The sequence below is a fragment of the Patella vulgata genome, chromosome 3, assembly GCF_932274485.2.
Source record: "Patella vulgata chromosome 3, xgPatVulg1.2, whole genome shotgun sequence".
Lineage (NCBI taxonomy): Eukaryota > Metazoa > Mollusca > Gastropoda > Patellidae > Patella > Patella vulgata.
Genome location: NC_065881.2, coordinates 7,993,455 through 8,137,633, shown reverse-complemented (window position 1 = coordinate 8,137,633; position 144,179 = coordinate 7,993,455). Strand labels below are relative to the sequence as shown.

The following is a 144,179-nucleotide window of genomic DNA, read 5'->3' as shown; positions in this document are numbered from 1 at the left end:
ATTCAAGCAGGGAATCGAAACTACGGCACTGGACTTAATGACACATTATAATGCAACGCTTACACGTTAACCATTCGGTCTGCCAAACCCCTCTAGACGTACAAAGAGAGAGGGGGTGTTAGCATTCCGTATGTCAGAAGAACTACCCAGCTTTGTCAAGCCCAGGTGTCACATGTCGGGTTAGAGTATGTCTAAAGAACCATCCAGCTTTGTCGAGCCCATGTGCTACTAGTCGGGTTAGAGTATGTCGAAAGAACTCACCAGTTTTGTCAATCCCTGGTCCCACTTGTAAGGTTACAGTATGTCTAAATAATTTTCCAGCTTTGTCAAGCCCTGGTCCCAAAGGTTACTGTATGTCTGACAAAATCGAAATGAAAATGAAATGAAATGGGGTTTAACGTCCTACTGTTCTGCTACTATACTGGGCTAATGAAGACGGGCATACGCCATACAGTGTGCTATGAGGGAAATTTTGCCCGGGCAGCGCCACTACGGCCTATTCTTATATCGAATTCCAAATGTCAAGGGATCTTTTACGTGCACGCCAATGTGTACACAGGACCTTGGTTTTTCGCATCATCCGAAGGACTAGACAGCTGTCCTTGTCAGGCCCTCCGTCCTGCATCACTGACAAGGGGAAACGACACTATTATGGATAACAATTACTATGGTTTTATTTCACTGCCACGTTTCAACAAGATTTCACAAGTCCTTATCAAGCACTAAGTTGGTAAGAGGCTGGCTCACTAGCCTGTAGGTCGGGTGTTCGATCCCTACATTGGCCGTAAAAGTTCATTCAGATTTTCCGGCGTGGTTCCCCCTTGGCAGTGATGCAGGACGGAGGGCCCGACAAGGACAGCTGTCTAGTCATTCGGATGGGACGGGGGGCTTGGCATAGACAGCTGTCTAGTCATTCGGATGGGACGGGGGGCTTGGCATAGACAGCTGTCTAGTCGTTCGGATGGGAAACAAACGAGGTCCCGTGTACACATTGGTGTGCATGTAAAAGATCTCTTGACAGTTGGAATTCGATATAAGAGTAGGCGATAGTGCCGCTGTCCGGGAAAAATTTCCCTCATAGCACACTGTATGGCGTATACCCGTCTTCATTGGCCAGATCGGAGCAGAATAGTAGGACGTTAAACCCCATTTCATTTCCTTATCAAATCAAGCATATAACACAAATAAATAAAATCATAAGAAATATGGTTATATATATATACAAGAGCAGTGCGAATCCTCCCATGGGATGCATGTTCAGCAAACATGAGCAGCTGTCATAACTCATATTCTCCCGACGTTTTCATTTTTCAAGTATTAAAAGGATGCTCTTGTAAACCTCGTCCAGATTAAGTAGAAGGCTAGCCTGCCGTTAATTGTTCTTCCCTGGGTTATATTGCGCTATCCAGTAAGTAACTACTTTAGAGGTTTAAATTCTCTTTTCGGATATAACAGACTTCGAATGATTCTTCAATTCTTTAATATACCGGAACATAAATATATACATATACCGTCATACAGTACTGACAGGCCAATTACTACACTTAGTAAGGGATCCTAACTCGTGACTGCCTTCAATGTACAAATTTTGTTATATTTAAGGTAAATCAGATAATAGGGTAAAAACAAATGTTGTAATTAAAACTAACATGTCGATAGATAAACAATGCATAAACTGTTAAACAATATAATCAATCAACAAAAACAATAGATGGGATTAACGTCGTTACCCAATGACGGCTTAAAAATTGGTGAAAGGTTAACGACTTGCTAGCCAGTTGATCTTGAAGTGGTTAATTTAAGAAACATTAATTTTCTTAGCGATTGGTAGATGATCACCCCATTATACTACCATTAATGGATTTAGAAATCCGATTTGTGCACCAACAGTATCTTTTATCAATTGGAATTAAACAAATTCTGATGTCCAGAGGAGTGGGAACATATCTTCTTCCATCTTCAGTCATAAAAATAACCTCTGAAGCATTTCCACCGTTTTCATCCCACTCCGCTCTAATCTTATGAGTAGGATAAAGTCCTCGACTTCGGTTATGCTGGGGAAAGAAAGACTGAAGAAAATAACCCGAGAGAAAGAAAAACCGACGTTTTTCTGTCGAGAGTTTTATTTCTGAAGTCTTTCTTCCCCAGCATAACCGAAGTCGAGGACTTTATCTTGCTTATAAACCGCCTTTGTTTACATGTACGCAAGATGAGAATATCTCAGAATTCCTGTAAGAAAAACCTTATATCATGTTTTCTTATGGAAAAAAACATACCCTGGAAGAATAATCCCTTACAGGTTTAAAGAAAAACTTTCAGAAGAATAACCCCAAATTTCCCTGTATATGTCCAAAACCTACCCCGGCTTTCTGACCGTAAGTTATTCCGGGCATAGAATATACCCCAAAGATCAAAGAGATTTACCGTTACAGGTTTATAAAGACATGTATACACCTAAATGCACAGCAATATTGTCTCAGAACTTCCGATTTCATAAAATTATGGGTAATTCCCTTAGACCTCGCGCCAAGCTGGACTTTGTTTCCACATCATTCGTTCCTGGATTTTAAGGTCCACTTCCACCAGGGGTGATATCGTAGACAATTTTCCACCCCAGACCCTCACCCGCTTAAATTCCTGGACACGCCCCTGCTGTCCCGCAAAATTCTTACAATCGACTGACTACTGTAATAATATTATCATAAAAATCACCAGAATCTCATACGTGTGATATTTGTAAACTTTTACACTTAAAGTGGCTAAGTCTCTAACACAATACCACCCAAAGTCTTCGAGAGTGAAAACACGATTTATTTGTCAGTTTAAATTAACATTGATGTTGTGATCGTACCGGGAAAAGATGGGCTTCTGATATCCAATATTTAAGACAAAATAAACATATCGTGTACCATAATACGTTTCAGCGCCATTTGTAACAATGGACTCGAATAACGAGGCTATACATATTCCACAAGTTATGTCAAACGGTGACGTCATATTCTTATCTGGAGAGCATGCGAAATGAATACTATCGGTGTAGACTGGAATAACCAGACGCTAGAGAGATGGCCATTCGATTGAGACTTCTGGCGTATTTGGCCGAACATTATAGTAAAACAGAAACGATTGAATGTAAATCAGTTTATATACATTCATATTACATTATTATATGCGTTGCGACCCATTTTGTGTCAATTTCTAGATCTCAAATATTAGCGGTTTAGCTCCTTTAAATGAGTAGCATATAGGGTTAGGGTTAGTGTTAGCCTGGACAAACCAATAGATATGTGTAGCTGCTGGATAAAAAAAACTGTTGGCAAACGAAGAGGGAGACATGTATAGAAGATGGAGTAGTCTCTGCTGATAGAATTAAAACAGAATAATGTAGAAGAAAACTGAGGGATTAAAATATAAAGTTGCCGATCGATAGACATTTTTCTAGAGAAGTCTGTTGTACTTTCTGTTCAGCAGGGACTACTCCATCTTGTAACATGTAAAAGGGTACTAATCATCGACAAGGGACTTGTCCAAGACATTACCACCCTTGGTGGAAATGGACGTAAAACGCCGAAGTGAAGAAGAAGAATCGACTAGACAATGGTGTATTTTGACAAGGGGGTTGGATGGCCGAATGGTTAGCATGTGCGTGGTTTCGAATCCCCGGTTGTACGTGACAAGGATTTGGGTCGTCTGTTCAATCTCGTGGGTTTTCTCCGGGTTCTCCGGTTTCCTCCCACTGCTAAAGACCCCTACGCGCAAGTGAATTGTTGAAATAAAATTAAACCATATGTTAGTCCCGAAATTACCTAGTTTGTGTCGGGTAGACGTTAAACCCCATTTCTCTCTCTCTCTCTCTCTCTCTCTCTCTCTCTCTATTTTAACAAAAAACGTCCATATTATTGCAATAAGTAACCCACAAGTTAATTTATACATACATATTCTACACTTCACATATCCACAATTCAAATGATGTCATAAAAAATTGAGAAATTATGGGTAATTGAAATGTTAAACATACATTATGACGTCACATTAATAATGATGTCATTGTATTAATCTTATTAAACATACATTATGCAAGAGCTAAGTCTGCCTATTGCAAGTCTTTCTTTGAGCCTGAAATGTTATCTAAAGTATTAATTAGACATTAATTAACTTGTGCAGACCGTAATCAACCCCCGATGCCATCTTGTGTGTCGGGTTTTCACTGGACCATAATCAACTCTCGATGGCATCGGATTTCTCCGATATTAAATAGATTAGAACGGTTCAGCCATATTTTCATTTAAGCTAAAAATGGAGGAGTGAGACTTAGCTTCGAACAACCAGTACGGTGGTTGAAATTATTGCACACGTCTTGTCAAACCTTCAAAGCCTAAAATCTTCGCTCGCAATAGAGTAATTTAAATGAAATTTTCAAATTAATCATTTTACATAATCTATTTTCGAACTATTATAGCAAGAATGGCTAGCTCTTTATCTAAATCTAACATAATGTATCTTTAATTCATTTCATACCCTTTTTGGTTGAAAGAATAAAGCGATTTATTGTTTCCGATATCAAGTTTTGATTTAAACATTTTTACATTTTACATAAAAGATAGTTCAACTCTTTGAGCTATAAAATGATCAAAAGGCGGACAGAGAAACAATTGAGGGTGTTTTTAACTTCATATTACATGTCACTTAAAATAACATTCTGAAACCCAATCAATAGAATTGAGTGGAATTTTGTCACAGATTCCGTGCTATTCAAGATCAATAATAGAGTTAGAAACCTTTTGATTATTAAATAACATGTTTTTATTGATTGAATCCATCGAGTCAATGATCTTGTTTTACTTTCTGTAACCCTCATGTCTGCGGCAAATAAAAACTACATAATTCTAACCTGAGATAAAGATTGAGAGGGAGAGAGAGAGAGAGAGAGAGAGAGAGGAGGGAGAGAGAGAGGGAGAGAGGGAGAGAGAGGGAGAGAGAGAGAGAAATGGGGTTTCGCGTCCACTCGACACAAACTAGGCCACTTCGGGACTAACATACACATAAATTGTGTAGCTGTACATATATCACTACATATACCTTTCTGTATCAAAATTATTATCTAGATTTCCATGTATTGATATATTTTATTCCACGTTTTATTAATCGATTCATGTAATGCTTCTAGCATTCCTATATCATATTTCCATGTCAAAACCTATACTAAGTCTTTCTGTTATTTATGTATTTATTATATTTATACACATCCATCATGCTTGTGTTGAAAGTCGTGTCATTATCAGACCAGTTTGTGGTAAATATGTATTCTGAGATGATTATCATACTGTTTGTCCTGTTAGTAAATGTGTAATTATGTAAAATTATCATTTGTCTTGTTTGTAAATACATGTATATATCTATTATCTGTTATACTATATCTTTATATACATGTTCATATTGTATGCTGTCCTTAATGGATGTCTTGATACAATAAAATCTTATCTTATCTTATCTTATGGTTCAATTTTATTTCCATAATTCGCTTGCGCGTAGGGGTCTTTAGCAGTGGGAGGAAACCGGAGGACCCGGAGAAAACCCACGAGGTTGGACAGGGATTCGAAACCACGCCAGTCGACTCAATGACAGACTTTATGATACAGCGTGCGCACGCTAACCATTCAGCCATCCAACCCCCCAATAAAGATTGACTCTTGGTAGAATTAACTAAATGGAGGGTTGGAAATCAATTTATTGGATTCGGTGATAATAAACAATCCAATAATAGACCTGATTAATAAAAGGGTTGGTGAAATGGCTATTGTCTATGATATTTTGGAGCCACGGTGGCTAAGTGGGTAAGACGCTGGCTCGCTAGCCAAGATGTCGCGGGTTTAATCCATGCATTGACCGCGAACGTTCATCGGGATTTCCGACATGATTTCCCTTGTCAGTGGTGCAGGACGGAGGGCCTGACAAGGACAGTTGTCTAGTCGTTCGGATGGAACCAAAAAGGTGTTGTTGACTTGTTGAAATGGAGAAAAATGAGGTTTAACGTCCACGCGACACACACTAGGTCATTTCGGGACTAACATATGGTTTATTTTTGCGCATACGGGTCTTTAGCCGTTGGAGAAAATTGGACAGTAGACCCTACTCCTTGTAACGTACGGGCGGGGAATCGAAACCACGCCACTTGACTCAATGACAAACATACAGTTAGCACCGCTTGAGAACAGACACTAAGCTAATTGACCGACATTTTAAGGGGGGTTGGATGGCTGAATGGTTAGCGTGCGCGCGCTGTATCACAAAGTCTGTCATTGAGTCGACTGGCGTGGTTTCGAATCCCTGTCCAACCTCGTGGGTTTTCTCCGGGTCCTCCGGTTTCCTCCCACTGCTAAAGACCCCTACGCGCAAGCGAATTATGGAAATAAAATTAAACCATATGTTAGTCCCGAAATGACCTAGTTTGTGTCGAGTGGATGTTAAACCCCATTTCTCTCTCTCTCTCTCTCTCTCCCTCCCTTTCTCTCTCTCTCTCTCTCTCTCCGACATTTTAAGTCCTAAATCAACGATTAGTCATAAACACTAAGTATACTTTGAGAATTTTGTTTAGTATTTATTCTGCTTCCATTTAATAAAATTGAAAAAGTTTATTTAATCTTTGTGTGCATTACAAACAGTATACTTATTTTTTGAAATGGCGGCCATTTAGGGCAGAGATCTATTCTCAAAGTATGAAGTAGATGGGTCTCTATGTGTAGAGTGTTTCACTGCCAGTCAATAAAGAGTGGTACATTTGACATGAAATGAAATGAAATGAAATGGAGTTTAACGTCCTACTGTTCTGCTCCTATACTGGGCTAATGAAGACGGGCATACGCCATACAGTGTGCTATGAGGGAAATTTTGCCCGGGCAGCGGCACTATCGCCTACTCTTATATCGAATTCCAACTGCCAAGGGATCTTTTACGTGCATTCCAATGTATACACGGGACCTCGGTTTTTTGTTTCATCCGAAGGACTAAACAGCTGTCCTTGTCAGGCCCTCCGTTCTGCAGGTACATTCGACGGGAGTCATTTTGTAATATATATACATGTATAAAAATAGGTAGGACTAAATCTGTTTGTTAAGGCCAGCTCAATTTTTGTCAAGGTCGCTAACAATGCATTGGGGCTATTTCCAGGGTTTGGGTTGGGATTAGCGCTCTAGCCTTGTTTACATCTCGTGACATATTACTAACCGTTAGCTATAAAACTTGTTAGATAGAGCCAAAGAATGTTGAGTGGTAAAATATTAATTTCCCCGTGTTCTTTACAAGTATGTGATTTTTAATCACTCCTGTTGGGTTGTTGCCTGTTTATGACTTTTATGATGAAACGAAATGGGGTTAATCACCCTACTTTTCAGCAGCGATCACTGGGCTAATAAAGACAACTTTGATAGTTTCAATCTATATTTCGTTTCGTTTTTTTATAGACGACTTTGATAGTTTCAATCTGATTCAAATACAGATCTATATTTCGATTTTGTTTTTTTATACTTTCGATGGCCTCTCTTAGTGTAGTAAAGACAAGTAAAACGAAATTTTGAACTCTAAAAAACGAAAGGAAATGGGATCTGTGTTTTAATCAGTTTTGAGTTTGAGGTGAATCTACTTACATGATTAAAATATGTTGTTCTTTTGGATTCATGAAAATTTGAGCCAGTTAAAAGTACACGTAGTCTATACGGGTTTTTAATTCGAACATGAAACTGAAATTTTAAAGTAGCTAAGTCTCTAACTCAATATCATCCAAAGTCTTCGACATTGACAACACGAATTATTTGTCAATGATGTTGTGATCTTACCGGGAACAGATGGGCTTATGATATCCAATATTTAAGATAAAATAAACATTTTACCATTGGTACACGAATCGTGTACCATAATGCGTTTCAGCGCCATTTGTAACAAATTTCATTTTGTCTAAATTATTGGATATACATGTAGGAAGGCCATTTTTTTCACGGTAAGATAACAACATCAGTATTGATTTAAATTGACTAATAAGTCGTGTTTGCAATGTCGAAGACTATGGATGATATTGAGTTAAAGGCATAGCTACTTTAACGATTCTAATTTAGCCAGAGTGAAATAACGTGATGTATTCTTTGATCTCCCCCATCTTTAAATGAATGTAAACCGGTTGTTAATATGGTGATAACTAGTTTAAGTAGACCATAAAAAACATTCTGTTAAATAAAAACACACATGGTCGTGGCAATCTGTTAATCTTTATCTTATTTTAAGTACTTTTATATGGCGTTTTTATTGTGTAATTATTTATCACGATTCATTTCCTTAGACTCTTTATTTTTATGTAATTACATTAAAGGAGCTACATCTCTAACTCCATACTTTTCATAAAATTCGAAATTAAAAACACGAATTGGAATATTGATGTTGTTATCTTAGACCGTGAAAATATAGGACCCTAATATCAAATATTTAAGACACAGTAAACATTTTAAAGTCAATACACGAGTCGTGTATTCGATGGATTCCGGAAGCCATTTGTAATTAACAAAGAAACCCATATTACACAAGACAGTGCGGAAGTAATTAGTAATGGCTGATTCACAAACGACAAAATAATAACATAAAAACGTGTAAATAGACTGAGCAGGCGTAAACGCCTGTCGTTCAATGTGGACTGCTCACGTATTTCACCGAACATAATTTATTAGAAATTACAATAAAATTTTAAAAATGAATGTAAATAACTTTCCGTCAAGAGGCAGAGTATAGTCATTCGGATGGGGATGAAAAACCGAAGTCCCGTGTATACATCGGCGAGCAAGTAAAATAAAATTTCCCTCATAGCACACTGTATCTTGTATGCCCGTCTTCATTAGCTCAGGGGGATCACGTGGCTAAGTGGGTAAAACGCTAGCTCGCTAGCCTGGAGGTCGGGTGTTCGATCCCTGCATTGGCCGAGAAAGTTCATCCAGATTTTCCGGCGTGGTTCTCCCTTGTCAGTGATGCAGGACGGAGGGGCTGACAAGGAAAGCTGTCTAGTCGTTCGGATGGGACGGAAAACCGAGGTCCCGTGTACACATTGGCGTACACGTAAAAGATCCCTTGGCAGTTGGAATTCGATATAACAGTAGGACGTAGTGCCGCTGTCCGGGCAAAATTTCCCTCATAGCACACTGTATGGCGTATGCCCATCTTCATTAGCCCAGGTTAGGAGCAGAACAGTAGGACGTTAAACTCCATTTCATTTCATTTCATTTCATTTCATTAGCTCAGTCGAAGCAGAACAATAAGACGTTAAACCCCATTTCATTTCATTTTCAAATTAATAATTATCCGCTATTCACGACAGTGATATATCACATTAAGTATTTTATAACTGCTATTATCTTGTTACAACAGCAGTAATTGTCAAGGCAAGCAAATTGTTTTTATGATGAAGTTGGTGATATAAAGGTATTATTTTCACCACCCACGGCAACAATCAAATTATTTTCACAAGAGATTAGGCTGTGCTTAATATCTGATTTTGTATGAAAAGATTCGATAGAATAAATAATAAAACGTAATTATTATATAGTAGGGATTAAATTTCCTAGCGATAATAGTCTTTTAATGGGGGCGGCTGGGTGAGTATGGTGAGGGGAAGGGTGAATGGTTTAAATGAAATGAAATAAATGGGGTTTAACGTCCTACTGTTCTGCTCCTATAGGCTACTGGGCTAATGAAGACGGGCATACGTCATACAGTGTGCTATGAGGGAAATTTTGCCCGGACAGCGGCACTACGGCCTTACTCTTATATCGAATTCCATCTGCCAAGGGATCTTTTACGTGCATTCCAATATATACACGGGACCTCGGTTTTTTCGTTTCATCCGAAGGACTAGACAGCTGTCCTTGTCAGGCCCGAATGGTTTAAAGCGTATGATTTAGATCATAAGGGCTGTCATTGAGTCCAGTGGCGGGGTATTGATTCTCCGCTTTTACGTGACAAGGAGTAGGGTCGCCTGTCCAACCTTGTGGGTTTTTCTCCGGGTCCTCTGGTTTCACCCCACTGCTAAAGACCCCTACGCGCAACCGAACTATTGTAATAAAAGTGAACCATATGTTAGTCAGTCCTAAAATGACCTAATTTGTGTCAAGTGGACATTACCTCCTATTGTAAAAAAGTGAACCATATGTTAGTCCAGAAATGACCTATTTTGTGTCGAGTGGGCGTTACCTCCTATTTTCAGTTTGTTGTATATTTAGTTGACCTGCTCAGACACACATCAAAATACTGGTAACAAGACAACACAGGAAGATGGCTTCCGTTATATGTCAATTTGTTGTAATTCATAGAAGACACGTCACATGTCCACATAATAACTGACTCACCCGCACGAAACACCATCCAAGAGAATTATTGAAATTAAATTGAACCATATGTTAGTCCCGAAGTGACCCAGTTTTTGTCGAGTGAACGTTAACATTCCAATGTATATATGGGACCTCGGTTTTTCGTCTCATCCGAACGATTTGAAATAAGCTTAATAGGTGATCATGAACATGTGATCATTTTTGAAAGTTATAACCGACAGAAAATGGAATCTGTGCCCCTGAAAACATATATATTGACAACAAACACTTAAGTTAATCCAAATCATCACATCGTCCGATTTTTCCGCCCAAAATGGTCGCCATCTTGGAAATATCTTCATGAAGAGATGGAAAATCTGAAATCTAGTCTTGCCAATATTAATACATCGTCAAATCACAGTTGATATGTCGTAACATTATAAATAAAGTGGAATTTAAAAAAAAGTTGGAATATTATCGCAAAATGGCTTCAAATAATGACCTAACATACTATGAAGACCTACTCAGAAACAATGTCAACATTGTTTTTTTGTCATTAAACATCAAAACCTTCAAAATAAAGCTTATTCCGCGATTTCTACCCGAAAAGCCGACGGGTGGGAATTATGTAACAAACCGAATTGGACTAACAGCTGTCTAGTCGTTCGGATGGGACAAAAAAATCGAGGTCCCGTGTATACATTGGTGTGCACATAAAAGATCCCATGGCAGTTGGAATTCGACATAAGAGTATGCCTTAACGACGCTGCCCTGGCAACATACCCCTAATAGCACACTGTATGGCGTATGTCCTTCTTCATTAATCCAGTTGGAGCAGAACAGTAGGGCATTAAACCCCATTTCATTTCATTTCCAGTCGGAGCTGAACAGTTGGGCGTTAAACCCCAAACATTTCATTTCCAGTTGGAACAGAACAGTAGGACGTTAAACCCCATTTCATTTCATTTCCAGTCGGTACAGAACAGTTGGGCGTTAAACCCTATTTCATTTCATTTCCAGTCGGAACAGAACAGTTGGGCGTTAAACCCCATTTCATTTCATTTCGAATCGGAACAGAACAGTAGAACGTTAAACCCCATTTCATTTCATTTCCAGTCGGAACAGAACAGTTGGGCGTTAAACCCCATTTCATTTCCAGTTGGAACAGAACAGTTGGGCGTTAAACCCCATTTCATTTCCAGTTGGAACAGAACAGTTGGGCGTTAAACCCCATTTCATTTCCAGTTGGAACAGAACAGTAGGACGTTAAACCCCATTTCATTTCATTTCGAATCGGAACAGAACAGTAGAACGTTAAACCCCATTTCATTTCATTTCCAGTCGGAGCAGAACAGTAGGACGTTAAACCCTATTTAACCCATTCATATATTCATTCCTTGACTTATCTTCTGAAGCCAATTCTAAAACACGAAATACACTGCAGTCTTATCTATTTCTCGTTAGTCTTTCAAACCTGCATGTATTACCAAAGTTCAGACAAAAGAGAATGCGAATGGCGTATTTATAGTTAAAGATACATTATGTAAGATTTAGATAAAGAGCTAGCCATTCTTGCTATAATAGTTCGAAAATAGATAATGTAAAATGAATAATATGAAAATCCATTCAAATTACTCTATTGCGAGCGAAGATATTAACCTTTAAAGGTTTGACAAGGCGTGTGCAATAATTTCAACCACTGTACTGGTTGTTCGAAGCTAAGTCTCGCTCCTTCATTTTTAAGCTTAAATCAAAATATGGCTGAACTGTTCTAATCTATTTAATATCGGAGAAATCCGATGCCATCGAGAGTTGATTATGGCCTGGATAAGTTAATTAATGTCTAATTAATAACTTAGATAACATTTCAGGCCTAAAGAAAGCCCTGCAATAGGCAGATTTATCTCTTGCATAATGTATGTTTAATTGCAGAAATAAAGAAATACCCGCATTATTTATATAGTGGTGTAGTTGGCGTGGCTGAAGTCAAGACGGAAGACATCAGTTATGGAAGTATTTCTAGATATGAACTGGAGTGAAATGAAAGGAAATGAAATTGGGTTTAACGTCCTAATGGTCTGCCCCGACTGGGCTAATGAAGACGGGCATACATCATGTAGTGTGCTATGAGGTAAATTTTGCCAGGACAGCGGCGCTAAGGCCTACTCTTATGTCGACACACAAACAAGATCATTTCTGGACTAACACATGGTTCAAATTTATTTCAATAATTCGCTTGCGCGTAGGGGTATTTAGCAGTGGGAGGAAACCAGAGGGCCCGGAGAAAACCCACGGGGTTGGACAGGCGACCTTACTCCTTGTCACGTACAACCGGGGAGTCGAAACCTCGCGAGTTGACTCAATGACAGGCCTTATGATACAACGAGCACGCGCAAACGATTCGGCCATCGGATTTACAAATAATAAGGTATACGAAATATAAAGAAATATTTAGATTGTAGACTGAAGGCCGGAAGAATGTGCTATTTGTTAAGGCCTGCTCAATTTTTGTCAAGGTCATTAAGATGTATATAAGGTTAGCGCACGTGATTGTTGGCGAGATTATTGGTTAGGGTAAGCATTGGGGTTAGGTCCAGGGTTAGGATTAGGGTTTGGGATTAGCGCTAGCCCTGTTTACATCTCGTGACCTATGACGAAAAATTGAGCTGACCTTATCATTTAGCACTAACCCAGAGAAAACCACTGCACAGATGGCATCTTTTTTTCTAGTTATGACGGTACTTTATCATTTGGTCGTCTGCCAACTCATCTAGCTAAAACCGTTTTTATAATATGAAACCCGTGTCAGTTATGATTGTTCGACATCTTTTTTCTGATCGATTAAAAACAGTTTGACTACTGGTGTCTACGGCCTGATCCACGTACATAGGTTACAGTTGATCTTGACTAATCTTTTCGAGAAACATTTGACGAAAATATAATTCTTTTGGTTTTTCTCAAGTGGTCCAGGGCATGCCACGGGGAGTAATCACCCACAGGCACTTGAAGGGATTAAAATAAAACTTCTTACTAAGTACTGCTTGACTATATTAAAGCGGAAATTGCAAATTTTCTAAGAAAGTCAAAACGTAATTATTTCTATGTCTTTTGCTCAATAGGTTGTCAACTCACAATTATACGATCATAGGTGTCATTCTCACACTTAAAACTCGTTTACACAGGAAATAATAACACATTACCTCCCAATTACCTCCCTTGTTTTCTATTCTCCACCATAGAGTACCTTCTTCAAACGTTTGAAAATGAAGAGGAAAATGATATTTTTGCCAATTTCTCAGCTGGCCATAGTGAATTATAGGATTAATAGGATTATTCTTTAACAAGGTAGGACTGTTTATGGATACCATATATTTTCAGGCTTTATTTTAATAAATTTTAAAAATATAACTTAAAAATTTGCAATTTCCGCTTTAAAGTTATGGTCCAGCAGCTGTAAGAAGGAATCTGATTACAACACAGATCATTTCGTTTTTATAATTACTTGTCTTTATTACACTAGGATCTGGAAGAGTTGTTATCATGACGTGTTCTGGATGGTGTGAGGGATTAGCCAATGACACGGTCTGTTACGGCGAGCTTTAGGCGTGTTTTGCGCGGAACTGTGGGTAATGCACTAGTAACATCAATGCTGATTGGTTAATCAAAATGTCCGACGTCATAAGGTCAAAAGATCTTCATGTAGCGTAGGCCATCGAAAGTATAAAAAACGAACAAAATATAGATCTGTATTGTAATCAGATTGCAGTAAGAAGTTTTATTTTTAAAAACCTTCAAGTGCCTGTGTAATCATCCACCACTCGCGCCCTCTTCATTCTTCCTGTAGACACTTCACTTGAAGTCTTAATTCTCGGACAACCACTTTACCTGAAAATTAACGCAAATTGATTAATGGATAACTTCCTGTGGAGTATATACAATGATTTGATCACGTGACACAACGGGTGCGAGGTCGGAGGATAATTCATTGCATACACAAGACGATGTTGCCTTTATCGCTGACTATTTATTACAAGTATCGAAGCCTAATTAAATTCTAGGATTATCCACTGCCCGCGTCTTTTTCCGTGATTTTTATCTCAGAAAGTGTTGTACGTCTAACTCTTCATAAAGTTTATCAACATGTACATCAAGCGCTCAATCTCCGCGTGCAACCCTCGACGTCACGCGTGCAGATACTCCTAACCGTCGGGCTGCCGATTAGGGAAACCCGTATATTTTTGTCCTGTCTGTGCTCTATGAGTGTTTTTCAGGGAATCCATTATTTTTCTAGTGAGATTGGATATTTCAACTTTCCATATATACCAAAATTGCCATACTTTTATTGGAAATAACCCGATAAATACTTTTCTGGGAACGTTGCTTTAAGAACAATGACTGCACAAATCATCGACTATTTGAATTAATAAGTAGTATTTACACTGGATGTTATAGTGATTTAGAAAGGCAGAATCTGAACTAATAAGTGCAATGAATTTCAATAACAGCAGCCCTGAAAAACAAAATGATAGCCAATTATTAATTATCACTTTTTACAAATCATAGTAATTATTACAAACTTTAGATTATTAATCCTGAATAGTGGTGATAATATTGATAAATATTAAATATTTATCAAATAGAAATTATTATGCTTAGCTTATGATTATGTAATAAGAGTATCATACGCCCTATGGAGGAACAATCTTTGATCTCTGTTCATCGTTGGTTTGTGTCTTCATATTTGAACGACTTCATGCAATCGGCGGGCTTGGGAATATTGTATTATAAAATTCTACACCTTGACTCTTCCTGTAAACACTTCATTTGAAGTTTTATTTCTCGGTCGCTCGGGAATATTATATTATAATATTATATACCACGGCTTTTCCTGTAGACACGTCATTTGCAGTCTTATTTCTTGGTCGCTTGGGAATATTATATTATAATATACTCTTCAAAAAAGTAGGGGATATTCAGAAACAATACAAAACTGCGGAAATGCACTGCTGTTTATATTAGAGGTAACCAGTGTTTGTTAATAACAGGCCAATTGCTTACACGTGAACATAAACAGTTTATATGGGCGGCTTATCTGACGGCCTCATTTCACTCGCAAAGAGATACACGTTTTTGATTTTTGTCTTAATAATGAGTAATTGCTCCACCGATCCTCAGACATTCAGCAATTCGTCGTGGCATGCTCCTAATCAACCGTCCAATCACGATTTGGGACAATCTGACCCACTCCTCTTGCAGTGCCACGGTCAATTCTTGCAGTGTTGTCGGTTGACGTTGACGTCGACGAACACGTCTCCCGATCAAATTAAACGTAACACACTAAAGCAAAGATACGCTAAACAGTAAATATTATGCAAGAACCGATAGGAAGGCAAGCATGGATAGGATAAACTAGCAAGCGGCAGTTTTCATCAACCCTTCCTTGAAGTGTCAAATTTGACAATGAACCCCTCCCACGTGTATGGCGTTATTGCGTGTCGCACATGCAGCTCAGTGGTTCTGTTGGGGCGATAAGGTCTTCATCTGTGAACATACTCTCAAAGCATGTCAAGTGTCCATGACTATTTATCATATCACAACCCGCATAGGTATTTGCATTTCAATATCCCCTACTTTTTTGAAGAGTATATTATACCCCTTGGCTCTACACTCTTCCTGTAGACACGTCATTTGAAGTCTTATTTCTTGGTCGCCTGGGAATATTATATTATAATATTATGCAACTTGGTCGGAGGCCACCTAGATCTTGGCGACCTAGGCTTGAATCTGCCACGTCGACAAGTTAATCTTGACCGGAGACTCCCTAGATTGTGCGGCCCTGTCGTTTGAAATCGTTTCCGACATGGTTTCCCCTTGTCAGTGATGCAGGACAGAGGGCCTGACAAGGACAGCTGTCTAGTCGTTCGGATGGACAAAACACCGATGTCCCGTGTATGGCGTACACGTGTAAAAGATACCTTGGCAATTGGAATTCGATATAAGAGTGGGCCATATTGCCGCTGCCCGGGCAAAATGTCCCTCATAGCTCACTGTATGGCGTATGCCCGTCTTCATTAGCCCAGTCGGCGCAGAACGGTAGGACGTTAAACCCCATTTCAATTCATTGCATTTCCATAGCCAATTATTAATTATCATTTTTTACACATTATAATAATTATTACAAACTTTAGATTATTAATCTTGAATAGTGGTGATAATATTGATAAATATTAAAGGAGCTAAGTCTCTAATTCAATATCATCCAAAATCTTCCATATTGAAAACACGAATTATTATTTAATTTAAATCAACATTGATGTTGTGATCTTACCGGTAAAAGATGGGCTTCTGGTATCTAATATTTAAGACAAAATAAACATTTTACCATTGGTACACGAATCGTGTACCATAATGCGTTTCAGTGTTATTTGTAACAATGGACAAGTCATGTCAAACGGTGACGCCATATCGTATCTAGAGAGCATGCGCAATAAGTACCATCGGTGCAGACTGGAATAACCAGACCCTAGAGATTTCCATTCGATTGAGCCTTCTCGCGTATTTCGCCGAACATAACTGATTTGAAATCAGAGTAAAAACGGAAACGATTGAATTAAATCAGTTTATATACATTCATATTACATTATTATATGCGTTGCGACCCATTTGTGTCAATTTCTAGGTCCCAAATATTAGCGATTTAGCTCCTTTAAATATTTATCAAATAGAAATTATTATGCTTAGCCTATGATTATGTAATAAGAGTATCATACGCCCTGGGGAGGAACAATAATTGATCTCTGTTCGTTGTTGGTTTGTGTCTTCGTAGTTGAATGGCTTTGTGCAATCGGCGCGCTTGGGAATATTGTATTATAAAATTCTACACCTTGACTCTTCCTGTAAACACTTCATTTGAAGTTTTATTTCTCGGTCGCTTGGGAATATTATATTATAATATTATACACCTTGGCTGGAGCCCACCTAGATCTTGGTGACCTAGGCTTGAACCTACCACGTCTACAGGTAAATATTGACCGGAGACTCCCTGGATTTTGCGGCCCTGTCCTTTGAAACCGTTTCCTATCTGGTTTCCCCTTGTCAGTGACACAGGGCAGAGGGTTTGACAAGGACAGCTGTCTAGTCGTTCGGATGGGACGAAAAACCGAAATCCCGTGCATGTGTAAAAGATCCCTCGGCAGTTGGAATTCGATATAAGAGTGGGCAAAATTTCCCTCGTAGCTCACTGTATGGCGTATGCCCGTCTTCATTAGCCCAGTCGACGCAGAACGGTAGGACGTTAAACCCCATTTCATTTCATTGCATTTCCATTGAAATCGTGTTTCAGTCCCAGAGATTTTGAGGCACTGTCCATTGAAATCGTATTTCAATCTCCCCGTGACTTGTTGGTTGCAGCCCAATTATACAGGCAAATCGTATTACAGACTCTCCGTGACTTGTTGGTGGTAGTCGAATTAAACATCTGGTTTCCGGTGATAAACATGTATTAGTTATGTGCCCTTATATTACAGTCAACACTGTAATCCAATTAAACATCTTGTTACTGGTGATAAACATGTATTGGTTCCATGCCCTTATATTACATAGTCCAATTAAACAACGTATTCCTGGTGATACACATGTATTAGTTGTATTCTCTTATATTACAGTCAACACTGAATCAATTATTATCACGTTATGTCTGTAGCAACCTCCCCCATGGGATTATGTCTTATTATTAACATGTTCTTGAGGAAGTCGATTGACCAGATAACGACAATGAACAATCAATCCCGTTGATCATGATTGACAAGAAAAACGCTCTTCTATAATGAAAAGTAAAAAGCTCTTCTATAATGAGGAGAGGTGTCACGGTGGCCCAGGAGAGAGAGAGAGAGAGAGAGAGAGAGAGAGTTTAACGTCCACTCGCCAGAACGTAGGTCATTTCGGGACTAACATATGATTCAATTTTTTTTCAAGAGAGAGAGAGAGAGAGATGGGGTTTAACGTCCACTCAACATAAACTAGGTCATTTTTGCGCGTAGCAGTGGGATGAAACTGGAGGACCCGGAGAAAACCCACGAGGTTGGACAGGCGACGCTACTCCTTGTCACATACAACCGTTGAATCGAAACCACGCCAATGGCAAACCTTATGATACAACGCACATGCGCTAACCCCTCGCCCCCCCCCCCCCCGCTAGAAATAATAATTGATGAAATCTATCCGTTGTTCTGTCATTATAAAAGAGGTTGATAAAAGAATGAAGATCTTTCTATTCGTATTATCGTCCAATTATATCTGTAGTGGTCAATGTGTCTAAATAAATTACAGCTATCATTATTGTCTGTAACGTATGGCATAATCTGGTAACCATGGTGATGGTACAGCCGAGGGCTTTATCTTAGATGTAATTTATTTACAACGGCAAACATTGTTATTTTTATTACCAGAATGGTTAGATTTGTAAGTAGATAAATGCTAGTTGTCATTAAGTCCATGTTCACAAGAGTTCTAGAGGGCATGTTCGTTTACAAGAGTTCTAGAGGGCATGTTCGTTCACAAGAGTTCTAGTGGGCATGATCGCACACAAGAGTTCTGGAGGGCATGTTCGTTCACGCGAGTTCTAGAGGGCGTGATCCTCCAAAAGAGTTCTAAAGAACATGGGGGGTTGGATGGCTGAATGGTTAGCGTGCGCGCGCTGTATCATAAAGTCTGTCACGTGCGTGCTGCATCATACGGCCTGTCATTTAGTTAACTGGCGTGGTTTCGAATCCCCGGTTGTACGTGACAAGGAGTAGGGTCGCCTGTCCAACTTCGTGGGTTTTCTCCGGGTCCTCCGGTTTCCTCCCACTGCTAAAGACCCCTATGCGCAAGCGAATTATTGAAATAAAATTAAACCATATGTTAGTCCCGAAATGACCTGGTTTGTGTCGAGTGGACGTTAAACCCCATTTCTCTCTCTCTCTCTCTAAAGAACATGATCGTCCACAAGACTTGTAGCCCAAGTATTTCCAGGTAACCATTTAGTGAAGTCTATAGAAACTGTGTTGTAAATCTGTTGTTTTAAAACAAATTGATAGGAACTGCGAGTAGGCAGAGAGTGGCCATTACATCCGTCCATGACCTTTTATGGTACTTATCTGTCATATAAAAAAGTTTCTCTGGTATATTAAACTACCACTTTATTTCTTCCGTTATCCAAATGGGACTTTAAGATGCATTATATGAAATTTAGACAAAGAGCTGGCAGTTGTTGCTATAATGGTTCAACAATAGATCACTGAAAGAGATGACATCGGGGCAGGTTAATTAGCTCACAATATTCACTTCTTTCCTTCTGCAAATTAACTTATAAAACGTTTTTTTGAAAATAAGGTTAGGGCACGTGGTTGTTGGCGAAATTGCAGGTTAGGTTATGAAAATTTGTTTCGTGAAATGAAATGAAATAAATGTGGTTTAACGTCCTACTGTTCTGCTCCTATACTGGGCTAATGAAGACGGGCATACGCCATACAGTGTGCTATGAGGGAAATTTTGCCCGGGCAGCGGCACTATGGACTACTCTTATATCGAATTCCAACTGCCAAGGGATATTTTACGTGCATTCCAATGTATACACGGGACCTCGGTTTTGCGTCTCATCCGAAGGACTAGACAGCTGTCCTTGTCAGGCCCTCCGTTCTGCACAATTTGGTTCGTGATATGTCATAGTTTTATTAAAAATACATGCAATACATAGATTAATATACAAAGTTGTTTTCGCTGTTCTTTGGTGTTGGTGGCGCTGATGGTCTTACATCGGTGTTGCTTGTGGTAGTCTGGTATTTTGGTTTCTGAAGAAAAAAGAATAAATGCGGGGCTCTCGTGTGAGCCACAAACACACTAATGATTGGATTTTCGAAAAAAAGGGATTCTTATAACTAGTTGATTTTATTTACTAAGGGTTAGGGCTAGGGATTCTTATACCTAGTTGATTTTATTTACTAAGGGTAAGGGCCAGGGTTTGATATATTGTTTGCTTTGGGTTAGGATGGAGACAGATCTTATTTAATCTAATTTACTGTGTTCAGTTTTTTTTATATTTTTAGAATATGCAGTTATAAGTTTCTGTGTGAAAATTTTCGAGTTAGGGTTAGTATTCCTATAAATTCTCATTTATATAAAGCAGTCATTTTGGACTCCGGAAACACCCGAACCTCACCAACCGACCTACAGTTAGCATCTCCCATCATAGACCGACACAGTTTACATCTTTTAACAGATATGAAACCATGTAAATTCCTTTCTATTAAGAAAACATATGAATGTTGACTGGCCAATTTAACTGATACAATCTGCAAGGCTTCTTACGTCAATATTTCACTGTTTTCCTACGATCCCTGCATTGGCCGAGAAAGTTCATCCAGATTTTCCGGCGTGGTTCCCTCTTGTCAGTGATGCAGGACGGAGGGCCAGAGAGGGATGGGACGAAAAACCGAGGTCCCCCGGGTACACATTGGCATGCACGTAAAAGATCGCTTGGCAGTTGGAATTCTTTATAAAAGTAGGCCATAGTGCTACTGCCCGGGAGCGTGCAAAATGTCCCTCATAGCACACTGCATGGCTATGCCCGTCTTCATTAGCCCAGTTCGAGCAGAACAGTAGGGCGTTAAACCCCATTTCGTTTCGTAGGGTTTGGTAGCTCGAAAACTGGGGGGTTGGGTGGCCGAATGGTTAGCACGTGCGTGCTGCATCATACGGCCTGTCATTTAGTTAACTGGCGTGGTTTCGAATCCCCGGTTGTACGTGCCAAGGAGTAGGGTCGCCTGTCCAACCTCGTGGGTTTTCTCCGGGTCCTCCGGTTTCCTCTCACTGCTAAAGACCCCTACGCACAAGCGAATTATTGAAATAAAATTAAACCATATGTTAGTCCCGAAATGACCTAGTTTGTGTTGAGTGGACGTTAAACCCCATTTCTCTCCCTCTCTCTAGCTCGCAAAATTTTGTATGTGCAGGATCAATACGACCAGTCTGCGATCTTCTACGATGCCGAACACACGCAAGTGATGCGTAAGTATCACGTACGGATTACCAAAATTTCCCCCGAAGATTGCCCGTAGTGACACGTACAACATCCTACTGTTCTGCACTGACTGGGATAATGAAGACGGCTATACACCATACAGTGTGCTATGAGGGAAATTTTGCCCGGACAGAAATTGAATTCCAACTGTCAAGAGTTGTTTTAAGTGTACACCAAAGTGTGCACAGGATCTCGGATTTTTTGTCCGATCCGAACGCCTAGGCTTTGTCCTTTTCAGGCTCTTCGTCCTACATCACTGACAATTTAATATCCGGGGAACTTTCGTGGCCAACACAAAGATCGATCCCGGGACATGCAAAGAGTCAATTTCACAGAAAATTTCTCCATTGCGTGATTTTGTAGTATACGTCTATTTATCTTCATCAAATTTGTTAAAGGACAATATTGGTGTCAGTCATTACCACATATGTGATAGAACTGGTTAAACACGAGAAAAATAGAAATAGTCCGTACATTCACTTGTTTTTATTCATTCTATACTTATAAAAACATGGTAATGCACGGACTTTTTCTATTTTTCTTTCGTGTTCTCTTATCTAGTGACAGTCAATTCTTTTTATGAATTGTCAGATATCCTCTCACAGTTTCATATAACAACTTTTGGACTTCGAAGGAATTATTAGTGAGCAGAAATTCGACCGTGTATCTATTATCACTCATCACTTCCTTTTGCGTTCATCACTTCCGATTGTTGAAACCTTTATTACACATCTATCGTAGCAATAATCTCTGTGTTAAAATTATATTTAGTATGTGTTTAATCAGCTCTATCACATATGTGATAATGACTGGCATCAATATTGTCCTTTAATATATTGGGGCAGTCAATAAGATAAACAAGATGGATGGGTCAGCAACATCAGGGGTGGATACAAGATTTGTCAAATCGGTGATAGCGAATTTTTTTACCTGCACAATGATTAGCGCGTGCGCGCTGTATCATAAGGTTGGGTGGCCGAATGTTTAGCACGTGCACGTTGTATCATAAGGTCTGTCATTAAGTCAACTGGCATGGTTTCGATTCCCCGGTTGTACGTGACAAGGAGTGTAGTCGCCTGCCCAACCTTGTGGGTTTTCTCCGAGTCATCCGGTTTCCTCCCACTGCTAAAGACCCCCCTCCCCCCCCCCCCGCTTGTTCGGATCGTACGAGAGTGGTCTGAACTTTAAAAAACACAATCTGATTGAAATACAGATCTATATTTCGTTTCGTTTTTTTTATACTTTCGATGGCCTACACTACTTGAAGATCTGACTAGTTATAGTTGGGAGCTTATTTCAGGGGTCATACGAGAGGTTTTTGACCCTAAGACGTCAGCCATTTAATTAACCAATCAGCATTGGCGTTTCTAGTGGATTACCCACCGCACACCAAAAGCTCACTTTAACAGACCGTTTCATTGGCCAAACCCTTATTATCATCAAGAACACGTCAATGATAACAACTCTTACAGATCCTAGTGTAGTAAAGACAAGTAAAACGAAATTTTGAATTATAAAAAAACCGAAACGAAACAGAATCAGTGTTTTAATCAGATCAAAAAACCATAACAGTTTAAATTTGAAACTTGTGCAAAATTCTCCTCCCTAGCATTGGACACGTGAACATATAACTGACATATATATTGTATATACGAGACGTTATTGTGTCATTGTATTATTGATTTATCGAATTACAAAATATAACCTTCATATCCATGCAATTTGAACGAAATAAAAAAAAAAGAGTGGAATTTATTGGGAGCCCTTGGGCTCTGTGAATTAGACAGTGGCTCACTAACCTGGAAATGAAATGAAATGAAATAGGGTTTAACGTCCTACTGTTCTGCTCCTATACTGGGCTAATGAAGACGGGCATACGCCATACAGTGTGCTATGAGGGAAATTTTGCCCGGGCAGCGGCACTATCGCCTACTCTTATATCGAATTCCAACTGCTAAGGGATCTTTTACGTGCATTCGGTTTTTCGTCTCATCCGAAGGACTAGACAGCTGTCCTTGTCAGGCGGCCCACTAACCTGGATGTCGCGTACGTGTTCTATAAATGGTGTAGAACTGCGGCCCTGGGAAGAGACAACGTATAGTTGTACGGATGAGACGAAAAACTGAATTCCGGTGTACATATGGGTGTGCACGTAAAATAATCCTTGACAGTTGAAATTCGAAATAAGAGTAGGCGTTAGCGCCGCTCTCCGGGCAGTATTGCCCTTATAGCACATGTTTGGCGTTAGGACACAGCTCACCGTAAATTCATACGCTGGACACCCACGAACTAAGTGCCAAAGTTATTTTTAGTCTTTTCTTCCCTTTTCCGTTGCCCCCTTTGGCATGTCGATTTTTGGTGTAAAATCGAATATTCCGGTAAAATTGAACGTGTACATTGAACTATCTCTCTGTCTTTTATTTTCAGTTTGTTGTATATGGAAGGATAACGTTGCCAATAGTATTTCATTGTTCACGGTGCAAACTGCAAAAGTCAGTAGTTTAAAATACGTATTTTAGTTTTACAATTTACAATTTCCATTGCTCAACAATACCAATGTCACGGTGTTAAAATACAGAATACACTTTTGAATAATACAAAATACAGTAGAATAGTTATTTTGTACATTACACTTCTGCATTCTGCATTTTGCATAATAGACAAATGCATAATAGAACCTTGCATAGTTGTAAAGTTAGTTAACCTGCTCAGACATATACATCAAAATACTTGTAACAAGACAACATAGGAAGATGGCTTCCGTTTTATGTCAATTTGTTGTAATTGATAGATAACATGCCACATCTCCACATGATAACCGACTCAGCCGCACGAAACACCATTCAAGAGAATGAAAATCAATATATTTATGCCCCCGGGTCGGTTAAATCAATGCTATTGAGAGAGAGAGAGAGAGAGAGAGGGGGGGGGGGGGTCGACGTCCTCTCGACACAAACTAGGTCATTTAAGACAAAAAGAAAATTTTAAAATTGGCACATGAATCGATTTCTAGAATGCTTGCGAGCGCCATTTGTGATGAAGCGACTCGATGAACGAGGCTAAACATATCTTATTTTTATTCTGGACTCTTGGTGAAATTTTGACAGGAAAACGTTTAAAGACAAAACGAATTTAGTGATGTGATCTTACCATTGGTACACGAATCGTGAACCAGAATGCGTTTCAGCGCCATTTGTAACAAGGGACTCGAAGAACGAGTCTAGACATATTCCACAAGTCATGTCAAATAGTGATACCATATTTTTATCTGAAGAGCATGAGCATAAAATACAACTGGTGTAGACTAAAATAACCGGACGCTAGAGATTGTCATTCGATTTGATTCTTCGCCGAACATAACTAATTAAATTAGAGTAAAAAAAGAGAGAGATAAATGGGGTTTAACGTCCACTCGACACAAACTAGGTCATTTCGGGACTAACATATGGTTTAATTTTATTTCAATAATTCGCTTGCGCGTAGGGGTCTTTAGCAGTGGGGGGGAAACCGGAGGACCCGGAGAAAACCCACGAGGTTGGACAGGCGACCCTACTCCTTGTCACGTACAACCGGGGATTCGAAACCACGCCAGTCGACTCAATGACAGACTTTATGAAACAGCTCGCGCACGCTAACCATTCAGCCATCCACCCCCCCCCCTAGAGTTTATATACATTCATATTACATTATTATCAATCTGATTATAATACAGATCTATATTTCGTTTCGTTTTTTTATACTTTCGATGGCCTACACTACATGAAGATCTGACCAGTTATAGCGATAGGTCACGTCAGGGGTCAAAAGACAGACTTATGACTCTATGGCGTCAGACATTTGATTAACCAATCAGCATTGATGTTACTAGTGGATTAAATAACAACTCTTCCAGATACAAGTGTAGTAAAGACAAGTAAAACGAAATTTTCAACTATAAAAACGAAACGAAATAGGATCTGTGTTTTAACCAGATTGCATTATTATATGCGTTGCGACCCATTTGTGTCAATTTGGCAGGAATTACAACTTTGTGACTTTATCAAAGAAACTGATATATGATAATGGCCAGTGCGGCAGATATTACATACTGGCACATGTTATTGATAGTTACCGTACCATCTTGACAAGCAGAATTGATTAATATATGTCTTTATGTCGGCTATTAACATCCATGGTTGTCCAGGTTATGGAAGAGCTAAATCTGTCAATAGCAGGTCTTTCTTTAGGCCTGAAATGTTATCTGCATTTTTAATTAGACATAAATTAACTTATCCAGACCATAATCAACTCTCGATGGCATCGCTAGCCTGTGATATGCACTGGATTAGAACCCGGTCTGTTGCTTCGGAGTAAATCAAAAAATGTTTTTGATCGTACCGACTTTAGTAATGATGATCGAGGCTAGGCTCAAAATTCAATCGCTAAATACTCGGTTCAAGGTTGATCAATTTGACTGAAATTTTCAGCAAATTCCCTTTACATTTGTAAAACTATCTTAGTGATAACGGAGATCAGTTTCGTAAATATATGGTTTATTTATATTGGAACAGAATATAACACATCCACATAATTACAACAGCAATACATGTACTTAAACTATATACAGAAACTCGTCAGGACGGTACATAACTATATTAACTCTACCATTCCGCCCCTCTGCCAGGGCAGCGGCTAAACTCGGGCGAGTCTATCCTCCGGTCTCCGTTCATCTCTAGTCGTCTCGCTATAAACCCTCGGATAATAGATAAGCTCATGGTCATACATGCAATTGTGTCCTTTATCTCGTCATGGCATACTTACTGACCAGTGCGTATTCCTTTGAAGTAAAGCGGAGCGTATGCACAGATCATATGTAGTTTTTAAATGACATATGGGATTAATTACATGTTTAATTACATCATCGCCAGTCCGTACCTTAACAGAAGTTTATACAGAGTTGAAAAGTCAATATCATATATTATCAAAAACCAGCTGAGGTCATACAGTTCTAAATGGCCGTTCAATTTGATGAAAGTTATAGAGTACTTTGTGACACATTATCTAATTTTGAACTATTATATTGAGAACTACCAGCTCTTTGTCTAATCTCCCATAATGTATCTTTAACATAAGAACTGCGACTGTAGTGTTATTATTGTCTTCGTACCCATTGAAATCCCCTGAAATGGACAAATCTGGCTATAGCGATAATTTCAATTTAAAAAAAAGAAACATTAATTCACCTGACATTACTGCCCTGAACCATTTTGTCCCGTGAATCATTTTGTCCTGTAACATTTTATCCTGTGGCATTACACTCCTGGACCAGTGTATTATGTACCGTGACAGTATGTCCGGGTCTCGACTGTAATGCACCACTGGATAAGGGGGAAAGAGACATTTATAATACAGTCTTCCTCTGATGAGTCCTTCGGTTTCTGCCTACGTGTAAGCGAACTGACCCATATGTTAGTCATGAAATGACCTAGTTTTTGCCGAGTGAACGTAACTACCCCCCCCCCATCCTCTCCATCTCGCCTTTTCAAACCCGTGGGTTTTCTCTGGGTCCTCTGGTTTCCTCAAATAGCTAAAGACCCCTACGCGCAAGCCAATTATTGAAATAAAACTGAACCTGCTCTCTCTCTCTCTCTCTCTCTCTCTCTCAATCATGAGCATACGTTTGACAGCTACAGAAAACAATATCGATCCTCTGTGAAATATTCATAGAAAAACCTGTGTTATCAATCGTCCCCACATCATTATAACGATATTAAGCTTGTGTTATTTCGATTGTTTTGTTTGCGCCATCAACAATACAGTTGCTGACTCTTTCAATTAAAAAAACATTACACAAAGCATGTTGAACTTCTCCGTATCTTTACTTGCTGTTAATGAAATGATATGAAATGGAATAGGGTTTTACGTCCTACTGTTCTGCTAATGAAGACGGGGGATCACGTGGCTAAGTGGGTAAGACGCTAGCTCGCTAGCCTGGAGGTCGGGTGTTCGATCCCTGCATTGGCCGAGAAAGTTCATCCAGATTTTCCGGCGTGGTTCCCCCTTGTCAGTGATGCAGGACGGAGGGCCTGACAAGGATAGCTGTCTAGTCCTTCGGATGAGACGAAAAACCGAGGTCCCGTGTATACATTGGAATGCACGTAAAAGATCCCTTGGCAGTTGGAATTCGATATAAGAGTAGGCCGTAGTGCCGCTGTCCGGGCAAAATTTCCCTCATAGCACACTGTATGGCGTATGCCCGTCTTCATTAGCCCAGGTTAGGAGCAGAACAGTAGGACGTTAAACTCCATTTCATTTCATTTCATTTCATTTCTAATGAAGACGGGCATACAGTGTGCTATGTTGTCGTGAACACTAATTTTGCGCAGAAGGATTTCGTCGGCACGATTACGAATATGTATTCGTATTCGTCATCGTAATTGTGGCGCATCCTCTCTAATATCCAATTTACTTTCATGGTTTCCGTCTTTCCTCTTGGGCAGGAACAGCGCCTGGTCGTTCGGACGGGACGAAAACCCGAGGACGCGTGTACACGTTGGCATGCACATAAAGAACCCTTGGTAGTTTGAATTTGAAATATGAGTAGGCCGTAGCGCAACTGTTCGGGCAAAATTGCCTTTATGGTAGGCCTATTTGTCCGTCTTCATTACATCGATTGGTGCAGAAAAGATGGATTAACGGATTAAATTGTCGTAGAAAACGTATCATCTTGCGTCAGTTGTCATTCTCGGTATCCCCAGTGATATCGTTCCAATCTACTCCACTCTGCACTGGGTTCATTCACGCGGGAGACACATAGTCAAATTATTCACCCTTGATACTTGACACTAAGACTGATATGTAAACTGTTTTTTGATTGGTTCGTAGAATCAAGCTATACGATCAAGAGCAAATAAATTGAATTCGTGAAAATTCCGTGGAGGAACCCAGAGGTTAGTGGAGTAGAACGAAACGTTACCACTGGGGATATACCCTAGAACGGTCTGTTGTCGGACAACTTTCATTCGTTCGTTCGTGGAGTTTTACGTCCTCTTCTACTAAAGGTGATATCGTAAACAACGTTGGACAACTCATTTATCTGAGACTTTAAAACTTGATTGTCAAGATAAGTACACTGGGGAATGAATGATATGTAATTGGTGTGATGGAAGCTATATATTTTATAAATAAAGCTTTCACAGCACGATTAATAATGGATGAGATCAATACCGAACGACAAAAGATACGCCGCATTACGATCAGCACATTCCAAGGACTAATTTCACCGGCAGTGCAATTTTTGGTCGGCGACAATATGTCGGACTAAATACTCCTAAATACTCGCCACACACCATACGGATCTCTCGTCGCCGATTTCTCTTCGCTAACTACTCTTAGGAGTAGGTATGCACGTACAGGAATCCTTGGCATTTGGCATCCGAAAACGGAGAAGGCCGTGGTACCACTGTCCGGTCAAAACTTCCCTCATAGCACACTACATGACGTATGCCCGTCTTCATTAGTCCAGTAGGTGCAGAGATGTGAGACTTTAAACACCATTTCATTTCGACGGCGACGAAAAAAAGAAAAAAAACTAGGCGTTTCTTTTGTCGTTTAGCATATAATAATTCTCACTTCTGAATTCACTTCTCGTGGTCCAACCATTCCAGTTTATGTAATATGTAGACGATTATTGTGATCCATGTCTGATATCTTTTTGGAATCAATTATTCTATACCGCACCCCCGCCCACACATTGTCAACAGTAAGCTATGATTTCAGGGGCGGATCCAAAAATCTTTGCATGAGGGGGTTTGTCAGGCTCCTGTTAAGGCAATTTGACAGTTGACAATGCATGATGCCATCATCGTCTCTAAATTACGTAGGCATACATACACATTGAGCCTTTTAAACACCCTGTTTGACGACAATTTTTATAATGAATTAATAAGATCATATTGTGATTCAATTTCATTGATGCAAAGCAATAATTGTGATATCACGTATGTCTATATCATTATCTCACACTTTGAATGCCCATCCCATTCCACCATTTGATGATAAAGGATAAAACACACGGTCGTGGCAATTCTCCCATAAAAGTGTTGTTTTATAAATTTTCTATGTAGCTGAGCAGGATGGGGGTTGGACCCCCCCCCTCTCCCCAACACCTCCTCTGGATCCGCACACGGATTTTCTCGTTGTTATTATGCTACATGATATTATTCACTATAAAATTTTGTTATGGCTATAAACACAATTAAGATAGATTACAAACAACACTTATCAGACATTTTGTAAATAAAATGAAATGATGGTTTAACATCTTACTGTTCTGCTCCGACTGGGCTAATAAAGACGGGCATCCACCATACGATGTGTTATGAGGGAAATTTTGCCCGGGCCGCGGCGCTATATGGCCTACTCTTATATCAAATTCCAACTGCCAAGGGATCTTTTATGTGCATGCCAATGTACACACGGGACCTCGGTTTTTCGTCCCATCCGAATGACTAGAGAGTTGTCCAGACATTTTGGACAAAATAATTACATTAAATGAAATATGGTTTAACGTCCTACTTTTCTTCACTGACTGGGCTAATGAAGCCGGGCATACACCATGTACTCCCTACTCATATTTCGAATTGCAATTGTCAAGGGTTCTTTTACGTACACGCCAATATGTACACTTGACCGCGGTTGTTTGTCCCTTCCGAACGACTAGACAAGGGGAAAACCGGCTGGAAAAATCCCGAGGAACTTTCTCGACTAAAACCAGGAGCCCTCCTTGTTAGCGAGCAGTCATCTTTCTCACTGAGTCACCGTGGCTCACAAATAATTACATTCAAATTTATATAATCAGTTGTTTTTATTGTTCATAATGTATTTTACAGGTCCACTATTCTAGATTATATACAACTAGCAGGAATCGCCTGGCATCCAAATTCGCCCTGGGCCCTAAATTCTGCCGGGGTCTAATTGTCCCAGGACCCAAATTCGCCCGGGACCCAAATTCGCCCGGGGTCCAAATTCGATGGTCTAAAACATTGACAGGATCATGCTAGTTAATTTGATTCCACATATCATGTAGGGGTGGATTGCGGCGATGAAACGTGATGGGCGAACATACAGACATACATACATCATTGATTTTATTTAAATTGAGGGGCGTTGGATGGCTGAATGGTTAGCACGTGCGCGATGTATCATAATTTCTGTCATTGAGTCAACTGGCGGGGTTTCGATTCCCCTATTGTACGTGACAAGGAATAGGGTCGCCTGTCCAACCTCGTGGGTTTTCTCCGGGTTCTCCGGTTTCCTCCCACTGCTAAAGCCCCCTACGCTCAAGCGAATTATGGAAATAAACTTGAACCATATGTTAGTCCCGAAATGACCTAGTTTGTGTCATTTAAATTGATATATAGCAGTCTTGTCATATTATCCAAATGACGTCATGACGATGTGGACAATTCACAAATCTGCTTAAAACTGATTTCATTTCGCTAACTTTAGTATATATAGCCTTTCATTTTGTTGAAATTAAATAAGAATTTTTTTATCATATAAATATTTTAGTTTCCTCAGTTTTTATATAGAAATCAACATTCACTAATAAATCTCTAGTCAACTTTGTGTAAGTGTTCTAACTCCAGACAGCAGGCCTATACAAGTTATCTCCCTTTTCTTCCTATGAACATAAACCCCCTCAACCCAAAACCAGTTCTTAACGCTTTCTTTGTATTTAAAATATACCGAATTTCTTATTTCTAAAAGGTGTGTGTGTGTGTGTGTGTGTGTGTGTGTGTATGGAGGTGGGATGTGGGTGCTGGGAGTAGGGGGTAGTGTACACTGTACAGCCAAGACAATATAAACTTTGACTTGGTCATCATATCCAATGCAGGTTCGCCAGGATCGTCGTAAGGCGTGGGCCCAGCCGGGTAACTTGCAGGTATAGGGGACCCATACAAATATATGTATCTTGTAACTTGCTGTCAATAAATAATACCCTACTATAAATGTCTGTTATTAAGTTACAAATGGGCGTTGTCATTCGTCTCTGATTTATTCATGTGGATGGTTATCCCCCAGGGTACGGCTTTGTCCGAGAGCCTGTAATGCTTTTAAGACGACCATGGAGTTTGTTATATCTAGTCGACGTCCTTCAAACGTTCTAAAATATACCAGCAGCTATTTTTCATACGTATGTGTTTTTGTGTTTACCCCTTCAATATATGTTGATCAGGGTTGGCTCCACCGAATATTATACATATATGACATGAAATTATGGAGATCCAGTTAGTTGATCCTACAAAACAAAAACAATAAAATAAATATTTATTCCAATCTAAAAATAGTGGTACAGTATAATTAGTAATCCAGTGATTAACATATGGTTCAATTTTATTTCAATAATTTGTTTGCACGTGGTTGGGTCTTTAACCGTGGGAGGAAACCGGAGAACCCGGAGAAAACCCACGAGGTTAGAGGCGACCCTACTCGTTGTCACGTACAATCGGGGAATCGAAACCACACCAGTTGACTCAATGATAGACCTTATGATAAAACACGCACACGCTAACCATTCGGCCACCCCCCTCCCCCCGGTTAGGCTTAAAAGAAACTTCTCTGTGGCCGAAACGTCGTACATTCCTCAACTAAGTAGTAAGCGCGGGGCGGCCACACAACACAGCAATTAACTAGTCACTCACATGTAATGAAATGAAATGAAATGGGGTTTAACGTCCTACCGCTCTGCTCCGACTGGGTTTATGAAGATAGGTATACGCCATACAGTGTGTTATGAGGGAAATTTTGCCCTGACAGCGGTGCTACGTCCTACTCTTATATCGAATTCGGTTTTGTCAAGGGATCTTTTACGTGCATGTTAATGTGTACACGGGACTTCTGTTTTTGTCCTATCCGAACGACTAGACAGCTGCCCTTGTCAGGCCCTTTGTCCTGCACCACCGATGAGGGGAAACCACGCTGGAAAATCAGCCATAAACAATCAATTCAACTAAATATATCGTTTACTGGTATTTAACACTGCAAACAGTGACAAGGGTCGTGCACGCGGGGGAGTGTAAGACTTGGCTTAGTTGGATGAGGATGGTAAATACTGTGTTGTTGCATGTTCTTGCGTAACGGCATGCACATACCCTTATTTGGGGCTGTCATTTGACACAACCTTTGTCCCCCTAATTTGTTATAAAGGGAATTGTATGTAGCTTTAACTTTCTTCAACAAACTATTTTGGATTCTTGTGAAACTTTCCAACGGATGCCGAAGGAGTCCGAGTATTTTTTAGAGCAAAACAAGAGTTAACTCCCTTAGATATAAATAAGGGTTAACGTTCACTCGACACACACTAGGTCATTTCGGGGCTAATATATTGCTCAATTTTATTGCAGTAATCCGCGTAGTGATCTTTAGCAGTGGTAGGAAACCGGATACCCGGAGAAAACCCACGAGGTTGGACAAAAGACCCTACTTCTTGCCACGTAGGCTACAAGCGGGGAATCGAAACCACGCCACTTGACTCAATGCCAGACCTTATGATCCAAAGGGCGCGTGTTAAACCATTCGCCCACCATCCCCCAATTTATAGGAGACAACGTAGGGCTCAATTTAAGGTTTCGGACTTGGCAGCAATTATTACAATATAGTTGAAAATTAAAGTAATTGGAGATGAAGCTTCCCATGGAATTCCCTATGATAGACACAAGATCCAGAAACGACTATACCCTTTCTAAACTCCTATAATAGGGACATACTAAACTTAATATGTCTGTCTACAGTTAGCTCCACTTGAGAACAGACACCAGGCTAGTTGACCGACATTTTAAGTCCTAAATCGACGATTGTAGTCGAAAACATTAAAAGTATACTTCGAGAATTTTTGGGGATCACGTGACTAAGTGGGTAAGACGCTGGCTCGCTAGCCTGGAGGTCGGGTGTTCGATCCCTGCATTGGCTGAGAAAGTTCATCAATATTTTCCGGCGTGGTTTCCCCTTGTCAGTGATGCAGGACGGAGGGCCTGACAAGGACAGCTGTCTAGTCGTTCGGATGGGAAGAAAAACCGAGGTCCCGTGTACAAATTGGCGTACACGTAAAAGATCCCTTGGCAGTTGGAATTCGATATAAGAGTAGGCCGTAGCGCCACTGCCTGGACAAAATTTCCCTCATAGCACACTGTATGGCGTATGCCCGTTTTCATTAGCCCAGTTTAGGAGCAAAACAGTAGGACGTTAAACCCCATTTCATTTCATTTTCGAGAATTTTGTTAAGTATTTATTTTGCTTCCATTTAATAAAATGAAAAAGTTTATTTAGTCTTTGTGTGTATGACAGATGCGAAAAGGAGTAGAATCGCATTACAAAACAGTATACTAAATTTTAGATATGGCGGCCATTTACGGCAGAGATCTATTCTCGAAGTATAAAGCAGATGGACCTCTGTATGCAGAATTATGATATCGGATATAGTAGCACGAGTAAGCACAAAATGCTTCGTACACCACCCACGCCACTTCTTAAACTAATTGGAGCAAACATTTATAATTTCGAAGCATATGTCGTATGAAGTTGAGACAATTCACCAAACGATGGTCTGAAGATGTTTTTTTTTTTCTTGCTGCCTTTGGTCTGAAGATGTTTTTTGTTTTCTTGCTGTCTTTTCATTTGTGAGCCCATGTTAGTCTAGCGGCCGGAGGTGGGGGGGGGGGGCGGGGGGAACTGAATGGTTAGCGCGTGCGCGTTATCTCATAAGGTTTGTCATTGCGTCAACTGGCGTTATATGGGGTTGAACGTCCACTCGACACAAACTAGGTCATTTCGGGACTAACATATGGATCAATTTTATTTCAATAATTCGCTTGCGCTTAGGGGTCTTTAGCAGTGGGAGGAAACCGGAGGATCCGGAGAAAAACCCACGAGGTTGGACAGGCGACCCTACTCCCTATTAACAATAACTAAAGGAGATAAATAGTGAACAAAAAGAGGAGGGTAATGTTTTTATTATTTTATTCCAGATGACTGATACAGAATTTCATCTTCTATCATTATTTCTTGCAAATATAAGACAATTTAATTGGACGATATGATTCTAAATATCAGTTTGTTTTGCTACAGCTGATTTAATTGGACGATATGATTTTAAATATCGGTCTGTTTTTTTTTTGTTTCAGCTGATTTGATTGGTACATTTAAAGGCTGGAATTTAAAGTTCTTCATCAAAAATGTATTCTCCCAGATTGTAATCTTTGGAGAAGGATTTGAGCTGAGTGATGTAACCACCCAATTTCTTGATGAATTCCACTCTAGGTTCAAGGAATTCTCCCTCAAGGAAATCGGTCAACTGCAAAAGAAACAAAATGGCGATTTCGTACAATTTTGGGTTTGCAAGCCAAATATGTTTTACAAAAACATGGAAGCCGGCGTCTTATACAAGATATTACAACATCCTAACAATTCTGCTAAATACACAAGACAAAATTGTTATTGTTTTGATTATGTGAAACGAACAAATGGCGTCAGGCTCCTAGTTCACAAAGCATTCTCGGGTCAGGTGTAATTTGGGGTTCAATGGCCATCAGAAATCTTATTAGCGAAACACACCCTGGTCCAATCTGTACAATCCACTTAACAAAGAATTTCTGAATTTACAGCAACATCGCAGCGTATGAGTTTGCGCGCCATCTTTTCAGAAGGTAGTCCCCGTCCCCCCCCCCCCCCCTAAAGTACTACTGTACTATAGACCAGGAACTGACTATGACGTCATCGCAAACATCTTAGAATTGTGACGTCACATCAAATCCATCGATCGATGTGCAGTTGTCAAAGGAACAGGCATGTCCATCGTACATGAATTAACAGAGCCTTGGTCTTTTATTCGAAGATAGTCACCCCAAAGAACAACAACTAGAATAAAAGGAGTAGTCCTTGCAAAGCGGTTAGTGCTAAATGATAAGGTCGGTTGAATTTTTCGTCACAGGTCACGAGATGTAAACAGGGATACCGCTAATCCCAGCCCTAATCCAAACCCTGGACCTAGCCCCAATGCTTACCCTAAGCCAATAATCACGTGCCCTAACCCTATTTACATCTTTAGCAACCTTGACAAAAATTGAAATGGCCTTGACAAATAGATTTAGCCCATGGAGAGCAGTTCATGGTGATTAACTTACATGTCCATCGTTGCTTTCACTGGCTACTTTGTGTGTATACAAGAAGTTATCATTCATGAATCTTTCATGAGCCAGCATGTATTCCAATACTTGTAGACCACTTGTCCATGGTCTCTCTTCGGCTACCTGAATATATAAATAGTACAATCTCATTCAAATACAGATCGTTTTTTTATTCTTTCGATGGCCTCAACTACATGAAGATCTGACCAGTTGTAGTGGAAGGTCGCGTCTGAGGTCATCACTGGGATAGAGTAATAAACTATTTCACGTACTTACAGAAAACAGCTACTTTTATATTTTGGCGAGATTCGAAGAGCATTCTCTCTACGTTATCAAGTAATGCTGTTTTTAATTTTATATATTGACCCCACTACCTTCAGAAAAACTGGGGCTACTTCTTAACTCAAATCAAAACTATATATGAGAAACTCCCACCCGCACAGAACCGAGAGAGAGAGAGAGAGAGAGAGAGAGAGAGGGGGTGTAACGTCCCCTGGGGCTACTTCTTAACTCAAATCAAAACTATATACGAGACATTCCCACCCACACAGAACCGAGTAATAGAGAGAGAGAGAGAGAGCGAAGAGAGAGAGAGAGAGAGAGAGAGAGAGAGAGAGAGTAAACAAAATAAACGTACGATTCTCCTCAGTTTGAACCATCCACCTCGTTTGTTGATGTAAGCCATTAATTTCGTGGCATCTTTTCTTTCGTTCTCTGAAGCCTCCATTAAGAACTTGTGAAAACCAGGGAGGGCTACATCAGCTCGGTCGAAATAGAAAGCCTAAAATACAACAACGAAAAAATAATGTTATCAAATTTTAATTCAGATATTGAGTACTATACTTATTGTTAATATAAAACTCATCCGTGATTGCAACAAAACTCATAATATTTCGATTGTAGGGCATTCAGGCAAACGTTTACACTCTGCATAGCATTCAGGCAAATTTTTACACACATTATAGCATTCAGGCAAACTGTTGCACTATGCATAGCATTCGGGCAAAATAGTAGCATTCAGGCAAACATTTACATTGTTAACTGATTTTGGAGAGAGAGATGGGGTTTAACGTCCACTCGACACAAACTAGGTCATTTCGGGACAAACATATGGTTCAATTTTATTTCCATAATTCGCTTGCGCGTAGGGGTCTTTAGCTGTGGGAGGAAACCGGGGGACCCGGAGAAAACCCACGAGGTTGGACAGGCGACCCTACTCCTTGTCACGTACAACCGGGGAATCGAAACCCCGCCAGTTGACTCAATGAGAGACCGTATGATACAGCGCGCGCGTGCTAACCATTCGGCCATCTCCCCCCCCCCCCCAACTGATATTGGGGGCTACAGATTTTGATACATCCAACTTACAAATGAAATGAAATGGGGTTTAACGTCCTACTGTTCTGCTCCGAACTGGGCTAATGAAGACGGGCATGCGCCATACAGTGTGCTATGAGGGAAATTTTGCCCGGACAGCGGTACTACGGCCTTCTCTTATATCGAATTCCAACTGTCAAGGGATCTTTTACGTGCATGCCAATGAGTATACGGGACCTCGGTTTTTAGTCCCATCCGAACGATTAGACATCTGTCCTTGTCAGGCCCTTTGTCCTGCATCACTGACAAGGGATAAACTTTCTCGGCCAATGCAGGGATCGAACACCCGACCTCCAGGCTAGCGAGCCAGCGCCTTACCCACTTAGCCACCGTAATACATCCAACTTACAATGGTGAGATAGGTGTAACTTGTGGCCAAGCTATCGTTGATTCTACCATTTAACTGCATGATGCTGTTGTAATGGAACCGTTGTTTGACAATATTGGCACCATTAACATTGGTTGGACCAGCTGAAAGAATACACACGTATATAATTTAATATCATGCTATATTTCAAAGATTTAAAAGAAACGACATTGGTCACAATTCCATGGAATATAATTTTTATTACTCGGTCTCATTTGTCTTTGGGGGGGGGGGGGGGCAAATGGTTGCGCGCTGTATCATAAGGTCTGTCATTGAGTCAACTGGCGAGGTTTCGATTCCCCGGTTGCACGTGACAAGGTGTGGGGTCGCCTGTCCAACCTCGTGGGTTTTCTCCGGGTCCTTCGGTTTCCTCCCTACGCGCAAGCGAATTATTGAAACAAAATTGAACGATGTGTTAGTCCCGAAACCACCTAGTTTCTATCGAATGGGCGTTATACTATATATTGAGTCAGAAATCGCCTGGACAGTTGAAATGTAGAGAAAAGAATAAGAATCATTCGGGCTATAATCGTGTACATTGTAAGCTTTACACCCGACAAGAAACACCCGCTCGAATCCCGACATTGGCCGAGTCCTAGCCATTTTTCAGGTGTTGGCAATGTCATCTTGCCTGGTAGTTCGGGTGGAACAAAAGCTCTCATCCAAGATCCACCCGTTTACCCACATTGACGGACAGGTAAAATAACCTTTGTCATAATTACATGCTTAAAGGTACATTATGTAAGATTTCGATAAGGAGCTGGCAGTTCTCGATATGATGGTTTAAAAAATAGATAATGAAAATGAAATATTGAACATTTCAGTCAAATTACATCATTCTGAACGAAGTTTGAAGGATGGTGTAGCCTCGATTGTCATTGCTACCGTTGTTACGATAATAAACAAAGTCTCGATTATCAATTTATAAAATCCGCTAAAAATCATAACCGCCCGATATTTTAGAGGGTTGATTATGGGTCTGACGTGAAGAATGTCTAATAAATGATTTATATAATATTTGAGGCTAAACGAAAGACCTGCAATAGGCAGATTTAACTCTTGCATAATTTATGTTTAACCAGGCATAAAGGCGTATACCATTCCATAATCTATAACCACATAATAATTAATTAAAGGTACATTATGGACGATTAGATAACGAGTTGGCAGTTCTCACTATAATAGTTAAAAACTAGATAATGTAAAGGCAAATTGCTGAACATTTCAGTCAAATTGATCCACTCCGAACCGAGAATTTAGCGATTGAATTCTGTGCCTAGCCTCGATCATCAATACTAAAGTCGCTAGTATAAAATATAGTCTTAATTATCCAGTTTTTGATTTAATCATGAATGAGCGTTGAGCAGCAGATCGGATTATAATCCAGTAAATATCGCAGGCTAGCGAGGGCATCGAGAATTGATATGGTCTGGATAAGTTCATTAATGTCTAATAATTTAGAAAACATTTCAGGCCTAAAGTAAGGCCTGCAATAGGCAGATTTAGCTCTTGCATAATGTATGTTTAATAATGTAGAAAACATTTCAGGCCTAAAGTAAGGCCTGTAATAGACAGATTTAGCTCTTACATAATGTATGTTTAAATAAATTAATATACTAATACCTTCATTGTCATCAATGTTCGCGTCGGGGGCATCATCTACCTCCTCTACAACAGCTGGATCATCTCCCTGAAGCCAAGCATCGTCATCATCATCCCAACTGTCATCAATGGCTTTATTCCTCCACGTGAGGGTGGGAATAACCAATAACAGGGAACACACACCAACTAAGACTGCGAATTTATACATGATGCTACTGACACCGATGTTTCTAAACCTAGACTATATAACTCAAATAATTATAAACTATTGTTTGTTCATCTGAACTTTGTATCCCACATATATCTAAGATAAGTCTTTATATAGATATGCAGATATACGGCCTTAGCATTGTTGATAAAATTAGGTCCCTCCTATCTAGATGTGATATCAAATTATTTGAAATTAAGGTCACCACAAGTTTCATATCAGTTTCATCTCTCGAATCATGTTGCCTGTTTATTCATTCTTTATCTATGGTAGCTGATTGGTATCATGTCGTCATGTCGCCCTTCATAAGGCGATAACACGACAATCTTACATTACGACATTTTAACCCGACATCACGACAGTCCGATATCACGACATTTTAACCCGACAATACGAAATTTTTACGCGACGTTACGACATTTTTACGAGACATTGCGACTTTTAATGTTGTGGTATCGGGTGAAAATATCGTATTGTCGCCTTAAAATGTCGGGTTGTCGTGATGTCGGATTGTCGTAATGTCGGGTTAAAATGTCGTGAAGTCGGGTTGTCGCCTTATGAAGGGCGACAACCCGACTTCACGACATGATGCCAATCAGCTGCCATATTTTCCAGACATTTGTCCAGACATTTTGGACTAATATAACATAAAATGAAATGGGGTTTAACGTCCTACTTTTCTGCACTGACTGGGTTAATGAGGACGAACATGTGCTACGAGGGAAATTTTGCCCGGACAGTGGCACTACGCCCTACTCTTATATCTAATTCCAACTGTCAAGGGATCTTTTAAGTGGACGCCAATGTGTACATGACACCTCGAGTTTACGTCCCATCCTAACGACTAAACATTGTCCTTGTTAGGCCCTCCGTCCTGCACAACTAACAAGGGAAACCGCGCCGCGAAATCCCGAGAAACTCTCCCGGCCAACTTCGATACCACGTTAGGGTCTATGATACCACCAATGAGAGAGAGAGAGAGAGAGAGAGAGAGAGTGTGTGTGTTTAAAGTCCACTCGACACAAACCAAAACAGGTTATTTCAGGACTAAAAAATGTTTCAATTTTATTTTAATAATTCGCTAGCGCGCAGGGGTCATTTTAGTAGTGGGAGGAAACCGAGGGACCCGGAGAAAACCCACGAGGGTGGACAGGCGACCCTACTCCTTGTCACGTACAAGCGGGGATTGGAAACCACGCGGCTTGGCTCATTGTCAGACCTTGTTATTGTCAGACAGTTGCATGTCGTGTAACATGGACAGAAAACGGTTTCCATTTATCAAATAGAGAGAGAGAGAGAGAGAGAGAAATGGGGTTAAAAGTCGACTCGACACAAACCAGGTCATTTCGGGACTAACATATGGTTCAATTTTATTTCAATAATTCGCTTGCGCGTAGGGGTCTTTTTAGTGGGAGGAAACCGGAGGACCCGGAGAAAACCCACGAGGCTGGACAGGCGACCATACTCCTTGTCACATACAACCGGGGAATCGAAACCACGCCAGTTGACTCAATGACAGGCCTTATGATGCAAAGCGCATGTGCTAGCTAACCAACCATTAGTCAAATAAACAAAGGACCTAAACGTCATTAAATTCCAATTACAAATCCGCAATCTACTTATATAAAAAAAAACTATTATAAAAAATGCTAGCTCATGGACAGAAGATATCTGAGAAGACACTATTTTCCCCCTTATCTTAATTGTTTTGAGAGTAAATTTCTAATTAAAGAAGGTAACACGATGCATCATGGTGTTAATGTTTTCCCTTTCTGCACTGATTAGGCATATAATCAAAACGGGCTTGCGCAGTCACGAGGTGTCAATTTACGCGCATGCTTAAAGATACATTATGTAAGATTTAGATAAAGAGCTGGTCGTTCTTTCTATAATAGTTCAAAATGAGAGAGGGAGGAAACCGGAGGACTTGGAGAAAACCCACGAGGTTGGACAGGCAACCCTACTCCTTGTCACGTACAACCGGGGATTCGAAACCACGCCAGTTGACTCAATGACAGACTTCATGATACAGCGCGCACGTGCTAACCATTCAGCCATCCAACCCCCCAGTTCAAAATAGACAATGCAAAATAAATATATTGAAAATTTCATTCAATTTATTTGATTATGAGCGAAGTTATGAGTATTGGAAGTTTTGACAAGATCTTGCATATATTAATGAATCTCGCGGGGGTTCTAATCCATTTGAATATCTTAAGCGGGTAAGACGCTGGCTCGCTAGCCTGGAGGTCGGGTGTTCGATCCCTGCATTGGCCAAGAAAGTTCATCCAGGTTTTCCGGCGTGGTTTCCCCCTTGCCAGTGATGCAGGACGGAGGGCCTGACAAGGACAGCTGTCTAGTCGTTCGGATGGGACGAAAAACCGAGGTCCCGTGTACACATTGGCGTACACGTAAAAGATGCCTTGGCAGTTGGAATTCGATATAAGAGTAGGCCGTAGCGCCACTGCCCGGGCAAAATTTCCCTCATAGCACACTGTGTGGCGTATGCCCGTCTTCATTAGCCCAGGTTAGGAGCAGAACAGTAGGACGTTAAACCCCATTTCATTTCATTTCCTTTCCATTTGAATATCGGCCATCCTATGTCCTAGAGAGTTGATTATAGGCTTGTCATGTGAATATAGTCCTATAGTGTAATAAGGCAAAATAGTGTAATCAGCATATGGACTGTTCACCGTGTACAAAATACACGACAAACAGTGGTAACAGGTGTCCGGAAGAGTAAGCTTACCCTGCCTGGCGCCACACCCATTTGAAAGAGAGAGAGAAAAATGTGGTTTAACGTCCACTCGACACAAACTAGGTCATTTCGGAACTAACATATCGTTCAATTTTTTTTACCAATAATTCGCTTGCGCGTAGGGGTCTTTAGCAGTGTGAGGAAATCGGAGGATTCGGAGAAAACCCACGAGGTTGGACAGGCGACCCCACTCCTTGTGACGTACAACCGGGTAATCGATACCAATATCATTTAAAGCCAAAAGAAAGACCTGTAATAGGCGGATTTAGCTGTTGCACATTGCTTGTTTAAAGTGACATTATATAATATTTTCACATCATCTTATTTGCATTTTGGTAATATAAACCAGCGGCTGCCAGGCAGGATACGCCCACTTTTTTCAAGAGATGGATAGAGAACAAGCTGAATAAAAAGCGATTTTTTGTACAATCAGTGGCCATAATTCAGGAAGTTAAGAACTGATATGCGCAAATATCGACAGCAACCACGATCTTTGGGTTATAAACACTATTTGCGTAGACGGGCGGCCATTTTGTCTCGCAGTTTTGACCCGATTTTCATGAAATTCGAACTCAACCAACAATACGGTGTAACGGTGACATATTCGAACGTTTTTTTAAATCAGATAATAATTGTGACCTCTTGAGGGACCACAAGCTAAAAACGTGATTTTTCGTACAGGGGCCATAATTCAGGAAGTTACGATCCGATATGCGTGAATATCGAAAGGAACCAACATCTTCGGGTTATAAACCTGCATTTCAAGTTTCATCAAAATCGGGTGACAATTGTGACCTCTAGGGAGTCCACAACCTTGATATACCATATTTTTACACTATTAGCGTACGATGGGCGGCCATTTTGTCCAGCAGTTTTGGTCCGATTTTCACAAAATTCGAACTCAACCATCATTAGGGTGTAACGGTGATATATTCAAACGTTTGTTTTAAATTGGATAAAAATTGTGACCTCTAGAGGGACCACAAGCTAAAAACGCAATTTTTCGTACAATCAGGGGCCATAATCCATGAAGTTACGGTCTGATAATACATGCTAATATCGACAGGAACCGAGATCTTAGGGAGATAAACCTATATTTCAAGTTTCGTTGAAATCGGATAAAAATTGTGACCTGTAGAGTGTCCACAAACAATTGTGGACGGACGTCCAGACGGACAGGGGCGACGACAATATACGTCCACATGAAAATGTGGGCGTATAAAAACAAAATGGATACGCAAGAGTGCTGGCAAATTTCCCTCGAAATTTGTCTTGGACCATGTTTACAACCCAAGCCCCGGTTTCACAAAACATTATCAGACTTAAGTTGAGAATTTACTCAAAACTGTTCGGATATTTTAACTAAAATGTAGCCCTTTATTATCGAAGCCTATAACTACCATTCATAATTTCTACTTTTCGCCTCTTCAAAACACGAAAGTCGAAAAGTAGAAGTTGTGACAAAATGTGAGGCGACAACACGCTATACAAGCCAAAATCAACTCGAAAATAGGAAATTAAGAAATAACACGCAGCGATAATAGCGCCCCTCGTTTTTTCCTAATTTCTTATTTTCGACTTGCATTTTGGCTTGTATACCGTATTGTCGACTTTCGACTTAGTCATATTTTTGTATTTATTGATGTCAGTAAGAAGGCGCAACACGCTATACAAGCCAAAATGCAAATCGAAAATAGGAAATTAAGAAATAACACACAGCGATAATAGCGCCCCTCGTTTTTTCCTAATTTCATATTTTCGACTTGCATTTTGGCTTGTATACCGTCTTGTCGACTTTCGACTTAGTCATATTTTTGTATTTATTTTTGGCTTGGTATGCGTGTTGGCGCCGTCTTACTGACATCAATAAATACAGAAATATGACTATGTCGAAAGTCGACAAGACGGTATACAAGCCAAAATGCAAGTCGAAAATAAGAAATTAGGAAAAAACGAGGTAGTTATAGGCTTCCATACTTTATAAAACGTTTGTTTTAATAATGTATCAATACACCAATAAGGAACTATGTTTTGTGTTGGATCAAAGATATTTCTCATAAACAGTGATTGAAAGTGGAGTAAATTCTTAAATTGAGTCTGAGAATGTTTTGTGAACTCGGGGCCAGGGCCTTACATATCAATTATAAAGTCTTACCTTAAAATCGGGAATGCGGCATTGTTATTCAAAACAATATTTTAATCATAAATTGGAGGTGGGGGTTGGATGGCCGAATGATTAGCGCGTGCGCGTGGTATCATAAGGTCTGTCATTGATTCAACTGGCGTGGTTTCGATTCCCGGGTTGTACGTGACAAGGAGTAGGGTCGCCTGTCCAACCTTGTGGGTTTTCTCCAGGTCCTCCGCCCACTGCTAAAGACTTCTACGCGCACGGGAATTAATGAAATAAAATTGAACCATATTTTAGTCCCGAAATGACCTAGTTTGTGTCGAGTGGACGCTAAACCCCACCTCTCTCTCTCTCTCTCCCCCCCCCCTCTCTCTCTCTCTAAATGAATGGTATTGGAAAACAGACATGACCTATGTAACTCTTCTCCTAAAACCTTTTTCAATAGCAATAATAAAGTCTATGAAGGAAATTATTTAGACAATATCAGTTAGATGGCGAATTAGGGTTCATAACAAAATAAATCATCACTTTATTAAAATCTGCACGAGACCATTATTCTTAATTGACTCTTTGACACTGCACTTAAAACTTGACTTTCGATGGGATTTTTCCTGTTCTGTGTTTAGTGAACTCCATGTTTACGGCTAGATCTATTTACTAAGGCCATCTGAAGATTTCCTCAAGGGCAACAATCTCGTGCCCTAACCCCGTTTAAATCTCGTGACCTTGAGCAAATCTGCAAATGGCCTTAGTAAATAGGTCTAACCTTTGTGTACCCGAGTAACAGACAAGCACACTTCCGTATTACCATTTGCGACTATAAACGGTTATTCTAACCAATAACACATCCTATCGTACATGTGTCTATTACTGATAGAAAAATAAAAGATGTCAGTATGAAAAGATAAAATCAATGAAAAACTAACTGAAATGAAATGAAATGAAATTTAACGTCATACTGTTCTGCTCCGAACTGGGTTAATAATACAGTGTGCTGTGAGGGAAATTTTGCCTCTTATATCGAATTCCAACTGTCAAGGGATATTTTACGTCCCATCCGAACGACTAGACAGCAGTCCTTGTCAGGCCCTTCGTCCTGCATCACGGACAAGGGAGAACCACGCCGGAAAATATGGATGAACTTTCTCGACCAGTGCAGGGATCGAACACCCGACCTCCAGGATAGCTAGCCACCGCCTTACCCACTTAGCCACCATGATCCCCAAACTAACTGAAATTTGGCATCTAGCAAAGCAAACATTCTGTGGAGCTCCTATTATTATGATGCCCGAAGCACGTGCTTATTTTGCTTCATGGTTAATCCTACCCCGGTTGTTGGTTAGTTGAGTGCGAGTACTGTCAGTATAGCGAGCCAAACAGGGTTCCGGGTACTTATTTATGAAAATACTGCATTCATAGTTTATGTTGTTCTGAATAAAGCCCGTGTTATTGTGTTTTAATGTAGAATTCAAGTGCAGTTACTATTCCGGATATTGGCACTCACGTGGCTAAGAATGAACAAATATGGAGGAATCTGGCAATGACCACAATGCACCGCGGGGCTGAGAATCGTGATGCCTTTTGTCGTTGATCGTAGATATTAAAATATTAAAATCATTCTATCCAGGTGTTCATCGGGATTTTTCGGTGTTTATCGGGACTTTCCGGAGTGGTTTCCTCTTGTCAGTGGTGCAGGACAGAGGGAGGGCCTGACAAGGACGGCTGCCAAGGGATCTTTTACGTGCACGCCAATATGTACGCGGGACCTCGGTTTTTCGTCCCATCCGAACGACTAGACAGCTTTCCTTGTCAGACCCCCCGTCCTGCATCACTGACAAGGGAGAACCACACCGGAAAATCTGGATGAACTTTCTCGGCCAATGGAGGGATCGAACACCCGACCTCCAGGCTAGCGAGCCAGCGTCTTACTCACTTAGCCACGTGATCCCCTTTATTTAAGGAAGATGTATGTATTAAATACTGAGGATTTCTGACCACAACACAGTTTAAGAACGGAGATAATCATATGAAGAGCAATGGGGAAGAACGATCTAAGTCACTTTTGTATAAACCCCAGTTAATGGCCCCATCTGGTAGCAAATTGTATAAGCTTTCTGTGGAATAATCAATTTCAGGTAAAAAACGGTCGGAGTCCTATCGAACCAAAGCCCTTCTGAAATGTCCTCCTTGACAAATACAAGTCCATCGTATTTATTTGACCTTAATTTGTACTAGTTGTACTGGTAATTATGATTCGTATTAAACATCATTTTGAAGTCGTAATTAAACCCACTCGTTGTTCTGTTCGCGTCAAGCATTCTCGTCCAAGTCTGTTTTGCCTTTTATGCGAAAAAACAAAAATGTGACTTAGATCGTTCTTCCCCTGGACTCTTGAAATAGACCCCTTCCGCCCGTCCGTCCGTCCGTCCCGGTTTTATCTGTATATATATCATAAACCATCAAGATATATTTATAAAACTTTGTATACATCAACATTTATAGTAGTTGTTCCTTTTGATAATTATAAATTTGTCGGATTTCATTATTTTTGTATTTCCAGCTTTTGGAATACAAAGTGTTGATGACCCGGTCTTCTTTGTTGATTAGAAAGACGTTGGAAAACACAAATGTTTAACGGATGACGGACAAAGATGTGTGGTGACAAGAGAGAGAGAGAGAGAGAGAGAGAGATAAACTAGGTCATTCCGGGACTAACATATGATTCAATTTTATTTCAATAATTCGCTTGCGCGTAGGGATCTTGAGCAGTGGTGGGAAACCGAAGGACCCGGGGAAAACACACGATGTTGGACAGGCGACCCTACTCCTTGTCACGTACATCCGGGGAAACGAAACCACGCCAGCTGACTCAATGACAGACCTTATGATACAACCCGCACACGCGCTAACCATTCGGCCATCTACCCCCCCCCACCCAAACGTTTGGACAAGGAACCAGAGGGATTATAAGGCAGTGATAAATACTATTTAAATTTTGTACATTTTTATTTTAAGTCGCACAATTTTTATCACAATACTATCTACTTCTTGACATTTAATCTTATAAAAATACTTTCAAAACTTTCAAATAACAAATATACAAACATTAATTACATACTTATTACTTATCAAAAACACCTCGGGGTTTTAAACACCTCATCAGTTTGAGGTAATAATATTTGGAAGGAATTTCTGATGAAATAAGAAATATATAATATAGATATGGCGCTCTCTACATGCGGTGATCGAAGAGGTATTCGCCGAGTTTGTAATCGTTGGTGAATTTTCTCAGTTGGGTGATGTATCCAGCGAGTTTCTTGATGGCTTCAACTTGTTCAGTAAGATAGACATCTTCCAAGAAGTTGGTAAGCTGAAAAAAGCAACAGAATGGTTAGTGCTAAATCTTAAGGTCAGCTCAATTTAATAGCTTATTGTATTTAAATATAAACTGAATATTGGAATATAAATATAGATTGAATACTTACATGGGGGTCGTTGTTGTTGGAGGCGAGTTTGTGGATGTTCAAAAGCTCGGCATTCACGTGTTTCTCAATGACCAAAGTATCTTCTAAAGCGATGAGGGCATGACGCCAATCTTCAACTGGGGACTGAAAAAAAGTTAGTAGAGTTTTAATATTATGAAAAATTGTAGCAATCAGTATATAAATGAAATGAAATGGGGTTTAACGTTCTACTGTTCCTCTCGTCTGGGCTAAGGTAGAAATGAAATGGGGCTTAACGTCATACTGTTCCTATCCGTCTGGGCTAAGGTAGAAATGAAATGGGGTTTAACGTCATATTGTTCCTTTCCGTCTGGGCTAAGGAAGAAATGAAATGGGGCTTAACATCATACTGTTCCTATCCGTCTGGGCTAAGGTAGAAATGAAATGGGGCTTAACGTCATACTGTTCCTATCCGTCTGGGCTAAGGTAGAAATGAAATGGGGCTTAACGTCATACTGTTCCTATCCGTCTGGGCTAAGGTAGAAATGAAATGGGGTTTAACGTCATATTGTTCCTATCCGTCTGGGCTTGAAAACGTCGTTATTAAATAACAGATATATATACCGTGTTTTGTTATGAATGGACTAATGAAGACGGACATACGCTATGAGGGAAATTTTGCCAAGACAGGCGCTATGGCCTACTCTTATATCGAATTCAAACTGACATGGGTTCTTTTACGTGCACGCCAATGTGTTCACAGGACCTCGGTTTTCGTCCCATCCACTGTACCTTGGCAACCCCTCCATCCCGCACCAATGACATGGGGAACCACGCCAGAAATTCCTGATGAACTTTCTCGGCCAACACGGGAACCGAACACGAGCCCTTTGATTTAATAGCGAGCTCACTGACCCACCGCGGCTCCGTAAATCTAAAGAACAGAAACCTTCCATACTTACTGAGCAGGTAGCATCACCACGTTTGGTGTTCTCTTCTCTCTTTTGGGACATGAAGAAACAGATCTGTAAGATAAATAAAACCATTTATGAATCACCATTATTCTTTAAAGTTTAAAAGCAGTATTTTGATGATATCATCCTTAATACGACATGCGATATCACCTCGGTGGAAGCGGACGTAAAATACAACTAACTCACACACTTTCTTTACAAGTTTTACGCAATAATTTGACGAATCTTTGGCTTTTGTGACATATTTGTTAATGTTTGTTAGACTTTTCCTTTAAAGGAGCTAGGTCATTTCGGGACTAACATATGGTTCAATTTTATTTCAATAATTTGCTTGCGCGTAGGAGTCTTTAGCAGTGGGAGGAAACCGGAGGACCCGGGGAAAACCCACTGACATCTCTCAAAACAATCAACATATTAAATCGAATGAAATTGGCAATTTTATATTTGACCTGATCAAAGTCGTCTTACCACTTTAAGAAACTACTTCTTGACAGGAAAAACATAATTCAAATCTTATCAATGAAATGTTTAATAGTTTTAAGGTCCTACACAATTGGTGGGAGATTTAGAAATTTATGTTATCTTTGATAGAAAATTATATTTAAAAAAAAATAAGCAGCATACAGAAACCTATGACATAACAAACATTAGTATGTCAGATTGAGTGCAAATGTCTGCTAAATTTCATAGCGAAATAATTTATTGCTTCGATTCGACAAGCAGCAACTTATTAAATAAAAAGATTATTCCCTTTTTTACTCGTCTAGACTCTAAAAAAAGATTTCTATTTTGTATAATTTTTTGTTTTTATTTGTTTATAGTCTAAAATAAGATTTCTATTTTGTATAATTTTTTGTTTTTATTCTTACATAGTCTAAAATAAGATAACTATTTTGTACAATTTTATGCTTTATTGTTTTAGAGTCTAAATTGTCGGACTTAGATCTTGTATAATAATATCTCTGTCTTGTATAATTTTCTGTTTTTATTCTTTTATAGTCTAAAATAAAATTTCTATTTTGTATAATTCTATGCTTTATTGTTTTAGAGTCTAAATTGTCGAACTTTAATCTTGTATACTCTGTCTTGTATAATGTTATGCTTGACTGTTTTAGAGTTTAGATTTAGATTTCTATTTTGTATAATTTTCTGATTTTTATTTCTTCAGAGACAAAAATAAGACTAGATTTCTATTTTTGTATAATTTTAAATGTATTATTGTTTAAGAGTCTAAAATAAGACGCTATTACCATTTTGCATAATTGTCAAACTTTATATAAAGTACGATGTTGTTTACGTTTCATTGTTTTAGAGTCTAAAATATGACACGGTTTCTATTTTGTATAAATTTCTGGTTTTTTTTTCAATGACAAAAATAAGACAAGATTTCTATTTTGTATAATTTTAAACGTATTATTATTTAAGAGTCTAAAATAAGACGCGATTACCATTTTGTATAATTGTCAAACTTTAAATAAAGTACGATGTACAAATGGCACTGAAACGCATTATGGTACACGATTCGTGCACCAGTGGTAAAATGTTTATCACAACATCAATGTTGATTTAAATTGACAAATAATTGTTTATCTAAATATGTAAATAATATGACTTTGTACTTTGTTCTGGTAACGGATATCGTGATTTTGATTTCATTAGTAGATAACCTGATTGCTTACTTCCTTTATCGGTTCATTCGGCCATCTAGGTCATACATATATATTTATATAAGAATAAATTTAATTTATCTTTCAATGTAATTAACACATGACGAGACAATAGTAAACAAAAAGAACAAAGGTCAATTTATTTAAACATACATTATGCAAGAGCTAAATCTGCCTATTGCAGGTCTTTCTTTAGGCCTAAAATGTTATATAAACTATTAATTAGACATTTGTTAACTTATCCAGACTATAATCAACTCTCGGTGGCATCGGATACTCGAGATTTTAACTAGATTAGAACGGTTCGCTATTTAAAAATTTAATTTAAAAATGGGAAAAGCGAGGCTAAGTCCCGATGATACAAGTGCCCTGGTTACCACTGTGCACACATCTTTTCAAAACTACAAACAATGATAACTTGGCTGAGAATGAAGTAATTTGAATGAAATTCTCAATATTTTCTTTTTTTAATATATCATCTATTTTTGAATTATTATAGCAAGAATGACCAACTCTTTATTAAACTCTTAACTAATGTATCTTTAACGGTCAAATTGGTTAAAAACGACAAAAAAGGTAAAATACATGTTCTTGTAAATCCTTGAGAACCAACTAATTTATTTTTCAGAAATCACGTTATTTGTCTCAAACAGATAAACCAGTGGCGAAGCAAGAGTTTGGGATTTCCGGGACGGTACTTGACCCCCGCCCCCTTATCGGAAAACCCACCAAATATTCTTAAACTGGTACACAAGAAGTCACCTTCTACTGTCCGGTGCAGTGTACCTAAAGTCCTCGTACCCCTTCCCCGAAGTTTTAAATGTTCTCTGTACCCCTCCGCTAAATGACTCTATACGATGATGATAAGTTTTAAATGTGCTCTGTACCCCTCCCCCAAATGACATTTTGTGATGATGAAGTTTTAGGTGAGCCCCGTATCCCCCACCCCTAATCACATGTTTTGCCAATTTTAAGTTTTAGACGTGCTCGGTATCCCTAAATAACTTTTTATGATATTGATAAAGGTGCCCCGTACCCCTCCCCCGATGATGATCAGTTTTAAATGCCACACCCTTGACTTACACATGTTTCTTGTCTGCCTGATTGTAAGTTCTCTTTTTTCATTTCTTTGCTCAATGTGTTGCAGGCATCGATAAGCTGAAAAGAAAAAGAAACCCATTTTTTTTTATAATTCATGGCTACGTGGAACTAATGTCTGTAAAAATGAATAAAATTTCTGGTTAAGTAGAAATTAAATGGGGTTTAACCTCCTAGTAACCGGAATAATAAAGATGAGTATTTGCCTGTGTGCTATGACAGAAATTATGTCAAGGTATCTTTTACGTGCACGAGAGTAGTTTGGTTTCTTCATTACATGCGAACAAGTCTAGATGCCTTTCCTTGCCAGGATCTTCGACCTACACCACAGACAAGGGGAAATCAAACTGAAAAATCCCCTGGAACCTTTTTCGCCCGACACCGAGTACCAACAGGGGAGCCCTCGGACAGTGAGCCAGCGCCATATTGATTGATCCACCCTTGTAATTAGATTATCTGAAATTTTGGTTGTCGAAGATGCTGTGATCAAATCAACTCGTTGATTTCAGTGATTATAACTTACTTTAACATCTTCGAACTGCATGTTACCACCTCGTTTGTTGATGTATTCGATGAGATGTTCGGCATGATCTCTTTCTTCTTTCGATGATTCGGAGAAGAATTTCTTTACACCTGGGAGAGCAATATCAGCTCGATCGAAAAATGAGGCCTGAAAAAAAATGTTACAACTTTATATTATTTAACAGATTGTTACGTTACACTTAGTTATTTTTTCGGTAACGTCAAAAAAAAAAAAGGTTTCCAGGAAGCAGCTTTATGGCGAATTACGAATAATGAACTGATACCTTCGGCGTTGTGAAATTTCAGCTCTATCAAAAATGGGGACCGAAATAAGTTAATAAGATTAACTTTTCACAATTAAGATATATTTGTTACTGTTAATCTAATCTAAGTTATTTTTTTCGGTTGGTGTCAAAAAAAGATTTTCCGGACCGAAGTAGTTTGAAGATGACTTAACCAAAGCCCAGCTTAACCGGAGCGGGGCCCTGAGCCTGACTAGAATCGCGGGGCCCCTAACGTGACGAAACGATTATTTAATATCCTTTTGAATGGCATGCATGCGAAACACAAAATTAAACGGTCTGTAATACAAGAATAATTACATAAAATGATATGTTTGCCATGAACCGCGGGGCTCTGGGCCCGGGCCCTCAGTCCCATGCCTAAGCTGGGCTTTGAACTTAACAGATGAAATAACCGATACTTTGTGATAAATACATGATATACATTGAAATACTATATCTTACATATGATCCTTGAGTGGCATTTAGCGATTGAACACATTAAAAACACAACACAGTTTATATGGAAATACAATCACTGGTTTATAAGTATAGCACGACGTTTCGACAAGTATTCTCTTATCGTTATCAAGCACAAATGATGATCATTTGTCAAGCACAAATGATGATCATTTGTGCTTGATAACGATAAGAGAATACTTGTCGAAACGTCGTGCTATACTTATAAACCAGTGATTGTTTTTCCATATAAACTGTGTTGTGTTTTTAATCTTACATATGATTGGTAGAGGTATGAAGCCATAAGTTCAAGGGTCACTTGTCTTCTAAGATGGTTGTTGACCTTCATCTCGTAATTCTGACGAACCATGGGAACATAGCCTTTAAAAAAAATATACCAAAACATTCATACAGTGTCTAGTCGTTCGGATGGGACGAAAAACCGACGTGCACGTAAAAGAATCCCTAATCTTTGGAATTCGAAAAGAGAGTAGGCCGTAGCGCCGCCGCCCTGGCAAAATACCCCGCATAGCACTCTGTACGGCGTAAGCATGTCTTCAATAGCCCAGTCGGTGCAGAACAGTAGGACGTTAAACCCCATTTCATTTTATTTCGTTCCAAGATTTTATTGGAATTTTCGCTTAATTTGTTTATAATTATTGTTTAAAATATGTATTCTTATATAGACATATGTGTGATATCACAATTAATGCTTTGCATCAATGAAATTGAATCACAATGATGTGATCCTATAAATTCATAATAAAAATTGACGTCAAACGGGGTGTTAGATTTCTCTCTTTAAAAAGCTCAATGTGTATGTATGCCTACGTAATTTAGAGACGATGATGGCATCATGCATTGTCAACTGTCAAATTTCCGTAACAGGAGCCTGGCAAACTAAAACCCCTCCTGCAAAAATTCCTGGATCCGCCCCTACATTACAAATCGTAGGTGAGCAGAAATGAGATGGGTGACCTACAGAGGAATGATGCCATCATCCAAGCTGTATATCGTTAGGGTTAGATATGTATGTACATGTATACTGGGAAAACATGTATATACTTCGGTATATATAGTACATTGAAATAGGTTATTGCGTACATAGCCAAACAATTGCAAATTCTTATAAATAGATACGAAGAAACGTTCCTGACAATTGTTCTAAACACAGACTGTAGATTCTGATAACACGATTATTGTAAATATTAAATATTCCCTTCCTAATTACAATTTGTTTTAAATAAATGATGTCTATAATTGTCAACAAAGCGGTACACTCGTCCGAGTCACGCCCCCTTCTTAATTTACAATAAATTCAAGTCCAAGAGATAAGCCCCTTGCTGAACAGAATTGGAAAACATCCAATTTTGCCCGTTAACATAATAAAAAAACATATTTGAACCAAAACATATTACAGTTGTCAATAATACATGTAGCTAACTTGACTATATTGAAATGTATATAAAATGGAGGCTATATGTTAGTCATATTGTGAACAAAGCTACAGTAAAAACAGAAATATAAACGTACCGTAATTCTCATCGTCTGTTGAGGCACTGGCAGCAGCTACTGCGGCGACAAATAAAACTAACAAAGTCTTCATGATTATTTTTTTTTCAAAGACAGAAAAATATTTCAACGTTAACTTCTAAGACTTTCGGTACAGCAGCTCATTCACTGATGGCGTGACTGTAAACTAACTTTTCAATGCTGTGTTTGGTATCATATATACTGATACGATCTGGGCGGACTTTAATTTTTAACTTCTATATAAGAGATACACACGTGACCAGTTTTTATCATGCGACCCCAAAAGCCTTTTATGGTTTATCAGCGGTTATCCTCAATTAAATCTAAGTTTGTTATCTGTAAGGAGAGAGAGAGAGAGATGGGGTTTAACGTCCACTCGATTTTATCTGTATAGGAGTATTATCTCTGGGTAGTCTAGTATCGACTAAGGTTGTTATCTTTTCATCGATTTCACTAAGATTTGAAATAAATCGAATTGAAGTGATGACTGAGTATTAGGTTTATCTATAAAATAAATATTACATGAGAAAGAATTTACTATGCATAGTAAAATAGTTTTTGCAGAAATGTGCGTATTGGTCTCCCAGACAAAGATATACAAACGAGAGAGAGAGAGAGAGAGGGGGAGAGAGAGAGAGAGAGAGAGATACAATGAAATGTTGATGACTCAGTCTTCTTTGCTTATTAAGAAGACGTTGGAAAACACAAAAGTTTATTGGAAATGAAATGAAACGGGGTTTAACGTCCTACTATAACGGAAATGAAATGAAATGGGGTTTAACGTCCTACTGTAACGGAAATGAAATGAAATGGGGTTTAACGTCCTACTGTTCTGCCCCGACGGGGCTAATGAAGACGGGCATACGCCATTATGTGTGCTATGAGGAAAATTTTACGCGGGCAGCAGCACTGTGGTTTAATCTTATATCGAATTCCAACTGCCAAGGGATCTTTTATGTGCACGCCAATGTATACACGGGACCTCTTTTTTTCGTCTCATCCGAACGAGTAGACAGCTTCCCTTGTCAGGCCCTCCATCCTGCATCACTGACAAGGGGAAAGCACGTCGGAAAATCCCGATGCACTTTCTCTGCCAATACAGGGGTCGAATACGGGACCTCCGGAGTTTACGAGCCAAAATCTTACTCACTGAGTCGCCGAGGCTCCAGAAGGGTACATAGATAGCCGATCCCCGTGATATTGGTAATCAATAACCAAATACTATTGGGGGTACTTTATAAATGTAGCAGTACTTTATAGATGCAAAAGAACGTTATAAATGTAGCAGTACGTTATAGATGCAGCAGTACGTTATAGATGTAGCAGTACGTTATAAATGTAGCAGTACGCTATAAATATAGCAGTACGTTATAAATATAGCAGTACGTTATAGATGTAGCAGTACGTTATATATGTATAGCGGTACGTTATAGATGTAACAGTACGCTATAGATGTAGTAGTACGTTATAGATGTAGCAGTACGTTGGTTATAGTGGACATCGATTGAGTTCCATTACAAACTACTTTTACCACCGTAACAAAAAGACGGAAAAGTTGTATCCTCAGTTCTAGATGCATGAATGATGCAAGTTTGAAAACAAAATTTCATAAATATATCATTTTATACCATGATATATGGTATACTGTGCATGATTTCAGAACATATCTGTAGCCCGTCTACATTAACCCAGTTAGGACCAGAACAGTAGGACGTTAAACCCTATTTCATTTCATTAACTAACTCGAATTATTACGTGCATCATTAGTAGGAGTCTATGTCTGGTGAAATCTCTAGGTCAATGGACACTAGTCCTCGTATCTTAAGTTAATTTGTAACCATTGGACTGGACTATAACATGTTTCATGTCTTTATCTTGATTTACCGTAAACCGTATCGAACACATGAACTCTAAACCACTGGCAATTTAAGGTGAATCATCTTGGTATTTTGTATCCCTACTGCACATGTTTTCCTATTCCACAAGGGAGGGAGGGAGAGAGATAGAGAGAGAGAGAGAGAGAGAGAGGGTTTAACCTCAACACAAACTAGATCATTTCGGGACTAACATATGGTTCAATTTTATTCCAATCATTTGCTTACACGCAGGGGTCTTTAACAGTGGGAGTAAACTGGAGGCCCAGGAGAAAACCCACGAGGTTGGACAGGCGACACTAATCCTTGTCATGTACAACCGGAGAATCGAAACCATGCCACTCGACTCAATGACAGACCTTATAATGCAACACGCACACGTTTACCGTTCGGCCACCCACCCAATCCCTCTATTCTACAAGGACCACTGAGTGAAGACTACATGTACATGTATTCATGAAATAAAATAGGGTTTAAAGTCCGGCTGTTCTGCACCGACTGGGCTGAAGAAGAGAGAGAGAGAAATGGGGTTTAACGTCCACTCAACACAAACTAGGTCATTTCGGGACTAACACATGGTCTAATTTTATTTCAATAATTCGCTTGCGCGTATGGGTCTTTAGCAGTGGGAGGAAACTGGAGGACCCGTAGGAAACCCACGAGGTTGGAGGGCTGAAGAAAAGATGTGAATCATCTTGGCATTTTGATTCTCTATTGCAAATGTTTTCCCCTTTCCACAAGGGCCACTGCGTGTAGTGTCATTGATTCAGGACAGAGGGCCTGACAAGCAACAATATATAGGCCTAGTGGTTCGGACGGGAAGGAAAGCTGAGATTCCGTGTATACATTGGTGTGCGCATAAAGACCGCTTGGCAGTTGGAAATCGATATAGGAGAAGGCCGTAGCACCGATGTCCGTGTAAAATATCCCTCATAACACACTGTATGGATGCCCGTCTTCATTGGCCCAGTCGGAGCAGAACAGTAGGACGTTATACCACATTACATTTCGTAACAAAAAGACATGAAATGAAAATGATTTTAACATCCTACTTTTCTGCCCTAACCGGACATACGTCATGCAGAGTGCTAATAGTAAGCACAGGAGAACCGCACTACATGCAAAACAAAATCTACAAGATAAACCTGCGGACAAGACAGAAAATAGACAATGGAAAAAATAAACAAGTTAATATCAAATCAAATGAATGGATCGGGGGGGGGGGGCAGCCGTAAGCATCCACTGCGCTGGTACAGGCTTCACTCAAAATGAAAAAAAAAAACAAATAAAAAAAAACCAATTTACAAAAAAAGACGTAACAGAAATTACAGAATAATGTGACCGATAAGAATATGCCCAGAGATCTGCACTATGTTCTGTTCTTGTTTCGTTTTCTAATTGTCATGAGATCTTTTACATGCACGTCAATAGTATACAACTTCTACAAGGACATCAGTTTTTTGTCCCATTCGAACGACTATACACTGTTCCTACAATCTGCACTGCTGACATTCTAAGCAAAATGTCGTCCCCCCATAGAACACTGCATGCCGCACGTCGGTCGTTATTAGCCATGCTGGTGTACAAGAATTAAAGTAGCTAAGTTTCTAACTCAATATCATCAACAGTCTTCGACATTGAAAACACAAATTATTTGTCAATTTAAATCAACATTGATGTTGTGATCTTAACGGGAAAAGATGGGCTTCTAATATCCAATATTTAAGACAAAATAAACATTTTAACGTTGGTACACGAATCATTTGCCACTCTTGTTTTTTTACAGAACTTATAGACCATAGAAATGTTGTTTTACAGAACTCATAAACCATACGACTCGTAGAAATGTTGTTTTACAGAACGTATAGACCATAGAAATGTTGTTTTACAGAACTCATAAACCATACGACTCGTAGAAATGTTGTTTTACAGAACGTATAGACCATAGATATGTTGTTTTAAAGAACTTATAAACCATACGACTCGTAGAAATGTTGTTTTACAGAACTCATAGACCATAGAAATGTTGTTTTACAGACCTTATAGACCATAAAACTGTGCATTGTTGTACAGAACTCACATGGTCTGTCATTGAGTCAAGTGGCGTGGTTTTGACCGCACAAGGAGTAGGATCGACTGACAAACCTAGTGGGGTTTCTCCCACTGCTAAAGACTTGGAATTATTAACATCAAATTGAACCATATTATTTTAGTCCAGCACTCTTCTTGGCCATTGCATGTTTCCCGGTTTCAGATATTGACAAAAGAGGGGTTTCACTTCTGCCCGGGTGGCCACGAGAGACAGAGAGAGAGAGAGAGAGAGAGAGGGGGGGAGAGAGAGAGAGAAATGGGGTTTAACGTCCACTCGACACAAACTAGGTCATATGGTTCAATTTGATTTCTACAATTCGCTTGCGTGTAGGGGTCTTTAGCAGTGGGAGGAAACCGGAAGACCCGGAGAAAACCCATGAGGTTGGACAGGTAACTCTACTCCTTGCCACGTACAAACGGGAAATCGAAACCACGCCAGTTGACTCAATGACAGACCGTATGATACAGTGCGCACGTGCTAACCATTCGGCCATCCAACCCCCCCATGGCCATTCGTATCGTTGATTTACAGGATATATAGCCCCAAAACTACAACAAGAACCGAAATAACAGAAACCAACAAACACTTGTAGTCTTGTAACACCTACGGGGCCATGATGATTTCAGGTTTCATATCTTAAAGGCGCAATACCACTCTTGTTGTAACTGAATAATATGTCCCAATCTTTATTCTGGTCAACAAATTGTACTATTTTACAATATTCCAATTAATTGATGATACAAATTTCATCTTAACACACTTAATTTAAAAAAAATGGAAAAATTCAACTAAATGATTTGAAAAGCCTGTAAAGCTTTTCAAATGTGACTTGGATTTAAAAATATTTTTGAACCCTCTGGACAAGTAAAATATGATTTAATGGATAATTTACACAACAGGTAGGACACTAACACATCTAGTACTTAGAATAAGGCTTTTTTTTATTTTTTGGAGCCAGCAAAACATACATTATGCAAGAGGTAAATCTGCCTATTACAGGTCTTTCTTTAGGACTGAAATGTTATCTAAATTATTAATTATACATTAATTAACTGATCCGGGCGATAATCAACTCTTGATGGTGTCGGATTTCTCCGATATTAAATAAAGTAGAAAGATTCAGCCATATTTTGATTTAATCTAAAAATGGAGGAGCGAGACTTAGCTTCGAACAACTAGTACACTGGTTGAAATTATTGCACAGGTCTTGTCAAACCTTCAAAGGCTAATATCTTCGCTCGAAATAGATTAATTTGAATGAAATTTTCAAATTAATAATTTTACATTATCTATTTTCAAACTATTATAGCAAGAATGGCTAGCTCTTTATCTAAATCTTACATAGTGTATCTTTAATTGTGACCTTGGTTAAGACGCTGGCTCGCTAGCCTGGAGGTCGGGTGTTCGATCCCTGCATTGGCCGAGAAAGTTCATCTGGATTTTCCGACGTGGTTTCCCCTTGTCAGTGGTGCAGAACGGAGGGCCTGACAAGGACAGCTGTCTAGTCCATCGGATGAGACGAAAAAACGAGGTCCCGTGTATATATTGGAATGCACGTAAAAGATCCATTGGCAGTTGGAATTCGATATAAGAGTAGGCGATAGTGCCGCTGCCCGGACAAAAATTTCCCTCATAGCACACTGTATATCGTATGCCCGTCTCCATTAGCCCAGTTTAGGAGCAGAACAGTAGGACGTTAAACCCCATTTCATTTCATTTCATTTCATTTAATTGTGACCATTTTTTTTTATACGAGTCAAATTCATCACAGATGATTCTACAATCCTAAGTTGTAATCAAATTGAACATGCGTAATTTAAATATGCGTATTCAAGTTTCAAGACACTTGCCTTAATCATGAATAAAGTACGTGTTGTTTATATGTAACGTAGGTTATCAACTAATGAAATGATAAGACGATACACATGCTGTAACAGAGATAAACTTAAACTGTATTAATTACTTTACATATGATAATACCTTATTGTTTAACCTACTCCAATTCTTTCAGCCTTGCTCGTAATATTTAAATGGGGTATAATATCCTATATACTTTTTTGCACCAACCAGGCATAGGCCATGCAAGTATGAGCAGGTGTCACAAGAGGTGTGCCACCCCAGCCAAGCCCCCTGTCCTGCACAAATGACAATGGGAAACCACGCTGGAAAATCATGATGAACTTTCCCGACCAATACCAGAATTGAACCCTGAACCCCCTGACTCACTAAACCACTGCAATGTCCTACCTTAAAAGAGCTTTCTCCAACACCAGGGTCCTGTTTCACAAAAACTTAAATCTCCTTAAAATAGATGCGTTTCACAAAACGATTTTAAGCATTTTAGATAAAATCCACTAAAATAATATTGTAAGTTAAAATTGTATCTTAACTTAAAATAGTGGCGTTTCACAAAGCTATTTTAGGGACAATTTTAACTAAAATCAATTTTAACTAAGGACAGCCGTCACCCTCTCCTAACTTAAAATCACGACATTAACAAACATTGATTAGAGCTAAGTTGTGGGATCTATTGCGATATATGGATATATTTGGAATGATGATAATATTGCCAATGGCCCGGGTTGTATAATTTAAACATACTATCATTCACAAAAATAATTCTCATTCATTTTTTTTTTATTGCATTGGAAATATAGCTGCGGCCCACTGTAAGGCAATATAAGCAATTAGATGACACCCCAAATTAAAACCCCAAGAAACAAAAAAAACCCTCAAAACTCTTTGTTACTGTTTTATATATTACCATGATTCAAGTATAAATAATATTATTTTCAAATAATTAAAAGACCCCCCCCCCCCCCCACAAAAAAAAGTCCTAAAAAAATCTAATGTCTAAAAAAATATTTTTGTAGGCCTACAATTGTTTAAAATGAGAGAGAGAGAGAGAAAGGGAGAGAGAGAGAGAGAGGGGGAGGCTTTTCGGGACTAACACATGGTTCAATTTTATTTGAATAATTCGCTTGGGCGTAGGGGTCTTTAGTAGTGTGAGGACACCGGAGGTCCCGGAGAAAACCCAAGAGGTTGGACGTACAACCGGGGAATCGAAACCCCGTCAGTCCTATAATACTAGATACGCCATATGCAAAGTAAATGAAATGAAAATGAAATGAAATGGGGTTTAACGTCCTACTGTTCTGCTCCTATACTGGGCTAATAAAGACGGGCATCCGCCATACAATGTGCTATGAGGGAAATTTTACCCTGGCAGCGGCACTATCGCCTTCTCTTATATCGAATTCCAACTGCCAGGGAATCTTTTACGTGCATTCCAATATATACACGGGACCTTGGTTTTTCGTCTCCTCCGAAGGACTAGACAGCTGTCCTTGTCAGGCCCTCCGTCCCGCATCACTGACAAGGGGGAACCACGCCGGAAACCTATGCACAGTATTTATGGCTTTGGGGTTATGATGATTTATAGGAGCCAAGGGTATTTTATATTGGGAATAGATAGGCATTATCCAAAAAGGAGTGTGTCACTTTGGCATTTTCAAATTATTATTGAAAGGGTCCATGGGACTGACATTTCAAATCTAGGCATCGCCGGAACATTGGTTATTTCGTGTAATAATTTAAAAGTTATCAAATACTTTTAAAAATTGACAATAGTTTAGTCTAGATTAATCGTTTGAGTCAGAAATATCACATGTTTGTGACAATTTCTCAGTAGTTTCTGTTATCCAAAATACCATAAAACTACGAAATTCAAGCGATTTAGTTTATCGATAGGCCTATGCATTATTTCCATTGAAGCCTGCGAGTAAATCAAATGCCAAGGTCACGAAAGCGACATGCAAGTTCAAGGCCAACCAACTGATACATTTCAAAACAAAAAAACACGCAATAAACGTATTTATTTCATCTCTCTGCGATTGACTGACCATGTGCAGACATTGTTACAACGTATGAAACCCTCCTCATTGGTATTGTAACGGTTAGTTCAACCTGGCAACAGTTTTCAGTTCCGAAGCGTGTACGCTCACACCCTATGTGACCTCACCGGAATTGTGCAATTTTAGTTAAAATCTATTTTAATGATTTTAGTTAAAGTTTTTGTGAAACAGGGCCCAGAACTGAACCCATGACCCCCTTACTCACTAAACCACTGTAATGCCCTATCTCAAAGGAGCTTTCTCCACCAATTCCAGAACTGAACCCATGACCCCCTTACTCACTAAACTACTGTATTGCCCTACCTTAAAGGAGCTAAATCTTTATTCTTTGACACAAATGGGTCACAATGCATATAATCTAATATGAATGTATATAAACTGATTTACATTCAATCATTTCTGTTTTTACTGTAATTTCTAATCAGTTATTTTCCGAATGGCAGTTTTGGCATCTTGTTTTTCCAGTCTACTCATTTGAGTCACTTCACAGCAAATGGTGATCGAAAGCATTCTGGCACACGATTCGTGTGCCAAATAAATATTCGATATCAAAAGCCCAACTTTTCCCGGTAAGACAAAAGCATCAATGCTGATTTAAGCTGACCAATAAGTTGTGTTTTCAATGTCGAAAACTGTGGATGATATTGAGTTAGAGACTTAGCTTCTTTAGCTGGATCAAATAGCCACAAATTTAAATAAATCAGAAGATTCCTGGGTGTTTCATTTGTTCAAGCATTTATTACACATAAAGCATAAAAACAATATGAAATAGTTTCCATTACATCGACCTCATGATGGACAGGTACAAGAACGTAAATAAATTAATTACACAAAAAACAATGTCTTAAAATATACATTTATATACAAAATATTATAAAAACTGAACTGTGATATTGATGATAAAATATTAAATCAAGGAAATTTTTACAAAATATTAATTATTTTATTAAGGTTAGAAAAAGAACTAACATCTGAAAAGCTAAAAAGATTATTCAATTATTTAGTGAAAAAAATTTATCTCTTCTTAATTCACTTATTATTTAATTCATTCATTTATATTTTGGTGCGGGGCTTGGATGGCCGAATTGTTAGCGTATGCGCGCTGTATCATAAGGTCTGTGACAAGGAGTAATGTTGTCTGTCCTACCTCGTGGGTTATCTCCGGGTCGGCTGGTTTCCCCCAACTGCTAAAGACCCCCCCTACATGCAAGCAAATTATTGAAATAAAATTGAACCAAATGTTAGTCCCGAAATGACCTTGTTTGTGTCAAGTGGACTCACTCTCTATCTCCCTCTCTCTCGCTTTCTCATATTGTGGTGGATTTCCCAGAAGTAAAACTCTGTCATCCGGTTTTTTTCTGTGAAATTGTAATCTTCAATGAACTTTTACACTGAACATGCTTACTCTAACCCAATTGATAATATCTAAATATTATACAATATGCCAATAGATCAAAGTTTAATATTACTGTTCAATATATGATAGCATATAACCCATCCATTCATCTGATTGGATATTTGTTGTTTATTTCTTGCATCGAATCCCCGGTTGTACGTGACAAGGAGTAGGGTCGCCTGTCCAACCTCGTGGGTTTTCTCCAGGTCCCCCGGTTTCCTCCCAGTGCTAAAGACCCTTACGCGCAAGCAAATTATTGAAATAAAATTGAACCATTATATATGTTAGTCCCGAAATGACCTAGTTTGTGTCTGGTGGGTTTCTCTCTCTCTATATACAGGTGACAAGTCTATGGAATACAATTTGTATGGTTTAATGATCGAAAGCGAGATATTAAGTAATATATTGATAGCCAAGTGTTGTTTCAATATATTAGGCAATGTCTTTAGCTTGAGACCATTAAACAACTTAAAATACAGACACTATCCTGCACGTGCTTTTCAATGAAATACGTCACACGAGTCCAATATTTCATCTAGTATAGATAATGTATGATTGGCAAGTTGCCCGTACCATTATTGGAAATAATGGTACCCCAACATCAAAGAATGATGTCACATCTGTATTTTACTGCTTATTACTGAGCGTTGTTTCTACTAGGCTTCTCTAGTCATTATCAAGCCTAGTAGAAACGTCACCCAGTAATTAGAGAGAGAGAGAAATGAGGTTTAACGTCCACTCGATACAAACTAGGTCATTTCGGGACTAACATATGGTTCAATTTTATTTCAATAATTCACTTGCGCGTAGGGGTCTTTAGCAGTGGGAGGAAACCGGATGCTCAGTAATTGTATTCCATAGAATTGTGACCTGTATATACCAGTTCAATTGAACTGTGTAGTCTGTCTTGTCCGCAGGTTTGTCTTACTGGATTTGTTTTGTGTGTCGTGTGGTCCTCCTGCATTTACTAATATACCTGTTATAGTTTGGGTGCAGAAAGGAGGGTCTGACAAGGACAGCTGTCTAGTCCTTTGGATGAGACGAAAAACCAAGGTCCCGTGTATACATTGGAATGCAAGTAAAAGATCCCTTGGCAGTTGGAATTCGATATAAGAGTAGGCGATAGTGCCGCTGCCCGGGCAAAATTTCCCTAATAGCACACTGTATGGCGTATGCCCGTCTTCATTAGCCCAGTATAGGAGCAGAACAGTAGGACGTTAAACCCCCTTTCATTTCATTTCGTAATAGTTTGGTTCTAAATACCTTGCTTATCATAAATCTTTATTAAAATACATTATTTTCTTTCTAATGTACATACACAATATATGAAGATGGTCAGAGTCGACTGGGACATGATCAACATTTGCTAACCTATTTAATTAAAATTTTTAATTACCGCAGGACCTCCCAGTTAGATAACAACTGTTATTATGTATCAACACAAGTGTCAATTTATTAATTCCAAAATTATTATAATTTTATTCAAGTTTTTCTGACACCAAATATATATAATATAAATTTTAAAAAAATTATTTGACACCTAATTTGTTTCTTTATCTCCTCATCTGAGTGTGTGATAAATCATAATTTAATTAATTGTTCTTTGGCAAAGAGAGAGAGAGAGAGAGAGAGAGAGAGAGGGAGGTCATTCTGGGACCAACACATGGTTCAATTGTATTTCAATAATTTGCTTGCGCATAGGAATCTTTAGCAGTGGGAGGAAACTGGCGGACCCAGAAAAACCCCACAAGGTTGGACAGGCAACCCTACTCCTTGTCACATACAATCGGGGAATCGAAACGATTCGGCCATCCAACCCCTCCGCAAAGAAATTCCTTGGTCCGGAAAAATAGGACTGGTTAGTCGGAAAAACTTCTTTTTTTTTCCTGAGTTTTGTATTATCCATTTCCTAGCTTTTCTCGCTTAATTTAGATTCCCGAAAATAACCCCGAAATATCATTGTTGGAATTTGTCCCCAGAAAACCACACCAAGACCCAGTTACAGGACCTGGGAAAGGAGTAAGCAAGTTTAGGGTCAGCAATTTCGACTAAAATAAATAGGGTCAGTCGAGTAACTGTATACGGGTATCTTTAATTTTGGTCTTATCTTTTTGTGTCGATGCATAATTTAATTAATGTTCCTATCTTTTTAGCACAATGCATTGTTTCAGTTGCAGCTCTTCCAAAATAATTTGATACAATTAACAGATATAAATCAAGTCAAGGCTACAGAAAGTCTAGATAATTCTATCTAATTCTCGAAATAAAATCTTTCAGTCTGTATCTAATGTATTTCTGTGATGTCTGATAACCTATGACAAATTAGTTATATTTAGGACTTTAAACACTGATATAAAAATTTAAATGATTGATGCTGATATTCAAATTAAAAAAAAATTAAAGATCATAGTCAAACAAATGATTATGGTGATAATTTTTTTTTTTATAACAATAACAAGCAAGCCAAAAAAAAAAAAAAAAATTAATTGAAAAAAACCCACAACATTTTTGAATTACACATTTGTTTGATTTGAATTCTTAAAGCCACTCATTTGTTCCCAAGATCAAAATAATGATAATGGTGATACATGTAAAAAATTTTTTTATCAATAACGACAAAGCATGAAAAAATAATAAAAAGGGTTTCTAATTAACTGAGCTCAATATTTAAAATACTTTTTAATTACACATTTGTTTGTTTTGACTTCATAAAGTACATATACTTACTTTGTTCCCAATATCTATACTTTTCAGAATAATAATTATGGTGATACATTTTTTTTACCAATAATACAAAGCATAAAACAATACTGAAAAAGGTTTCTAGTTCACCTTGCTCAAAATTTAAAATACTTTTTATGTAAATATCATTTTTGAAACATGCTTTCTTTGCTTTGACTTCATATAACTCATTTTTTGTTCCCAATGTCCTATATTTTTGTAGTGTCTGTTCAATTAAGAGAGAGAGAGAGAGAAATGGGGTTTAACCTCCACTCCACACAAACTAGGTCATTACGGGACTAACACATGGTTCAATTTTATTTCAATAATTCGTCCGCGCACAGATGTCTTTAGCAGTGGGAGAAAACCCAGAGGACATGGAGAAAACCCACGATGTTGGACAGGCGACCTTACTCCTAGTCAAGTACAAGCAGGGAATCGAAACCCTGCTACTTGACTCAATGACAGACACCTTACGATATAAAGTGCATGCGTTAAACCACTCAACCCCGCTTGTTCAGTTAAGAGGAATTTTCAAATCTATTCAATATATCATTCATTTTGAAACTAAAGATAATTTTATTTGTTTTTCAATAATCAATGTCCGAGGTGAGATGTTTATAAATAGATGCAGCTAATGATTGTTGTAATGAAAATATAAAACATGGGTTGCCAGGCAACAAAACATAAACCCACCAACAGCTAAGGTGTCCAAGTAGTCCATAAGGTTATCTATCACATTGTTATTCATTTGTATGTAATGGGATCATTAACTTTAGCCTCTACAGCATCCACAAGATTTTTTTCTAACTGATCAAGGGTAATAACTCTAACAGTAATTATCAGATATCTTGAACATCAATAGGCTTCTTGGTTCATGAACATAAAGACTGCTTATATATTTCAAGTCAATCAGATATGAATTCAGCCTCTAGAGCATCCACAATCAATTGTGGACGACTGGCAAACTGACAACAATATACAACCACATTTCAATATGGCTGTATAAAAATTTACAGCAACAACATTAACCTATTTGTAACAAGACAGAATGATGTACATAGTTATTCATACTCACAACAACAATTATGGAAACTTTGATTATAATAATATTGAATTTTACCTTGATTCACGATAGAAAAAAACAATCTAAATTCATAAATGATCAATTATTAAACATACATTATGCTAAATCTGCCTATTGCAGGTCTTTCTTTAGGCCTGAAATGTTATCTAAGTTATTAATTAGACATTAATTAACCTTTCCAGACCATAATCAACTCTTGATGGCATCGCTAGCCGGCGACCTTTAGTGGATTGTGAGCCGATTTACTGCATAACTTTCCTTCACGATTTAATGGATAATCAAGACTATGCCATTTATCGTACTGACTTTAGTAATGACAAGGCAGAAATTTCAATCGTTTAATTATCGGTTCATAGTGGATCAATTTGAATGAAATTTTCAGCAAATTGCCTTTACGTTATCTAGTTTTGAATTATTATAGTGAGAACTGCCAACTCGTTACCGAATCTCCCATAATGAATCTTTAATATTTCCGACGATATACTGACAGATATTTAACATTCAATCAATATTTATTAACATACAGTTTTTAAACAGACAATAATTAATGATGAAGGATTAAGCGATAAATCTTTGGAACAAGAGTGTAATAAAATTACAATATAGCACTACAATAACTTCTGTACAATCGTGTTTATCAATGTGCTGTCTAATTAAACATACATGTACATTATACAAGAGCTAAATCTACCTATTAAAGGTCTTTCTTTAGGCTTTATGTGTTATATAAATTACTAAACATACATTATGCAAGAGCTAAATCTACCTATTGCAGGTCTATCTTTAGGCATGAAATTTTATCTAAATTATTAATTAAACATTAATTAACTTATCCAGACCATAATCAACTCTTGATGCCATCGTTAGTCTTTTCTTTTATTCAAAAGTGCCATAGATTGGTCATTATGGCAATTAAAAAACCCCATTAAGTCCAATTAAACATACATTATGTAAGCTAAATCTGCCTTTTGCAGGTCTTTATTTAGGCCTGAAATGTTATCTAAACTTTTATTAACATAATCAACTCTTGAAGCCATCTTATATATGTGTCAGACTTGAATCCGATTTGCTGCTCAACACTCATTGATGATTTAATCTAAAAATGGATAATCAAGACTATTTTTTTTATATGACCGACTTTAGTAATAATGATCGATGCTAGGTCCAAAATTCAAATGCTAATATCTTAGTTCAGAATGAAGCAATTTGACTGAAATTTTCACAATATTTCCTTTACATTATCTAGTTTTTAACTATTATAGTTAGAACTGCCAGCTCTTTATCTAATTGTCCATAAGGTATCTTTAATGTGCTGTCTAATCATGGACCGTATATAAACGGTCCATGGTCTAATTAATATCTACCTCTACATGAGTACGTAACATAGTTTATTTACATGCTACTAATCAAGGCAACGTCGTAAGATTTCAACACTTGTGGCAAAATCAATCTGCGTATAGATGTAGGCCCACCAACCTGCTAATCAGCGCTTACAATAAATGAAATGGGGTTTAACGTCCTACTGTTCTGCTCCGACTGGGCTAATGAAGATGGGCATACGCCATACAGTACACTATGATGGACATTTTCCTGGACAGCGGCGCTAAGGCCTACTCTTATATCGAATTCCAACTGCCAAGGGATCTTTATGTGCAGGCCAATGTGTACATGAGACCTTGGTTTTTCATCTCATCTGAACGACTAGACTAGGCCCTCTGTCCTGCACCAGATGAATTTTCTCAGCCAACACCGGGGTTGAACCCGCGGCGTCCAGACAAGTGAGCCAGCATCTTACTCACTTAGCCACTGTGGCTCCGAACACTGACAAGAGTAGAAAAATGTTGACATATTTCCGTTCTTGATTCAACAATAACCAACATTTAATCTATAATTTTTTATCCGGATGTGTCGTTCAACCGCCTCGTCCCGTCGAGTTATTCGATTTGATGCAAGTGTTGAAATTTTGCGACAGTTCTTATTATTTAAAATTGTGACAGTCTTTAATTATTTAAAATTGTGACAGTCTTTAATTATTTAAAATTGCAACAGTCCTTAATTATTTTAAACTGGACTCTCATTATCAATAATGAATAGTCAGCTTTAAACCGAGTCTTATTTTCTTTTCCTCGAGTTTAAATATTTATTTCATCCATCAAGCAATCAATATATGACATGTATAACACAAGCAAATTGCAATCACAGTCTGCTGTAAAATTGCACAACCCTATCTAACCCCTTTTTAGCTTACCCCATTGCCAGAAAATTGAGAACATGCAAGTGCTATTTTATTTAAAGTGAATAAGTCATTAATAAAGCTGTTATAGAATAAATATATTAGACAGATATAGCCTCACATTAATTTATATAGAAATGAAATTAAATTTAACGGGCTACAACTGGTCCAATGAAGACAGGAATATGCCATACGATGTGTTACAAGAGCAATTTTGCCCAGGCAGCTGCACTATGGCATATTCTTATTTCAAATGCCATCTGTCAAGGGTTATTTTATTTTACATGCCATCCTCTGACAAGTATGGTGCCTGATTATACTTAACTTAACTATCTCGAGCACTCGACTTAACTATCTCGAGCATTTTTTTTTTTTTGCGTGTCCTAAATCAGCCATCGTAGACAAGGGGAAACCCTGCTGGGAAATCCCGGAAAACTTTCTCTGTGGGATCGAACCCGAGACCTCCTAGTTAGTGAGCCAGCGCCTTACTCACTGAGCCACCGTGGCTCTCTAATCAATATATATATATATAACAAGTACATTAACAATTTATACATAAAAACATACATGTACAAAAAATGGATATTTCTAATATTTTTCATCCTAAAAAAACCCCATGAAACCTAAGCTTTTAAAAAAACCTCTATTTTATCAACATCCTGAGTCAATTAAAAGTGATAATATTTAGTGAATAAGTACTAAGTTATGGCTTACAGTTGTTTAGGGGTTTTTTTTGGTTTTTTTCAATCTAGTAAAATTTGATATATTTTGGATAACTCAAGGGCAATCACTCCACAAATAATTTATACAAATGTTGTTTAAACTGAAACATTTTCATGGTCAATAAGTTTCTTTTGATCAATTATGACAAAGTCCAAGGCAAGAACTTCACGAATAAATGAAAAATTGATTTTAAATTCAACCTCTCATGGATATAAGGTGACACATCAAGCTTCAGACAAATCGACTGAACAACATGGACTTATATTACATGTACGTACAAGTGTACATGAACAGGAAAATCCAATCTGATAAAATACAGATCTATATTTCGTTTCGTTTTTTTATACTTTCGATGGCCTCTACTACATGAAGATCTGACAAGTTACAGTAGGAGGTTGCGTCAGAGGTCTTACGAGCAGCTTTTGACCCTATGACATCAGATATTTGATTAACCAATCAGCATTGATGTTTCTAGGCGTTTACCACACCAAGAACTCGCTGTAACAGACCGTTTCATTGGCTAATCCCTCACATCATCCAGAACGTGGGTTATATAACAACTCCTCCAGACTCTAGTGTAATAAAGATAAGTTAAACGAAATTTTGAACTATAAAAAACGAAACGAAATAGGATCTGTGTTTAAATCAGACTGAGGAAGAACAGATCAATGGACTAAAGGGCAGTGACAATATACATCAATATTAAATGAAGTTGTATTACATTATTAATGTACATTTATTTTCTTGTTCAAAATGGTAATGCCCCTTTAAGATATATTATTTCAGCTTATGAAAAATTTTATAACTGGACTTTTCCGGAGAGACAGAGAAATGGGGTTTAACGTCTACTCGACACAAACTAAGTAATTTTGGGACTAATATATGGTTCAATTTTATTTCAATAATTTGTGTGCGCATAGGGAGCTTTAGCAGTGGGGGAAAACCAGGGGACGAGGTTGGACAGGTGACCCTACTCCTTGTCATGTTCAAGAGGAGAATCGAAACCACACCACTCGACTCAATGACAGACCTTGCGATTTCACTCGCACGCGTTAAACCACTAGACCATGCCTCTCCCCCAACAGTGACAATTCCCCTTTAGGACTTCAGGCCTAGCACATACTGGTGATGTTCTTCGGTAAGTTAGGTGCGAGCGTAATTGTGACAGCAATGGATATAAATTTTTGTCGCTGGTAAGGACTTGCAAAATATCAAAGGATTGCTCATTGCTTTGATTGTACATCAAAGCAATCACTCATGGAGCAATTGTTCTTTGACCAATCAGAGAAAATTAAAATATCATGTGATTTTACAAAATGGCGGCCTACCTTAATTAGATTTTGACTGGTCCCATAATTAGTGGTAGCAATCTATGAACTACTGCCTGCTAATTGCTTGTTCGTGCACAAACATAACAGCGATTTCGACAGAAACGTTGTTGGCCTAACAATTTCTTGTTATTTCAACCAGCAAGAAAACAATTGCCTGTGTGCACCAGAATTAACAGATTATGTATACGTTATACTATTACACACAAGCCCCTATACATTATTTTTTGTACATTACCTGACCCAAAGTTCACGAATCATTCTCAGACTTAAGAATTTACTCAAAATTGTTCGCCTAAATTTAACTAAAATATAGCTCTTTATCAAACCTTTACTGTTTTAATGTATCAAATACATCAATAAGAAACTATGTGCAATGTTTTGAGTTTCTGGATCAAAGATATTTCTCATAAACAGTGATTAAAAGTTGAGTAAATTCTTAACTTAAGTCTGAGAATGTTTTGGGAACTCCGGGTCAGATCTCAATATGCTGTACACTTTATACTAACATAAATATCATTTGAGAATCAAGGGACCTAAATGACGAAAACTTAAACTAATATATTTTAAGTATCCATATTTCTCATTGGCTAAGATCTCAAATTCGTATCAAAATTTAAACTTTTATCCAATGGAAAAACTGCATCCTTAAAATAGGCCCTTGGTGTTCAATGATCCAAGAAAAATTCATTTCTAATTCATGATTTTTAGATACTATTTTTTTATGGTATGGTTGAATTACTAACTTTTTTTTTTTTTCAGTTTTGCTTGATAACTGAACAAAACAAGGCATGTACCATGGCAGCATTCACACAACATACAAACAGTTTGCAATCTGATTAAAATACAGATCTATATTCCGTTTCGTTTTTTATACTTTCGATGACCTACACTACATAAAGATCTGAACAGTTGTAGTCAGAGGTCGTACAAACGGCTTTTGACCCTATAGCGTCGAACATTGATTAATCAATCAGCATTGACGTTTCTAGTGGTTTAGCCACCGTTCTGTGCATCGCACGTCAAGAAGTCGCAGTAACAGACCGCTTCATTTGCTAATCCCCCACGCCATCCAGAACGCAGGTTATATAACAACTCTTCCAGATCCTAGTGTAGTAAAGACAAATAAAACGAAATTTTGAAGTAAAAAAAACGAAATAGGATCTGTGTTTTAATAAGATTATCTTTTAAACTACCTGTATCCTTGATTACCATCCATTTTGTCATTTTAAAAAAGTAAAAGATGGTTCCTTCAACTTCGAATTAATGATATCACAGTTGTTTTTTTCTTTCTGTAAACTTAAATATAGTCAGCAATCGTGTTTATTAGAGCTTGGTGTGGGTTTGAATCCATTAAAGACAGAAATAATACTTCTACAGGTTATGTAAGCTGATTGCTGATTAGATGAAAGCGATGAAGAATGTATAAAGATTTCTTTTTTGTATCATCACCGGTGATTGGTCTCGTTCAGTAAACAGATCTCCAACTAAACAGTTCGTCAAGGAATTAAAATGAAATGAAATGAACTAATAACGACGGGCATACAGTGTGCTATGACGGAAATTTTGCCTGGGCAGCGGCACCATGGCCTACTCTTACATCAAATTTCAACTGCCTCATCCGAACAACTAGACAGCTGTCCTTGTCAGGCCCTCCATCCTGCACCACTGACAAGGGGAAACCACGTCGGAAAACTTTCTCACCCATTGCCGGGATCAAACACGTAACCTCCAGGCTAGCGAGTCGGTATCTAACCTACTTAGCCACCGTGGCTCCCTCGTCAAGGAACACTCTTGTATATCGATTCTGTTTCCCAATTTTTTTTTATTAAATCCGGGTAATTTCTAATAAGCAACAGGAACTATTTTTTGACAATGGCGATGAAGTAGCTTTCAAATAGGATTAGACAATATCAGAACATTTTTCCAGGAATTATGTAACCCATGATCATTTCACATGGTTTTATGCTGTGGACCGATCTATTCGAAAAAGAGGATCTTAATCTAAAAATTCATCAACTTTGAACTATGAACTAGCCAGACTGTACTCTCTATTACATGGTATGGCTGGTCACGACCATAGCTTGAACTAAATGCCATTTGGATGCAGATATTTCGACCAAAGAATGAAAATCAGTGCAAACTGAAGGTCACGCCATGGCACATTTGATCTTAAATCAGACTTACTTCCCATTACTATCTTCTCCCTTTCCTTGAAATACCTGGGCTTATATCAAATCAAGAGCAAGGGAGGTAAATCCAAAGTTCTTGCAAAACAAACTAGGCAAGCAAACAGATATTTACTATGGTATTTTGGGATTAAGAATGTTCTTATTTAATATCTTTTTGAAATAAAAGTGGGTAATGCGACCTTTTATTAAGTGATTCAAGAGCTATATCTGCCTATCGCATGTCCTTCTTTAGGCCTTAAATGTTATATAAACTATTAATTAGACATTTATTCACATGAAAAGACCTTAATCAACTCTTGATGCCATCATTGGATTTGAATCCGATCTGCTGTTCAATGCGCACTGATGATTAAACACAAAAATGGATAATGGAGACTTTATTTTTTATGGTACCGACTTTAGTAATGATGATCAAGGCTAGGCCTAAAATTAAATCGCTAATATCTTGGATCAGAGTTGAGCAATTTGACTGAAATTTTCAGCATATTCCCCTTACCTTATCTAGTGAAAACTGCCAGCTCTTTATCTAATCTTCCATAATGCCCCTTTAACATGGAATAATATTGGTATCCTTGAACAGATTATTCATTTTTTTTTATGGCCAAATATTGCACGGCCCTTGAAAGGAAAAAAAAAATGTGCTGGGGCGAGACCTTTTTTGCCCCCCCCCCCTTTCAAACACTAGTGATATCTATATATAGATGATTCACTAGCAGATTGCGATAAATCAAAAACTTTTGTACATACTTATATACTTCAAAGTAACAATAAAACATTCATGCATAAGTTCCCATTTCAATTTCATAATCATGGGCCCTATAGACTTTTATAGGCCCAGGGGCGGCACACCCGCTGCACCCCCCTGCACTATTGATATTTTTTTATAAAGGATACAACTCTTAAGCCTCTTTCTACTGGATCTACTAACATTACACCTCTAGGTACATACACAGTTTTATTCTGTTCCTCTATATACCGATTAACCTTCTTTAAACACTGAAATTATAATATACTCGAATATACAAACACTTTTAAACAGAAAAATGATGTTTTCCTTTTATTTTTTTATATAGAACTTAAACCACTCTAGATCTAATGTTATTTTTCTAGAGTACATAATGGTCAGCATTAGTTGAGACGGAGCAGAATATTACGACGTTAAACCCTATTTCATTTCATTTTCATATCATATAGATTTAAAGGAGCTAAATCGCTAATATTTGGGACCTAGAAATTGACAAAAATGGGTCGCAATGCATATAATAATGTAATATGTATATAAACTGATTTTACTGTAATTTCTAATCAGTTATGTTCACTGAAATACACCAAAGTCTCAATCGAATGTCAATCTGTAGCATCTGGTTATTCCAGTCTACACAGATAGTAATTATTGCACATGCTTTCCAGATAAGAATATAGTGTCACCGTTTGACTTAACTTGTGGAATGTCTAGCCTCATTCTTCGAGTTCCTTGTTCCACATGGCGCTGAAACGCATTATGGTACACAAATCGTGTACCAATGGTAAAATATTTATTTTGTATTAAATATCAGATATCAGAAGCCCATCTTTTCCCTGTAAAATCACAACATCAATGTTGATTGTTGATTTCAATTGACAAATAATTTGTGTTTTCAATGTCGAAGACTTTGAATGATATTGAGTAAGAGACTTAGCTCCTTTAAACATACATTATGCAAGAGCTAAATCTGTCTATTGCAGGGCTTTATTTAGGCCTGAAATGTTATCTAAATTATTAATTAGACATTAATTAACTTATCCAGACCATAATCAACTCTAGATGGCATCGCTAGCCTGCTATCTTAAGTGGATTGTGAGCCGATTTACTGCATAACTTTCCTTCTCGATTAAACGATTAAATGGATAATCGAGACTGTGCTGTTTATCGTACTGACTTTAGTAATGACTGAGGCTAGGCAGAAATTTCATTCACTTAGTTCTCAGTTCATAGTGGATCAATTTGAATGAAATTTTAAGCAAATTGCCTTTACATTATCTAGTTTTTAAATATTATAGTAAGAACTGTCAACTCGTTATCGAATCTCCCATAATGTATCATTAACATGAGATTTATTATCGTTATAGTATTTATTCATATTACCTTCTCATAATAAGTATCCATACACATGTAAGCTAGATACGCTGTTAAACAAGCAAAACAACTTTCACAATACGTTCTACTACTTAAACTCTCAGCTTCACCATACAATCCATTTAATGTATTTAATGTCTGTGAAAACTGGGATTCATCAATCTGAAAATAGGCAAAATAATAATGATTTTTAGCACCAAAATTAAGTAGTGGGTGTAAACAATATATCTATGAATGATTGCTAAAGCCTAAATCACTCAGGTGATTTTATATGCTATGGCAATTTGTAAGCGATTTTTAATTTCCTGTGTGGTTGCCATTGTGACAGCAATAGATACTGACTTTGGTCAAGCAAAAGAAAGAGAGAGAGAGAGAGAGAAAGAGAGAGAGAGATGAAATGAGATGGGGTTTAACATACTACTGTTCTGCTCCAAACTGGGCTAATGAAGACCAGAGAGGCGAGGAGAGGAGAGGAGAGAGAGAGAGTGAGAGAGAGAGAGTGAGAGAGAGAGAGAAAGAGAGAGAGAGAGAGTTTAACGTCCGCTCGACACAAACTAGGTTATTTCAGGACTAACATATGATTCAATTTTATTTCAATAATTTGCTTGCGTGTAGGGGTCTTTAGCAGTGGAAGGAAACCGGCCGACCCGAAGTTGGACAGGCGACCCTACTCCTCATCACATACAAGCGGAGAATCGAAATCACACCAGTTGACTCGATGACAGACTATGATAAAACGCACACGCACTAACCATTCAGCCATCCAACCCCCCAAAACAGTTAGTAACATGTAGTGTACAGGTACATGTACATTTACCAGTTTAATACATACCTTTCCTCTCAGCTCTGGTGGATATTTATTTTGAAATTTAACAGCTGTACCATCAGTGAAGTCTCTTTGAACAAATATTTTGATGCATTGATTAACTGGAAGCGCTGCCAAGTTCTCCATCTCAGACATGAATACCCGGTAGACTTTTTTTTTTTCTATGTTTTAAAGTTTTTGTGTTTATATTGTTTATGCTGAAAAATATAATAAATCAACAGGTATAGCATGTAGAGAGAAAGAGAAATGGGGTTTAATGTCCACTCGACACAAACTAGATCATTTCGGGACTAACATATGATTCAATTTTATTTCAATAATTCCCTTGCGCAGGCAACCCATGAGGTTGGACAGGCAACCCTACTCCTATAACGTACAAGCGGGGAATCGAAACCAAGCCAGTTGACTCAATGACAGACCTTATGATACAACGCGCTTGTGCTAACCAACCCCCCATATAAAGGAGGAGACAGCTATTACTATTAGACTTTTAAATATTACCATAGAAACTTTTCAGTGTATTCTGTGACAGATGGAAAAATAATTTATTGTTAACATTTTCAGCTTGAAAGATGCCTTAAACATACATTAGGCAAGAGCTAAATCTGCCTATTGCAGGTATTTCTTTAGGCTTAAAATGTTATCTAAATTATTATTAATTAGACATTAAATAACTTATCCAGACCATAATCAACTCTCGATGTCATCGCTAGCCTGCGATGTTTATTGGATTAGGTTCCGATTTGCTGTTCGACTTCCATTCACGATTTATTCATGAAATGGATAATCAAGACTACCGGTATGTTTTTTTATCGTAGTACCGACTTCACTAATGATGATCGAGGCTAGGCCGAAAATTCAATCGCTAAAATCTTGGTTCAGAGAGAGAGAGAGAAATGGAGTTTAACGTCCACTCGACACAAACAGGTCATTTCGGGACTAACATATTATGGTTAATTTTATTTCATTAATTCGCTGGCGCGTAGGGGTCTTTAGCAGTGGGAGGAAACTGGAGGACCCGGAGAAAACCCACGAGAATGGACAGGCGACCCTACTCCTTGTCACGTACAACTGGGGATTCGAAACCACGCCAGTTGACTCAATGACAGGCCGTATGATACAGCACGCACATGCTATAACCATTCGGCCATCCAATCCCCCATCTCGGTTCAGAGTGGATCAATTTATTACTAGTTTATATGATACAAGTATGCCACTATGATCATTTTCTACTCTTACATGTATTTCATTACAACAGAGCAAATTAAATCTAGGCTTCTAAATCATAACAACTACTTTTTAAAAAATGACCAATAACTTTGGTGCCTGGTATTTTGGTAAAAACCTAACGTCGTAAGACAGATAAAATATCAACTCAATTTAAATAACTTCAACATAATCATACTGAAAAAAAAAAATGCATTTTATTTAAATTGTTCAAATGTGGAACATTGCCAATGGCATGGAATTTGCCATAAAATCATAAATAATAGGCCTAATATAATAAAACCTCCAACAAATTACTGGATATCATATAGGCCTACTGAAGATATTACTAGTAGTCTATATATCATTATTGTGATCGCTAAGTTCAGTTGATCTATGCATCCAACAAATGATAATGCTTTTAAAGGAGAAATTCCTGATTTGGAGCTGGTTGCCACTGTTATTAGCGTTATGTCAACACAGACATGTACAATGACTGGTCGCGAATCATTTTAAAAAAATAAACACGAACTAGCCTATCTGAATTTGCGATTAATTTATTATCTATCCATTAAATTAATAGTTCCAAAAATACTACCTGTATTATCTCTAACACTTTAACTGTTCAAATCTCATTAAATATTTCTATTTATAATGAAGTAAGTATTATTTTCATTGAAATATTTCTTCTACTTATGATTCACAAATCATAAAGTCGGCCATGACAGTTTTTCCTGTAATTTGATTGGATTATCCAGCAACCTTTACCCTGCAGACGAATCAAGATGGCAGCCGCCTGCAAGGTCCTAGCTAGGTTATCCGGTAAAAATGCGATTAATAACAAATTACAATAGAAATACAAATAAACAATACGCATAGTTGTTTAACAATGAGTCAAAGACAATTTGTGATCGATTGAATACCGAGAGCTTATTTAGTTTATTCATTGCAGTCCATATATTTATCAAACATTTATGATCACATGCATTCTGACGATTATTCTGCTTACCTTTAGGCTAGTGAAGGCTTTATGCTAGCTTTATTTATTTATAGGGATGTCTAAACATTTACTGTAGGGCTAATACTAATCATAATAACACTATCTACTTAAAATTTTAAAAAGGCAAAAGAGGTATTTCGTAATGTGTCTTTATTTTTAAAACTTGAACAGGGGTTAAGCATGCATAGCATGGTATTGGTACTGTCTGATTCATCGTAAATTTTAAACGGATTTCTTCGATTATGAACAAACTACTTAACGTTGGTTATTATAAACTTACCTGTGTGTTTGTAATGAACTCCCGTTCGATAAAATCCATTGCACAACTAATTATCACAACGATGAAAACAAGTTCTCTCTTGAAAAATTGAAATATCACAAACTTTTCCCAGAGAAAAATACCAACATGGAAGATGGTTACGTCACTCTGCGGAAGATATCATTTCGTATTAGGGGTGACAGCATAGGAAATTCAAGTACAATTACGACAAGAATCCATGACCACTCGGACCAAAGACCACTCGGTTGAAGACCAGTCGGACCAACTGATAGACCACTCAGCCCAAACAAATAGACTACTTGGACCATACAAAAAGACTATTCGGACCCAACAGAAAGACGACTCGGACCAATAATAAAATGTTGTTTTAATAAATTGATAATTGCGTTTGTTTTAATATAATTACTCGAACCAATAATAAAGTGTTATTTTAATAAATTGATAATTGTGTTTATTTTAATATGACTACTCGAACCAATAATAAAGTGTTATTTGAATAAATTGATAATTGTGTGTGTTTTAATATGACTACTCGAACTAATAATAACGTGTTGTTTGAATAAATTGATAATTGTATTCCAAATCGCAAAATATCGAGAACCACACTTGTAGTCACGTTTAAAAAGGGGCATATAAACGTCCGGTCTTCGTATTATTATGTGCTGTTTATATTAACGCATCAAGGGCGGATAACTTGAAAACGTGTCTCCACCACCCTCCCCCCCCCATATATAGTAACCCAGGGGTTAGTGGGGTAGAACGGAATGAAACCACTGGGGATACCGCGAATGTGGAAAAAGTAAAATTAGACTATCAGAAAAGAATAGTATACCCGTATATGTAGAAAATGTCTAAAGTCTGGACATTCCGAGTCTCATTGCAAGAGTAAAGAAAAATTAGATTGATATTTTTTTTTGGCACCATTATTAATTAATTTTAAAACTAATCGTTGATTTATTTTCCGTACACAAAATTGAACCAAACAACTCTAAATATAAGAATTCCGTATAAGAATTATTTGCTTCTTTGTATTGTGATTTAATAATAAATAAATAGCATATTGTCTAGCCTTATAATATAATTTAATTGGTCCGACTGGTCTTGTTTTGGTCCGACTGGTCTTAGTCCGAGTAGTCTTTGGGCCGAGTGGTCTGGATACCTACGACAATTGGCATTGAGTTTGAGCGTTCGCACACATAACTACCCGCATTCCTGTATTTAGTTACCGTCTTTTACATTCTAGTAAAATCTCTGCAAATTTTATAGCTTTACTTTTTGAAATATTTTGTTCTAATTATTTGATTAGCGACTCGGATGGGATTATTTACTTTTGAACACGCATGCCGCACAAACACAACTATATATTCGTTTTACGGGCTTTATCACACTTCGGTCAAAACTGTCGAATCGAGAATTAATGTTCCGCTTCTTACGGGGTCATACGGGCTTAGTAGCATTATATACCCACCCGGGCACCCAATACGGCAATAGACACGCTGAGGGCTGCCGCAACACGCTTAAAGATGTTACTGAAGCGGTTATTATTCGATCGAAAGAATGCGTATAAAATTAAAAATACACTCAGAGAATTCGGAGATAAGCTTCATGATCCTTGTTAAATTATTTATAACATAAAGAAGATAGGATATTTATAGTTTATTCATGACTTTATTTTTACGAGTATCCGTGCAATCAGTGATATTTTGATTGTGAAGAAAATTTGATAGACTGGCGATCAATGGTTACCATATAAATCTCCTATGTAATTGCCTTCAATTGATATTTTTCGTCGCCCAAACCCATATACGATCAAAATGATCGCGCTGTCAAACTATCTTTCAATGTTAACCAACCCCCGCAACAGGTATATTGGATTCGACCATTACGTCACGAAGACATTGTTGACATCGACTCTGTCGAAATTACAAGTAAATTTTCAAATTTTTCAAGAGAGAAATTGTTTTCATCGTTGTGATAATTAGTTGTGCAATGGATTTTATCGAACGGGAGTTCATTACAAACACACAGGTAAGTTTATAATAACCAAAGTTAAGTAGTTTGTTCATATTTTAAGAAATCCGTTTAAAATTTACGATGAATCAGACAGTAGGTCTATTATAATATAAAAATACCATTGTTAAAATTTTGAAAAGCACAATAGGCCATTATAGTCTTAGATTTAAAGTAGCTAAGTCTCTAACTCAATATCATCCAAAATCTTCAACATTGAAAACACAAATTATTTGTCAATTTAAATCAACATTGATGCTGTGATCTTTCCGGAAGAAGATGGGCTTCTGATATCCAATATTTAAGACAAAATAAACATTTTGCCATTGGTACACGAATCGTGTACCATAATGCATTTCAGCCCCAGTTCTAGCAAGAGACTCGAGGAACGAGGCTATAGACATATTGCACCAAACCAAACAGCGTATGTAGACTGGAATAACCAGGTGCTAGAAATTTGCATTCGATTGAGACTGCAGGCTTATTTCGCGGAACATAACTGATTTGAAATTAGAGTAAAAACGGAAACCATTGAATGTATATCAGTTTATATACATTCATATTACAGTATTATATGAGTTGCGACCCACTTGTGTCAATTTCTAGGTCCCAAATGTTAGTGATTTAGCTCCTTTATGTCATATTCTTTTTTAGAATACAGTAAGCTAAAGCATTTAGTAATTTTAGTCCAGCCACGTACTGAGGTAGGCCTATCAATCCACAAAATATGCAGAATTGAAGGTATGCAGTAGCTTGTAGGCCTATATATAGTAAATATGAAGAAATTCGAACAATAATTGGCTTTGTAATCAGTGCCACTGTAATAGGAATCTGCAATAGAGGTTTTAGGATATTGACAATAAATAATCCTGAAATTTGACCTTTGTTTGTGTCATGTGGAGTTTACATCCCCTCTCTCTCTCTCTCTCTCTCTCTCTCTCTCTCTCTCTCTCTCTCTCTCTCTCTCTCAGTCTCTGTTTAATATGTAAATCTTCCACATAATTGAAATATTTTATTGCTTGTTTTTGCAGTTGCTGGAAAATCATCGACTTCAGTTCGAACATTATATAATGCAAGCCGAAAGAATTTAGCAATAAATAAAAATACAAAAGTTATTTGTCAAGGTTTCACAGGCAAACAAGTAGGTTAAAATATGAAAAACTTGGAAAATATGTTCTAGTGTCGATGAATTCATGCATTTTATGATGAAATGAAATGGGGTTTAACATCCTACTGTTCTGCTCCGAACTGGGCTAATGAAGGCGGGCATACACCATACAGTGTGCTATGAGGGAAATTTTGCCAGAACAGTGGTACTGTGGCCTACTCTTATATCGAATTGTCCCATCCCAATGACTAGACAGCTGTCCTTGTCAGGCCCGCGCTCCTGCACCACTGACAAGGGAACACCAGGTCGGAAAATCCCAATGAACTTTCTCGGCCAATGCAGGGATCGAACAAACGGCCTCTAGGATAGCGAGCCAGCATCTCACCTGGTGTCTCACTCAATAATGTATTAAAATTGTGACCGCTGTGTATAGAATGTAACAATTGAGGTTCTTGAACTGTGTTTACTGTACTTCACTCCATAACATATGAAAATGATGTTGATGTAATACAATAATTAGTAAAGATACATTATGGAAGATTAGATAAAGAGCTGGCAGTTCTCACTATAAAAGATTCACCTTTCTCTAATTTTCGAGCATGGCTTCTCCTTGTCTGTGATTTTATGACAAGGGTCCTGGCAAGAACAGTGTCTAGTTGTTTGAAATGCAGGGATCGAACAAACGGCCTCTAGGATAGCGAGCCAGCATCTCACCTGGTGTCTCACTCAATAATGTATTAAAATTGTGACCGCTGTGTATAGAATGTAACAATTGAGGTTCTTGAACTGTGTTTACTGTACTTCACTCCATAACATATGAAAATGATGTTGATGTAATACAATAATTAGTAAAGATACATTATGGAAGATTAGATAAAGAGCTGGCAGTTCTCACTATAAAAGATTCACCTTTCTCTAATTTTCGAGCATGGCTTCTCCTTGTCTGTGATTTTATGACAAGGGTCCTGGCAAGAACAGTGTCTAGTTGTTTGAAATGAAATGAAATGAAATGAAACGGGGGTTTAACATCCTACTGTTCTGCTCCTAACCTGGGCTAATGAAGACGGGCATACGCCATACAGTGTGCTATGAGGGAAATTTTGCCCGGCCAGCGGCACTATCGCCTACTCTTATATCGAATTCCAACTGCCAAGGGATCTTTTACGTGCACGCCAATGTGTACACGGGACCTTGGTTTTCCGTCCCATCCGAACGACTAGACAGCTGTCCTTGTCAGGCCCTCCATCCTGCATCACTGTCAAGGGGGAAACCACGCCGGAAAATCTGGATGAACTTTCTCGGTCAATGCAGGGATGGAACACCTGACCTCCAGGCTAGTGAGCCAGCGTCTTACCCACTTAGCCACCGTGGCTAACAAGGACAGCTGTCTAGTCGTTCAGATGGGACTAAAAACCGAGGGCCCGTGTACACATTGGCGTGCACGTAAAAGATCCCTTGGCAGTTGGAATTTGATATAAAGAGTAGGCCATAGTGCCGCTGCCCGGCAAAATTTACCTCATAGCACACTGTATGGCGTATGCCCGTCTTCATTAGCCTAGGTTAGGAGCAGAACAGTAGGACATTAAACACCATTTCATTTCATTAGCCCAGTCGGTGGCGAGTATGACATTAAACCTGATTTCATTTAGTTAAACAGGTACAATTATGTTTTTTTGGGGTTTTTTTCAGGGCACATTTCACAGCCAACAAGCCATTGATTATGGAACCCAGTTAGTAGGAGGGACGACACCTGGCAAGGGAGGTTCAACTCATCTTGGTCAGCCTGTGTTCAATACAGTTAAAGAGGTTAGTTTAAAGATACAAAGATTTTGATAAAGAGTTGGTCATTCTTGCTATAATAATTCAAAAATAGATGATGAAAAAAGAAAATATTGAAAATTTCATTCAAATTACTTCATTCTCAGCCAAGTTATCATTGTTTGCAGTTTTGACAAGATGCGTGCACAGTGGTAACCAGGGCACTTGTATAATCGGGACTTGGCCTCGCTTTCCCATTTTTAAATTAAATTTTTAAATGGCGAACCGTTTTAATCTAGTTAAAATCTTGAGTATCCGATGCCATCGAGAGTCGATGATAGTCTTGTTTTGGTAATAAATGTCTAATTAATAGTTTATTTAACATTTCGGGCCTAAAGAAAGACCTGCCATAGGCAGATTTAGCTCTTGCATAGTGTATGTTTAATTAAGTTTTGCCGAGATTCAGAGATTTATCAAAGATATCTAGTTGTTTCCACAGGCGACTGTAACGTGGAAAGTCTCTTTGAAAAATAACATTTAGCTGTGACTAATTGTCATGTCGGAAGTCTGTTACTTCCATATCTGTGTAAGTGAGATTATCAAATAACTGGTCTGAAACCGATTTTCTAATTCAGGGGAAATAATTCTGAACTAGATTCTCTATCAGTAGATATAATACTTAAAGACAGTCGTCGTTTGTATTTTAGAGGAGAGCCAAAAAAAATGATCCCCTAAAAAGATCTCCCAGTTTTGATAAGAAGAGTGATTTAGAAATTAAGGAGAGTGATCTGATATTAAGGAGAGTGATTCCTGGTTTTATAAATGATAATAAACCCCCATGACCTTGTAAGGAAGATCGATTTTTAATTTTAAACCGAGGGAGAAAAACCTCCCCTCTGTCTACATTCAGGTGCGCAGCAGGTGTTAGAGAGTGATCGCTCGCTTTGAAAAACAATGACTGTAAAGGTGAGAAAAATTGTCCAACTATTGGTGAGATCCAAGTCAACCAGTCACAATACACACTAATTCTCACTAGTTAAGACAATCCAGTGTACAATGACAGTAAAGTTGAAACTGGCCGCACAACTTACACGACAATCAAATTGTTTCTTATAATTTCTTAATGGGTTGTTATCCTTGATAGGTTTTTAGAGTTGTGTAAATGTTCCTGTTACAAAAGAATAAAAGTATGACAGCCTTTATTCCAAAATACTCTGTGGCTCAGTGAGTAAGATGCTGAATTGCTAAGTAGGAGATCTCGGTTCGCTCCCGGTGTTGGCCGAGAAAGCTCCTCAGGTGGCGTAGTTTCGATTCCAGGGTCGCCTGTCTAACCTTGTGGGTTTCCTCCGGGTCCCCCCCATTCCTCCCACTGCTAAAGAACCCTATGCGGAAGCAAATTAATGAAATAAAAGTGAACGATATGTTAGTCCTGAAATGACCTAGTTTGTGTTGAGTGGATGTTAAACCCCATTTCTCTATTTCAGGCAAGGGAAGCAACTGGGGCTGATGCTTCAGTCATTTTTGTGCCACCACCTTTCGCTGGAGCCGCTATTTTAGAGGCGATTGATGCGGAGATGCCACTTATAGTTTGTATAACGGAAGGAATACCACAACAAGATATGGTTAAAGTCAAACATAGACTTACACGACAAGACAAATCTAGATTAATCGGACCCAACTGTCCAGGCATAATAAAAGTATGAAATTGATATATTTTATATAATTAATTTAAATGAAACTTGAGCCACTTTTAGGGATAACATGTTTTTTTAGTGGCTCAGTGAGTTCACAATGCATTCTCAGGCTTAAGAATTTACTCAACTTTTAATCACTGTTTATGAGAAATATCTTTGATCCAGAAACACAAAACTTTGAACATATTGGTGTATTTGATACATTAAAACAATAAAAGTTTCACAAAGGACTTTATTTAAGTTAAAATAAGGCAAACAATTTTGAGTGAATTCTTAACGTAAGTCTGGAATGCTATTTGAAACCGGGGCCTGGTCAGTAGTACAGGACAAAAAAATGAGTTCTATCCATATATTTGTTGGTGTGCACGTAAAAGAACCCTTGATAGTTGAAATTTGATGATGCCTTGGCAAAATTCCCCCAGAACACTACTTTGGCTTGTGCCCATCTTCATTATTCCAGTGGATGCAGAAAAAAATGGACATCAAACTTCATTTCTGCATTGGGGGTGGGGGGGGTGTTGGATGGCCAAATGGTTAGCGCATGTGTGTTGTATCATAAGGTCTGTCATTGAGTCAACTGGCATGGTTTCGATTCCTCGGTTGTATGTGACAAGGAGTAGGGTCGCTTGTCTAACCGCGTGGGTTTTCAACTGGTCCTCCGGTTTCCTCCCACTGCTAAAGACCCCTACAAGGAAGCAAATTATTGAAATAAAATTGAACCATATGGGGTTCTGTTTGTTCTGTAGTTTTATATATGTAGATAACTATAATATATACATGATAAGTAAATCTAGGTTTGTTTATTTTACTTCAGCCAGGTGAATGTAAAATAGGAATCATGCCAGGTCATATACACCAGAAAGGTAGAATAGGTGAGACTATAATTTAGTACATGTATCCAAGCCTTGACATGTAACCAAGGCTTGATCTTGCTTTAACTCTGTACATCTTATCCAGGCCTTTATGTAATACCTTGCATATTTCGGCACATATTTCGATTAGGGAGTTGGGGAGGTTAAGTGGGTGGGGGTCTAAATGTGGGGGGGGGGGGGGGCTTATGTTGACCTTGCAGCTGAAAGCAACTGGCATTTCAGCAACTGGTAGCAACTGAAAAAGATCGACCCAAGCGCCTCTTACAACTCAAAGCAACTAGTTGCAGACAGTTGCACATGTTCAACTTTCTGCAACTCACTGCACCTAGCGGTAACTAGTTGCAGTCGACATGAGGGTTCTTACAACTTGTTTCCATGGAAATAACATCATGTGATAAGAGACAGGTGTAATTTGACACCTACTTTTCAAATGTTGATGATGTTATTGTTAAAATTGTGGCAAGACCGACCTTGCCTATAGGGTGCTTCTTCTGAGGTATTCGTTATTTTGTTGAGCACGTGATGAATAAATTAACAGTTTTGTGTTCAGTGTAGGGTCGCCTGTCCAACCTCGTGGCTTTTCTAGGGGGGTTGGATGGCTGAATGGTTAGCGTGCGCGCGCTGTATCATAAAGTCTGTCATTGAGTCGACTGGTGTGGTTTCGAATCCCCGGTTGTACGTGACAAGGAGTAGGGTCGCCTGTCCAACCTCGTGGGTTTTCTCCGGGTCCTCCGGGTCCTCCGGTTTCCTCCCACTGCTAAAGACCCCTATGCGCAAGCGAATTATTGAAATAAAATTATACCATGTTAGTCCCGAAATGACCTAGTTTGTGTCGAGTGGACGTTAAACCCCATTTCTCTCTCTCTCTCTCTCTCTCTCTCTCTCTCGTGGCTTTTCTCCAGTTTCCTCCCACTGCTAAAGACCCGGTTGTACGTGACAAGGACTAGGGTCGCCTGTCTAACCTCGTGGGTTTTCTCCGGGTCCTTCGGTTTCCTCCCACTGCTAAAGACCCCTACATGCAAGCGAATTATTGAAATAATATTGAATCATATGTTAGTCCCTAAATGACATAGTGGACGTTAAACCCATCTTGGTTGGCCGAAGGGTTAGCGCGTTGTATCACAGGGTCTGTCATTGAGTCCTCTCTCTCTCTCTCTCTCTCCCACCTCTCTCTCCCTAATGACCATGAATACCATGTTATAATATTTTAGGTATTGTATCAAGATCTGGAACTTTAACATATGAAGCTGTTCATCAAACCACAGAGTCCGGTTTAGGTCAAAGTTTATGTATTGGTATTGGAGGGGATCCTTTTAACGGAACTAATTTTATAGATTGTTTGGAAGTTTTCTTAGCTGATCCAGACACTGAAGGTGAGTAATATTCAGATTAATTAAGTCAGATATACTTGGAATGAATGAATGAATGAATGAATTAAATGGGGTTTAATGTTCTTTTCTGCACCTATAGGGTAATGAAATGAAATGGGGTTTAACGCTATTCCACACACACACACACGTGGTTATAATACAATAATCGGAAACTAAAGTAGAAATCTTGCGAGACGTGTGAAATTACAATTGATGTAAACGTGACAATGATCACGTTAACTTATAAATTAATACTGTATATCCGTTAATTTGTCTGCGATATCACTTCGGTGGAAGCGGACGTTAAATAAAGCTATTTTACACAAATACCCACACATAGTTATGATACCGCCTGTCCAATCTCGTGGGTTTTCTCCGGGTCCTCCAGTTTCCTCCCACTGCTAAAGACCCCTATGCGCAAGCGAATTATTGAGATAAAATTAAACCATATGTTAGTTCCGAAATGACCTAGTTTGTGTCGAGTGGACGTTAAACCCCATTTCTCTCTCTCTCTCTCTGGTTATAATACAATAATAGAAAACTAAAGTTTACAAGAGATGTAAGCGTGACAATTATCACGTCGGAAAAGAAAGGAAATGAAATGGGGTTTAACATCCTACTCTTTTGATGGCATATTCTCGGGTTTATGATAGTATTTTGAATGGGGTTTATGTTTTAAAAAATAGAAATAAACAAGCTGAGAAATGACAACAAATATTTTGTTTGGAATAGTGTACATCTAAGTAGTTAATTGTTTTACACGATAGCACGTGTGAGTGTTATTATTTAGCAGATGTTTTCACTGGCTCAGTATCATGGAGCGACGGTCACTGCCAAAATTTTTTCGGAATTTTGGAGGTGATTTTGAACAAAAGTACGAGTCGACTGTCGACCCACTTTCATTCTATCGTATTACGACAACACGTAATTTTGTAGGAATATTACTGACATAAATTTGAATACCGTACGGGAATTACATATGAAAAATAACGAGCCACACATTTGAATATTTTGTTGACGCGTGATTTTTAATTGTGGTCTGAGACCCCCTGCTTAAATAATGATAAGAGTTATGCCCCTTTATTTTCGGTAAAAATGTCTGACAAGAAAAATTTTGAAATTCCATCACTGGTTTAACGTCCTACTGTTCTGCTCCGAACTGGGCTAATGAAGACGGGTCCACGCCATACAGTGTGCTATTAGGGAAATTTTGCCCGGACAGCGGCTCTAGGGTTTAATTTCATGTTTTTATTTATAGCAAATCAGTTTTATTTCTATTATATGAAATATGTATGGTACTGTTTTTCAGGTATTGTTTTAATTGGAGAAATTGGTGGTCAAGCTGAGGAAAAAGCTTCGGAATATCTCAGAAATCATAACAGAGTAAGTTTATGTTGTTTTACTGTATTCCTCTTCTAGTGGAGGAGGGGTTGGATGGCGGAATGGTTAGCACGTGCACGCTGTATCATAAGGCCTGTCATTGAGTCAACTGGCGTGGTTTCGAATCACTGGTTGTACATGACAAGGAGTAGGGTCGCCAGTCCAACCTCGTGGGTTTTCTCCGTGTCCTTCGGTTTCCTCCCACTGCTAAAGACCTCTACGCGCAAGCAAATTATTGAAATAAAATTAAAACCATATGTTAGTCCCGAAATGATCTAGTTTGTGTCGAGTGGACGTTAAACCCCATTTCTCTTTCTCTCTTCTGGTGGAGTCGGCTGTTCATGACCACTGCTTGACAGCGCTTGCCAGAAACCACAGGATTGTTCTAGACATGGTTGAACTTGTTTTGCGATACAGGACCAAGTTCTCAATATAAATATTTAAGAATTAGGTCATATGAAAGCGGCCTATCAAATTTCATTTTTTGGGATTGTCAGTTTCAAATTTATAATTTCAGGGTCCCAAAGCCAAGCCTGTAGTTTCGTTTATAGCAGGTTTAACTGCTCCTCCTGGTAGAAGAATGGGGCATGCTGGTGCTATTATTGCTGGGGGAAAAGGAGGAGCTCAAGATAAAATAGAGGCATTACGAGAGGCTGGTGTTGAAGTTACTATGTCGCCAGCACAACTAGGATCTACTATGTTAAAGGTAATTTTTCGTTACTATGGCGAAATTCTATATTTATATAATATTGTACATTCAATTTTTTTTTGGGGGGGGGGGTGGGACGGGTTGGATGGCTGAATGGTTAGCATACATGCCAACTATTCCGATTTTGTCGGAATCATTCTGTTTTTCTGAGTCTAACTCTGAATTCCGATTTTACTCTTTATAATTCCGTTTTTTAAAATTTATTGGAAAAAATTTATTATATTTCATGCCTGACCTTTTTGATTGATAAAATCCCTCTCGTTTTATTTTTATATTGACGACTGTCTCGGCATTCTCGCTGTTTGTTGTGAATCTGATGGCGATACTGTTTGTCGTAGTATGAGTCGGTAAAACAACGAAAATAGTCGAGAACATGTGTCATGTTTTCCTTATTATTATTAATATAAAATGGAATAAGCTATTATGTCTGGACTAATCAAGATCAAAATGTCATGTGGTTATTTCCGTCTTTTGCCGTGTCTAATTTGCATAATTCGTGGTAAAACGACGGAAATAGCCGAAAACATGTCTCCAGTTTTCTCGATTATTATTAATATAAAATGGAACAAGCTAATATGTCTGGACTAATCGGGATTAAAATGTCATGTGGTTATTTCGTCATAGGCCGTGCCTAATTTGCATACTTCGCGGATATTATTAGCTACGCGGAGCCATTCTCGCATACACACACTCGGACAGTACACGGCGGGTTTACCGTTAGTTGCCAGTTACGTTGTTGCTTCTTTCTTAGCCATATTTCCTTCTGACTTGATAAAAAATGTTTTCAAGCTGTTTTCCATGTGTGAAAAAAAAACAAATTACAATTATAAATAAAACCCAATATAAATAATTTACGACTTCCAAAACAAATGTCAGACAAAAATACCCGGAAACTTACGGCAAAGAATTTCCAGGAACCATTACGTCCTCGCGTAGAGCCACGAATTTGCATTTTGTTTAGTCTTTCGTATATAAATAGGTAAAAAAAACTCAGATGCATGGACCTAAATCACCAGCTGTTTTTATCCAATAATACAAGGTACTGCTTTAAAAAGGAGCTAATTTCTCAAAATTTTCTTGGGGCCCTTAGGTGGGCCAAAAACCCCACACTCTTCAAGCTCCGGCACTCACGGTGCTTCGCACCGATCCCTCTACCTTCATTACAAGGCATTCTGATTTTCAATCTCCTCAGGTTGGCATGTATGGGTTAGCATGTGTGTATTGTTTCATTGAGTCAACTAACATGGTTTTTATTCCCGAATTTCTTCTTGACAAGGAGGAGGGTTGCCTGTCCAACCTTGTGGGTTTTTTCCAGGTCCTCCAGTTTCCTTCCACTGCTAAAGACACCTACGCGCAAGCAAATTATTGAAATAAAATTGAACCATATGTTAGTCCCAAAATGACCTGGTTTGTGTTAAGTGGACGTTAAACTCCATTTCTCTCTACATCTTTGTTCATATGCACAGCTAGTTGTCCAGTCTTTGACCTTTGATTTTCACAAGGGGGAATCACGGTGGTGGCTAAGTGGGTAAGACACTGGCTTGCTAGTCTGGAGGTCGCGTTGGTCAAGAAAGTTCATCCAGTTTTTCTAGTGTGGTTCCCGCCTTGTCCGTGATGCAGGACGAAGGGCCTGACAAGGACAGCTGTCTAGTCATTTGGATGAGATGAAAAATCGAGGTCCTGTGTACACATTGGCATGCACGTAAAAGATCCCTTGATAGTTGGAATTCGATATAAGAGTAGGCCATAGTGCTGCTGTCTGGGCAAAATTTCCCGCATAGCACACTGTATGGCGTATGCCCGTCTTCATTAGCCCAGTCCGGAGCAGAACAGTATGACGTTAAACTCCATTTCATTTCATTCATCTTTGTTTATATGCCCAGCTAGTGTAGCACTATGGCCCTTGAGACAATTTTGGCTCTTTATAAAATTGTCTCTTCAATTTGGTCTATAAAGTCAAATCATAGGTACTAAATGAACGTGGTTATAGTTGTTCGTAAAAAACAGTGATGTTTTAGTTAAATTATAATCATTGTCAAAATAGTCCACAAATTCTAGCTGTTTATTGACCTATGGTCGGTTGACCAAAAATAGGTAATGTTGCCTGTCTTGTTTGTGGGAAATATAGAGTTTTATTCCTTATATGGCGTGGAAATCCACGTCAAGGTTATTAAAGACCTGGGAAAGTAGGGGGTATAAATTAGGGTGTAGAGGAGAGCTAGATTAGAGCTCACCCAGAGATTCTTACCAGTCATTACCATTGAGAACGAGGAACCTGCAAAGTTATTTCCAGTTTACTAATAAAGCTGTGAAATCATTGTTGCTGTAGTATTATTTACGATCACAAGGAACACAACAAATAAAGAAGTCCGGTAGTACTACACTAGTTGTCCAGTCTTTGACCTTTGACTTTACAATCTGAGGAGTGTCTTTATAATCTGTTTGAATCCAAGCTGGGAGATTAGCTCTTATTGATAATTTGGTTTTGTTTTCTTAATTTAATCTATTGGAGTACAATGAAGCATGGATTTCGCTATGGAAAATTAGATCATTGTCCGCAAAACTAAAATGACAATTAGCGGCTTTAATTAACATTTTTCACATGATTTGAACAGATTTGAACAGTTTTCTGACATGATTTGAACAGGTTTCTGACATGATTTGAACAGGTTTCTGACATGATTTGAACAGGTTTCTGACATGATTTTAGCATGTTTCTGGTATGAATTGAACGTGTTTCTGATCTAACATGATTTTGACATGTTTCTGACATGATTTAATATGTTTCTGACATGATTTTAATATGTTTCTGGAATGATTTTAACATGTTTCTAAATAATATACTTTTAATTACAGGCTATGGAAAAGGCAGGAAAGTTATAAAAGAACTACTTATTGTTAATTTTCAGGGTGGTTTAGGTTAATAAATCAGTTGAGTGTCAGATAATTTATAATAACCCCAACAGTGTAACAATAATTTGATAAATAAATTGTAAATATTGGTAACTGTCTACTTTAAGGTTTTTATTATGTGGTGCCAAATGTCAAGGGAGGGATATTAATGGGGAAGAAATACACTGTAAGCACGCACAAGAGACGAAATATGTCATTTGCCAAACGAACCATGTGATGCAAATGATTGGCCATGTGGTGTGAATTGGGTCTCATCCTATGTGTTAACAAAACATGTCATGTTTATGATGTTCTAATTAATTGCCCCATTGATCCGATTTTCGACCAAATTAGAGTGCTAACAACACCAAATGGTTAGAGCGTGCGTGCTGTGTCATAAGGTCTGTCTTTGCGTCAACTGGTGGGGTTTCGATTCTCGGTTGTATGTGACAAGGAGTAGTGTCACTTGTTCAACCTTGTGGGTTTTCTCTGGGTCCTCCCACTGCAAAAGAACCCTACACGCAAGTGAATTATTGAAATAAAATTGAACCATATGTTAGTCCTGAAATGACCTAGTTTGTGTCGAGTAGATGTTAAACCCCATTTCTCTCTCTCTCTTATTGTACACAATGATCCATTGTTTTGAAAAGACAGGACACACACATTCATCGCTCTTCGAGCTCTTGCTGACCAGTGATCTCTGGCTTGTGGTCGTAGTTTCGATCCTTGGTGTGAGTATGTGGCTTGGAGATAGGGGTGACCTCTCAACCTCGTGAGTTTCCTCCCACAAGAAAGACCCTGTGTATGTGCACCAAGATAATAAAAAAAAGACCTGGGCTGTTATTCACGAAAAACTTAAATTAAGATACAATCGAAATTTTAAGAAATACTGCAATTCGATCAATTGCAGTCAATTGCAGTATTTCTTAAAATTTCGATTGTATCTTAGTTTAAGTTTTCGTGAATAAGGGTCCAGTCTGCAATATCATCCTTTGGGAAAGCGGATGTTAACACCAAGAACAACATGCATCACAAATGCTTTGTATATATAAATTTATTTTAAATGAAAAGAAACCCCTATATACAATAAATACTCTTTCTTAAATGCACAAATGTTTTAAATTTTTTAAAAGAAAAGGTTGGGTTAAATGGGAGTGGTTCAAATTCGACTTTAAATAAGGGTGTATAATTTAGAACACACTATACTTATCACAAGGTTTGGATCATAAAATTGATGAATAAATTTTCTAGATATGTTTTTAATTTAATATTTACATTCACAATTTAAACATACATTATGCAAGAGCTAAATCTTCCTATTGCAGGTCAGTCTTTAGGCCTTAAATGTTATATTAACTATTAATTAGACATTTATTAACATAAAAGACCCTAATTAACTCTCGATGCCATCTTATGTGTCAGATTTTCTCTGGATTCGAATCCGATTTGCTGCTCAACGCTCTGTGATGATTAAATCAAAAAATGGATAATCGAGATTATGTTGTTTATCTACCGACTAAAGTAATGATGATTGAGACTAGGCGTAAAACTCAAATGCTAATATCTCGGTTCAGAGTGGAGCAATATGACTGACATTTTGAGCATATTCCCTTTACATTATCTAGTTGTTAACTATTACAATGAGAAATGTCAGCTCTTTATCTAATCTTGCATAATGTATCTTTAACTAGGTGTCTGGCAATGCATTTTATTTTTGATTACTTCTGTAAACACGAAGTACGTCTTTAATAGGTGCGCGACAGACTGGACAGTTATGTCCCCTGCTTTGTAAGTCTTTACTGCACATAAAACACATACACATATGACCACACTGATATAAAACGGTGTCGGCAAATTTTTCTAGACAGATCAAGCAATGGCTATCTAAAACTGGTTTGGATGCAGGTGGTGTTGCTGCTGCTGTTGTGCTAGCTGATGCTCCTAGAAGGAAGAGAAGTTCACATATTAGGATTAAATAATAAAAGAATGTTTAAAAGATTAAAATATAACTTGATGTGGTTGGTTTTAATAAATTAGTTACAATATCGCTACTTTAGTCCCGAAATGACCTAGTTTGTATCGAGTGGACGTTAAACCCCATTTCTCCCTCTCTCGCCTCTTCTCCCCTCCCATTTTTAAAGCCACAGTGCCTTAACTGCTCGACCTCTTCCCTCCATGGGCCTGACAAAGACAGCTGTCTAGTCTTTCAGATGGGATGAAAAAACTGAGGTCCCATGTATACATTGGCATGCACGTCAAAGATCTCTTGGCAGTTGGAATTCAATGTAAGAGTAGGCCATAGTACTGCTGCCCGGGAAAATTTCCCTCATAGCACACTATATGGTAGGAGTTAAACCCCATTTCATTACGTTAAACCCCATTTCATTTCTTCCCTCCATTATTTAAAGCCACAGTGTCCTGATCACTCAATGATGAAATACTTACCATTATTTATAGCAGCAGCAACTTCTTGTCTGATTGATCGTTGTATATCCATCTGTAGATCAAAACTTAATTTCATCATATTCTGCATCTGTTCTAGTTTCGATTTCAGACTGGCTATTTCTCTACTTAAGTGCAGGTTACTCTGTAAAAGGAATAAATTAAATCTTTTAATATTTTAGACACGGTAATTTTTTTGCCAAGTGACTGTAAGAACAGGCATGGTTTTTCTAGGCCGTATCAAATTTATTGGGGTTTAAATATTGAAAAATCTGATTAAAACACAGGTCCTGTTTCGTTTCGTTTTGTACAGTTCAAAATTTTGTTTTACTTGTCTTCACTACACTAGGATCTGGAAGAATTGTTATATAAACCCGCGTTCTCGATGATGTGAAGGATTAGCCAATGAAACGGTCTGTTACCGTAAGTATTTGGGGTCAGGTGGACGGAACTGTGGGTAACCCACTAGAAACATCAACGCTGACGTCATGAGATCAAATGCCGCGCGTATAACCCCTGACGCGACCTCCCACTACAACTGGTCGGATCTACATGTAGTGTAGGCCATTGAAAGTATAAGAAAATGAAACAAAATATAGATCTGTATTGTAATCAGATTGAATATTGAACGATGATGAAAGTTCATCCAGATTTTCCGGCGTGGTTCCCCCTTGTCAGTGATGCAGGACGGAGGTCCTGACAAGGACAGCTGTCTAGTCGTTCGGATGGGACGAATTACCCAGGTCCCGTGTACACATTGGCGTGCACGTAAAAGATCCCATGGCTGTTAGAATTCGATATAAGAGTAGGCCGTAGCGCCGCTGCCCGGGCAAAATTTCCCTCATAGCACACTGTATGGCGTATGCCCGTCTTCATTAGCCCAGTTTAGGAGCAGAACAATAGGACGTTAAACCCCATTTCATTTCATTTTCATTTCATATTGAACGATGAAAAAGACTTACATGTGTGTAGGGAACAGCATGAGCACTGACGCTAGTAACAGATATATTGTCCCAGTTGTCTTCCTGTAAATTGTCAATCCCCAGATGACTAAAATCATTTCGTTGATGAACATGGGCAGAATTAGATCGAATATATTCAGCTACTTCAGTACCATTTTCAGGAACACGACCCTGTAAAAGAATATAAAATAGTAACTAATGACAACAAAAGAGAGAGAAAGAGAGAGAGAGAGAGAGAGAGAGAGAGGGGATTGACGTCCAGTCGTCCACTCAACGTATGGTTCATTTTCATTTCAATAATTCGCTTGTGCGTAGGGATCTTTAGCAGTGGGAGAAAACAGGTTTCTGACTTGACGGCTGTAATAGTTTCTGGATGATTGCCTTTTTTCGGGTCACTCTATGGATATTATGTATAGCCATTAGGCAATTTTGATCATCATTTCAGATCAGCTGGAACTTCCAGACAAAAGGTTACAACCTTGCATTTTAGTTACAAATTGGTCGGCCTGTAAAATATGAGACCGCTCTAAATAATAATGGACGAGTCCAGGAATTTCAGCAGGTCTGGGGTAGTAAAGACAACGTCGAGTTTAGCGTGAGGTCTGGGAGGATTACCTGTGAATTTTATAAAATCAGAAGCTCTGAGACAAGATTTCTGGTCATTTAGTTGAGTGAGTTCAAAACGGAGGAAATGCTTCGCACCTTTGTTCGATGTTATTTCGATGAACTTAGCAGAAAAAAATATGCTCTGCGCAAGCAGAAAAGGATATGGACACCCCTTTCCCCATCCCACCCTCGGACATGCGCCTGGACAGACTATGGTGAATATTTTAAAACAAACCTGCATCAATACTTCCAAAGTTCCACGGAATTGTCCTCCAAGAGTATCTGATACAATATGTTGTGCTATTAATTCTCTGATATCCTGTACCAATTCTTCATGGTGTATTTCATTAATCTGATTCCATGTTAATGGACGTGGTGTTGTACTAAAAAGGGAGGAATTTTAAAGTAATTATTGCTCACGGATGTTAAAGGTATTCATTAAAATGGCTAATCATCATAGTTCTTTTGAAGAAACTAATGCGGTGTACACACTAGCCCATTGATTCGGCCAATCGGCGTCGAAATTCGCCTAGTGTGTCCACTGTGATTCGGCCGAATGATTCGCACGAATCAAACATGTTTGATATATTCGGTCGAATTATATTCGCCTGGTGTGTCCGCTTCGCCGAAGCATTCGCCCGAATGTAGAATTCATTAGCCAATCACCGCTCATCATCCACTCACATCGAACAGTCACGTGATTGATTGGCGACATCGTCGCCGCTATGTCTAATCATGTGACGTGAAAGGTGATGTAATTGACTGGTGAATCGGGCGAAGCATTCGCCTAGTGTGTCCACCCATTCGGCCGAATAAAATTCGGCGCCGACTGATTAGGCCGAATGATTCGGCAAATGTGTCCACCGCTTTAAAGCATTATAAATATACTACTGGAAATATTAAGAGAATCTATTAATGAAATGAAATGCAATGCAATAGGGTTTAACATGCTACTTTGCGGCACCAAATATCCTTATGGCTAACATTGACTTACTCAGAATGCACAGGTTCCCATATACCAATTGCTGGTGTGTCTTGTGGAGGTTGACTTGCTGGTGGCGGTGCTGGTGCTGCTGATGATACTGTTGCAACAGGTGGTCTTGGTGTAGATGATACTGGTGCAACAGGTGGTCTTGGTGTAATATTGAGATGTAATGAAGAATCTATAATTATAAATCAATTAATGTTGGATTAGATTGTGAAATTTTCAAAGAATACAAATGTTCTTTCGTTTAATTATCGGTTCTCTATCAGATTTTAAAGTAAACTGAACTTTGCTTTAAAATATTCCGAAAATTGTTACCTGATGAGCTGGAGGATAGTGAACTGTCAGGTCTTGGTGGCTGTGGTATTCCAGCACCTAATGCAACAGGTTGCTGGCGTCTTGCTGGTTGCGGTGGTCCAGTTCTTAATCTAACTGGCTGTTCATGCCTTGGAGCTGCAGCTACGCTGCCCCGGATTATATTATCCAGTTGACGTCTGAAGCCTACCGACTGTAACATAGCTGATACTCGTCGTTGTTCGTAAAGACCCTGTACTTCTACAACTACAGCATCTGGTCGGTGTTCTTCAACAGTGTCTACATTACTGGGAACATTCTCTTTTCCTTCAGCACCAGCAGGCGTCTGCATTCTCTTGGCGAAGAACTGGTTAACGGACTCCTGGTGACCCTGTCCGGTAACCGGTCTGTCGCCTTGCTCCAAACGCCTCAACTCAGACATCAGTTCACTAAAGAACAAAAATATAATTAAAAAATTAATTTGGTTCATTGTTAAATGGATTGTTCTTTTTGTCTCCATCCTTTTGAAGAAAACAGGGGGCCGTTAAAATGGGGTTCATCGGTCTGTCGGTCCATCACAATTTATGGGACACAGTAGGTCTTCTGCTTCTAATTGAGATATAATGTTTAAACTAGGGCCCTTATTCACGAAAACTTAAATTAAGATACAATCGAAATTTTAAGAAATACTGCAATTCGATTGGCTGACCAGTAAAATCAATTTGCATATATCCAATGAAGTTACAGTATTTCTTAAAATTTCGATTGTATTTTAGTTTAAGTTTTCGTGAATAAGGGCCCTGGTGTTATTCATTAGGGGAATGCCTCACAGAGTTTGTGTGAAATAGCTTTATTTAACGCCCGCTTCCACCGAGGTGATATCGCAGACAAGTTCGCAGAATTCAACGATGAGCATTTTCTGCGCAGGCTAATCAGAGATAAGCAATTTGATTGGTCGAGACATTAGAACCATAGGCGTACGGGCCCGATGACAGTTAGGGGGGCAGAACCCGAAATGCCCGAACAATTTCGGGTTTACAGACAGCGGCGCCGGTCTTCCTCGAGAGGCGAAGAAACCAAGCTTACCTTGCATGGACCCTCCTCCCCCCCAAGAAAAATTTGGAATATTTGACGGCTGAAAACACGTTTTCCTGGTATTTCAGCCCGTGAACAAAGCAACTTCGAAGTGCATGGTCTAATAATATAGCCTAATTAAGGTGGCTGACTCGAATTCCAATCAATCGTTCATAGTCCACGGAGACGGGATTGTTGGGAGAAAATTTTGAAAATTTAACTGCTATTCCAGCCTGTGAATACAGCAACTTCAATTCGGTCCAATATAGCCTACCTGGCTGACCCGAATTTCAAACAACAAATCAATCGTCGCGGGGTATGGGGGCCCCACCCATCCTCCCGGAGAAAATTTTGAAAATTTAACCACCGCAAATGCGTTTTCTGCTATTCTAGCCCGTGTAAGCAATTCCAAAAGTATCCAATGTTTTTGTAACCGAAATCGCACTCTGAATTCCAACCACTCAATCAGACTGTTGCAGCTGCATTCACAAATAATAATCGATGCCCGAAAAATGTCGCACAAATTAGAGTGGCTCCAGACAAAATGTTTTAATCCATAGTCACCTCAGTACAAATTCGTGGTATTCAATTAAAAGAAAAGTAAAATTAGTGTTTTTTTAGGACTCGATGACAGTTAGGGAAGCAAAATTAGAAATGCCCGAAAAATTTCAGGTTTACAGACAGCGGCGAAGGTTTACTTCGAAATACGAAGAAGCGGAGCTGACCTTGTATGGACCGCCCAAGAAAATTTTGGAATATTTGACGGCAGCAAACGCATTTTACTGCTATTCCAACCCGTAAAATTAATGTTTTATTTGATTTCGGGCACTTTATTTTGCCAAGTAGATGAAATAAAAAATTTATTTCACTTTATCCGTCTGCCCGAAAAGTCAGCTTGCCCGAAAGTTAGGGGGGCAGCTGCCCCCCCCCCCGGCTCGTACGCCTATGATTAGAACACAATAACCCTGCTTCTAATTACCTAGTCTGGGTCACCCAGACCCCGGTAGAATATTTGTCTGGACGATAGAGACTAAATTGCGGGGTGTATAGTGACTTTAGTTCTATTGCATCAATACCGTTACCAAGTTCGATAATGAACATTTTCTTCTTTGGTTATCCAGAATGATAAAGAATCTTATTGCTAGTTTATTTATAAACCAAGCGATTGTCATGCAAGATACGCCCAAATTTTGCAAGAGCTGGACAGAGAACACACTAAAAACTCATTTTTTGTACAACTAAGGGCCATAATCCAAAAGGTTACGGTGAACGGACACCCGAACGGACAGGGACGACGGAAGTATACACCCACACGAGCGTATAAAAATAATCGTGCACGTAATTAAAGGGTGTTGAATTGTTTCCATTTTAGTTACCATTAAAACGACAGTTTAAGGTATGTCTAATACTAAGAATAGGGATGTTGCTATTGTGAGTCAATTGGTATCGAGAGAGAGAGAGAGAGAGAGAGTTTAACGTCCACTCGACACAAACTAGGTCTAATATATGGTTCAATTTAATTTCAATAATTCGCTTGCGCGTAGAGGTCTTTAGCAGCGGGAGGACCCAGAGAAAACCCACGAGGTTGGACAGACGAACCTACTCCTTGTCACTTAGAACCGGTATCGAAACCACGTTTTGGAGTATAGGCCTTACATTGGTTTAAAAGGGCAGACTAAATGTAAAATGGCAAGCGCCTGCATGTTAATCAAAGGTTTAAACAAATTGTTTGGAAATATTTTGATCGGAAATTTTCGAATTGTTGCGGTGTTTTTTTTTCTCGCGTATAATATATTACAAATACAAGTCGATTAAAATTAAATTAAAAAAAAAAACCCAAAAACAAAAAAAGCCCCCCAAAAACCCCAACAGTAATGCAGATTGTCCCCGCCCTATAAAGTCAAAATATATAGACGACATTGGATCATTAATTAGCCTACATTGACCCAAGGACAAAATACAAATGGTTCATACAGAAAAGGTATTTAAAAAAGACTTACTTTCTGGAATTTTGCAGGAATTTGTCCATAGCATTTTCCGAAGTATCGTCAGCAATTCTTGTGGAACCCGACGCCTCCATTTCTGTGCTATCGTCGCTGTCGGGAGGACTGTTTGTTGAAATGTTGCTTAAACTCATCATGTATGCTTTTATGGAGTATCGTCAGATACTATAAATAGTCATTTACTCACTTTATTATTATGGCTAAATCTATTTGTTAAGGCCGGCTCAATTTTTGTCAAGGTCGTTGAGATGTAAACAATGTTAGGACACGTGATTGTTGGCGAGATTGTAGGTTAGGGTTAAGGTAAGCATTGTGGCTAGGTCCATGGTGAGGGTTAGGGTTGGGATTAGCGCTAACCCTGTTTACATCTCGTGACTTATGACGAAAAATTGAACTGGCCTTATCATTTAGCACTAATCTTTTATATCATTACACGACTTCTCTGAATAATATCTATATATAGACAATTTCTCAGAAAACACACCTCACCTGTAATACGATTGGCTGTAAAGGTGAGGTCAAAGTTCAAGTTAATTTATTCGCCGGCATGTTTGATTCGCTTGATTGACAGTCTACTGAAATGTTGACCATTTTCGGTATGTTGTTATAATACGTATATAAATTAAAGTACTGCGTATCATCAAAGGTTTGGTCAAAGATTACGCTAATCCCAACACAAACCCTGGCCCTAATGCTTACCCTAACCTCTCCTCCAAATTCTTAAACCTAACCCTAACCAACAATCACGTGCCCTAACCTTATTTACATCTCAGCGAGCTTATCGAAAATTGATCTATAGGCCGTTTATGACTGAGTAGCCATAGGCGTAGGGGTCTTTAGCAGTGGGAGGAAACTGGAGGACCCGGAGAAAACCCACGAGGTTGGACAGGCGACCCAACTCTTTGTGACGTACAACCGGGGTATCGAAACCACGCCAGTCGACTCAATGACAGACCTTATGACACAACGCACACGTGCTAACCATTCGTCCATCCAACCGCCAAAAGTAGACGTTCCCCCTCGTATGAATTGGTGTGCACGTAAAAGAACTCCCGGCAGTATACATTCAAAGAGGAAACTCCGCTGTGATCTCACAATTCTTCCCCATAGAAATGAGATTTACCATGATAGACTCAAGCTAGGCTCATCAGTATTCTATTTAAAATGTTCAGTGAGAAATTTTCTCACGTTGAATAAAGTTGTGTATATATTATTTTGAAGGGCGTTTACACATCTAATATAATATAATGGTTCCTCCACGTTGCATCACTAACAAGGAGAAACCGAGATAGAAAATCCCTAGCAAAGGCTCGACCAACACCCTACACTTTATTTAAAATACAAATCAATACACAAACAAATAAATAAATAAATAAATAAAAATGTTCTATTTTTCAGTCAGGTATTATTCTTAAGAAACAATTTACTCCCAATTTGAAAATAAAAAAAATAAATAAATAAAAAGCAAACACAAAAGAGAGTTGTTGCCCTTGCATTGTATATCAATAAACTTATGATCAACACCACGGTTGGAGGAAATACATTGTAGACATTCATACCTTTGTCGATATAATTTATTTATAATTATCCGTTACAAACCCATCTTTAACAGAAACGAAGGGTGGAATAAAATAGTGGGAGACAATGACGGGTGACAGTGATTAATATGTCTTTTTAATTTTATTTTATCAGCTAAAAATAATTTTTAATTAAATAATTAATGCATGCCCTGCTTTCCAGTGCCAACTGCAATGAGGGATATTTTTGGGTAAAGTCTAAACGTTAAGCCCAACTGCAGCTTTTGTCATGGGTCACGAGATGTAAATAGGGTTAGGGCAAGTGATTGTTGGCGAGATTGTGGGCTAGGGTAACCGATTTAGGTCTTGGTCTAGGGATAGGGTTACGGTTAGTGCTAGCACTGTTTATATCTCCTGACCTACCAGAGTACTTTAACGTTGCAGGTTGGTAGTTTGGAACCAACCCACAGATAAACGAAACGACTCCTTTAAACAAGGCCGTGAGGAGGGTTGGGGGGGGGGGGGCTCGGGGATAAACAAGATAAGCACGTGCACTTTGAATTTTCTTTGGTCCTCTTTAATTTTGTTGATCACCATTTTATGTTAAAATTAAGAAGATTTCGCAATCAATGACTCGACTATTCGAGAGAAACCTTGAAATCCTAACATTTCTTCCAAAGTTCAGAAGGTTCAGCAGCTGTTTGTTGTTTCAGTTTTGTGTTTCTATTTTCAAACACCGCTCGCAGGAACATCGGCAAATATTTCACAACATTATTATTTCGAAGGTATAATGAGTTGTGTTAACGTTTGCAAGTCCCCAGATGATAATGGGAGCCGCGGTGGTTGAGCGGGTAGGGCACTGGCTAGCAAATCAGGAGGTACCCAGTTCCATAACGGCCCCTGGGGTTTTTCTGCGTGGGTTTTCCTTGCCAGTGGTGCAGGGCAGAGGGCCTGGCAAGGTACACAGTCTAGTTGTTCGGTTGGGATGTTTTCGCCTGCACCTAAAATAACCCTGACAGTCGAAATAGAGCAGAGCAGAGGCAGAGAGAGAGAGAGAGAGAGAGAGAGAGAGAGAGGTGAGTTTTACGTCCACTTGACACAAACTAGGTCATTTCGGGACTAACATATGCTTCAATTTTGATTCAATAAATCGCTTGCCTGTAGGGGTCTTTAGCAGTGGTTCACATCCATACGACAGAGAGAGAATTTAACGTTCACTGGACACAAACTATGTCATTTCGGGACTAACATATGGTTCAATTTTGTTTCAATAATTCGCTTGCGCATAGGGGTCTTGATCAATGGGAGAAAACCGGTGGACCCGGCTACCCTACTCCTTGTCAAGTATAAGCTGGAATCGAAACTACGCCACAGACCTTCTCATCCAACACGTTAACTATTCACCCCACCTCACCCCCTCCCACCCCCAATTAATAATTTAGATAATATTTCAGGCCTAAAGAAATACCTTCAATAGGCAGACTTAGCTCTTGCATAATGTATGGTTCAACAACCTCTAGTTTTTTACTATACTTTAATCTTTGAGTGGCATTTAGTGATTGGGGTACACAATAACAGAACACAATTTTTATGAGAAACATAAAGTATAGTGATAACAGAATACAATTTTTATGAGAAACAATCACTGTTTTATTCTAAAAGCACGACGTTTCGACAAGTATCCTCTTGTCGTTATCAAGCACAATGACATTTAGTAAACTTGGGTTTAATATATAAGAGTTCATGATGAAGCCATTTACAAAAATTAAATAATAATAACAATAAGAAGTAATAAAAGATTAAGCAAAAACAACCCAATATAATAGATCCACGGTCCAACCAAAGGGTAATATTGACTAACAATGAATGCCTTCAAAGGGAACCATTGTCGAAACGTCGTGCTTTTAGAATAAAACCAGTGATTGTTTCCCATAAAAATTGTGTTCTGTTATTACTATACTTTATGTTATATAACCTGGTAACCTCTGGGTTTTTTTTCCCCTTATATTTATTTATATCGACTGTAAGAGTTTTATGAGAATAAATTCTATTGAAGAGATTTTAAAAGTCAGTTAAGTGATTAATCTAGTTTAGTTTGTGGGTTATGAAATAAGCCACCACAGCTGTAAGTATATTCTGTAATCTTCGTCACACGACTCAGTTAAACTGTTCGTGATTGTACATGCATGTTAACGTTTACTGACGTATGGCCGTGGTGGCTTAGTGAGTAAGACGTTTTCTCGCTAACGACTGAATTAAACTGTTCGTGATTGTACATGCATGTTAACGTTTATTGACGTATGGGTATGGCCGTGGTGGCTCAGTGTGTAAGACGCTAATCTGGAGTTTCAGTGTTCGATCTCTGCATGTGAACGTTTATTGACGTATGACCGCGGTGGCTCAGTGAGTAAGACGTTGGCTCCGCTAACCTGGAGTTCCAGTGTTCGTTCTCTGTGTTGACCGGGAAAGTTCAACGGAATTTTTCGGTAGTTGCAATTCGATAGCAAAGTAGACCGTAGCGCCGCTGCCCAGGCAAAATTTCCCTCATAGTACTTTGTATGGCGTATGCCCATCTTCATTAACAGTGGGACGTTAAACCCCATTTCATTTCATTGACGTGTTTTGGGAATAAGTAATGACTAGTCGATTAGACCTGCCGCCCAGAGAATATTAGTGAAATGCACAAGGTATCATTATATTCACCAAATACGTTCTATGTCGTCTGGGGGTCACGGTGGCTAAGTGGGTAAGACGCTGGCTCGCTAGCTTGGAGGTCGGGTGTTCGATCGCTGCATTGGCCGAGAAAGTTCATCCAGATTTTCCGGCGTGGTTCCCCCTTGTTAATGATGCAGGACGGAGGGCCTGACAAGGACAGCTGTCTAGTCATTCGGATGGGACGAAAAACCGAGGTCCCGTGTACACATTGGCGTCCACGTAAAAGATCCCTTGGCAGTTGGAATTCGATATACGAGTAGGCCGTAGTGCCGCTGTCCGGGCAAAATTTCCCTCATACCACTCTGTATGGCTTATGTCCGTCTTCATTAGTCCAGTTCGGAGCAGAACAGTAGGACGTTAAACTCCATTTTATTTCATTTCATTTCTATGTCGTCTTAAATTAAGACCGAGTCCAAGTAATGTCTCTATGATTTATTAGACGTACAGATAATTCAACAATATATTTACAAACAGGGGTCAGACATTATACGGCACCAAACATTAGGTGTGTCAGATGAACCCAAATTGAAAGGAACAGGTAAATAGATCTAACAGAGTACAGAATGTACAGCTCCCAGACAACAATCTGACGACAAGGGGTATGGTCGCCTGTCCAACTTCGTGGGTTTTGCTCCGTGTTGTTTTGATAACTACCCTTATGGAGCATGTTAACAAAGAAATTGACAAACATGTAAAGTCCAGTCGGGAACAAGCAAAATGATCCCGAAACAGTTTTCCATTATGATATTGTTCTACCTTCAGCTCACCAACCCAGTGTCACAATCAAAGGTCAGCAGATAACTCTTTGACACAACAGGTTTTGTCAATTTGTCTTTGAAATTATAATTGCAAATTTGGGTGAAACGTGTGTTCTACAGCGCTGTACTATAGGCATGTGAATATTTACCTAGATACCCGGCTCCGCCAGGGGTCCAAGATCTGCCCGGGGCCTAAGATTGTGACCTTGGCCTTAATTAATCAAGGCCTAAAATATTCACGGGATCATGAGAGAGAGAAATGGGATTTAACGCCCACTCGACACACACTAGGTCATTTCGGGACAAACGTATGGTTTCTAATTTTATTTCGATAATTCGATTGCGCGTAGGGGTCTTTAGCAGTGGGGGGAAACCGGAGAACCCGGAGAAAACCCACGAGGTTGGACAGGCGACCCTACTCCTTGTCACGTACAACCGAGGATTCGAAACCACGCCAGTTGACTCAATGACAGGCTTTATGATACAGCGCGCACGTGCTAACCATTCGCCCCCCCCCCCCACGGGATCTTGCTAGTTAATTTGATACCACATATGTTGGGATGGACCGCGGCGACGAAGCATGTTGCGCGAACATACACACAGATAGATTTGATTTTATAGATTTAAATTATAGAACGGGACTTCAAGGATATCTTTGTTCGGCTGGATAATCTTGAATACATAGTGATACCATTAATAGTAAGTTCAAGGGGGCCGCACCAAATACAAACAGATGCACAAGGCATAATATACAGAACCCCCCCCCCCCCCAAGGGGTTTATATATTCATTGAGCTAGCTCTATAGCCCCTTTTGTAGTCCCATTTAGAAAATCCAATCCTTAGCAGGAAATATATTAATGTGGCTCAAATTTATTCTGTATTGTATTTTGTATATAGATTTAACCCAAAGACTGTGGTGACTATTAGATTTCATAGTGTTATACCGACGGTTGCAAAAGAGAGAGAGAGAGAGAGAGAGAGAGAGAGAGAGAGGGGGGGTTAACGTCCACTTGACACAAACTAGGTCATTTTGGGACTAACATATGGTTCAATTTTATTTCTATAATTCGTTTGCGCGTAGGGGTCTTTAGCAGTGGGAGGAAACGGGAGAATCCGCAGAAAGCCCACGAGGTTGGACAGGCGATCCTACTCCTTATCACGTACAACCTGGGAATCGAAACCACGCCAGTTGACCCAATGACAGACCTTATGATGCAGCGCACACGCGCACCCCACTCCCAACTAGATTGTTGGAATTATTCTGGTTAGATCCGCTATAAAACTTGTTCTGCAGATTTGTCGATAAGCCGATAGCATAAAATTCATAAATTTATATTTTTTTTGCAGGCCTTTAAGCCATGCAAAATGTATTGCTTGGAGGTTAATCGTATACTTATGATGACGTTTGCAAAGGTACTACATTTGTGTGAACTTGTTTGCTTGAACTATTCTGGTTGGATCAACTATAAAATATGTTCTACAGATTTGCTGATTCAACATAAATTTATTGCAATATGTATTGTTTTTGGGGATTAATCGTATACTTATATGATGACGGTTGCAAAGACAATGCATGCACTTAAATTCTGGTTGGAAGATCTACAAAATTTGTCGTTCAGATATATTTTTTACAAGCTTTTAGCAACTCAAAATGTATTGCTTTTGGGTTAATCGTGTACTTATGATGACGGTTGCAAAGGCAACGCATGCGCTTGAATCATTCTGATTGGAAGGTCTAGAGCATTTGTCCTTTAGATATACCGATTACCTACTTATCCGACTTCATGTCATGAATTCATGTTTTTTGCAAGCTTATAACCAGGCAAAATTTATTGCTTGTGGGGTAATCCAATACTTACATGGAGATGATCACGAGGTCATTGTAATACATTGTCTGCTCAACTAAGTCGTGTTCCATAGGACATTGTTCTTGCTATTAATCATCGGGTAGTTTATTAATATGTGTATAATATACCCCGAGTTGCGCCTACAGATAATCGGTGTTGAACGAGATAATGAGCGCCACTAATTGTCATTTCCGTGCTTCAATACGTGATCTTATTTGGTTTCTACTGTGTATTGATTGTTTGATCGGACCGAGGACAGTCGTTACATGAACAAGGAGGCTCTCAAGAAGAAAAGCAAACCGGCTATAACCACTAGAACTCGCGGCCTTTTCACGACTAATTATCCAGACATTTCACCAATAAAGAACCTAATTTAATAGGAAGGCGATCAGACCTGGTGATGGGCTCTACTGACCACTTTGGTCGCAGACTGCGATTGTTTCCAATTAAACTATCTTGGTGTCAGATTTAGAGAAGAAAACAAGACAGCCCATCGAGCCGAACCTCTCTCTTCAACTATTTATCTATAATTTGGCTTGTCAGGATTGGCAACAACTAACATTAATTGTATTGGAAAATCGAATTTTAAAACGACGCCATATTGAAAATGATGAGAAACGGAAGAAAAAATAAAGTGCTAAGCATTTGAACTGTCAATCAGTAATGTCCAAAATCGATTGATCTGTCTTGAAATGCCTCCGCAACTTTTTCAAAATATTTACAGAAGCATGCAGTGGTTTCCTAAAACTATCAACAGCAAACCATAAATGTCGATCTATGCGATTGAAGGTATTTTTCTCCGACAGTAGCGATCCTAAATACATTGAAAAACATTTTTATTTATCGGGACTTGCATCCTTGATACCAAAAACAATAGGGGGGTTCGATGGTCGAATGGCTAGCGCGTGCGCCTTAAGGTCTGTCATTGAGTTAACCGGCGTGGTTTCTATTCCTCGGTTGTACGTGGCAATGAGTGGGATCGCCTGTCCAACCTCGTGTGTTTTCTCCGGTTTCCTCCCACTGCTAAAGACCCCTAAGCGCAAGCGAATTATTGAAATAAAATAGAATCATATGTTAGTCCCGAAATGACCTAGCCTGTGTCGAGTGGACGTTAAATCCTATCTCTCTCTCTCCCCCTCTCTCTCTCCCAAAAACAATAGTTCTTGCCAAAGGAATTGAACCCTTTTTCGACTGATATTCCTAACAGAGATCCACCCTTCACAATATTGTATTTTTCAAGCGATTCCTCCAGCACAAAAATGATGCATCGAGCTTTAAACAATAGCGCTCGTCAAGGGGCTAAATCTATTTTATAAGGCCAGCTCGATTTTTGTCAAGGTCGTTGAGATGTAAATAAGGTTAAGGCACGTGATTGTTGGTGAGATGTAGGTTAGGGATAGGGTAAGCATTGGGGCTATATCCATGGTTAGGGTTAGGGTTGGAATTAGCGCTAGCCCTGTTTACATCTCGTGACCTATGACGAAAAATGCAGCTGGCCTTATCATTTAGCACTAACCGTCGTCAAGGAAAACATCAAGGGGAAACCTGGTTGACAATCTGGATATTGTGACGTATTACACTGCAAGGCGTTGAATGGATGATGGCTGGTATAATCTTGTCTAATTGCTCATGATTTCATTAGGCATGTTGGGTCTATAAATTGTCTTGATCATGAAACGTCCTACTTTTCTGATCCTGCTGGACTAATGAAGACGGGCATACGTCATGAAGTATGCTATGAGGAAAATTTTGCCTGTACAGCGGCGCTACAGTCTACTCGTATGTTCGAATTCCATCTGTCACGGGCTCTTTTACGTTGACGCCAGAGAGCGAAACGGGAGGCGGGGAGGTGGGCGGGGGGGGGGGGGGGGTGGGTGGCACCCCCAGAGAATTGTACAAATTAGAGTATGTCATGAATACAGAACACATCTGACTCATATAAATACTTTTTTGCATCGACAATATTGGCTAGCTTTGAATGAAAAGTACATACATTAATTTTTTAATTCTTTATTCAATTTTAATTTTCGTGGGGAAATACAATTGATCTAGCAGGGTTCAATTAATGAATGACAAAATCAATGAAGTTATCAAAACTTTTGCGAACTTATAAATTCAGTTTTGTCGAAGATTAAAGGAACATTATGGAATATTAGATAAAGAGCTGGCAGTTCTCGCTATAATAGTTAAACGATAGATAACGTAAATAAAATATGCCGAAAATTTCAGTCAAATTGCTCGATTGAGACCGAGATATTAACTTTTGAATTTTAGACTATCCCCGATCATCATTACTGAAATCGGTACGATAAAAAAACAAAGTCTCGGTTATCCAAATTTACGTTTAATTATTTTACAAAAAATGTATTTCAATCCGCTAATTATCGCAGACTAACGATGGCATCGAGGGTTGATTATGGTCGGGATAAGTAAACGTCTAATTAATAATTTGGATAACATTTCAGGCCTAATGAAATACTTGCAATAGACAGATTTAGCTCTTGCATAATGTATGTTTAAATTATGGATTATCGCGTACTTCGCTGTAGCATTATAAGAGGTCGCTTTGTGCCGTAAACCAATACCAAAAGTTAGCTAAATTAGCAATACTGACTTTCTATATGTGTTCTCTTGATCTTTGTGTCCAATTCCAACTTGTCTTGGGGTAAGCTAATGAAGACGGGCATACGAGTAGCCGAGTCGGTGCAGAACAGTAGGACGCTAAACTGCATTTTATTTCATTTCACCTTTTTATTTATTTCGTTTACCAATGGCATCCTGTCGAAAGTATATTTAGTTGCGCCCTGTTTCTCAGACATTTTGGGGGGTTGGATGGCCGATTGGTTAGCGCGTGCGCGTTGTATCATAAGGTCTGTCATTGAGGCAACTGGCGTGGTTTCGATTCCCCGGTTGAGCGTGACAAGGACTAGGGCCACCTGTCCAACCTCGTGGGTTTTCTCCGGGTCCTCCGGTTTCCTCTCACTGCTAAAGACCCCTACGCACAAGCGAATTATTGAAATAAAATTGAACCATATGTTAGTCTCGAAATGACCTAATTTGTGTAGAGTGGACGTTAGACCCATCCCTCTCTCTCTCTCTCTCTCTTGGGGGAAAGGGTGGGGTGGGGTAGATGGCCGAATTGTTAGAGGGTGCGCGTTGTATATAGAGTAGATGAATATTTCAGGTGTTGCTGTTTTAAAAAAAAAATAAACCCGCAATATATATTGAAAGCAGTGAATCAGTTACTGGCGGGATTTTCCGCCCCCCCCCCCCCCCCTGTAAACAAACGGAAGATCAGAGCTCTTGTGTAAATAAATATTTTAGACGTTTAAAACACACCAGATGAACCCTGCATGAACTGAATTTAAATGGGATTTTCCGGTTCTCAGCCTCGTTGATAGATAGATCTATGAGCACGCCAAACCAAAACAAGACAATTTGGAGAGAAAGAGAGGGAAATGAGGTTTAACGTCCACTCGACACAAACTAGGTCATTTCGGGACTAATATATGGTTCAATATTATTGCAATAATCTGCTTGCGCGTAAGGGTCTTTAGCAGTGAGAGGAAACCGGAGGACCCGGAGAAAACCCAGGAGGTTGGACAGGTAACTCTACTCCTTGTCACGTACAACCGGGGAATCAAAACCACGCTATTTGACTCAATGGCAGACCTTAGGATACAACGCGCAAGCGATAACCGTCCCCCCACCCCCCACGGACCGAATGTGGACGGACAGGTATGACGACAATATATGACCACCTTAACCCGCGGGCATCTACAAAGTATCCATCAAACGCCAACCAGTTTGAGTTGTTGTAATTAAGGTAAATGCGTGGTTGTATATAGTCGATATACTAATGACTTGATTATAATACCTCTCAGGTGATATATCAAACTATAGGCTTACACTTTGAAATGTTTCCATGGAAAAGAATAACCATTAAATTAAACCATCATATTTATCGGCTTTCTATCCCTGCCTTTATATTAATTAGTCCTTGATGAAATAAAAGCCGTATCGTATTCTGGAGTCTTCTGTTGTCGGCTGGCATCTCGTGGTTAGTGATCAATATTAATAATCATTTTATAAACGAAATATCAGACTTCATGATTTGTACTAATTAACTAATATAATAGGCAGCGAATCGACTTCTTGAAGAACAATGACTCCGAGAATGATTTGTGTTTCTGCATGGCCGCCATATTGGCTCCCTTGGCGGAAACCCCATCGCGAAGATGGTGAACTTGTCTTTGATTTCTGCTCCAAGCCGAGCCTCGACTACCATTTAACGCTAGTTGGAATATTATGTCTCTTTACAAAGCCTTAACCCACAGAAGTGATTTATCTTATCAGGCAATCAATACAAGTTTTTCAAATGGCTCAACTCCAAATATCTTGACTTTTAGTCCGGAGCTGTAGTATCGTTAACGGTAAGATATTTAATGGCGGATATGAGGCATCTTAAGAACGCCCGTAGAGTCGTCAGACCATTGTCAATCCGACGACAACCCGTATCAATTAAACAAACCGACTTGCTGTGGCAAATGATTGCGTACATAGCCCCGGGTTATTTTCTCTTGTAATTGCTCGACGTTATTGGGATGTGTCTTAGAAGATATTTCCGCTACTCTTAGAAGTTTTATAAGTGAGCTGACGAACATTAAGAACGTCTACGACTTGCTTTCCGCCCTTTTTTCTTCTTCTTTTTACCTGAGTTCAACAATCGATACACACACGCCGTGGCGAGTTGGTCTATTTACCAATCGAGCGATGTGCTCTTTGAAAACTTGTTCTTGTTGGAAGGATGTTGATTGAGGGGCTTGTTAGAATTCATTGTGTAAAAGCTTTTAGGGAAACGTCTAAAATTATTCTAACAAGTAATCGCGTGCACGATGAAAGCCCAGATTAGGCTTAGAAAGCGCTGAAGTCAAAACGTGAAGGATTAATTTAAGAGGATCATTTATCGAAGTCAGGTTTTATCAGAGCAGATTTGTTTTTTGACTGAACATTCAGGCGACAAAATGTTAACAAATATTGGCTTCCAGTAAACCAGTAACAAGTCACAAGCTTTGGAGAGCGCGTAATTTACCGACTTCAGTCACGAATAAGTTAGGGGTTAAGTTTAAATAAACTGACCGGCTGTAAAGAGAAATTAAGTTTCTAATACTAGAAAGGGGGGAAATTAAACTTTTAAATACCACAAAGATTTCAACGAGATCGAATGTTGTTTAAGACATTAGGATAACAGATTAGCACAGCAATTTCTTGAACGACGACCGGGTTCCATACATTTTATAATCTTCGTCTCCTCCTTCTTGTAGCGACATTCTTTAAAAAAAGCTTAAGGCTCCTCCATTTCGTGTATGATCGTCAAGGAACTTGGCATGCCAGTTCCTTGATGAACTGCGCATGATTTTTTGACATGACGTCATAATTCCAATATGGCTGTTACGACGTCGGTTCCGAGTAATTGTTTTAGAACAAAAAGAGGAAACATTTTCTGATATTCATTACGACATTTATTGGCTATCTGACAAGTTAGTCCGATAATGGTCTTGTCTGAATAAATTGATTTCGAACATGCTAATAGGAAGATAATATATCTTATTGTAAAATAATTTGATAAGGTGATTAGCAAACAAATAAAAATGGAATGTATTGCACACTTTGCATTGGCCATTTTTTTAAAAAATAATAATAATAATAAAAAAACCCCAACTTAAACATACATTATGCAAGAGCTGAATCTGCCAATTGCAGGTCTTTCTTTACGCCTGAAATCTATCTTAGACATTAATTAACTTATCCAGACCATAATCAACACTCGATCTCAATGCTAGCCTGCGATATTGACTGGATGATAATCCGATTTTTTGCTCAACGCTCATTCATGATTAAATACAAAAATGGATAATCGAGACTATGTTTTTTTTTTATTGTACCGACTTTAGTAATGATGATCGAGGCTAGGCCCAAAATTCAATCGCTAAATTCTCGGTTCAAAGTGGATCAATTTGACAGAAATTTTCAGCAAATTACTTTTTCATTATCTAGTTTTTAACTATTATAGCGAGAACTGCCAGCTCTTTATCTAATCTCCCATAATGTATCTTTAAAAGAACTGCAAACATAAAAATTTCTACTGTGGAGCAAATGAAGAACCAAGGGTAGTATCACACGGGGTGGATATTAAATCTGTCGCATGGACGTGAACCACTGCTAAAAACCCCTACCCGCAAGCAAATTATTGAAATAAAATTGAACCATATGTTAGTCCCGAATTGACCTAGTTTGTGTCGAGTGGACGTTAAATCCTCTCTCTGTCGTATGGATGTTAACCACTGCTAAAGACCCCTATGCGCAAGCGAATTATTGAAATACAATTGAACCATATGTTAGTCCCGAAATGACCTAGTTTGTGTCGAGTGGACGTTAAATCCCCTCTCTGTCGTATGGATGTTAACCACTGCTAAAGACCCCTACGCGTAAGCGAATTATTGAAATAAAATTGAACCATATGTTAGTCCCGAAATGACCTAGTTTGTGTCGAGTGGACGTTAAATCCTCTCTCTGTCGTATGGATGTTAACCACTGCTAAAGACCCCTACGCGTAAGCGAATTATTGAAATAAAATTGAACCATATGTTAGTCCCGAAATGACCTAGTTTGTGTCGAGTGGCCCTTAAATCCCCCCCCCTCTCTCTCCCCCTCTCTCTTGCTCTCGCTCTCTCTGTCTGCTATAAAGAATTTTACACCCCCCAATCCCGCCTCTCAAAATTCCCGTCCTTTGTTGTGAAGTCAATAGCTCTTTAAGTGATCATTATTTTGAGTTTATTGTCTGCACCCTTGGATTAGACGTATTCGAAATGATATTAACCATAGAATTCGATCAACAAATAATATATATAATTATCTCATTTTCTATTTCATTATTATTTTAATCGTTTTTCTATCGTCCTTTACTGAAAGTAAGTAAACTATACCAAACTCGCTAACAATGAGCTGTTAAAACTCTCAGACTGCCTGCGAGGTAAACTGAACGCATGTTTGGAAAATTGTTATAATTTACGAACAATCTGGATTTAAAGAAATTAAGCGTTAGCCTTGAGCTATGTGAAAAACTGTTTGAAACCGGTATTAAAGAAAGTTATAATCTTTTTTTTAAGGGATTCGCGATGTCTGTAGTTATAGCGCAAGTTAGATAGCAGCTGCTAGGTCTTCGGTTAGCGTTTATTTTTTTTCAATTGTAATTTTTTATTTCTGTGAAGAATAATGAGAAAAAATCATTATTTAAATCTGTCAAATCTAGAATCGAGAAAAAGGTATCAAAATTCTTAATTGATATTTTTGGTCTGATAGTCGATTCAGACTAAAATATGCTTGTTTTTGTTATTTTTATTACAGAAATGTGACATTTCATGTTAATTTTAATTAAATATGTCTAATTCTATTCTTTTTTTTTCTTTTTTTTTACAGAAATTTGACATTTGATTTTAATTTTAATTATATATTCTTTGGGGTTTTTTTTAGAGAGACATGTGATATTTGTTCTTAATTCTAATTAAATATGCCTCTTTCTTTTAACAGAAATGTGATATTTGATTTAATTTTAATTTGATAATTTAAATCCGTAGAAAGCATGTATAGGTTTGGTATTGAAAGGGTTATATGATAGAATTTTTTATTTGAATTAAATTTGAGCAAGCGCACTAAATACAAAATATGCACATAAAACATTACAGCTTCAAAAGCATTATAAATAGATAGAAATAAAATTGTGACATTTGTTTTTAATTTGACTTAAATATGGCAAAATTGTCTGTAGAAATGGTGGTGTCAATCTGCAAGTTTTGCATTGAAGAGTGATAAGTTTACAGAAATTTGTAGAATATATGTAAAGTTCTAATATTCAAATTTCATTTGTTTTCTTATCAAAGTAATGAAATGAAATTGAGTTTAACGTCCTACTGTTCTGCTCCTAACCTGGGCTAATGAAGACGGGCATACGCCATACAGTGTGCTATGAGGGAAATTTTGCCCGGACAGCGGCACTACAGCCTACTCTTATATCGAATTCCAACTGCCAAGGGATCTTTTACGTGCACGCCAATGTGTACACGGGACCTCGGTTTTTCGTCCCATCCGAACGACTAGACAGCTTTCCTTGTCAGCCCCTCCGTCCTGCATCACTGACAAGGGAGAACCACGCCGGAAAATCTGGATGAACTTTCTCGGCCAATGCAGGGATCGAACACCCGACCTCCAGGCTAGCGAGCTAGCGTCTTACCCACTTAGCCACATGATCCCCTCTTATCAAAGTAAACATGTTGTCGACTGAATAATATGTGGTATAAACAGTTTAATTTAAACATACATTATATAAGAGCTAAATCTGCAGGTCTTTCGTAAGGCCTGAAATGTTATCTAAATTATTAATTAGACATTAATTAACTTATCCAGACCATAATCAACTCTCAATGCCATCGCTAGCCTGTTAATAATTAATATTTCGATTAAACGTTATGAAAGAATAACTTTTAAGTTAGTTAGTTAGTTCGATATAGTGAAGAGAATAATCTTCGAAACGTCACCTTAAATATACTAGTAGCTGTTTTCTATAATTAATATTTCGATTACATTATGAAAGAATAACCTTTAAGTGCCATATAGTAACTTGATAGACCCCCCTCCCCTTCTATAACCATGAAAAAAATGGCAACAAATACTGGTTAGTTCGATATAGTGAAGAGAATACTCTCCGAAACGTCGTCTTAAAATTATAAGTATTTCGATAAAACATTATGAAAGAAATAATTTTTAAGTGGCATTTAGTTACTGGTTAGAGTAAAAACAAAAACACATACTTATCACCTTGTTAACGTTGGAAGAATTCTCTTAAAAACTAAAATATACTAGTACCTGTTTTTTTAAAAAAAAAAATTTTAATTATAAAAGAAGCTCATATTTTAGTGCAGAAATAAAAAAGAAATAAAAATAAAATAAAAGATATTAATTTTCATCACGAGCGTCAGACGTACTAATGTAATCCATTAAGTAGCAAATACGCATAATGTCTATTTCTGTCTGACTGGTCCTATAAAAAGCTAGCTGACATTTTTAGACTGATATTTTCGTATTAATTACATATGAAAGGTCGGCACGAAAACAAACAACGGTGTTTCGCCATAGTTAGTGTTTCCAGTACATTTGTTTCTCATTTTATAAAGGTTTTTCTTGAAATTAGAATTTACGTACTACTATTCTTAATAGTAAATCGCATTAAAGCGATCAAGCTCGTATTTAAGGCAGTGTAGCTCCTTTGTCTTACACCAGTGCTTCGTCATAGGTATTGTTTCTGTACATTTTCATTTTATAAAGGGTTTTCTTGAACTTAGAACTTACGTACTGCTATTTTTAATAGTAAATCGCATTAAAGCGTTCAAGGTCGTATTTAAGGCAGTGCGACTCCTTAGTCTTACATCCGGGGCTTTTCCTTCGGATGAAATTCACCTTCGGTGCTTCCCTGCAAAGACATTGTGTCTTACTACAAAAATGCTGGATCAAGCCTATTTTGTGGCTTCCTCTGGCAAGTTTCTAAGGAAACACTTGTCTACGATATCATCCTTGGTGGAAGTGGACGTAAAACTCATGGAACAAACGAACCTTTGTCTGCGATATATACCTCGGTGGAACCGGACGTTAAGCCCGAAATGAAATCAAGTCAAATGCAGCTCCACAGGAACCAAGATTTGAACAACACAACCCACAAAAAATAGATAACAAAGGCCACATTAATTTAAATTTCTGTTCCTCGGGAACACTTGTGAAAACTGTCCATCTTATTTCTTCGGGAACACCTTTGAAAACTGTCCTTATTTCTTCGGGAATACCTGTAAAAACTGTCCATCTTATTCCTTCGGAAACACCTGTGAAAACTGTCCATCTTATTTCTTCGGGAACACCTGTGAAAACTGTCCATCTTATTTCTCCGGGAACACCTGTGAAAACTGTCTATCTTATTCCTTCGGGAACACCTGTGAAAACTGTCCATCTTATTTCTCCGGGAACACCTGTAAAGTTTTGAAATTTTAAGAAAAACGTTTTTCACCAATCTTATTAAAACACAGATCCTATTTCGTTTTGTATTTTTTTATAGTTCAAAATTTCGTTTTACTTGTCTTCACAACACTAGGATCTGGAAGAGTTGTTATATTACTGGTGTTCTGGTTGAAGTGAGGGATTAGCCATTGAAACGATCTGTTACGGTGAGTTCTTGGTGTGCGATGCACGGAACAGTGTCATAGGTCAAAAGTCACTTGTATGAACTCAGACGCGATCTTCCACTACAACCTGTCAGATCTTCATGTAGTGTAGGCCACTGAAAGAATAAAAAAAGAACAAATCAAAATATAGATCTGTATTATAATCAGATTGCAAAATGTTAAAGTTTGTGTTTGGTAGATTAATATTATTAAATATCAATGTATTTCAGTTTGTTTGAGGATATTACATAGAATGATTCAAGTAGCTAAGTCTCTACTTCAATAGGTTATCATCCAAAGTCGGTCTTCAACGTTGAAAACACGAATTATTTGTTTAAATCAACATTGATGTTTTGATCTTACCAGTAAAAAGATGGGCTTCTGATATCCAATATTTAAAACAAAATAAACATTTTACCATTGGTACACGAATCGTGTACCATAATACGCTTCAGTGCCATTTGTAACAAGGGACTAAACATATTCCACAAGTCATGTCAAACGGTGACGCCAAATTCTTATCTGGAGAACATGCGAAATAAATACTATCGGTGTAGACTGGAATAACCAGACGATACGGATTGCCATTCGATTGACTACTGACGTATTTCGTAAAAACAGAAACGTTTGAATGTAAATCAGTTTATATACATTCATATTACATTATTATATGCGTTGCGACCCATTTGTGTCAATTTCTAGGCCCCAAATAAGGACAAATAGCTCCTTTAAAGGATGAAAAATCATTCTGTTTTGCATGGACTTATTGCTACTTTTTAAAAAAAAAAAAAAAAAAAAAAACCTTTTGAATAACTAAACGTACGACTACATGACGTGACAGTGACTACTGAGGAAGGAATATTATATTATTATCTAAAGTAATGGTTTGTATACACAAATCTGGTAAAAGCAGCTTAACCTCTATCTCAATATTATCTATAATATTCGATATTGAAATGAAATGCGGTTTAACGTCCTACTGTTCTGGTCCTATACTGGGCTAATGAAGACGGGCATACGCCACACAGTGTGCTATGAGGGAAATTTTGCCCGGGAAGCGGCCCTATCGCCTACTCTTATATCGAATTCCAATTGCCAAGGGATCTTTTACGTGCATTCCAATGTATACACGGAACCTCGGTTTTTCGTCTCATCCGAAGGACTAGGGGAACCACGCCGGAAAATCTGGATGAACTTTCTAGGCCAATGCAGGGATCGAACACCCGACCTCCAGACTAGCGAGCCAGCGTCTTACCCACTTAGCCACGTGATCCCCAATATTCGATGAATATGAATAGGCATATTGATCCTTTTCAGTCAATAGTGATGTTGTTATCTTTTGCCGTGAAAATATGGGATTAAAAAATTCAAAATTTAAGACACAATGAACATTTTAAAATCAGTACGAGGCGCCGTGTTCTCTATGGTTTCGAGCGCCATTTGTAATGAACAAAGAAAAACATATGCGACAAGTACTTAAAAAGATTAATAAGATCACAAGTCAACTGGCGTGGTTTCAATCCCACACTTGTACGTGACAAGGAGTAGGGTCCCCCGTCCAACCTCGTGGGTTTTCTCTGGGTCCTCAGGTTTCCTACCACAACTAAAAACCCCTACGTGCAAGCGATGTCGAGTGGACTTAAAACCCCATACAGTGACTTGTTCAGAATGGCAAAGTTTACAAAAAAGACACAATCTGATTACAATACAGATCTATATTTCGTTTCGGTTTTTTTTTTATACTTTAGATGACCTCTACTACATAAAGATTTGACAAGCTGTAGTGGGAGGTTGCATCAGGGGTCGTGCGAGTGGCTTTTGACCCCTTGACGTCACCAATCATGGTTGATGTTTCTAGTACGATACCCACAGTTCCGTGCATCGCATGCCAAGACCTCGCTGCAACAGACCGTTTTATTGGCTAATCCCTCACAACATCCAGCACGCGGATTATATACCAACTCTTCCAGATCCCAGTGTAGTAAAGACAAGTAAAAAAAAAAAAAAAAATTGAACTATAAAAAAACGAAACAAAATAGGATCTGTGTTTTAATAATATTGAAAAAGGGCATGGACTAGTCGCGTTAATTAGGTCATTCAGTGATTAATAGTTGGCGGGTAATTTAGATGAGATAAGAAATGAAATGGGGTTGACTTTTATGCACCAAACTGCATGGCTATAATATGTAGACGGACATGGGCATTGTGTTATGAAGATAATTTTGCTCAGGCAGTGGCGTTTCCGTCCACTTTTATATCGAATTCCAACTGTGAAGGGTTCTTTTACGTGCACGTCAGCGTGTACACGAGACCCCGGTTGTTCGTCCCATCCAAACAACTAGACAGCTATTCTTGTCAGGCCCTCCGTCCTACATCACTGACAAGGGGAACCACGCCGGAAAATCGGGATGAACTTTCTCGGACAATGCAGGGATCAAACACCCGACCTCCGGGCTAGCGAGCCAGCGTCTTACCCACTTAGCTACCATGATCCCCGCGTCGTTAAGTACACTTCCTACACATGATAATTAACCGATTGTTTACGTACGGCGTTACTGAAGCCTACACAATTATAACTCTTGTTATGTAAAGAACGAAAGACAACGTCTTCCTAGTTGTACGATTTTATTGTTTACAAACACTTGCGTCCATGATGCCCCCACAACTTTGACTTCTTGACATCAACAGATCTGGAAATCGTTGTGATCTTCGCCGATAGTAGTCAAGTCGAGCAGGAATCAAACGTCATAATGTCGTTTAGTTCATTTAGTAGTAACATTTTGGTATAAATTTAGTTTGTTTACCATTAATGACATTCTTGATGTCATTGCAACCTCGAGCATATTCTGTTGGTGCCAGACAAGGAAGGCATGTTTAACCGCTAACTACGGCTAATAGTAAACGCAGAAGAAACGCGCCACACATAAACAACACCCAAACCCATGACACACGCACATTATAAGCCATACATGATAACAGGGGCCTGTTTCACGAAATTTTAACTAAGATAAAATCCAAATTTTAGTAATTTGATTGGATAATATTAGATTGATTTTAGTGCTTAGCCAATCAAAATTGAAGCATCTAATAAAATAAGATTTATCTTTAGTTAAGATTTCGAGAAACAGGGTCCAGTACTATAGAGCCCTGTTTCACAAAAACTTAAATCTCCTTAAAATCGTCCTAAACTAAAATTTCATCCAAACTTAAGATAGATGCGTTTCACAAAATAATTTTAAGCATTTAAGTTAAAAGCCATTAAAATAATATTCTAAGTTAAAATTTTGTGTTTCTGGATCAAAGATATTTGTCATAAACAGTGATTGAAAGTTGAGTAAATTCTGAACTTAAACATACATTTTGTAAGAGCTAAATCTGCCTATTGCATGTCTTTCTTTAGGCCTGAAATGTTTTCTAAATTATTAATTAGACATTAATTAACTTATCCTGGCCATAATCAACTCCCGATGGCATCGGATTTCTTCGATATTAAATAGATTAGAACAGTTCAACAGTTCAGTACTCCTGGTGTTGCCCTGAACGGACATGTGCACGGCGCGGGCGCAAGCAATTTTAACTAAAAGCTATTAAAATTGCATTTTAAGTTACAATCGATCTTCGTGAAACGCATAAAATTTAAAATTTCATTTCGATTTTAGTTAAAATCTATTTTAGTGATTTTAGTTTAAGTGTTTGTGAAACAGGGTCCTGACCCCGAGTTCACCAAGCCTTCTCGGACTTAGTTAAGAATTCACTTAAAATTGTTTGCCTTATTTTAACTGAAATATCGCCCTTTATAAAACTTTTGTTGTTTTAACGTATCAAATACATCAATAAGAAACTATGTGCAATCTCGGGGCACGTGCTCCTGGTGTTGGTCGAGATAGGGGGAGCACGTGGCTAAGTGGGTAAGACGCTGACTCGCTAGCCTGGAGGTCGGGTGTTCGATCCCTGCATTGGCCGAGAAAGTTCATCCAGATTTTCCGGCGTGGTTCTCCCTTGTTAGTGTTGCAGGTCGGAGGGCCTGCCAAGGACAACTGTCTGGTCATTCGGATGAGACGAAAACCGAGGTCCCGTGTACACATTGGCGTGCACGTAAAAGACCTCTTGGCAGTTGGAATTCGATATAAGAGTAGGCCGTAGTCGGGCAAAATTTCCCTCAAAGCACATACTGTATGGCGTATGCCCGTCTTCATTAGCCCAGTTCAGAGCAAAACAATAGGACGTTAAACCCCATTTCATTTCATTTCATTTCGTCGAGAAAGCTCCTCGGGTTTGGCCGGCCTGAAATGGAACAGTGTCTAGTCGTTCGGATGGGACAGCGGTGCTACGGCCTACTCTTACTTAAAGGGGCTAAATCGCTAATATTTGGGACCTAGAAATTGACAAAAATGTGTCGCAACGCATATAATAATGTAATATGAATGTATATAAACTGATTTACATTCAACCATTTCTGTTTTTACTGTAATTTCTAATCAGTTATGTTCGGCGAAATACGACAGAAGTCTCGTGTGAATGGCAATCTTTAGCGTCTGGTTTTTCAAGTCTACACCGATGGTATTTATTGCGCATGCTCTCCAGATAAGAATATAGCGTCACCATTTGACATGACTTGTGGAATATGTCTAGCCCTGTTCTTTGAGTCCCTTGTTCCAATGGCGCCGAAACGCATTATGGTACACGATTCGTGTACCAATTGTAAAATCACAAGACCAATGTTGATTTGAATTGACAAATAATTCGTGTTTTCAATGTCGAAGATTTTTTATGACATTGAGTTAGAGACTTAGCTACTTTAAATCGAATTCCAACTGCCGAGGGTTCCTTTACGTGCACGCCGTATCTGTAATCGGGACTGTAATTGAAGGAAATAAACCTGTAACTCTATAATATACACAACCTGATTAATAGACAGATCTATATTTTGTTTCGTTTTTTCATATTTTCGATGGCCTCTACTGCATGAAGATCTGACCGGTTGTAGTGGAAAGTCGCATCAGAGGTCATACGAGCGGCTTTTAACCCTAGGACGTCAGACATTTGATTAATCAATCAACGTTGATGTTTTTAGTGGGTTACCCACAGTTCCGTACACCTCACCTCAAAAACTCGCCGTAATAGACCGCTTCATTGGCTTATCCCTCACATCATATAACAACTCTTCCTTATCCTAGTGTAGTAAAGACAAGTAAAACGAAATTTTGAACTATAGAAAAACGAAACGAAATAGGATCTGTGTTCTAATCAGACAATAATACATGTATACATATTGGAATTGAAAACAAGAATTAGAATTCAATATTAGTCCATTTCAATTAATATGGATGTTGGTATCTTACTGTGAAAATATGACATCCTTATAATATCCAATATTGGTGTTGGTATCTTACCGTGAAAATATGGCATCATTATAACATCCAATATTTAAGACGCAGTGTACTTTTAAAAATTAGTACAAGATTAATTAGCAGTGAGCTTCTTTCAACAGATCGGGAATCAAACGAACAGTTTACATCAATTATGGACAAAATCTTATAAAAGTTGACCCGAGGCTATACGTGATTTAACTTCGGGCACGAGAAATAATCCGGATCAACTGGTCCGTGGTTGAGACATAGGTCCAAAAAACGCCCCAGGGTCGAATCCCAACATGGACAAAGCTGAATCGTAGAATCGGTTCCTGCCTAACAAGGAAAGTCTGCCTGGTGGTTTGAGTGCGAAGTCCCATGTATAAATTGACAGTGCACGTAAATAAGAGAGAGAGAGAGAGAGAGAGATAGAGAGAGAGATAGAGTTTAACGCCCACTCGTCTTAAACTAGGTCATTTTGGGACTAACATCTAACATATAATTCAATTTCAATAATTCGCTTGCGTGTAAGGGTTTTTAGCAGTGGTAGGAAACCGGAGAAAACCCACGAGGTTGGGCGGGCGACCCTATTCCTTGTCACGTACAACCGGTGAATCAAAACCTCGCCAAATGACTCAATGACAGAAATTATTAAACAATGTGGACGCCCTAGCCATTGGCCACCCAACCCCCTACACGTAAATGATCGCCTGGTAGTTGTAATTCGAAGAGAAGTAGACGGTTGTGCTGCTGCCTAGACAGAATTATCTCCATCAAACTAAGCTAAGGCTATCATACTAGTAATTACATACTAAATCATTAAAACAACGAGACAATGAATACATAGAGGATATTTGTCTTTTTAGAGTGAATAACACATTTTATTTCATCGAGAAGCAAGAAAACTTATATTTTCACGAATGCGACGCATTCGTGAAAATATAAACGTTTTCTTGCTTAGAGATGAAATAAAATATGTTATTCACGACAAAACGACAAATGTTCTATTTATTTTATGATTTTACAATCATTTTAGGTAAAAACAACATGGACTACTGCTAGCCAGTGGAATAACACTTTTATTTCACTGATAAAACGCGGTATTCCACTACTGATCATAAAATAAATTTAATTATATTGAAAACAGAGTAGGAGATTAGTGTCTGAATGTAGTCATTACTTTTATGGTCTACATTTAAAGTACAATATTGTTATCAGTCATTATCACATATGTGATAGCACTGGTTATAATTTAACTGGTTATAATTTATGAGATCATTGCTAAGATAGATGCGTAACAAAGACTTCAAGAAACGGAAGTGACGAGCGCAAAAGGCAGACACGAGTTATCCTTCTATATAACTGACTGAAGTGACGAGTGATAACAAATACACGGGCGAATTTCTGCTCAATAATAATTCCTTCGAAGACCAAAAGTTGTTGTGTCCTTTAATTTAGGATATAACTTTTAATCCAGATGACAATATTCAGCATAGAATGAATGAAAATCGTAATAATATATTCTACAAGCATTGCTTTAAAGTGCTTGGTTATATATATATATATATATATATATATATATATCCCCACTCTCTTCGACCCAGTTATTGCCAAATCCTCACCGTTCCGAGTTTTCAAAGGACGTCAGTGAATCGTACATAGTCCTAAGGGACGCTATACATGTGTCATTTTAGTAAACAATGTTGAATGCAATAACAACCTGGAAAACGTAAATAAACAATTACGTTAAGAGGATATTTGGCAATAATTATGATGTATTTTTTGTTAGAAATTACGTGAAATCATTTCGTAATTTGTCATCCACGTAAAAGAGGTTGGCTAATGACGTCATTTGTTAATACGCTATAATTATCTCCCTTTTTTGCAAAATGGCGCCTACAACTATTTCCTAACATACTGACATACAATTCTCACGTCAACTGAACAAATAAATAACTAATTGTTTTATAATCAGGAACTAAATTCTCCTTCATACCAGGAATATTCTTTGTCTGACGTAGTGGTTTTATTAAGATATCATTAGGTCGTAAGGCCACTGTTCATGATCTCTCAAGAGTCTTCCCTTGGGCAATCTACTTCGCATTTGAAGACGTATAACGCGTGGCAATAAGACGCCCTTAAGTCGACAATACGCGCCTTTCAGGCATAATAGACTGCACTCTCAGATTTAACAACATGTGTATTACTGCTACAAATAGATCTTAGCTAATCAAAAGAGAAGAATGGCCGATCAGAGGAATCGACTTTACGATGGCCCGAATGACAAGTTCTAATGAGGCCAATAGCGCTTGTCGTCGTCGAGCGCCGAATAACCTACCCGAGGGACCTAGAAACCTTATGAAGCAACTAAAAGCCGTAAATGGAAAATAAATTGGTTTCCGCATATCAACTATCAACGTGCAATTAGGGTTCGTCGTTCCTTGTCTTTTTAGATAACAGATTAGGGTGAACACAAGTCACACAAGATGGCTACCCGGCTTAGCTTATTAAGTTCTCGCGAAAATGGCGGACCTCTTGTGCCTCTCTAATATCTTCTGGGAGTTGCGAAGCTGGTAGAAATTCGATTACTGTCTAATAAGGTTTTCATCACCGTAATTGTGTTTATTTGAATCAGTGGCACATTAAGGACTCTACTTAGTTTGACTGGGGGCGCTAAACTATCAGTTTATAAGACAAATTGATAGAGAAGTTATTTGCTTTTTGCTCGTTTAGGTCGATGTCTTCATCAATAAAAACCACCATTTATATTTGCTCACTCTACAAGGTTTTTCTTCACTGTAAAACAAACAAATTATTTCAAACAAAAAAAATTCTTTTAGTAATCAGCACGTTTCTAAATATCTTTAAGCTGCAAAAAAAATGATATCATGTCTTGGCCTTTATTAATATGAAATGCAAAAACGTACCCTAAATTTTAAAAAAAATTGCCCAAATTAGTCTCCGTGTTAAACTTTTTTGAATTTCTTTTACGCGAGAAAAAATAGATAATCGGTGTTTTGAGCTTGTTAAAAAAAAGCACAAAAGAGTAAATCGTACAATACACAAATTAGTCTCCGTGTTAAACGTTTCTGAATTTTTTTTACGTGAAAATAAAAATGGATATCGATGTCTTACCTCTTGATAAAAACGCACAAAAGAGTAAAAAGTAACCTAAACATCAATTAAATACACAACAATATGTAAAAAGAAATCAGCGTTTACGTTTTTTGTTTTAATGCGCAGTAATAAAAAAAAGTGAAACTAGAATTGCGATGCAGTAATGACGGGTTTCACCGGTGCCACGTTACCCTTGAACTGATCTGACTTCCCGTACCAATTGAAACGTTAAACAGATTTTGAAATTAGGTTTAACGTTCTATTGTTCTGCTCTGACTAGGCTAATGAAGACGGGCGTGCTCCATACAGCGTGCTATAAGAGATATTTTCTGCATTCAGCCAACCCAATCTCGTAAAAGCGAGAATCACAATGACGCCATTTGACTCAATAGCATACTTTATGATGAAAATGAAATGGGGTTTAACGTCCTACTGTTCTGCTCCGACTAGGCTAATAAACACGGGCTTGCTCCATACAGTGTGCTATGAGGGAAATTTTGCCAGGACACCCAAACCCAATCTCGTAAAAGCAAGAATCACAATTACGCCATTTGACTCAATGGCCTACTTTATGATCGATACCGCCAGACTTTAAGAGTTGTACATTATTTTATAATTGTCTATGATATGGGAGAAATTTGCTGTAATTATGTTATTTAGAGACATTTTTAGATTTTGCTAAGCTATGATGTTTTTGAAGTTCGCTGTGATTATTTTTTTTTTATTTAGAGCCTTTTTCATATTTTTGTTCGACATCTAAAGGAAGTTTTATATCCCGTGTCTCTTGGGACAATAAACAAAATATCGTATGCAATAAATTTTCCTTACCAGTGGTGTGTGTGTGGGTGTGTGTGTGTGAGAGAGAGGGAGAGAGAGAGAGAGAGAGAGAGAGAGGTCTAGCATCCACTCGACACAAACTAGGTCATTTCGGGACTAACCTATGGTTCAATTTTATTTTAATAATTCGCATGCACGTAGGGGTCTTTAGCAATCGAAGGAAACCGGTGGACCCGGAGAAAACCCAGCTGACTCAATAACAGACCTTATGCTATAACGTGCACACGCTAACCACTCAGCCATCCAATCCCTCGTGACTGCAGGAGGAAATATTGAAGAGAAATGAAATGAAATGAAATGAAATGGGGTTTAACGTCCTACTGTTCTGCTCCTAACCTGGGCTAATGAAGACGGGCATACGCCATACAGTGTGCTATAAGGGAAATTTTGCCCGGGCAGCGGCGCTACGGCCTACTCTTATATCGAATTCCAACTGCCAAGGGATCTTTTACGTGCACGCCAATGTGTACACGGGACCTCGGTTTTTCGTCCCATCCGAACGACTAGACAGCTGTCCTTGTCAGGCCCTCCATCCTGCATCACTGACAAGGGGAAACCACGCCGTAAAATCTGATAAAAAATGATAAGTTTACAGAAATTTGTAGAATATATGTAAAGTTCTAATATTCAAATTTCATTTGTTTTCTTATCAAAGTAATGAAATGAAATGGAGTTTAACGTCCTACTGTTCTGCTCCTAACCTGGGCTAATGAAGACGGGCATACGCCATACAGTGTGCTATGAGGGAAATTTTGCCCGGACAGCGGCACTACGGCCTACTCTTATATCGAATTCCAACTGCCAAGGGATCTTTTACGTGCACGCCAATGTGTACACGGGACCTCGGTTTTTCGTCCCATCCGAACGACTAGACAGCTTTCCTTGTCAGCCCCTCCGTCCTGCATCACTGAAAAGGGAGAACCACGCCGGAAAATCTGGATGAACTTTCTCGGCCAATGCAGGGATCGAACACCCGACATCCAGGCTAGCGATCCAGCGTCTTACCCACTTATCCACGTGATCCCTCAATATTAAAGAGACAAGCGAGTTATTGAAATAAAATTGAACCATATGTTAATCCCGAAATAACCTAGTTTGTGTCGAGTGGACGTTAAACACCATTCCTCTCTCCCCTGCAGTCACAAATGCATAAGAATGAGGATGTGGCTTGCAAACATTTCTTCTTGACACCAGTACATTCTAGAAATGTAACAAATGTCCACTAGCAACCATTATCGTATGGTTAAAGAAACCACTCTGAATGCCTCCCCAACCTCCATGTCGTCCACGAATGGTTGAGAGGAACGGTCATCAATGGTCGGAGAAATCATCTGAGCTGACAATCTCATCCAACCCGCTTCAAGCTCAGAAGGGGAGGCTTTGTATCATCCTCGTCAATTTGACTGACGTCCAAGCGAAGCATACTTTAGACATGAACCCTAAGAGTATGATCTTAATACATCAAAGCACTTGAAAGACTAGTATGAAATCCTGTTTAAAATAGAAAATGGCCGAGAACTTCTGTAGAGATAGACATTGTTTTAACTATAATAAATGAGAGAACTAAAGTTCAGTTTATTTCAATTAAAAGTTTAATGGCAGACATAATCATGAATATTTTGATACTACTCGTTTGTTTTTACTGAAAATGTCCTTTCTACAATTAAAATAAAAATTCGCAAATATTTAAGCACAATTACAGAGTTCAAGTTTTGGGGGTCAAGACAAATTGAGCGGAAATGTATGGTAGAAGTGAAGTGTAATGGGGTTTAACGTCCTAATGTTCTGCACCGTTTGGGGTCATTGTCAGGCCCTCCATCCTGCACCGCTGACAAGGGGAAACCCCGTTGGAAAATCCCAGCGAACTTTCTCGGGTCTGTCTCCTGGTTAGCGAGCAAGCGCCTATTTACTATCTTCCCTTTATCTATAGGGGTTGGATGGCTGAATGGTTAGCACGTGCACGCTGTATAATAAGGTCTGTCATTGCGTCAACTGGCTTGGTTTCGATTTCCCGGTTGTACGTGACAAGGAGTAGGGTCGCCTGTCCAACCTTGTGGGTTTTCTCCGAGTCCTCCGGTTTCCTCCCACTGGTAAAGCCCCTATGGGCAAGCGAATTATTGAAATAAAATTGAACCATATGTTGGTCCCGAAATGACCTAATTTGTGTCGAGTGGATGTTAAACCCATTTCTCTCTCTCTCTCTCTCTCTCTCTCTCTCTCTCTCTCTCTTTTGCAACCGTCAGAATAAGAAATCTAATAATCACCACAGTCTTAGGGTTAAATCTATATGTTAAGACCAGCTCATTTTTTGTCAAGGTCGCTGAAATGTAAATAAGGTTAGGGCACGTAGTTGTTGGCGAGATTGTAGGTAAGGTTTAAGTCTTTTTGGGTATTGCATACAGATGAGGATGGGAATAGGATAAACACCCCTAAATGCATGCATCTCTCTCTCTCTCTCTCCCCTCTCTCCTCTCTCTCGTGCGCTCTCTCTCTCCCTCTCTCTCTCTCTCTCCCTAACCTCACCTATAAGGTGTTGCTCTTAATGCAAAAGCTGTCAACAATATTCAGCAAAATTATTTAATTGTCATCTCTGTCTCTCTCTGTCTCTCTCTCTCTCTCTCACCTGTAAGGTGTTGTTGCTCTTAATGCAAAAGCTATACCCTTTATTCAGCAGCATTATTTAATTGTCATTGGTCATCGATGGATAACGGGTTTCTAATTATTCACATAATTAAATCCGTCCAGAATTACACTTTAACCAAAGGTACCATCTGCTGTTCATTGGGATAGAATAAGATATCGTGTATCAATATGTAACTTCTCTCGCTAATTACAATAACGGTATATTATAATAACGCCCACTTTTACAATATTTGAATAGATTCGTTGATTACTTAGATCTGTCATTCAGTAGAATCAATGGAAGGTTATACAAATTAAGTCTTATACTGAATGATAAATATATTTAATAACAGCGGATAACAAATTATTTATTCGGTCTCATATTGTTTGATGGCTGAAACGACTTAATTAAGATGGGAATCCATCATCTTTGTTCACCTGGCTATTTATGCATCTTATATTTTTAATAAACAATTTATAATCAACATGGCGAGGTGGTCCATTTCCTTCTCGGAGCTTTGTGGCTGATTCAATAATTTGTTTTCTTTGTGAAAGACGAGATGAAAAACTCTTGAATACGCCACTAATGACTTTGCGTTATTTGTGAAGTTTGAAGTCGATATTATACCCACTAAATAACTTAGAGAGATTTCTTAACGAACCAATAATTCCTATTTGATCTTGATTCCTGCAAGTCTTCTTTATAGATTAAACTGCCATTCCGAATACTTAGAATACAAATCTATAATGACTCCTAATTATTGGCGAAACCTGTGATACCTTTTAAGTGAAGCCATCAAGGCAGTATTAAGCTAGGACTTCCAAGTTAATGCCCAAATAAAGTCTTAATGGCCGTGCCATTAGTGTGGAAACAAATACGAATAAGTTAAAGTGATAGCCTTAAGCCAAATGGCAGTCTTCCGGCGCAGGAATTAGCAAACATTAGCGACACTTCAAGAAGCAAAAGTTAGAATACAGCTACAGGTAAAAGCTGGGATGAGAAAGAATTGCCCCCATGGATACTCGGCTTACGGCAATTGGCGAATAGACCCTTTATCTAGTATAATTTGTACAACACACGATGCTTTTGTCTCCGTGAAACGAGCGTCAAGGGATGAGCGTGGAGGTCACACGAATCTTAGGTCTAAGTACGGTAATCTGCGGGCCATTAGTGATTTCTGGACAAAGACGAGCGTTAAAGAGAGTCTGCCTGTCAGTAAACCGAAGACGTACGGAAAGTCACGGAAATACTCATTACCGCCAGTATCTAACTTCATGACTAGAGAATTAGCAGGAACAATACACTAGACAAGGTGCAGGATAATTGAATTTCAGCAAATGAATCTTAATACACAAATTACTACATCATACAGAGGAGGGAAATGTAAAACCTACAATTTCTCAATTGACAGGGGATCGGCGGGAAACAATGGAAAAACAGCCCACAAAACAAAGATAATCGCTCGGGATGTTCACGTACATTTATAAGACACATGTGCAGACAAACATGCACGCGAATACGTCTCCATTTTAAACATCATTCAATGGTAATTGGTGCAATGAATAAATTGGAAATTCGATCGACATTTTGATAAGATAATTGACATGTTGGTAGGTGATTTATTTGCCGCCATCAGTTAAAATTGCTTTAATGTTGGTAGGTTACCAACGAGAATGCTTTCGGAAAAGATGGTGTCCAATAATTTGTGATTTCTTTTTAAGAACAATTTGGCCTTTAAGAGAATTTATATAGGCCTTTGCCTGTTGTTCAATCCAATTCAGTTTATTGAATAATATATTGTTTAAACTAATACAATTTTTTGAGAAATATTAGCAGAGTGCTTTTCAGGTGATCATGCTGTGTTTCCATATTAAAACCTTTTATAATAATGTTATAATTGCTTAAACCTAAATATTAGGCTAATCTAAGCTCTTTTGTACTTTAAATTGACCAAAATTCAATCTCAATGAATAGAAATTGAATGAAATGTGGTTTAATGCCGTGCTGTTCTGCATCAAACAGTCCGTGGATGATGTTAGGAACCCATTTAGGCCGGCCCTTTATCGTTGAATTACTGTTAGTGCTAAATGATTAGGCCCGCTCAATTTTTCGTCATAGGTCACGAGGTGTAAACAGGCTATCGCTAATCTCAACCCTAACCCTGGATCTAGCCCCAATGCTTACCATAACCCTAACCTACAATCTGGCCAACAATCACGTGCCCTAACCTTATTTACATCTCAACGACCTTGACAAAAATTGAGCTGGACTTAACAAATAGAATTAGCCTCGATCAGTTATCATCGTCGATATAATCAGAATAATGGAGAAAAAAAAACCAGTCCTTATTTTCAAAAATTTATGCGATTAGAGTGGAATAAATAGGCCTAAACGGAACATAACCGAAGTCCAATGTGTAACTCTTTCTTCTTTAGAGTGAAATAAATAAACGGTACCTATTCCATTGATGATGTTAGGGGCCCTTTAAGGCACCTAATCAATAGTTTATTGAGATAATAAAGCACAATTCAATTTTTATTTACCGTTAGATTATGAACTGGAAATACCTAAAGTCCAATGTGTAATATTTTCTTCTTAGAGTGGAATAACTAAACGGAACCTATTCCATTGAAGGGGGGTTGGATGGCCGAATGGTTAGCACGTGCGTGCTGTATCATAAGGCCTGTCACTGAGTCAACTGGCGTGGTTTCGAATCCCCGGTTGTACGTGACAAGGAGTAGGGTCGCCTGTCCAACCTCGTGGGTTTTCTCCGGGTCCTCCGGTTTCCTCCCACTGCTAAAGACCCCTACGCGCAAGCAAATTATTGAAATAAAATTAAACCATATGTTAGTCCCAAAATGACCTAGTTTGTGTCGAGTGGCCGTTAAACCCCATCTCTTTCGCTCTCTCTCTCTCTCTCTCTCCTCTCTCTCTCTCTCTCTCTCTCTCTCTCTCTCTATTCCATTGATGATGTTAGGGGCCCTTTAAGGCCCGTTATCATTAAATTAGCATCGAGATTATTGAGATAATAAAATACGATTCGATTTTTATTAAGCGTTAGACTATCTCTAAGGTGATTATATTTGGTAAATAACTAAAGTCCAATGTGTAATTCTTCCTTCTTAGAGTGGATCAAATAAACTAATATCAGCCGTATTTGTCTGGTATAAATCTAACTAATAGCCCGCTGATTTCTCTTTAAAAGCGTGGTCTATTATGGATTACCTCCCTTGGGATCTATTTCGGCCAAATGACTTTTCTCGCTTCTGTTCAACTTGACTACATTCTGATTGCGGTGTTACGAACTGGTAATACAAGTTAATCAAGACCAGTGTAAGAAACGATCCCACAGCGGCCGCCCGAACTTGTTATTTGTATTTATATAAATCATCTCTACTTTCATTTTCATCTATAAAATTAGATATACTTATTAATGAATTTATGGATGACTATTTAATTGTAATACGATAAAAACGTGTGAAATAAATGTAGGCCTTATACAGGAAAAGCCTCCAGTCTATGGTTAAAAATACATTATGCAAGAGCTAAATCTGCCTATTGCAGGTCTTTCTTTAGGCCTGAAATATTTTATAAACTGTTAATTAGACATTTATTAACAAAACAAGACCATAATCAATCGATGACATCGGATACTCGAGATTTTAACTAAATTAGAACGGTCCGCCATTTAGAAATTTAATTCAAAAATGGGAAAGCGAGACTAAATCTTGAATATACCAGTGCCCTAATTACCACAATGCACACATCTTGTCAAAACTACAAACAGTGATAACTTGGCTTAGAATGATGTAATTTGAATGAAAATTTTAATATTTTCATTTTACATTATCTATTTTTGAGCTATTATAGCAGCAAGAATGGTCAGCTCTTTGTCTAAATCTTATATATTGAAGTCAAACTGTCAATGGTAAAAGGGACTCGTTTTTTAATCCCTTCCGAACGACTAGACGCTGTCCTTATGAGACCCTCCACCCTGCACCACTGACAGGAGGCATACACACTGGGAAATCTCGTAAAACTTCCTCGGCCAATATCGCGATCGAATCCCGGACTTCCTGGTTAGCGAATCAGCGCTTTGGTCACTTAAAGGGACATTGTGGGAGATTAGATAAAGAACTGGCAGTTCTCACTATAATAGTTAAAAATTAGATAATGTAAAGGAAATATGCTGAAAATTTCAGTCAAATTAATCCACTTTGAACCGAGAATGTAGCGATTGAATTTTAGGCCTAGCCTCGATCACCGATAAAAAAACAAAGTCTGGATTATCAATTTTGACGTCAAATCATCCATCAGAAAATGTATTCAAATCCAGTTAATATTGCAGGCTAGCGAGGGCATCGAGAAATGATTATGGTTTGGATAAGTTTATTAATGTCTAATTAATAACTTAGATAACATTTCAGGTCTAAAGAAAGACTTGCAATAGGCAGATTTACCTCTTGCATAATGTATGTTTAATAATTTAGATAACATTTCAGGCCTAAAGAAAGACTTGCAATAGGCAGATTTAGCTCTTGCATAATGTATGTTTAATATGATTAATACAATGACGTCATTATTAATGTGACGTCATAATGTATGTTTAACCACTTAAAGGTTTAACATTTTGCTGGTCACAGAAATTGGGTGAAAAGGAGGACCTACTTTACCAACTCGTGGAGTTCGTATTTACAAGTATTATCAAGCCAATCTATATATAGGCTAAAACGTCTTTCGCTAGTAATCGGACGCCTTGTGTTGTTATGTTATTACAAAATCAATTCCATCAACTTCTGTTAAGAGGAAATCCTTTGACTAAGCCAAAGATTACTCAAACATATACTTAAGACGGACTTGACAATGGGATTGTTAATTAGGCGCTATTTTCATTTTCAGTCGCCATCTTGTCATCACCTGTTCATGCTGAGCTAATCACCACTTATTTCGCTAAGTTTCGTAATTTTATGCTTTAGTTTTCGTGTTGCAGAGTAAGACCATTGTCCATGGTAATCAAGACGACAAATCGCACCTGAGAAGAGACTGGTTAATGGAAATTAACTCTTCTCGTGTATCCATCATCAAACAAACCGTTAATTGAGTATCCACAGATACACACGATAACACGCCAGGGAATCGTGTTTTGGTGTTATCAATTCTTAGATAACTATTTCAGATTATAATATATACTAAAATTAGCAGTCTTTGAAGGCTTCTTTAATCTTTGAATTGTTTTTATCACGTATAGTGCTATAAGTTATAATTACTTTACGAATTTAGAAACAAAACATATTTTTAGCAAGCTTTTGCAATCAGCGGTTAATTCAAACGTTTGATGATTGCTTCGAAACAAAACATAATTTTTAGCAAGCTTTTGTAATCAGGGCTTAATTAAAAGATCGCATGATTGCTTGTTAATTTTAATATTTTAAAATTTAAGTACTTGGCACTTGTTAAGTATAAGGTATCTATTTTCAGATGGCTTAGTCAGCGTATAGTCGTTCGGATGGGACGGAAAACCGGGATCCCTTGTACACATGTAATAATAAACTTTTAACATTTCAATGGAGTTTCTAGCTACAGCCATGGATTAGGGTAGGCCTACCTCAGGTGTTTTTTTCGGGACTAACATATGGTTCAATTTTATTTCAATAATGCACTTGCGCGTAGGGGTCCTTAGCAGTGGGAGGAAACCGGAGGACCCCGAGAAAACCCACAAGGCTGGACAGGCGACTCTACTCCTTGTCAACCGGGGAATCAAAACCACGCCAGTTGACTCAACGACAGACCTTATGATACAACGCACATGCGCTTACCATTCGGCCGCCCCCCCACCCCTTTGGTTTTGTTCGACCAATTTATTTAAAAACAAAAGCAGACATAATCAACTCTCGATACCATCGGATGTCACCGATTTTAAGTAGATTGGAACACTTCGGCCATTTAATGATTTAATCTAAAAATGGAGAAGCGCGGCTAAGCGTCGACAAACCATCAGCGTGGTTACGATAATAAACAATCAATGCACACATCTTGTCAAAACTACAAACACTGATAACTTGACTCGAAATTTTCAATATATTCATTTTGCATTATCTATATTAGCAAGAAAGGTCAGTTCTTTATCTAAAGCTTACATACTGTATGTTTATCATATGAACCATGACTTGAGTTGTTCCAATAAACTTGATTTCAATATCAGATGACAATGGCCGACAAGTTTAAGTACGAAACTACCGCTTGAAAATACACTGGTCGACTGTCTCGGTATTTATACCGGTCTTTTAATTAATTTGTATACAACCGATAAAGCTTTGTTTAAACCAAAACTATACAAATAAATAAATGAATGAAATTTAAGTAAGTACATGTAATAACTCGCGGAATGAATTAAGTTCAATATTATGCACGTCATAGTTAGGGAAAAAAAGTCACGGTTTTTTTTTATTTAGAATTATTAATTGCGTATTTAAAAGCGGGAAGCGCGTGGTTTGTTCCTGATTAAATTCAATAATCCCTTTTTCACTTACTCTAGTACAATACAATAGACTTTATGATTAGTTTGATGAATGATAAAAAAAAATACAAGTACCACGGAGTCTTCGGTATTAAAGCGATAATTAAAGAGAAGCTTAATCTACTTGTGAATTATTAATACAACACACGCGACAAGAGCTTGAACATAAACGGCTTATCATCGACATATTCATAATTGAACTCTAAGTAGAGAGATAAACGCTTTTGTTCGTATCAATTTCTACGGCGCGGGAGAAAAAAGTTTAATAACGGATAAAGTCGTATTATTACAAATAATATCACTCTGATTTATGTTTTTCAGGGTTAGACAACACGACCAATGTGCGGTCCTACTGAATACCGAAAAGGACGAACACGTGTGTGTGTTTTTTTTATCAATAACGTCCAAGAAACTTTGGTTATGCTGTGTTGAATATGCATATCTATAACATCTTTCCTTGTCGTTCATTTTTTGTAAAATTTTGGGCAATCCTGCTGTCGGTCCTTGTTTGTGATTAGTAGGACCATATTTAGTAGGAACGTATTTACTAGCGTATTTAGTAGGACCGTATTTAGTAGCGTATTTAGTAGGACTGTATCTAGTAGCGTATTTAGTAGGACCGTATTTAGTAGCGTATTTAGTAGGACCGTATTTAATAGGATCGTATTAAGTAGCGTATTTAGCAGGACCGTATTTAGTAGCGAATTTAGTACGACCTTATTTAGTAGCGTATTTAGTAGGACCGTATTTAGTAGGACCCAAGGTGTGGTCCTGCTAATCACCGACAGGAGCGTCATTTTGTCAATCACCTTGTTGGTGATTAGTAGGACCATATTTAGTAGGACCGACCGTATTTAGATTGTTCCACAGAAAGCTTATACAATTTGCTACCAGATGGCGCCATGAACTGGGGTTCGTTAAAAAATTGACTTAGATCGTTCTTCCTCGGGGCTCTTCAGTTACTCCCCAGACACTGCTCCGTACTTTTTAGATTCCACAAACCCGGGATTCACAAGGCTAGATCTGTTTTACACCTGCCGATTTCCCCAAGGTCACGAGATGTAAACAGGGTTAGGGCTTGTTACCGAGGATTGTGAGTTAGGGTTGGGTAAGGCCCAGGGCTAGGGTTAGCTCTAGCCCTGTTTACATGTCGTGACCTATGACGAAATCTGCAGGTGTGCATGTGGAAATGAAATGAAATGGGGTTTAACGTCCTACTGTTCTGCTCCGAACTGGGCTAATTAAGACGGGCATACACCATACATTGTGCTATGAGGGATATTTTGCCCGGACAGCGGCACTACGGCCTACTCTTATATCAAATTCCAACTGTCAAGGGATCTTTTACGTGCACGCCAATGTTTACACGGGATCTCGGTTTTTGGTCCCATCCGAACGACTAGACAGCTGTCCTTGTCAGGACCTCCGTCCTGTATCACTGACAGTTGGACGTTAAACCCCATTTCATTTTCATTTCATCTTTTTTTATTTCCTTTACCAATGGCAACCTTTTGAAAGTATATTTAGTTGTGCCCTGTTTCTCGGACATTTTAATTTTACACTTCTTTCGCAATCAAGAAACCGACAAAAGGAAAACAATAAATTGCTGTATTTAACATTATTATTGAGTTCGAATAACACTAAATAACACCAACAATAACACATAACAATAACACATAACAATGTTTATTTCACGTGTTTTCAACTTAGATTCAGATTATTTTTATTTTTTCAATTTATAATTGAGGTCAAATGTGTTGAAATCCAGACTCGGCTATTTTACGCCAAGGATAAGCGAAATGTATCCACTGGAGTTAAGGGGGTGGGGGACGGGGGATGGGTGGGCGAATGGTTAACAAGTGCGTGTTGCATCATAAGGTCTGTCATTGAGTCCTGGAGTGTGGTTTCGATCCCCTGGTCGTACGTGACAAGGAGTAGGGTCGCCTGTCAAACCTCATGGGTTCTCGGGATCCTCTGGTTTCTTCCAGCGTCTAAAAAAACCTACGCGCATGCGCATTATTGAAATGAAACTGAGCCATGTGGTAGTCCCGAAATGACCTAGTGTGTGTCGAGTGTCTCAGGGCGAGAAAAGGGCGCCGTGCGTAGGGTAGCGTTTATTTACACTTTTCTAGACAAAATGAAATAGAGTTTAACGTCCTACTCTTCAGCACCGATTGGGCTAATGAATACGAGCATACACCATACAGTAGGCTATGAGGGGAAATTTTGCCCTGACAGCGGCACAACGGCCTAATCGTATTTCGAATTCCAACTGTCAAGGGTTCTTTTACGTGCACGCCAATGCTAAAGACCGCTACGCGCAAGCGAATTATTGAAATAAAATTGAACCATGTGTTAGTCCCGAAATGATCTAGTTTGTTTCGAGTGGACGTTAAACCCAATTCCTCTAGAATGACATTGATTTCAGGCTATGACAGATAAATCTGTTTTCGTTGCTTTTGGGTTATGTTTGTTTTGATTTTAGGGACACCTGTCCAACCTCGTGGGTTTTCTCCGGGTCCTCCGGTTAGCTCCGAATTATTGAAATAAAATTGAACCAAAAGTTAGTCCCGAAATGACCTAGTTTGTCTCGAGTGGACGTTACCCCCCCCCCCCCATCTCTCTCTTCATTACTCACTGAGTCACCGCGGTTCCCGGTAGTTAACTATATACTGACCCAGAAATGTTGTTTTAATTAATGTAAACAACAGCAAGTCAGTATTCTGTTTACTGATTTTTTTCGCCATGCAAAACATAAGATTTAAACAAATCGACACTTGTCCTTGTTTTCACAAATTAAAGAGGTCGAGTCCTCTGCACTAAACCCCTGAATAATAGGTTATTGTCAATCAAATAACTAATTATTTATTACATTTACACTAAAAAACAAAGTGACTTATCTTTATATTGTTTAGCTGTTTGGAAAGTAATTTATTTTACTTGTTTATATTGTCTTCGTATCAATCTCCAATGTTATCGTTTTTTGACCTCCATGTTCAGATCAAGCCCGCATTGTCCTTGATGAATCTCCCAAACACGTCTATTTCGCAAGTCGTCCTTTTTTTCTGAAACCAATGAATCAAACAAAACGATGTTATTTCTGTTCTTATCGCCAATTCCAATTTTTCTTCTTAACAAATGAGCATCATTCTCGCTTGCAAAGGAACTGTTGTTATGTACGTATACATGACCATAAATTTGGGGTTATTTTATAATAACACGGCGAACGAAGATGTCTCGAGTAACAAATGAGCATCATTCTCGCTTACAAAGGAACTGTTGTTATGTTCGTATACATGCTCATAAATTTGAGGCTATTAGATAATAACACGTTGCACGAAGATGTTTCGAGTAACAAATGGGCACCATTCTCGCTTACAAAGAAACTGTTGTTATGTTCGTATACATGCTCATAAATTTGAGACTATTTTATAATAACACGTTGCACGAAGATGTTTCGTGTACTCTTGTAGACATTAATAGGGTTAACAAATGGGTATCATTCTCGCTTACAACAGAACTGTTGTTATATGCACATAAATGATCATAAATTTGGGGTTATTTTATAATACGCTGTATCACAATGTCTGTCATTGAGTCAACTGGCGTGGTTTCACCTGTTTAACCTCGTGGGTTTTCCTCCCGGTCCTCTGGTTTCCTCCCACTGCTAAAATCCCCTACGCGCAAGCGAATTATTGAAATAAAATTAAACCATATGTTAGTCCCCAAATTACCTAGTTTGTATCAAGTGAACGTTAAACCCATCCCTCTCTCTCTCTCTCTCCCTCTCTCTCCCTCTCCCTCTCTCTCTTGTAGAAATTAAGAGAAAAGTGTAGCGGAATAAAATTTGATTGGCAGTTCTCGATGGACGAGCAATTTGTTGATAATTTTATGCGATGAAGATACCTTTAAAATGCCAGAAATAGAAAATGGAAAGTGACGCGAATGCCTCATTAAATACTAAAATGTTTCTGGATTCTTTTTTCGTAGATCAATTTAGCGTCTGAAAGAACGATTTGAGTAACTTGTATGGTTTACTATCTGACAACGTATTAAGGATTAGTTCATAAGAAAATTGAGATGGACAGCAGTATCTTTGTTAATATCGCCCACGGGTATGTGATACAATGTTAGAAACAAGCCGTTGTTTGAGATTCCATCTGCCTATTTATTAATCTGAGAAAAACCGCTTTTCCAGAATGAAATGAACTGGGGTTTAACGTCCTACTGTTCTGCTCCAAACTGGGCTAATGAAGACGGGCATACGCCATACAGTGTGCTATGAGGGAAATTTTGCCCGGACAGCGGCACTACGGCCTACTCTTATATCGAATTCCAACTGCCAAGGGATCTTTTACGTGCACGCCAATGTGTACACGGGACCTCGGTTTTTCGTCCAATCCGAACGACTAGACAGCTTTCCTTGTCAGCCCCTCCGTCCTGCATCACTGACAAGGGGGGAACCACGCCGGAAAATCTGGATGAACTTTCTCGGCCAATGCAGGGATCGAACACCCGACCTCCAGGCTAGCGAGCCAGCGTCTTACCCACTTAACCATCGCGACCCCTTCCCAGAATGAATGATCGAAATATGGTTTAATGGCACGCGAGCACCCACCGGGCTATATTGCGCCAAACATAATGGTGATTCTTTCGAGACAAGCTAAATCTTATCACAAAATTTTATATGCGTATATAAAAACAATATCACAGTTTTTTCAAATTTAAAAATAAAAACAATCCTCTATGCCTATAAACCAATCGGATTAAAACACAGATCCTATTTCGTTTCGTTTTTTATAGTTCAAAATTTCGTTTTACTTGTCTTTACTACACTAGGATCTGGAAGAGTTATTATCATGGACGTGTTCTGGATGATGTGAGCTATTAGCCCATGAAACAGTCTGCTACGGCGAGCTTTAGGCGTGTTTTGCACGGAACTGTGGGTAATCAACTAGTAACATCAATGCTGATTGGTTAATCAAATGTCTGATGTCATAGGGTCAAAAGCCGCTCGTATGACCTCTGATGCAACCTTCCACTACAACTGGTCAGATCTTCATGTAGTGTAGGCCATCGAAAGTATAAAAAAAACGAAATGAAATATTGATCGGTATTTTAATAAGATTGGCAAATAAACATTTAAAATAGAAAATATTATATTATATAATGTATACAAATTAAACTTTATAATAAAAACCAGACTCTTTTAAAAAAGATTAGTATTTTGCAATATAACCCAGGTTGGACAAACCCCAATCTGATTATAATACAGATCTATATTTCGTTTCGTTTCTTTATACTTTTGATAGGTCACGTCAGGGGTCAAAAGACCGACTTTTGACCTATATCGTCAGACATTTGATTAACCAATCAGCATTGATGTTACTAGTGGATTACCCACAGTTCCGTGAAAAACACGCCCAAAGCTCACCGTAACAGACCGTTTTATTGGCTTATCCCCAACACCATTCAGAACACGAGTTAAATAACACTCTTCCAGATCCAAATGTACTAAAGACAAGTAAAACGAAATTTTGAACTATAAAAACGAAACGAAATAGGATCTGTGTTTTAACCAGATTGGACAAACCAACGCTTTTCAAGAAGATGGAGTAGTGTGTAGTTAAGGTGACAAGGAGATAAATGATTGCCCAATTGCATACGATTTTACAAACTCTATCTCGGTTAGAAACATCGGAATGCAAAACACAAAAAAACCCAGAAACAAACTGAAAACTTATTTTGAATTTACATGTAAATGAAATGAACATAAACAAATTTCACGCATTTTGGATTTAAATGAAATATATTGAACAAATGTCACGTATGACTTAAAACTCTAAAGTTATTTTACATTGACATGAAATCAGAGAGGGAGAGAGAGAGAGAGAGGGGTGTGTGTCTTTAGCAGTGGGAGGAAACCGGAGGACCTACTTTAGTAATGATGATCGAGGCTAGGCCCAAAATTCAATCGCTAAAATCTCGGTTAAGAGTGGATCAATTTGAATTAAATTTTCAGCAAATTTCCTTTACATTATCTAGTTTGTAACTATTAGTGAGAACTACCAGCTCTTTATCTAATCTCCCGTAATGTATCTTTAATGCATCTTTTATTGAAAACAAAATAAACAAATTTTGTAAAATTCATATCCTTTGTTTTCTACATTTCAATGAAAACTGTGTATTAATTTAATGGTATGACTAGTGGGCCACTTGGATGTAAAACTTCGTTTCATTTCATTACATTTCAGTTACTGCTTTCAAACTGATGTTCAATTTGAGTTATGGTGTATACAGAATGTTTGCTCGCTGCTTAATGTATCAGATCGTATTTACAACTTCCTAAATCACTCGATTCCCCGGTTGTACGTGACAAGGAATATGGTCGCCTGTCCAACCTCGTGGGTTTTCCTCCCACTGCTAAAGACCCTTACGCGCAAGCGAAATATTGAAATAAAACCGAACCATATGTTAGTCCCTAAATGACCTAGTTTGTGTCGAGTGGACGTTAAACCCCATTTCTCCCCCCCCCAATAATCGGACTGACTTGTCAGAAAAGGTTTTTTATCTTTTTGTTCTAAAAAACCGACGTCGTGAAAGCCATAATGGAATTATGAACGTCATGTCCAAAAATGACCTAGTTTGTGTCGAGTGGGCGTTAAACCTCTCTCTCTCTCTCTCTCGCTCTCTCTCTCTCTCTCTCTCTCTCTCTCTCTCTCTCCCCTAAATCATTCCTGTCTTCGTTAGCCCAGTCGATGCAAAAAGGTAGGACGTATGTCTGATAATAACGACCTACAGCGGTTATAGTATTACAGGAAGTATCCTTGTTTCGTGGAAACATTTAGACCGAACTTTATAATTAACCAACAGACCGCTATCTTAACCAATGTATCCGGCTGTGTTACGGTGTCGATTAACAATATTGATGGATGGAAGATCGAGTTTTAACCTTAGCCTTTTGGACCTGGGGCAGAAAATTATGTCTATAGCCCTTGCGACAGATCCGATAACTACATGTTTTAAATCATTAAAAGAAATATCCCCGACACTAACAACATCCCTATCAGAAGTAAAAACAACAAAATAATCAGCTCCATGCATCATCACCGACAGCAATATCACGAAGACTAACAACATTACCACCTGAAGTAGAAACTGCAACATAATCAGCACCATGCATCATCACCGACGGACTAACAGCATCCCCATAAGAAGTAAAACAACAACATAATCAGTTTCATAATGTTAGAAATATCATTAACAACCGCAAAGACTGAAGTAGCAACAGCAACATGGTCAGTACCATCCATCATCCATAATCACCGACAGAAATATCACCAACACTAACAACACCACCACCTAAAGTAGAAACAGCAACATAATCAACACCATCAGCATCACCACCAGGAATATCGCCCACTATTAACAACGGCATCACCTACAGTATAAACGTAATCATAATCAGCAGCAGCACCACCACCAACACCACCATCACCAACA

At 38.5% G+C, this 144,179-nt stretch overlaps 5 protein-coding genes and 1 pseudogene across 5 annotated transcripts; 1 reads left to right on the top strand and 5 right to left on the bottom strand.

Annotated features, from left to right (window-relative positions):
* Positions 1-34,381: 34,381 nt before the first annotated feature.
* LOC126815953 (soma ferritin) lies at positions 34,382-39,210 on the bottom strand. The gene is made up of 5 exons (XM_050542078.2): positions 38,932-39,210; positions 37,291-37,412; positions 36,202-36,345; positions 35,562-35,687; positions 34,382-34,732 (listed from the first exon to the last, which is right to left on the bottom strand). Exons 1-5 carry the CDS (start codon positions 39,116-39,118, stop codon positions 34,595-34,597), a joined length of 717 nt encoding a protein of 238 aa, XP_050398035.2. The 5' UTR covers positions 39,119-39,210; the 3' UTR covers positions 34,382-34,594.
* Positions 39,211-46,991: 7,781 nt separating this feature from the next.
* LOC126815951 (yolk ferritin) lies at positions 46,992-54,164 on the bottom strand. The gene is made up of 7 exons (XM_050542073.2): positions 53,982-54,164; positions 52,726-52,829; positions 51,710-51,856; positions 51,172-51,246; positions 48,410-48,472; positions 47,490-47,612; positions 46,992-47,374 (listed from the first exon to the last, which is right to left on the bottom strand). Exons 1-7 carry the CDS (start codon positions 54,052-54,054, stop codon positions 47,237-47,239), a joined length of 723 nt encoding a protein of 240 aa, XP_050398030.1. The 5' UTR covers positions 54,055-54,164; the 3' UTR covers positions 46,992-47,236.
* Positions 54,165-66,537: 12,373 nt separating this feature from the next.
* On the bottom strand, positions 66,538-78,424 carry LOC126815962 (golgin subfamily A member 7). Its single transcript, XM_050542087.2, has 5 exons — positions 78,288-78,424; positions 76,490-76,680; positions 75,667-75,819; positions 74,436-74,537; positions 66,538-72,836 (listed from the first exon to the last, which is right to left on the bottom strand). Exons 2-5 carry the CDS (start codon positions 76,616-76,618, stop codon positions 72,798-72,800), a joined length of 423 nt encoding a protein of 140 aa, XP_050398044.1. The 5' UTR covers positions 76,619-76,680; positions 78,288-78,424; the 3' UTR covers positions 66,538-72,797.
* Positions 78,425-78,451: 27 nt separating this feature from the next.
* On the top strand, positions 78,452-92,876 carry LOC126815940 (succinate--CoA ligase [ADP/GDP-forming] subunit alpha, mitochondrial). Its single transcript, XM_050542063.2, has 9 exons — positions 78,452-78,511; positions 82,011-82,120; positions 83,777-83,893; positions 85,330-85,542; positions 86,354-86,411; positions 87,623-87,784; positions 89,091-89,164; positions 89,679-89,867; positions 92,727-92,876. The coding sequence occupies exons 1-9, from the start codon at positions 78,475-78,477 to the stop codon at positions 92,751-92,753; spliced, it is 987 nt and encodes a 328-aa protein (XP_050398020.2). The 5' UTR covers positions 78,452-78,474; the 3' UTR covers positions 92,754-92,876.
* Positions 92,877-93,800: 924 nt separating this feature from the next.
* LOC126815917 (uncharacterized) lies at positions 93,801-101,467 on the bottom strand. The gene is made up of 7 exons (XM_050542019.2): positions 101,126-101,467; positions 98,076-98,500; positions 97,767-97,935; positions 97,008-97,155; positions 96,167-96,337; positions 95,208-95,349; positions 93,801-94,703 (listed from the first exon to the last, which is right to left on the bottom strand). The coding sequence occupies exons 1-7, from the start codon at positions 101,263-101,265 to the stop codon at positions 94,471-94,473; spliced, it is 1,428 nt and encodes a 475-aa protein (XP_050397976.2). The 5' UTR covers positions 101,266-101,467; the 3' UTR covers positions 93,801-94,470.
* Positions 101,468-128,790: 27,323 nt separating this feature from the next.
* Positions 128,791-128,991, bottom strand: LOC126817044 (small nucleolar RNA U3; annotated as a pseudogene).
* Positions 128,992-144,179: the final 15,188 nt, after the last annotated feature.

What these genes read in the sequence shown, in the direction of transcription:
- LOC126815953 (XM_050542078.2), bottom strand. Translation starts at nt 39,118, where the DNA reads ATGTATAAATTCGCAGTCTTAGTTGGTGTGTGTTCCCTGTTATTGGTT. An exon ending in GAACATTGATGACAATGAAG is followed by an intron (nt 37,413 to 38,931) that starts GTATTAGTATAT and finishes GTATTCTTTCAG; the next exon opens with CTGGTCCAACCAATGTTAAT. An exon ending in GTTACACCTATCTCACCATT is followed by an intron (nt 36,346 to 37,290) that starts GTAAGTTGGATG and finishes GTTGTATTTTAG; the next exon opens with GCTTTCTATTTCGACCGAGC.
- LOC126815951 (XM_050542073.2), bottom strand. Translation starts at nt 54,054, where the DNA reads ATGAAGACTTTGTTAGTTTTATTTGTCGCCGCAGTAGCTGCTGCCAGT. An exon ending in TGCAGTTCGAAGATGTTAAA is followed by an intron (nt 51,247 to 51,709) that starts GTAAGTTATAAT and finishes TTTTCTTTTCAG; the next exon opens with CTTATCGATGCCTGCAACAC. An exon ending in CCAACAACAACGACCCCCAT is followed by an intron (nt 47,375 to 47,489) that starts GTAAGTATTCAA and finishes TGCTTTTTTCAG; the next exon opens with CTTACCAACTTCTTGGAAGA.
- LOC126815962 (XM_050542087.2), bottom strand. Translation starts at nt 76,618, where the DNA reads ATGTCTGAGATGGAGAACTTGGCAGCGCTTCCAGTTAATCAATGCATC. An exon ending in TGGATACTTATTATGAGAAG is followed by an intron (nt 74,538 to 75,666) that starts GTAATATGAATA and finishes TTATAATTTCAG; the next exon opens with TGTTTAAAGAAGGTTAATCG. An exon ending in TAGAAAGAGGCTTAAGAGTT is followed by an intron (nt 72,837 to 74,435) that starts GTATCCTTTATA and finishes CGAACTGTTTAG; the next exon opens with TTGGAGATCTGTTTACTGAA.
- LOC126815940 (XM_050542063.2), top strand. Translation starts at nt 78,475, where the DNA reads ATGGCAGCCGCCTGCAAGGTCCTAGCTAGGTTATCCG. An exon ending in ACACCAGAAAGGTAGAATAG is followed by an intron (nt 86,412 to 87,622) that starts GTGAGACTATAA and finishes ATAATATTTTAG; the next exon opens with GTATTGTATCAAGATCTGGA. An exon ending in TAGGATCTACTATGTTAAAG is followed by an intron (nt 89,868 to 92,726) that starts GTAATTTTTCGT and finishes TTTTAATTACAG; the next exon opens with GCTATGGAAAAGGCAGGAAA.
- LOC126815917 (XM_050542019.2), bottom strand. Translation starts at nt 101,265, where the DNA reads ATGATGAGTTTAAGCAACATTTCAACAAACAGTCCTCCCGACAGCGAC. An exon ending in ACTATCCTCCAGCTCATCAG is followed by an intron (nt 97,936 to 98,075) that starts GTAACAATTTTC and finishes TTATAATTATAG; the next exon opens with ATTCTTCATTACATCTCAAT. An exon ending in CTTTGGAAGTATTGATGCAG is followed by an intron (nt 96,338 to 97,007) that starts GTTTGTTTTAAA and finishes ATTCTTTTACAG; the next exon opens with GGTCGTGTTCCTGAAAATGG.